Source organism: Xenopus laevis, chromosome 4S, assembly GCF_017654675.1.
Source record: "Xenopus laevis strain J_2021 chromosome 4S, Xenopus_laevis_v10.1, whole genome shotgun sequence".
NCBI lineage: Eukaryota > Metazoa > Chordata > Amphibia > Anura > Pipidae > Xenopus > Xenopus laevis.
In genome coordinates, this window is record NC_054378.1 from 58,157,446 (window position 1) to 58,279,716 (window position 122,271).

Genomic DNA, 122,271 nt, shown 5'->3' on the forward strand with positions numbered 1-122,271 from the left:
TCCCAACACATCGCCATTTAGTGTATAACTTGCATTTATATTATTTTTGCCAAAGTGCATAACCTTGCATTTATCAACATTGAACCTCATTTTCCAGTTTGCTGCCCAGTTTTCCAGTTTAGACAGATCACTTTGCAAAGTGGCAGCATCCTGCATGGAACCTATAGTTCTGCACAATTTAGTATCATCTGCAAAAATAGTACAGAGCCCTGCGGTACTCCACTAACAACACTGGTCCAATTAGAAAATGTTCCATTTACCACCACTCTTTGTAGTCTATCTTTTAGCCAGTTCTCTATCCAGGTACAAATACTATGTTCCAGGCCAACATTCCTTAATTTAACCAGTAACCTTTTGTGTGGCACTGTATCAAATGCTTTAGCAAAGTCTAAGTAAATCACATCCACTGCCATCCCAGAATCGAGGTCTCTACTTACATTCTCGTAAAAAGAAATTAAGTTAGTCTGGCAAGATCTATTACGCATAAAACCATGCTGGCACAAACTCATAGTATTATGATTTGCTATGAAGTCCAGTATCTTATCCTTTATTAACCCTTCGAAAAGCTTTACTAATACTGACGTCAGACTAACTGGCCTATAGTTTTGAGGCTGAGAACGGGATCCTTTTTTGAATAGAGGCACCACATTAGCAATTCGCCAGTCTCTCGGCACAATGCCAGATCTCAATGAATCCTGAAAAATTAAGTAAAGAGGTTTGGCAATCACAGAGCTAAGCTCGCTAATTACCCTGGGATGAATACCATCCGGCCCTGGACCTTTGTTAATCTTAACATGTTCAAGTCTCTTTTGAATTTCTTCATGTGTGAACCATGCATCATTAGTTGTATTACTAGAATTGGGACTGTTAAGAAGGAAACCTTCACTTACTGGTTCTTCATTTGTGTAAACAGATGAAAAATACGAGTTCAGAATCTGCGCTTTTATTTTGTTTTCATCAACCAGCTGACCCCCCTCTGATAGTAAGGGTCCCACCCCTTCCTGCTTCATTTTTTACTATTGACATATTTAAAAAATAATTTTGGATTTTTTTTACTGCTTGCTGCAATATCCTTTTCTATAGCAATTTTAGCTTGCCTTATAGCTTCTTTGCATGATTTATTGGCCTCCTTGTACCTTGTAAATGTTTCGGCTGTACCAGCTAACTTGAAAGCCTTAAAAGCACGTCTTTTCTTACCCACCTCAACACCAACGCTTCTATTGAACCAAAAAGGTTTTGTTTTGCAACGACGTTCCTTGCTTACAAGTGGAATATACTGACAAGTATATTTATTAAGCAGCATTTTAAAGACTTCCCATTTTTGTTCTGTGTTTAACCCTGTGAAAAGCATTTCCCACTTAATATGTTGCAGAGATGCCCTTATACTGTCAAAGTTTGCACCTCTGAAATTTAGTGTTTTAGTTACTCCCTTATAGAATTGCTTCTGCAACAGAATCTCAAAGGAGACCATGTTATGATCACTATTCCCTAAATGCTCACCCACACATGTTAGAGATGAGTTCAGTATTGTTAGTTATTACAAGGTCCAAAAGAGAGTTATTCCTAGTAGGTTCTTGAACGAGCTGGAATAAAAAGTTGTCATTCAGCATATTTACAAACCTACTAGCTTTTTCTGTCTTAGCAACCCCATTACCCCAGTCAATGTCTGGATAATTGAAGTCACCCATAGCAACAACTTGACCCAGCTGTGAAGCCGCTTGTATCTGCAAGAGTAGCTGGGCTTCATACTCGACACTTATACGAGGTGGTTTATAGTATACACCAATGATAATTCTTTTTGTTACCTTTTGCCCAGTCGAAATCTCTACCCAGAGTGATTCTACACCCTCACAAGTGCCAGCTATTTTTATTTCTTTAGCGCATGGCTTTACAGGCTTTACATACAAACCCACTCCTCCACCCTTTTTAATCCCTCTGTCCCTCCTAAAAAGGGTGTAACCATTTAAATTCACAATCCAGTCACATGTTTCATCCCACCAGGTCTCAGTGATACCAATTATATCATAATTTTTTGAGCATGCAATTAATTCTAGGTCTCCCATTTTACCTGACAAACTCCGTGCATTTGCCAGCATACAGCGGAGGTTACTACTACTTTTACTTTTGAAATGTGCATTACTTAGTGAAGAATTATACGTTAAGTTAGTATTATTCTGTTTTCCTTGTAACAGAGGGACCTCCTTAGCTGGTAAACTGTATGCCCCCCTCACTCCTCCCCCATGACCCCTTACTAACCCCACTGCCCCGTCTACACTATCTTCCCCATAATCCTTTATCTCACCCACCCCCCCCTTGCCTAGTTTAAACACTCCTCCAACCTCTTAGCCATTCTTTCCCCTAGCACCGCGGACCCCCTTCCATTGAGGTGCAAACCGTCACGGCTGTATAGGTTGTACCCCAACGAAAAGTCAGCCCAGTGCTCTAGGAACCCAAACCCTTCCTTCCTGCACCAAGACTTGAGCCACGCATTAAGCTCCCTAAACTCCCACTGTTTTCCTAAACTTGCACGTGGCACAGGCAAAATTTCAGAAAAGATTACATTGGAAGACCTTTCCTTGATCTTAGAGCCTAGATCCCTGAAATCATTCTTTAAGGTCTTCCATCTACCATTTATTTTGTCCTTAGTACCGATATGCACTAAGACAGCTGGGTCGTGCCCATCCCCACCCAATAATTTGTCTATCCGATCAACCACATGCCGAACCCTGGCACCAGGTAGACAGCAAACTGTTCGGTTGTAGCGATCCGGACGACAAATTACCCTATCCACTTTCCTAATAATTGAGTCCCCTACAACCACAATCTGCTTAGGCCTGACTCTACTCTCCCCCCCCACCACTACTAGAGAAACTGGTCTCCCGGCTGTTAGAGAGATCAGCCCCATCTAGAATTGCCAATCCAGAGTTCATACTCCCATCATCTTCACACAGTGGTGAAAGACTTTCAAGAGAACTCAGAAAGTCCAGTTCCATTAGACTTCTCTCTACTAGATACGGTATATCATAACAGTCCCTTCTACAGCAACATAGGGAAACAGCCACACTTGCATGAGGGCCAGAAAATGGATTCCTGTATGTAGAGGCGATTCTATATGCAACCAGAAAAAGTAACAATATCTTTTCCAGCAATTACTGTATTCACATGACTACAGAGCATCACACAATATTAGACACATTCAGGGAAAATGAAACATTTTTTATTCTGACAACAGCATTCCTTTTAACTTTTTTCCTTCCATTCTATGTTATTAGCAAGGGTGCTAATTAAATTGCAGAAGCACCTAATGTACGCTTCTTGCCAAGCAAGGGGAGCTGGTGGTGCTTAAAGGGTTAAATAAGAACTAGACATTCCTTCAAGTAGGGGATTTTTGTGTCTGTTCTGTATATACACTGACTCCAGTAATGTGTATTTTGTTTTGAAATGGCTCAATACATTGCTCACAACACTTGAATTATCATTAAAAGAATTATTTTCACTGATAAGAATTATAGTGAATTACAGTAAACACCAATTCATAAAAGAAAAAGCACTAATCTCTCTCATTGCATTTGTTCCCACCTTATCAGCAAACATCTGAGCCGCCATACATTGCCCCTATTGCTTAAAAAAACAACAATTTCCCTGTTGTATTTGTTCTGCAAATACGCATTGTACATTTTCCCACAGTCATCCATTGAGACCAAATAATTCCTCTCTGCTATTTTGGCAACTGAGCAGAAAAGTATATTTCTCACAAACCCCATGGGAGTTGCGGAATGTGCGTCTTGTTGGCATATTGTCCTGAACGACAGCTACACATGTTCCAAAATATCATTTCTTTTTGCATTTTGCGATCCCAGTAAATTGTACCTGCAGCCATTTAAGGTTATTTAGGCTGACTATAATTTTGCAAGGGACATAGGGAGGCACGCTTTTTTTTTTTTTGTGCACAAGGTATCTTTTAAAATGTGTTAATCAAAGTCAGCAGCATAATTAAAAGTTACTGGGCCCCAGAGCAAAAGCATTTTAGGAATACAACTATTATGAAACTGTTTACCAGTTGGTCTCCTACTGTCTCTTCTAAACCTTCAGGGCCCCCCAGCAGTCACAGAGGCTTTATAGCTACACCCCTGATCACAGTCCTGATAGGGAAAAGAAGCACATTGTTAGACATAAACAAAACTAGCATGTAGCATAAGTACAGTATGCTGTTCTTTTCTTGAGCCTTTACATTTTATTCACTCTTCTACATATAAAATTGCTAATTATTTTTAATATTTTTCTCATGCGTATCCTAAATGTATGTAAATGTCAGAGCCAAAACCTCATTTATACATGTAATGCCACAATTGTATATATTATACCTTTAAATGCTTCATGTGAATTATTCCCATCCATGCAACTGACTGACTAGCTTTAGGGGCAGATTTACTAAAGGGCAACGTGAGTAACGCTGGCGTTACCACTTTCATGCACTTCACCGATTCACTAAAGGCCCCAGGCGTAACTTCGCTAGTGAAAGAGACAGATGCTAGCAGTCATTCGCACTCTAACGCCAGGCGTATTTTTGCTCTGGCGAATGGACGTCATCTCTTTCGCCAGACTTGCCTTCGCCAGATCAGACCAGTTGAAGTGCATTGGAGTGCATAGATTTTCCTCAATCTTCTCTTACATCATATTTTTAGTGGAAAAAGCTTCTAAGTCCCAAAAAACGCTGGCGTCTTTTCCTTTTTTCAGAGTGATAGCCAGCAAAGGTCGTTAAATTTTTTTTGGGGTAACCGGGATCCCCCATACATTTTCTAACACATAGAACATAAACTATACAGTGGGCTCATGTGTAGGGCATTATAACAACTCTATTGTCTTTATTAAGGTTCCCTGGACTTGTGTAATCTAATGTATTTGCTGCAACATATACGTCCATTCAACTTTATCATTTCTCGCCGTATGCAAATTAACCTGAGCGAAGACCTCACGCGAAGTTGCGCTAGGCATAATTGAATCTTTCGCTTTGAATGCTGAAGTAATGCTAGCAAAAATTCGCCAGCATTCAGAGCCCTGGATGCAAATTCGCATTGTCTGAGCACATTTTCATCTGGCGAAGGCTGTGAAGCTGTCGCTGGTGAATTTTCGACGCTTAGTAAAGTCTCTGCCTGCCATTATGACATTCAATCCATTGAGCAAATAGTGTTAATGATTCAGCAATTACATAGCATGGCATATTTTGCTTCACCCAATGCATTGCAACAGTTTACAGTATTTCCACTGTATCAAACACATGAACATAATTTATCTGGTATGCTTTCCTGAGGGGCTGGCTTCATGGCTTGACATTCAGCGGAGACATTGAATTCTGTAGCAGGTAATGTTCATTTTGCTGGCTCCTTGCAACCTTGGATAAACCGTTCAGCTAATTATGCCTTAAAGGATAAACATACCATATGTATAAGTCATAAATACCCTTAGTTTATTAAATACACATCATACGATGACTATAAGTAGGCAAGTGGGTTATTTCTTATTTACATTTATATACATAGCTACCTCTGTTTGTACAAGTTATAGCATTGACTGGCAGTATTAAAAGGAAAGATAAACATACTTTACCTTTGTCCACTGTGGGAACAGTTGCACGAGGGGGTGTATACAAAATGCCTCTGCTGAGATACCCAATAAATACTACATATTTATTTAACAGGCAAATATATACCCTGCCTTTTAGGCACGAGCTCCTTCAGTTTAGCTAATTTTAAAAAAAGTGCATAAACACTATTTGAACTTCCAGAAATAAAGAAAAATATATATTTTTTGTTTAAACAGACATACCCAAATCCACGAATTGAAAGGAAACCATTATAAACTATTCTTGACTCTTACAAAACATTACCTGACCCCCCATACCTTGCTCCTGGATTCTGCAGAGGTTATTTGGAAAGCAGAGGGACATCAAGTCAAACAGGGTATGTTTTCCCTTTAATGAGACGGTTAATGAGACTGTTTACAAAAGAAATGTTCAATACACCCAGCACCCATCCATTGCTTATTTACTGTTGGCTTAAGGCAAAATAAATAGAAAATAAGCACAAATATATCATAATCTGTATCTACGCAATAACATTTTGATTGTGAGCTTGATAAGGCAGGAGAGCTGTTAGAGGCAAATATACTATAAAGATTTGTAATTGTAAACTTGGAAATGATAAAGGCTTTAGAGATTTTGTGTTGGCATTGTTTAATGCATAGATGGATCCATGATAGATTCTTACATTTTTCATGGATTCAGTAGAATCTTCATGGGAAGGATCTAGGTTTCAGCCATGGTTTCTGGCCACGTTATGTTAAGCCTTACACATTTTTTGGCTTCTCTCTCCCTAAGACAGGGCTGCATTCCACATTGGTCACCCACAGGTGTGAAGAATTTATTGCCTCCTTTCAGCATTTCACGTTGTTGCTTATTACCTATAACTTGTGGCAAGTATGGAGCAGGATATTTTCCTGACACATTGTTCAAATTCTCATAGTAACATTGAGTAAACTGTCTCTGTCTGACGGAGACCAAGAGAGACCTCCAGCTTCAGTCCCCTGGGGCAGTCAGTAAGGAATTCCAGCCAGAACTGTTGCTTATCACTGGTGCAAATCTGCAACCCACAGACCAACATGATAAGGAGAAGCATCAAGGCACTCTTTTTTTTTTTTTTTTTTTTTTTAACCTTAGCATTATTGTTGTAAGTGTTTTTTTTTGGGGGGGGGGGGTTATTTATATTTTGAGCTTTTATTGAAGAAGAAAAAAAAAGACAGTTCCAGAATCTGCAGCCTTGGAACAAAAGACAAAAGACTGAAGTTGCAGCCAGTGTTGATCTCACTGCTTAGAAATGGAAACAGGTGGTTTTCCACTTAATGTCTTGGCATTCTAAATATCTTCCCATTTTACTGCTTTTTGCTTATATAAGGCCTCGGCGCTTTTGTGCAGATTTCGTGTATATTTGCGAGCAGCCTCTGTTTTATGGCCATAATAAAAATATGCTTCATTTGTGCATATGTAGCATTTACATGGTGGAATGGACCTAAGCATTAAGCAAGTAAGGGTTATATGCAGAGACCTGTCGTTGTCAGCCAGCTATTGGCATAACACCGACTAAATTTAGGCCAATACTAGTGGTTTTCTTTTGATAACCCAAGTGGCAATTTGATGCTGTTGGATCAAACAACCTCATATAAGGATAAATAATGTCAGCAACCACAAAGGACAGGCCTCATTTTTATTTCATTTCTAAAAATTCACTTCAGCAAAAAAATATCCTAATGCTCTTCATGTTACTACATGAGTCACCCTGGCTTTGTCTTTCAGCTCTCTTGCTTTTTGCCATACAATATCCTTCTGCTACATTTCCCTGTTAGTTCCCAATATCACACTATTGACCCATGAATACTTTTATTTTGCACAGTTTCTTGTCCCCTTTACTACTCCCAAATGTGCAACAGTGGCAACAGCAGATCCAAGGGGCCACGGAGGCTTAAATGTACAGAAGATGCAGGGGTCTTTGCAGTAATATGTACTGTATTTTCTGTGTATTCTGCAACATGTATCATCTTCCATTATTTTTAGCAGATGAGGCCCCTAACAAGATTTTATTGCGGAGCCCTGTAGTTCTACTGATATCATTGACCTGTACTCCATTAGTGACTGGCAGTTCTCCATCTAAATGGAGCACAGTCTAGTAGTCCTACAGTTACAGCCACACAACTAGCGGCCCCCCAACAAAGAATTATTCCAGGTGACACGTGGGCTGGATGCAAGTTTGCATGTAACTTGTGCCCCCCCCTGGCCCAGGGTCGGCTTCCTTAAAAGTTACACCACTGTACACAACCACAACTGTGTTTTTTACCAATAGAGTGCCACCAAGCATAAAATATACTGTGATAAAGCAGAGGTAGGTGCGCTTTTGCTGGACTAACTGGTAATTGCCTAAAAAAGAGAAGAGGGGGACCCGATGGTGTATTATCCTCTTTTGTAACAAGGGTGGTGAGTGCTACAGAACTACTCATGGGGGATCTGTAGATTTAATTCACAAAAGAGACTGCTCTTGGCTTCGGTCTGGCTGTTCTTCTTAATAACCTGTCGGAAGAAAAATTTGCATAGCGCAGAAAAGCCGGTTTGCGGGTGCAGGGGAATGGTTTAGGTACGCTTACCGGACATTGGTGTTAATCACAGCACTCTGAGATTGTACCGGTGGCTGTCAGCTAATGCCTTCCTCCTGGGTCCGGTCGATCCGTTCGGCAGTGGAAGATTAATGAATTATATCATCAGCTGCTAGCTTGCGGCCTTCTATTGGAATCAATCTATTTGGCGTGACACCTGTTTGAAACAAACTCACATAGCGCAGAGGAGCCGGCTTCACAGTGCAGGAAAGCGGTGAGTATATGCTTACCCGATCCTGATGTATCTTGGCACTTAGAACCCGTGCGGGTAGCGATCCTGTGGCACTGTGAAGCCGACACATATTCGTATGTGGATACGTGGATCCACTTTTTATGGTGCAGCTCAACCCCCCTTGATACCCAGCAAGCGCGGCTCTTCAGCCCCCTCTTTGCATAAAATATACTGTGCCTGCATATAAAAGCTCATAGTGCTGGCACATTTCTGTTCGTCTCTTGATCTATTATGTGTATTTGCTTAAATGCCAACGTGTAGCATAAATTAAAGAGCTAATAGTAGCCATAACCAGATGGCACCTCTAGTGGTTATACCTTTTTCTTCTCCATTAAGTGCAAGTCAGATGTGTGTATAAGTGCAACATACCAATGGAACCCTAGAAGGAACAACTTCTAAAGACAGGTGTTAATTCCAGGGGGTCCTTTTCATCTGTGCACTCTGTACTTTGCTAAACCTAAATCACTTGGTGCAGGGAAGCCATCAGAAATATGTGTTTTATTTAGATCAGTGTGTATAAATACAAGGTCCTTTGTAAATAATATGTCAATAGAGGCAATTTTGCACTTACACTTGCTGAGCCCTTCTTTTCATGCAGACTACCTCTTGTAAAATCAGCAAGCATGTCACCAGTTTTCTTTTCCATTTTGAAAACGACCCAGTTTCTTTTTCAACCAAAGTAAATGCATAGGTTAGACCAAATACCAGCAGATAAGATAAGAATGAGGAAGCTAGGCGTTTAGCATCTATGGGGTTACATATTAAAGACACATATACACTGGTGCAAACAAAGTAATACGTGGGCTGCAATCTAGGATCCATAATACAAATTAGTTCTTATCTGACATCTGTAGGGCCTGTTTTACAGAATTCCAAAACAAAATGCCATGTCTATCTCACCTTTGCGCAGACATGTTTGCTTTAAAAAAGCAAATTTCAATTAAGTTGTGGACATTGTTATGTTTTATGCTTAAGGCACCACCTTTGGTATGTCCACCTAAATGTTTACATTATTCTCAAGATTTATGTTCTTGTACAAAGAGACACATTATATGTGAGACATTATAGTATTGTGTATGAAAATAAAATAATGTATACATGCTTACAGTGTGTTCCATAGGTAGGTTGTAGGGTCCCCCAAGCTGATAAGCACCTTTATTACTAGCACTTAGTTGTCCTTTTTTTGCCTGTTCTGCTGGGAAGCAAACCTTGCCCACAGTCACAACATTGCAGTGCCACATGCTATGACTATTAGAGCTTTATGCTAGAGTTAAAACAATTGAGGCCTCACTTTCTATTGGCAGGCACAGCGCTAGGTACAAAACTTTGTGGGAAAGCACAATACAAAAAGTACTTGCACCCTGCTTTGGTGGTTCTGATGTGACTGAAGCACAAGAGACCCTCTAATTTACACATGCCATTGACAAGGAGTTAGTAAAGGACTCACATTGCACCAAGGCATGTAAGTGAACACCCACCTGCAGGACTCTTTCTACTTGCATAAAAACAGGTATGCTGATGCTGTTGAAGGCTTGCAAATAGAGTCCAGTTAGTGGCAGGTACAATTGTGTTGAAACAGTGGGAAAATCACACATTTTGAAAAAACATGGTGCATTGCCCTTCTTTTTGTGCTTTGCCCCTCTTAGTAAATAAGCTCACTAATGTTTAAAACTGAATAACGCTACTGCATGACAATTTGAGTTCTGCCAAATTATTTCTGTAATAAAAGTGATTTATAGTAACCCTTCACCATACCCATCACCATACCATCAATTGTTCCTGCTTGACTGGGTAGTGCTGAACTATAGGAGATCTTTGGCCCATCAAAAATCCGTTTGATGTTTCTATTCCTTTGAATAGCTATACTGGCATATATTTGAGGTATCCCACTATATAAGCAAAGTGAAAACTTAGAGAGCTATGCCAGCTATGGACAGTCCATACTCTCTTTCTCTGCGCACTCCTTATTATGGGATTATAACTCAACAGAGACTTGAGGTGATCATTCTCCTGAGGTCAGCCTGCAGCAAAACAATGGCTTAACTGCAAGCTGACCCAGTAATACATTTTTAGAAGCAAAATGAAAATATATGTTTACATTCACTTTTTAATTTTTACATAAAAAGTAGGCATAGTGGTCCCTTATTAATACAAAATAATGAACTTAAACATTATCCATTCTTCTGATATCTTTCATCCTCCTACTGAAGACCAAGCAGCTTTTTTTGATGAAAGGCCTGAAACCTTTGCTTTATTGAGTCAGATTCTAACGGTTCTCAAAAGCAAAGGGCATATAACAGATCAAAAAATAAAAAAAGAATACAATAATGTAATCAATTATTTAAAAATTAAAAACACAGTGCATAAGTCTGTCATTGGATTCTGGGACATGTAGTTCAAGGCTACGGGTTTGGCTTGAATGATTTATCCATTATTGTAAAAGAATTTACATAAGAATATAGCGATGTCTTATAAATAAGGTGAGTTCTTGGTCTTCTCTGACATTGCCCTTACAATTTCTCAGCTTTAAGTATTCAAAGTTTCATATTGTTCTGAAAACAAAGCATAGCCACATTTAGTCACCCAGTATGGGAGTCGGATGTAAAAGAATATCTGAGTGGGGGCTTTTGCGGTTTGAATCACATTCTTTTCTGAATATCTTTTCCATAAATGTTAATATAAGAACAGACTCACTTCATTTTGTGGCTTTTTCACAACGATTTGCTCACTCATTTGGTATGCATTGTGCTTAAAATAGATGTGGTGCTATCCAGAATATTATATGATTACTGGAATAAAATGACCAAGTGCAGGGCTGCTTGCTAAATATACATCTTCCACAGATCCCGTCCTAATGCCTGCTAAATCCTTGGAGTTGAATGTGTTCTTGGTTTTTTTATAATAAATGTGTCCTGGCTTATGTTACATTTAATGCAGGGACAGAGCCAGATGGAAATTCCGTTTGGTACATTTTCCATCACTGCGCTGAAGGAGTTTTACCTAAAGCTGGCCATAGATGTTGAGATTTTTAAAAGATCAGATCCTGATCGTGAGACCACGATCTTCTCAGAACGATCGTACGATCGTACGAATCTACCATCAACTAAAAAGACCAATTTACCAGGAAAACAAAGGGGAGCTGCCTGCTTGGCCCTGCAAACATAGAGAGATTGCACTGGGACCGACAAAGATTTTTTGACCTGGCCGATCAATTTCCCGACAGATGTCGGACGAAAAATCGTAAGATGTACGATCGTTCGAATACCACTAACCGCACGATAATTTCGAAGGATCGGTCGGGCTTCCCTAAAATCGGTCGTTCGGCAAGAAGAATCGTCGCGTCTATGGGGACCATCAGTCAGACAACAGTACAATCTGCTCATCAGACTAGTGCTCAAGTCATGTGAGAATTCTAATTCGGGTCTCTTACAAAATAATTGTCAGATAAATAGTTTTTCTGACTTTTTATCAATCTGTCAGTATCAGTTCTCTGCATAACTGTGCCGGTCATATTGCTTATACATTAACTCCTATATTAATAACATAAACATAAAGGATGGTCACCTCTTGCCATCCAACCTCTAGTTGTAAAGCGGGCGAGATAATTATGACTCTGTGGTGGTATTCCTAATTTTGATTCCTCCATAATCAAATACCTTCCATCTCCTAAACATTAGCCAAGAATAAATATTCAAAGTAAATCAGTATATTAGTGTGTTTGTTTGTGTCATAGTTTAATTCTCCCATCCCTTTTACTAGTTTAGTTGCATGTCTCTGCACTCTCTCCAGCTCAGTAATAAGCACTGGAGCTCAAAACTTCACTGTATACTCAAGGTATGGCCATACTAGGATCCATGAAAAGGCAAAATTATGTTTTCATCCCTTAAGTTAATGACCTTTTCATGCAACTTTATTTGCTTTAGTAACCACTGTCTAGAGTTACACAGTTTGTTATTCACAATAAATACCCATATCCTGCTCAATTAAAGAGGCCACCAACACACTACTAATATACAAAGTAGGTCATAAATGAACAGTAGGTCACTGGGTCATTAATAAACAAGTTAAAAGGACAAGGACACTACAAATTAGTGTCCACTACAAACAAGGGTCTAATTAGAAAATGTTCCATTTATCACCACTCTTTGTAATTTATCCTTCAGTAGCCAGTTCTCTATCCAGGTACAAATACTATGTTCCAGGCCAATATTCCTTAATTTAACCAGTAACCTTCAGTGTGGCACTGTATCGAATGCTTTAGCAAAGTCTAAGTAAATCACATCCACTTCCACTTACTCAATGAGTCTGCTCACCTTCATCTAGAAAGCAATACAATAAAACAGTTGATACAAAGTGGTACCACCACTTTTAAGATATCCAGTGTGGCGAATGAGCACTTTTCGTCTCTACTATACTACTATAGCTCTATGGGGCAGGGAACTCCATCCTTTTGTCTCCTTGACAATAAGCACTTACTATGTATTATAACTATACTTTATATTTACGTGTATTGTATTTTTATACTTATTTGTACTAATTATAATATATATATATATATATATATAGATATATATATATATATATATATATATATATATATATAGATATATATATATATATATAGATATATATATAATCAAACAGAATGGAATGCACAACCATTAGTATGCAGAAACATGGGTGCTAGTCTGAGAAGTATGTAGACAAAATGCAGGGATTGACAGCACTCCAAGGTATATATATTCCCTCCTGACTAATTTTACATTTAAATGAATGACATTTCCTGCATAGTCTCAGTGTCCATTCAGCTTGCTCATATCCCATGTCCGGATTCCATAGAATAAATCTTAAACAGGACCCTGCTGGCTAATAAAGGTTTGCTAAAAACTACTACACTTTCATAACTACTGCCCACTATCAGTAAGAATGGCTATAAAATATCATGAAGTATACATCACTTGACCCATTTCATAAACTTGAACGTGGCTTTAAACGATTCTGTATATCAATGACTGTTCCCATAAACTTTGCAGCTGATTCTTATAAGCCAGATGGTATTTCCTTCACCTCTGCATCCTCACACAGGAAATCTCACAAATTATCTTGAGTAACTTTAGAATTCACATTCCACATCTGCTGTGTGTGTGTTTGTGTGCGTGTGAATGTATGTGTGCGTACTGTATATGTGGGGCAGAAGAACGTATCTTGTAATGAATTTCCATAAGCGGCCATTGTTGGGCTTGCTTCAGAGCTCAATAACCTTGGCTTCTCATTCCTTGCCATAATCTTTCATACGTACCATTACTCTCATGAGTGATATACAAAACCAATCAAACGTTCAAAGTTTAGGAGGGAATATCGATAAAAGTGATATACTGTGGATTGAAAATAAAATCCTAATGTTCTGATGTTGCTTTCCTATTGCACTCTCCTTAACCTATAATGTAATTATTTAAAATAGGAGATACATCGTGATGGGCGAATCTGACCTGTTTCACGAAAGATTTGCCAAATGCATTGCAGAAGTCTATGGGCGACTAATTTTTTGGGTGACAAATTTTTGGACGTTCAACTATTTTTTTTCACCCATCAGAGTCTATGGGCATCTTTTTCACTGTGATACCTGGTGAAACATGTTGCTCATCACTAGTGCCTCAGATACATTTTTTATTATAAGTTTTTATATGCCATGTGACACCACTAACTGTTTATAAGAAAATTATTTACAGGACATCCATGGCTTGTGTGTATCATATAGTGAATAAAGTATCCTTTATTGTAAAATACAAGGATATTATAAGTCACTATGGAGTTCCATGACCATATAAAAGCATTCGGCCTTCGGCCTTCTTCTTTTATACAGGTCATGGAACTCCGAGTTTACTTCTAATATTCTCTTATTTTACAATGGGGGTACTTTATTTATTATAATATACAAATTTCAGTGAGTCATGTGACATCAGAACTCACCGTTTATAACTGATGACATCAGAACTCACCGTTTATAAGGATAGAATTTACAAGATATCCATAGCTATTGTGTATTATTATTATGTACAGGTATAGGATCTGTTATCCAGAATGCTCGGAAAATGGGGCTTTCCGGATAAGGGGTCTTTCTGTAATTTGGATCTTCAAGTCTTAAGTCTACTAAAAAATCATGTAAAAATTTAATAAGCCCAATACACTGGTTATGCTTCCAATAAAGATTAATTATATCTTAGTTTGGATCAAGTACAAGCTACAGTTTTATTATTACAGAGAAAAAGGAAATCATTTTTAAAAATTTGGATTATTTCATTATAATGGAGTCTATGGGAGAGGATCTTTCCGTAATTCTGAGCTTTCTGGATAATGGGTTTCCGGATAAGGGATCCCATACCTGTATATAAACACACACACACACACACTTACATTATCATGAAGACAGTTCACAAAGGTTGGCTTTATTGTTCTATACAAAGCTGGAGCACTCTCAACTGAATTATCAGCCTTTTATAGATTTTGATGGGCAGCTGGTCCATTTGTACCTCTTGACAAGTCTACAGAAGTAGTAATCCTTACACATACTAATACACACATTTACTTTACAAATGTACGTACATACTTTGTTGAATGGAATAACATTAAATACGCCAAAATCATGAATCTCCCCGTTTACACTAATTAGCTGCTTGTGGAATTTTCCCATGAATAATCAGTTTGGGGCCCAGTGCATAAATGCAAATGGAGCATTTTTCTTCAGAATGTCTGCACATGTTGATTTTGAAGTTGCATTCATTTTTTTTATCTTCTGATATCTGGATGTTATTCAAGAATGTGGTTTTTTTCTGCTTTTAATGTTATATTTTTTCAGCTTGCCTTGGTTTATGTGAAAACAGTCTTCCTGGCTTGGAGTCAAACCATTTAATTGACAATTATTGAGTTACTGCATGGGCTTCAGATCAAAGTGTCTTCAGAAAGTGGCGATGGATCTCTATATCTCTCTAAATGCTATTTTTTCCTTATTTGACCCCAGATATATGAGAGACCATTTAGTGGAAAAACTGAAATGTAGCCCTGAATACATATTTAACAGGATTTCTTTTCTTGCTATGGCATCTCTTTGGACAAGGATATCTTTATCATCTAAATAATCAAAATGAGTTATTTGTGAATGTAAGAGCTCTTATGATTCCATTCCTTTATTCAATTAATTTAATAAGAATTAGAACTTTTTCGTACTTCAAACTGTATGGTATTTTTAACCAGAAACTGATCACTAGGGCAAAGACACACGTGGAGATTCGGGGAGATTAATAGAATATTAAATCTAAATGATGGCACTCGGAGTGCATCATTTTCCGAAGTCACCCGAAGTTTCCTCGTGAGGCAACTTCGGAAAGCGAAGCGATCCAAGTGCCATCCCGCCGGCTAGAATGTAAGTCGCCTGTGGGATTGCACTCGGAGCACTTCGTTTTACGAAGGCATTGTGGGGAGATTAGTTGACTGAAGAAGAGGTGATTTGTTTCTGGGCGACTTATCTCCCCCAAATAGCATTGTGTGCCTCTACCCTAAAACAATGCTATTAAATTGGTATCAATGCTATTAAACTGAATAATTAAAGGTATAGTATTTCTGCTTCTATAAATGTACCACAGTGGAACACACCTACCACTGGTAGATTTTAGGTGGCTTTGACTCCACATCCAGTTAAATGGTTGGCTACAAAAGCAGCTTTTACTGGTATATCAGGATTTTAAATTCACCAGATAAAGATTACTAATATTACTAGATTACTGATACTAGGTGACACAGGCCAAATGAAAAGTTAGCACAATTGGATATTGTCAGTAACGTAACTACAGGGTGTGGATGCAGGCAGATTCGCTTAGCGAGAAGCACCATCGGGCCTGAGGGGGTGTGGGCCTGGTGCGATCTGAACCCCCTGCACCCCCGGTAGTTCCGCCACTGGATTGTGTGTGACTCGCCCATCCAAATGGATGGCCAAATCACAATGTTCTGTAGCAAGTAGCTTTTCGTGGAAACGAGCTGTGGCTCCTATCACTACCAAATCTATAAATGTTCCATACATTTGCAGATCAGCAGATTACATCTCCAGTTGAGACAGACATACTGTGATCTAATCTGGTGTGTATGACCACATTAGAGGTATCGATATAGTGAGTCCAAATGTTTTGCCCTGAATTTTGAGAGAATTGGCCTAAAAGCATTACTGTGTAAAGAGCAAACATACTGTGCTGTACATGGTAATGTCTGAGGTTCTCACCCAGGATTTATGAGGCCACATTTATTTCAACTAGTAGGTTCTTTGTTAACTCTTTTTCCCTATATTCTGGGATCAGGGATGTTGGCCTGCATTCAGATATAATGAGATACTGTCCCCAAAATACTCTGACGAGAATATGAGTACAATATGGGGCAGATTTATCAAAGGTCAAGCTGAATTTTCGATTGAAAATTTGAATTTCTAGCTATTTTTTGTGTACTTCGATTAAGGAATAGTCCAAATTTGACTCGAATTTGAAAAAAAATTAAAAAATTTGAAATTCGAAATTTATCATGTACTGTCTCTTTAAAAATTCAACTTCGACCATTCGCCATCTAAAACCTGCCAAATTGCTATTTTAGCCTATGGGGGACCTCCTATTTGGAGTCAATTGGTGGACTTTGAAAAATCAAAGTTTTTTGGTGAACAACTCAGAATCTAATTCAATCGAATGCGCTATTCCTTTGGCCAAATACGGACCTACTTAATCAAAAACTGACCTATTCAACCAAAAAATAAACTTCGACTTAATTTCAGTTGGTCTTTTTGAATTTTGAAGTTTTTTTCAATTCGAATTTTGAAGTTTTTTCAATTCGACCAAAAAATAAACTTCGACTTAATTTCGGTTGGTCTTTTTGAATTCGAATTTCGACGTTTTTTTCAATTCGACCCTTGATAAATATACCCGCAAGAGTACAATGCATTTCTATGGTATTTTTAAAGGCGTATTTATTAAATGGTGAACTTTTACTTTCACCCTTTGATAAATACGCCTTTAAAAATCCCATAGATATGAATGGAGAGTGGCAGTATTTCACTCTAGCGGACTGTGGTGATCTCTAACTTCACTCTTTAATACATATATCCCTGAATGAAGATAATGATCAGAGCTGGCCAATATGTCGGCGCTCTATAAATACATGATAATAATAATTATAATAATGAATTAAATCCTATATGATTTTCAGGACTTAGCAAGTTTCACTGATGCTATCAAAGAATAACTGCAAATGGCTGTGTGTATATGTATTGCAGCCAGCCAACAAGTCATATAAAATAAGGTTAACATATAAAATATTCCTTCTAATTAGGTTTCTATCTGTCTCTTTCTGTGGGATTATACAAAATGCCAATCCATGTACTAAGCTCCAAGCTGTTTGCTGTTTCAAGGATCAGCATGCCTTAACCAGTACTTAAGTTATCTCTAGTCTTATCTCTCTCATAAGTATGCATAGGAAAGCTAGACGAGTAAATGTCAGATCAATAACTTCAAGCTCATGAGGAGGCCTGGGGCCACCAACCTGTAGTTACCAATTATCTTTGTCTTTATAAATTACATTTGTCTAGAATACACAGCATTATCCCTGAGATGATCAAGGATCAGGCCATTTCTTTGGACATTTGTACCAGAGCCTGATATATATATATATATAGGGTCATACCCAGTACTATGGATTTTCAGCGGGCCCGGATTTGTGGAGAGGCCACCAAGGCCCGGGCCTAGGGCGGCAGAATTTTAGGGGACGGAATGCTGCCCAACCAACTGGGGAGGCGCAGGAGATATGATAGTTTATAAAATTCCCTGTGCACCAATCCAGTCCCGATGATGAAAATTTGAGGGGACGGGGGCAACGAATCACAGCTGGCCTAGGGGCCTCCGCTATGTAAATCTTGCCCTGATTTTCAGGCATTTTTTTCTAGGCCACCCTGCACTTAAAATTTACTTTTTTGTAAGTGTTCACTAAGGGACATAAGCTATTTTCTTTTACAGTATATATGTTTCATTCTATGTTCAGAAATGATTAGAAATTTAGCAAACTTAATTTTGCACTAATCATTTTTAAATTATTGTTTGATTTAGCAAGTGAGTCAGTACTAGACAATATTTTTGCAACATATAACACATAAAAACCTAGGTTTTATAATAAGAATATTAGGTGACAGTCCTGGATCTAAATGGTAGCCATTTTGCTGTAAGAATAGTTTTTGTTTTTGTTAATTTTTATCAGTGAAATGGGACAAATTTGCCCATTACTACATATGGTGAACAGATACTTTGAATATAGCTAATAGTAGGTTAGTGTGTTTTAGAAATGACTAAAATAGGTACAGTGTTTTATAGGATGTATAGAGACTTTAAATTTAGCTAAGGTTAGGTTAGACAATTACAGAAATGAAATAAAAACTTCAAAATTAGTGATGGCAATTTTTTTGTTTTCACCAGCCATGGATTAGCTGCAAAATTTCTCATTTCACCATCAGCAAATTTAAAGTCACACAACAACCAAAAAAAATGCTGCAACAAAAAAAACAACCCCATTGACATTTATGCATTTGGACAAAAAAAATAAAAGAAAATAAGTCAAGTCATTCTATAGTTTAGAAAAATAAAAGAAAATAAGGTCTTTAGATCTTCAATCAGCGTTGTAAATAATATGTATATTGAAGGAGAACTAAACCCTAAAAATGAATATGACTAAAAATGCCATATTTGATATACTGAACTTATTGCACCAGCCTAAAGTTTCAGTATCTCAATAGCAGCAATAATCCAGGACTTCAAACTTGTCACAGGGGGTCACCATCTTGGAAAGTGTCTGTGACACTCGCATGCCCCGTGGGCTCTGGGCATCTTAAGGGTCGTTGCAAATTATCAAGCAGAAAATGAGGTTGGCCTTTAATATAAGCTAATGCTGCAGGGCTGATTATTAAATTATTATACAAGTTGCACTGGTTTATGTGCTGCCATGTAGTAATTATCTGTATTCATTATTAATCAACCTTAAATTGTCACAGATATATTCTATAAGTACTGTATATTGTGAGTTGGTCCCTAAGCTCAGTAAGTGACAGCAGCACAGAGCATGTGCAGTGAATCCAAAAAGATGGGGAGCTACTGGGGCATCTTTGGAGACACAGATCTTCCCTGCTAAAGGCCTGTGCCTGCCTTGGGCTGGTAGAGAAGCCCAAAACATAATGTACAACGTTTCTAGTTACTTCTTTAATTAAGCTTTAGTTCTCCCTTAAGAAAAAAAATGTCCATTGCCTTTGGAGCAGAAAACATTGTCGAGCGTGTCAAAAAAATGTTGAATGGGAAATTTTTTTTAACACCCATTGACTTCAATGCGTTTCACTAATCAAAATGTTTTGTTTTCTTGGCTTTAATGAATCAAGTTAATAACGAATAATAAAATATTATTGCTGATTTCAGCAAAGGACATCGTGTTCTTTGAAAAGTTTCTAACTGAGATGTTTTCCTAGAACCATAATATGGAAAAAAAAGTTTAAAAAAGCCCACTTGTTATCATGAGAAAAATCAATATTTCACATACCACAAGTCGCCAGCCATTTCTAGTAGCAAACTTCCGTATCAGGAGAGACAGCTGACAATATTTTAAGGATCACTGGACTCAAATATTTTGAACTAAAATTGGTTTATGTAGCATTCAGCATATTTTATGACAATGGAACCATACTTCTGTAGGTAATGGTTACTAATCGTTACTAATTGAATTGGATTGTAATGTCTGTATAGAGTAGCAAAGTGTTAACATTACATTGTTTATTAATTATTTTCTGACCTTTACATAAGTTTTCAGGTGAAAAATCTGAAAACACCGGAGTTTTCGGGTGAAAGATCCTAAAAAAAAAAGCTGGAGTTTTCAGGTGAAAAATCCGTAAAAAACATGAAAATCTGATTTTTTTTTCCCGCAAAGCAAATTTTCGGGAAAATGTAACAATAATAAGTTTGGAGTTTGTGGCAGAAAATGTTTAGATGAAATCAGACTTTGATAAATAACCCCCCAAATCCCTGTAGTCAGTCTCACATGGTTTATAAATCACAAGCTGAAAATTGCAGCTCATTTCAGCTACTTCCTGGTCTAGCAGGAAGCCCCCCGTCCCTTTCATTTCTGAACTCACCTTGTCTCTTTGACTATGAAGATGGTTAAAGAAGTGTCTACTGCCCATGCTTCCTGCTTCAATGAAAATCAACCAGGTATATACAGCAGATACATTTTTATAGAATATATTGGTGTTCCCCTTCATGCACCTGCATATTATGCACATTATGGGACAGATACCATTACATTTGAAAAGCTTATCTCTTAATTCAATTCCAGATTTTCCTGGCACTCTATAGACATTTGGCCTTATTTAAGTATGCTCCAGAAATAAGTGCTAGAGGTAGTGATTTTGACAAGTATGCCATGAGTTTCCCCCTGTATCACCCTTTTCAAATATATATTGTAAGGCAAATAGCATCCTTTTTACAGAAAGGGCAGTCTTGACAACTTCCCTTACTTGCTGAGCTTTAACAAATGTAGCATGATTTGCTTCCAAAGAATCAGCCATAAATTCAGTTTGCAGGTCAAAGTTCCAATTCCAATTGGATATTGTTTGCCTGTACTACTGTCTCACTGCAGAGCCATAGTAGGTCAACCTCCATGGTTTATAATGCTGCAGCAGACTCGTTTTTATTGACAACACTAATGGGAAAATGGTCTTAAAAAGCCCTATAAAAATGTTTTATTTTGTGTACACAGAGAGGAGCATCATCAGCAGAAACCAGGGAAAAGGTTATATGAGAGTGCTGTGCGAATACAGCACTACAGTTCGATATTAGTGGCTGCCAGTATATCAAGTTGAGAAACTGATGCAGTTAAACACAATGGGGTGGCATTGTATCATAGCTGTATATTTGCTGCATACAGAAATCAAGATAAAGTAATATTTGAGAATTTTGTACATCAGCAATATACAGTATTACCATACTATGGAGATGATTACATCTACTGTATCTACTGCCTATTTAATTCATTTGTCTGGACACAGGAAACGTAGTGTTGACCGTGTAAAGAGAACGTCAGGCAGATAGATAAAGGAATAATTAGGGAAAGTGATAAGAAAATTTCCTGAAGAGATGTCATTTTAGGGACCTCTTAAAGGTTTTAAGAATAGGCAGAAGTCCTCTAAAACAGTGAAGTGAATTCCAGAGCATGGGTACTAGGTGGAAAAGTCCTGCAGACAGGAATAGGAGGTGTCAATAAGGAATGATTAAGAGTATATGTCCTTGGCAGAGTGAAGAACATAGTTGTGAGATATATAAAGCAATGAGAAGATTGATATGTGCAGCCATTGATGTGTGCAGCTCACTTTTTCTGAAGTAAAGAAAAGCGAGGGGCCAGTTTTATTATTTACTTACAATTGTGCTTGAAGTTGGTTAATAAAGTCAGGGCGGGAGAGAGTGGCCAGTTACAAGGGGTGGCAAAAAGCAATTATTTATTAGGCCAGTCCAGTTTGATTTTAATTCTAAATTAATTCATGTCTCAGACTTCCTTAATTTAGGCCATTGATGGCACTGTCGCCAAGCAACAAAGAATTTATTTCCAGTCCTTGCCTGAATCATAATGTCTCCCAGCTATTGATGACAAACGTACTGATCTACTGATCCCTCCAGATGACTGGTCCAAATCACTTCTATGGGTTAATGAGCACACAATTAAGCACACCATTCCTCCATGAAAAAATACATTCTTTATGCATAGACCTACAGTATTGTTTTTGCTTAGTGCTTTTTCTTTTTGATGTTCCTCCTGATAATGACTGTTTTGCTAATATGTCGTCCATCTGACTAGCTCATAGGAATATTTTATATAAATAAGTGCTAGCTCAGAATACTTTGGCAGACAAAAGACATAAGGTTCAGTGTTAATAAATGCAAGGTTATACACTTTGGCAGAAATAATATAAATGTAAGTTATACAATAAATGGCAGTGTGTTGGGAATTCTCTTAACTGAGAAGGATCTAGGTTTTTTTTTTGTAGATAACACATTGTCTAATTCTGGGCAGTGTTATTCTGTGGCCACTAAAGCAGATAAAGTTCTGTCTTGCATAAAAAAAGGCATTAACTCAAGGGATGAAAAGATAATTTTGCTTATTCACTGGTAAGGCCTCATCTGGAGTATGCAGTACAGGTTTCAGCTCCAGTTCTTAATAAAAATATTAATGAGCTGAGGAGAGTGCAGAGATGTGCAACTAAACTGGTTAAGGGGATGGAAGATTTTAATTATTAGGGTAGATTAAGGTTGGGGTTCTTCTCTGGAGAAAATATGCATTCGAGGGGACATGATTACTCTTTATCAGTACATTAGAGGATTATAGACAGTTAGCGGGAGATTTATCCTTTCATAAAATGGATCATCGGACCAGAGGCCATCCCCTTTAGAATATAGGAGAATATTTGAAGCAACATAGGTGGTTCTTCACAGTCAGGACAGTGAGGTTGTGGAATGCACTGCCAGGTGATGTTGTGATGGCTGATTCTGTTAATGCCTTTAAGAGAGACGGATGATTTCTTGAACAAGCATAATCTTCAAGTCAATAGTGATACTAAAATCTACAATTAATATAGATAATGATATGTATAGTTTCAGTGAGTGTGTGTATGTATGTACACTGGGTTTCATTTGGAGGGGTTGAACTTGATGGACTTTGATCTATTTTCAACCCAACGTAACTATATAACTATATATATAAAGGGCCAGATTCAATTTAATGAGAAAACATTTTCTCATGGTTAATCACATGAAAACTCGTAGACCTCAGTAGGGTTTTCACATGATATGTTTTTCTGAATTGAATTGCTTCTCAAATTGAATCTCGTCATGTCGTTTTCGTTTTCACGTGATAAACCTTTTTTCTCACTGAATTGAATCTGGTCCAAAGCCTGCCCATGCCTTTTATAAACGACAAAGTTAGGATATCCACCAGGAACTTCCTTCTCCACATGACTTCTCCTTAAATTATCCCCAAATGTATTGTTCTCTCACCTATTATTAAGATCATCAGTCCTGTGGCTTCCTTCGGAGATGCATATTTTGTGTATGAACATTTTTGAAAGCTGCACATATCAGGGTTTTACCAGACAGTGAGTGGATGGCAGAGAGTACAACTTGGTCAACAGCAAATGTAAGACCTTAACAGACCTAAAAATTAGGCAAATTGGAGATTTTGGGATTAAAAAGGGGACTGACAGATGGATTAAAAGGATTATTTAATTGTGTAGATAAAATGTTGTTAAAATGTGTTCCATTACCTTTAAAGTGTATTCATTTTTCTTTAGCGATCCAAACCCTTATTATTTTTTTCTTCATTTCAGCTTATTTGCTTTAAATATGATAAATATAGGCAAACATCCGGCTGCCTGAAAAAGTGTAGGGCCACTAGCTTCCACGTCGACCAACACATGTCAGTAGGGAGGATTGCATTATACCTGTATACACTTACACCCTACACTGCATGTGTATCCAGCTCTTTTTCTTGCCAAAGCCACAGCACTTACAGAGTTAAACCTGCAGGTTTACAGTTGCTCTCAGTCAGGACAATTACAAAACGAGGTATGTGTGTCTGGATCTTGACATTCCAAGAAACTTTTTTTATTCTGCTCACTAATGGATCAAGTCCATGTTGACAACAGTTATGTATGCTTAGCAAGAAGTCTGCTAATAAGCAATGGTCGTCTGGAGAGCTACACATTCTTCGTGAACAGTTTCCAAGCAAATACAGGAAGTCTCTCCTTTGGTATTTATATAGCGGCTGAGTTGTGCTTGCATGCAAAGCAAGAGGTGCATAACTGCAGGCTGGCATGCAGTTTACTTGAACCAGACGTATGTCCTTAAAATATGAGAGCTTGGAAAACACTTGTCTATTAACCCCTGAGCTAGGTCAGACCTGGATAAACTATTTCAACAATGTTTCCTTTTCTGTTTCTTTTTCTAACAAAGCATGTTTAAGTACCTGCCAGGATTGAATATTCACATTCAATCCCAATAGTCCCGAACGCAGGACAAATGCGGCATGTTGCGTCTCAACCTGCATTCAGCGCCTACACGCGCCTGTGTGAGTACAGCCCCATTGGAAAAAATTTAATGCGTCTATTCCTGCGCTCCCATGCGGCTGAACGCAGAAAAACGGAACGCAGGGGAGTGCAGGTAAAAACGCTTGTCAGTAAGAGCCCTTAAAGGCAGTTGGGATCATTTACCATTGTTCCAGTGTGGTGTGCTAGAGCACTAAAAAAGCCCAAGATTGCACCTGCCACCATAGCAGCAACAGGTGCAAACTGTACTATATACAGTACCTTCAGCAAAAACCTAAATGATTTTAGCAGGTGGTAAGTACATGGATCCTTTTAGATTACTGTTTTTTGGTAGAAATGCATGCAAGGTAAATATGTGCCAGGGACCTCTCATATACGGCCAACAGCCAAATAGTCTTCAGAACCAAAAGGGGCTGCTGGCACTGCATACATAAACAGACACGAGACACCCTTTGCACTATGTTCTGAAAGCACAGTGTTTCTGTACTTCGCAACTTGCCCGAAGGTTATAAATGAGCCTGTATATATTTTATACTTGCAATAGCTCCAATGTACCCAGCCTGAGAACCTTAGTTCTCTTAGTGAATTGAATCAATAGTTGCGACTGACGTGCATAATATTAATATCACACTAATGTTGTTATTAACACAAGATGCACAAGGTTTAACACCTCCACTCTGAAAAAAATTGGAACAAGTCATGTGTGACAAAAAGCATTCACTTGAACTGGCTATCAATTCGAAAAAATCAAAAATCTAATCTCAGTTGAACCAAATTTCTAACAAAGATTTTATGGTTAAGAACCTTGCAGGATTTCCATTTAAAGAGAGGGAAAGGCTGAGTTTACTTGGGGTGCCAAGTCATGGCAAAAGCCAGTGCGGTTTTCTGCTGATAGGAGCACCGACCCAAGGTGTAAATACTAAGAACTACAATAGTCAAAGGCCTGTTTTATTTGTAAATGTGTAGGTGCATCAAAAAAGACATATAAACATCCACTAAAACCAAAAGTGTTAAGATCAGAAAATCAGACTGACAAGAACCAAAGAGTAATTATGTAATTATAGCCTGGAATCTCTGTCTCTCTGCAAGAATGTATTGCTCTTATTGGATAATATGCTCTTGTCTGTCTTTGTTGACAGCTGTGTCAAACGAAAAAAAATGAGACTGCTTGCACATGATGACTGGGTCACGGAACTGACACTAAGAACAGAAAAATAGCTCCAGGCCAATGTTTGTGTTCAGCCTTTGTAGATTTGTGAGGCTCTCCTATTCTGAATATGCAGCTTAAAAACTCAAGCCAGTTTACAGGTATGCAGTTATGGGATCCATTATCCAGAAACCCTTTATCCAGAAAGCTCTGATTTACTGAAAGGCCATCTCCCATAGACTCCATTTTAATTAAATGATTCACTTTCTTAAAAATATTCATGAAAATTATTCCCCTTTTTCTGTAATAATAAAACAATATCTTGTACTTGATCCCAAATAAGATATCATCCATATTGGAGGCAAATCAATCCTGTTAGGTTTAATTCATGTTTAAATGATTATTTAATAGATTTAAGGTAAGGAGATCCCTTATCCGGAAAACCCCAGGACCCAAGCTTTCTGAATAACCGGCCCCATATCGCTAAACAGTTTCCGAGTTCGCAAAAGCCATATTAAATATGCGCAGATTTGAAAATTTGCTATATTTAATTTGCGCAAAGGCATCAATTTTCACATTGCGAATATTTTTCCATTACCGACTTTTATTACATTCCCCCAATGGACGTAAGAAGGAGGCATCGCAGAGTTGAAGTAGCAAAACAGGTCAAAGTTTGGGGATTTAGATCTTTTTTTACAACTTCACCTACAAGTTTCAACAGAAATAATGTTTAATTCTGATACAACCTACCTCACCTTGTTTATAAAGAACTTTAACCTCAACGTCAACAAAAAATATGACTAAGTTCGCTAGCTCAGACGTGGTAAATTCTCATTGTTTCATATAGACTGATGGAGAAATGCAGAAATGAAACAAGTGCTTGATTTCAAGACAATTTTAAGAAGGAACACAATACCTGTTGTAGAATTTAATCATTTAAATTTAATTTCAAATATATTTTTTTCCTAATTTTGTGTATAAATACACATTATGTATCAGTAAAGCAGCGATTAAAAAGCAAAGAAGGTCCTTTGAAAAGACGGAATCACTGTGTCTTTGCAGGCCCGGATTTGCGGCGAGGCCTAGAATGCCCTAATCTATTGCCAATGTATTGGCTTTCTACAACAGTCTCAGCTTCTCTCACCCTAATGACAATATCACTTTTTTAACTGGTTCAGGCAAAAGAATCATTTATGGGCAAGTGCATTTGCAGACCTACAAATTTCCACCCAGTCAATTGCATAAAACCACCATCCACAAAGGGTACTAGTGTCAACTTGCACTTCTGTATAGTTGTAGTTGGAGTGGCTGCCTTCTTTTCTGAATCAACCACCAGGGTACCATGGGACCAGGTTGGCCACAGAACCCATATGTCACTCTCACTTCTAAAGCCAGAAATGATGCCTACTGGACTTGAGCAATTGTGTCCAATTCACATTGAATGCGAGTGCAACTGTGTTAATTTTCAAGAATCTGCTGTAATTGTGTCAATTGCAACTCCCCATGATGACCACAATGACTAGAATTAAAATTGTAATAAAAATGCTGAAGAACAATTATGACCTGATTTTTTAAATTACAGTACCTCTTTAAAACACTACCCCTTTTATGGACCAGTTATGAATTTAGATACAAAACCTGTTCTTCTGGGTTTTCCCAGGGAAATAATGCCTATTGGAATGACAGTTTTAGTAATATGTAGATAAGTAAGTTTCATTGTGCAGAATAATTTCAAATATATTTCTCATTTATAGAAAAGAGTGTACTGTTTTATTTGTTTCTTAAAATGGCTATTAAAACATTGCTAAAGAAGGTTTTACTGCAGAAAATAAAGTAGAATATGTCTTTATAATGATTTTCACAAAAAGCACCATGAAATGAAGGGAGGAAATGGTTCTTGGAAGAAATATTTGTATCCTTTTATGTATAGATTTTTCAAACCTGGGAAATATTTAGTGACCCTATTTGCCAGTGGGAAACAGATTGTCAATTATATAGTACCTGTCTGCAGCATATTTAATTAAATTGCTTACTGACAAGCATTTATTTTCAAATCAAAAAGTATGTCACTTTTAAAGAAGGCCTTAAAAATGCATTATGCACAATTAAAATATGTAGTGTGATAATAATTGCCCAATATTCCATTATATTGTAAAATGTTAATTTTAATTCTTGCTTCTACAATTGTTTTCTGTTTTTGACTTTTATTACATTTCCTCAAAGCCTCCAAAAAGTGGACCCTTTGACCACCTTGTTGGTGGAAGGCATATTTGATAGAGTAACATGTGATGCCTTATTATACTATGTTGTCCTAACCTAAAAAAATACTGTAATTACTGTAAGAAAGGAAAACCACAGTGAGCACCAGTGACCTGCTACATGGCAAAAAATGTCACAATGCTGTTACAGGCTGAGCAGTGAGTGAGCCATCTCAATATAGGAACTGTCACATCTATTAGATGATGGTAGTGAATAATTAATTGCTACCATTGAGTTACAAAGTCACTGCTGCAGCTATAATAGCTAGCAGCACTTGGGGATACCCGTGTTCCACTTGATGAAAAAAAAAAGAACTTTCATGCATGGTGTGTGCTCTGGTAGTGGTGTAGGCAAGGTCACACGTTACACATGGTTGAGCGTAAAAAAAACGCCAAAATATGTGAACTCATCTAACCCCTAAATTAAATAACAAAGTCCCTACATCTACTATATTTAAGGTGATATAAGTTCAGCTAGTATTATAAACTTGATACTTGATAAAAACTGTGACGAGGAAAGACCATCATGACTAAAATCTACAGCTTTGTAAAAAGGTTGATAGAAGTAAATCCACCAGTGAAAAAGATAAGGGCAGAATAAACTGTGGCAAAGGCCTCGAGTGAGGGGCAGTAGACAGAAATAACTGTGGCTTCTCTGTAGATATTGGCAGAGTTGGCAGGATATCCTTCAGCTTCTCAATGCTGTATAATGCACATGTATTTAATACTCATACTCTAACTCTGTCTGGACTTCCTATTGGGCAGATACTTCTGTTGGCCTTGCTGGATATCCTACGACATGCTGTCATAAACAAAAGGTCATTTCCAATCCTTAGTGCCTGCTACCGGAGATGATACATCCTGCCGATAATTCTTCTCTCAACTTGAGTTTAATTTACTTTTCCTTCCTGTTGTTTCTGTTAATATTAATTACAATAAATATTGTAGTTATTCCTCACAACAAACTTTTCACAAGTCAAATATACATAAGCCCTAAAAGGGGCACATTTGTAAATAAAGAAAACAGGGCTAATTTAACATAACATGAACAGCGCCAAGAAAAACTTCAAACAAAAACTGTATTTATTGACTTCATCTACACTCCTGATGTGAGCCAATTTGCTGTTTTTCCTCCTTAGAGCATAATTATGAAGATGCAGTGTGTTCTAGTGCAAATAGGCACTTTAGCCAAGATCTGCCTTGACAAAGCAGTTAGAACAAAGCCTCCTTTTGCATGGTATGTAGGAGCTCAGTGTTACACAAATTAAAGGAAAACTATACCCCCCAAACAATGTAGGTCTCTATAAAATGATATTGCATAAAACAGCTCATATGTAAAATCCTGCTTCATGTAAATAAACCATTATCATAATAATATACTTTTCTAGTAGTATGTGCCATTGGGTAATCATAAATAGAAAATTGCCATTTTAAAAAATAAGGGCCGCCCCCTGAGATCGTAGGATTCACTGTACTCACAAACATACCAACAAACCATACATGTTAGGTCACATGAGCCAATTAACAGACAGAGTTGTGTCTTTTGCTTCAACACTTCTTCCTGTTACAGTTAGAGTTGTAGTATTTCTGGTCAGGTGATCTCTGAGGCAGCACACAGACCATCACAAAATGGTGGCTCAAGGCAAGAGATGTATAAGGGCAATATTTACTTAAATGTATATTCCAGTTTGATAAGATTCTTTAATGTGCCACTTAATATGATATGAACTATCTGTTGCTTAAGTGTTCATTTTGGGGGTATAGTTTTCCTTTAAAATGCACAGAACTGAGGGGTCACTTAACAATGTAGTGCCTCAGTGCTGGTCTTTACCTTGCAGAGGACCATTGTGACCATTATGATCCTTTGAGCTTCAACCTTATCACTAAAAACAGACCTTTGTTGTATATTAACTCAAACTAGACCAAACAAGAACAAGAAACACAGAAGAGACAAGAAAACAGTCAAAATCATATCATTATAGAACTCCATTATATTTTATATCTGACCACTTGACTGTTAATAATTTAGATGAGGGCCACTGATTATGATTAATACAGACAGATAGAATCATTTCATTGGTAGTATTATTAAATACATTTTTACTTATAAGAAGTGGTCACATCTCTTGCCACCCTAATCTGATTAATGAAATATTTGGCTAACTTTTCAAAAAAAAATTCATAGATCATTTTTTAGATCATTAACATTTTTACAATAAAAAAAGTATAAATGTATGATTCATGAAAAATGCAGATGGCAAGTGGAGCATTCCATTAATAAAGTTAATAAAGTTTAATTAACATTTCTCAACAGAGCCCATCTGTCACTGGCAATGCCATCATACATGGCTATGATAAGGATTGACAGGTTATTGAGGATATTTGATAACCACTGCAACACACCCTGTATAGCATAGGCCTTAGTAACAATGAATAGCTAACTTCTACAAAGAGTACATAAGCAGGTTTTGTTTTGGGAAGTAATCATAAAGAGTTAGAAATTGTATATCAACTCAACTTACCTACCAAGCTCCCACAGTGGTGTCACGGAAGCCTGCTCTACCTATGGCTGCATCTGATCACATATAATACAACCCTGTGGGTGGTTTCAATAAATTGCCTTTTGTTTTGTTTCTTCAACAAGCTCAGGTGTCCCAGCATCAGAGGTGTCGTTGCATAGCACTCTTTCACGTCCTCCTCTGCTCAGCAAGGGCTAATCTGGGTTAGAGAGTCCAGTATGACCCATGTTCTATCATCACTAGCTGGAAAAGGCACTTTTACACCAAGATAGAGTGACATATATATTTTAAGATTAATGTATTATTTTGCTTCAAAACTATGTGATGTGTTATAATAACCTTCTAAGGGAAAGGTTAAGTCTACTAGAATAAATAGTGCATTTTATATTATTCATAAAAAATCCTACACAGAGATAAGCAGTTTACAATCTAGTTTCCTTTCTGTTTTAAGGTCAAATCATTTTTACAGAGAAGAATGATTCCACCCACCCTTTCCTACATATGGAGCAGAAAAAACAACACACATCTGCAATATAAATTCACTGTAGGCATATGTCTAGCAACAAGTCAGCATCTCCACTTCTGCAAACACATGAGGAAGCCAGATGGCTGGAATTGTGTTGTGGCACTAAATCAATGAGAACTGCCTTCAATGTTAAACTTTATTTAACTCACTTACAAAGCATTATACTCTAGCACTAAATGGATTAACATATAAAAATTGATGGTGGGCGTGAACATTTGTAGTAAATACACTTAAACCTATCTCTTGCAACAAATTAAGAAAACGACCCCCAAAATGTATTACTTAAATGCCACCTGTTGCCCTAAAATATAGAGCCCACACTATGGTTGGGGGGTTACAGTAGTTTTTTTAAATTGCCCCCTGCCAGTAATAGGACACCCGCAACAGGAGGGAGCTACCAGTTTGAGTGCCCATGTTGGGGCACATCCATGCAACTTGCGCATGCACGTGACTTCAGAAGCTCATTATGCACATGTGCTCTGCACAACATTGCTGCTCACACCAGGAGCTCCATCCCAGTGCAGGTATCCTAGCCTTGCAGGTATAATTTAAAAAAACAAAACTACTGTTCCCCCCAACCACAGTGTGGCCTCTATTATTCTGCACCTTTGGTGGGTAAAAATATTTAAGGGCAACAGGTGCAACAGATGGTTTACATCATATCAAGTGGCATATTAAAGAATCTTACCAAAATGGAATATATATATATGTAACTAAATATTGCCCCTTTACATCTTTTTGCCCCCATTTTATGATATTCTCTGCTTCAGAGATCACCTGAACAGAAATACTGCAGCTTTAACTGTAAAAGGAAGAAGTGCAGAAGTAAAAGACTTTGTCCATGATTAATTGGCTCATGTAACCTAACATGTATGGTTTGTTTGGCTTGTTTGTGTGCATGGTGAATCATAGGATTCCAGAGGGCGGCCCTTGGCAATCTATTTAGGATTAACCAATGGCACATACGAGTAAAAAAATATATTATTATACTTTTATAGAGACCTACATTGTTCAGGGGTATAGTTTTCCTTTAATTGAATGATTGTGCATCATCTTTAAAGTAATAAGTGACGGTAAGAGTTCCCAGGACTAAAATACCACATAAACAACCAGGTAGGTAGGTGACAAAGGCATGTTTTATGAAGCAGAGACGCACATATCTGGGTACAAACAGAAAATTAAAATTGTTATAATTGTTACAGGAATTTATGAACTATAGTAGGCTTTAAGCTGTCATGAGGCATGGGCAAGTGCAAGACACACAGCTGCAAGTCAGCGCAAAAGGAGACCCTGTCAGTCAGCAAGTGTCCCCACTGAACCCTCTTCGTGTTTGCTTTAAGTAGAATTATAGTGTTGTATTCTTGCTGGAGCTTTGACACACTGCTCAACGCTCCTGTGATTTCTGGCATAGTGGGCATTTTCAGAACTGTTGTTGACACACAATTTGTGCCATCTCTCTGCATTCATAGAGACAGTGTCGGACTGGCCCACCGGGATACCAGGAAAAGTCCTGGTAGGCCCAGGTGTCAGTGGGCCCTCATGCTGCTAATCATTTGGCCTATTTCATGGTCTATGAGGAAAATAGGCTAAATAGATAGAATAATGAATTATAGTATGTAAAGAAAAGAGACTATGAGAATAGAGGTTGAGTGAGAAAAGGAAGAATAATAGCAAGAGAGCGGGCCCCTGATCTAAAGTTTTTGTGTAGGCCCCTGGTCAAAGGTTTTCGGGTGGGCCCCTGGTGTTCCAGTCCGACACTGCATAGAGATCTTAGCAGCATCAGTAACCTCAGAGGTTTCAGCAGCATAGCACTGGATGAGGTCAAGACAACATAGAAATAATTGGTAATTATTAATGACAATACATTGAGTGCTGATGTAATTAAGTCTTTACTTTACTTTTTTCCAGTGTGATGCAAAAACTAAACAAAGGGTTCTATAAAAAGAGACTCTACGCTGTGTGGTTCTACTCTTTTGGGTTTGCATCATCCCCAAATAGTGAAGGATGATAATAGGGGGAATATGTAAGCTTTATTCTTATAAAGAATTCCTGTCAAAAACAGACAAAACATCAGCACATTTATTTAATGACTGCAGACATTCTGTATATAACAAGCAGCATCACTTAGGTCTGCCTTGTTGAGACATTTTGATATTATTCTCAAAGCTTAACAGGTTTATGAAGGGAGTTTCATGGTTATATGATGATATATTTTGTAAAAAAAAATAAGCATCCAGAGATCTTCCCAAAGGGGAATTAAAATAAGGTTATTCCTAAACATCAGGTTCAGCCAGAATCATGTCTCTCTACATGCAGAATTTGTGCAAAAGGCATTTATTTTGTTAGATTGTGTTTGTCCTGTAATCAGTTATTTGAGTGAGCTCTAATACACCTGCTAGGAAAGAAAGCCCCCCTATAAGATATAATGGATCATTCATCTGATACCCAACTGCTTCATGAAGAGAGAATGAATAGAAACAGATGCTGAGAGAGGGATATCGAAGATAAACTTGATAATTTCAGAAACGGTAAAGAATTTTTAATTGAATGTATTTATAAAGTTTCTTACTTCAGTATGAGGAAGCTTATATTAAATTTTCATTTTCAAGATAGTTCCCCTTTAATGTAGGAACTTTTGATAAAGCCATTGGCAACACACGTCAGTGCGTGCTTTTAAAATACTTGAGCTTTAAATTGCTATTTTACACTGAAATACAGTAGTTAAGGTGTTTGGCTGGGTGCTTTTGTGGTAATCACTTTGAATTAATATTTTCATTTGTTATCTTTCTCTTGAGATTATTATATCTTAAATCTGTATTCCCTCCAAGGTACTTGGGGTTTGCGGTTTTGATAGGTTACATAGCCACCTTTTATGCCAGTTTTAGGTAAGGTAAGGTGCCAATAGACGTTACAATAACGATCTTTCCTTCGACCAAAGACAGTTTGTTTTCAATACTAAGGGGGTTATTTATAGAAATCCAAAATGTTCTCACAATTTTCTGGAAACTATTCCTAAATCTGCATTGATTTTTCACACCTATTTATCAATAAATTTTCCCAAAAATTTCTTGTGCTGGTAAAAACTCCTACACTAGTGAAAAAATCCAAATACTGTGACTTTTTCAATTTGACGCCCCACTGCCACAACTTTGTCAATTTGACTCCCGATACCGCAAGTTTTTCGGAAACCTAGCACAAATCAGGATATATTTGGGACATCTGCCATTGACTTCTACATGAACACGGCAGGTCTGAGTTGGAGTACTTTTTTATTCGGATTTTTAACACCATCGGGGTTAATAAATCATGAAAAATCTGGGAGTTTTATCACTGAAAAATTAGTTTTTCCCCATTAAAAGTACAATCAAAATCTGACTTTAATAAATAACCCCCTAACTGTTAGAGCTGAATTGTTAGATATACAGGTAGAAACAATACAATCCTACCTGTATCTGACAATTCAGCACTAACAGTGGCCGATGTTCGGGTGCCTTCAAAGGCACCAATCAAAATTTTCCAGCCAGCCCGGTCGGCTCGTCTCCCGTCATAGGCGCACCGAATATTATTTATGCATCTATGGCCACCTGGTTGCTGCCTTTCTCCCTCTTCGTGGTGTTCCCAGGGATTAGACAGCTCATGGGAATATCTTTATATTTCCATTGATTGCCCTGGCACTTGAGTGGGCTTTTGAACTGCACAAGTCACATTATGATTAGTATGTGTGAAAGAACTATTAATTAATTATATTATCACCACCATAATGCACTGGCACTTTTTGAATGAAGTGGATTAACTTTTTTTAAACCAATAAATTAAGCATGCACAATGCAAGGAGTGATTCATATTGTTGCACTTTCTTTTCAAGCTGTTCTCAAACTGGGAGGAATTTATACGTCTAAGTAGTAATTGAATTAAATATCTACCTTGACTATTGTAAGAGAAATTGAAAGTGCTCTATAAGTCTTAGTCAAGTAGGTATCATTTTGCTTGCGTTATCCTTTAAATAAAAAAAGCCACGTGTGTAGCAAAGATTGGGGCCTTGCCCCAGTGGAACTTACAAACTAAGCCGCTATCATGCTCATACTACACCCAATTTTATCAGAAGCTGATTAAAACTGCCTGTATGATTTTTGGAGCATGGGAAGAAACTACGGGACCTAGAGGAAACCTATGCAGACACGGGGAGAGCAAACAAACTTTGTTTGGTTGGAAGTGTACTCAGGACACCAGAAATGCAAGTCACAGTGCAATCGTTCGCTACACAAACAGTAAAACATATACAGTAGATGCATATTATACACAAGCCAAAATCTGTTTCCACTTAATTATATTGTGAGACTTTCTGTTATTGTCAACGTGGCTCTAGATTTCTCTCTTTCTTTTTTATGTAGATATGTGACAGATGTGCTATGCAGCAATATCCTACTATTTGTCAGTGACTTCCAAAGCCTCCTATAATGAAATGCCTAACATAATCATTGCTCATGCCTTACTAATTAGAACTAATTCTCTGCTTCCAAGTTCCATATTGTAACCAGATTTCATTTCTATACACCTGCTCAGGGCAGCCATTAGGGGGGGACAGGGGGGAGAGTTGTAGGGGGCCCGAGGGTAAGGGGGGCCCTGGCCACGCCACACTTACTTGATTAGACGGGCCCCCGGTGCAGAAAGGAGAGCTCACCCGCCTGGCCAATACCTTCCGCCTGGTGCCGCGTTTACATTCGATTCTGGTGGAGGACTCTGTGCACCCGACGGAGCTGGCGAGCCGCTTCTTGGCTGGGGCAGGAGTCAAAAGCAGTCACCTGTATGCGGTCTTTAGCATAGGAGCAGTGCGGGAAGCGGGGCAGCATCGGCAGCTCCCCGTCCTTTTTTTCCACTGCCCACATCAAAGTCGGTCTTTTTGGGGAGCAGATGTAGGGCCCGCACAGAATGCACAGAGTCCTCCACCAGAATCGAATGTAAACGCGGCACCAGGCGGAAGGTATTGGCCAGGCGGGTGAGCTCTCCTTTCTGCACCGGGCGGCTGTAGGTGGGGGTGATGGCATAGATCCTGGGCAGCACAGTCTCGTTCTTCCTCCTGTGAGGGGCAGAGTTCAGCCCCGGGTTAGCGTTGGGGGTCACAGGGTCGGGGTCTCACGAGAGCTGCATGTCCGACCCTCCGGTTCCAGTAGGGGTAATAGCGAGCGCTGGGGACTCTGCTTGAGCCCAGGGATCTCCTCGTGTCACGGTCTATTATAATCAGCACAATCAGCACCCAAGGAAGGAGAATGAAGAAGCGACGGTAAAACACAGACTTCATTGTGAGGCAGCACGAAAGTACAAATCGTGGTCTTTAGCCTGGGAAGGTGAGGTGCACTCAGGCACTGGCAGGCTCGGAGCACATCGGGAACCCCACTACAAACCCTGTTCCACCAGCCAGCACTCGAGAGCTGTCACTAGAATAGCCAGGGAGAAGAAATCAAGCACTGCAGGATGGATGGTCGCCGTATCGCCTGTTTTGAAGAGGACAGGAAGTGAAGTTTCGGTAAGTTATTTCTAAACAAAGGCTTTGCAATTTACAAGTTTAATTTGTCAAGGTGTTTATTTTTCGTTGTATACTAACGAATTTTTTGTAAAAAATTTTTGATGTTACTGGTCCTTTAACTTGATTTTGTTTTAGATATTTTTGTGGTTTTTAAACGTAATAAATCTCAAATTTTGAGAGTTTTATAGAAATAAAAAAAATACAATTTGTGAAAAAAATTGAATTTGGAATTTCAGTAAATTGGTTGCACAAAATCAATCCCAAAAAGTTCTCTGAACAGAATAGTCACAAACTTGATGAAATTAAATACTAATCCGCCCCAAGCAGTAATGTTCGGGTGTATAAAAGACATGTCAAGATACATGTCTGCAGGGCCGCCATTAGAAATCACGGGGCCCCGTACAACAAAATTTTTGGGGCCCCCTGGGCCCCGCCCACACTGACGACCAAGCTCCGCCCCATATCCCGCCCACATCGCAGTTAAAAGACCACACAGACATCAGCGCTAAAAAAGTAACCCCCCCCCCACACAAGTTGTAAAAAGCTATTGATGGTCAGGGCCCCCTTATAAAAAAATTGGGGCCCCAAAAAAAAAAAAATTAAAATTTTTTTTTTTTTAAAAACATTGGTGGCAGGGGCCCCCTGTTAAAAAAAACTTGGGGCCCCAACAAAAAAAAATGTAAAAAAAACTAAAAAATAAACAAACATTGGTGGCAGGGGCCCCCTTCTAAGTTAAAAACAAATTGGGGCCCCAAAAAAAAATTTGAAAAAAAATTAATTTTTTTTTGAAAAAAAAAAAAACATTGGCGGCAGGGGCCCCCTTATAAGTTAAAAACAAATTGGGGCCCCAAAAAAAAATTTGAAAAAAAATTAATTTTTTTTTGAAAAAAAAAAAAAACATTGGCGGCAGGGGCCCCCTTATAAGTTAAAAACAAATTGGGGCCCCAAAAAAAAAATTTGGAGAAAAAAAATTTTTTTTGAAAAAAAAAAAATGGTGGCAGGGGCCCCCTTACAAGTTAAAAACAAATTGGGGCCCCAAAAAAAATTTAAAAAAAAATTAATTTTTTTTTGAAAAAAAAAAAAAACTGGTGGCAGGGGCCCCCTTACAAGTTAAAAAAATTTGGGGCCACCAAAAAGAAAATTAATTTTTTTTTTTAAAAAAAACCCAAAAAAAAACAATGGTGGCAAGGGGCCCCTTACGAGTTAAAAAAAAAATTGGGGCCCCAAAAACAAAAGTTTTAAAAAAAAGATTGGTGGCAGGGGCCTATAGAATATTAAAATAATACATTGGTGGCCAGGGGATTAAAAAAAAAAAAAAACACAAACTGGTGTTCAGTAGAATTGAACTCATGGCTTCAGTACTTCAACTTCGCCTCCTTTCGTGACTTCGGGTCTTTTCACCGCTTCAGGACTTCGGCTTCGGCTGTTTTCGTGACTTCGGGTCTTTGCGCTGCTTCAGGACTTCGGCTTCGGCTGTTTTCGTGACTTCGGGTCTTTTCGGCGCTTCGTGACTTCGGCTTTTTCCGTGACTTCGGGTCTTTTCGTCGCATCGGCTTCGGCTTTTCGGCACTTCCGCATTCGGCACTGAAGAGGCAAGACGTACGGCTCGGGCGCTCGTAAGGGGGGCCCGGATCTTCAAAAAAATGCAGCGCTGCCGGGCCCCCCTTCATGCCCGGGCCCGGTACGCTTGTCCCCCCTGTCCCCCCCTGATGGCGGCCCTGCATGTCTGTAACTAAAAATCAAGTATTATGATCCACAATGTATGGCAGAAGTCAACGACATGATTTTACTTTGTCAGAAAGCTACAATTTCCAAGCAGACATTCTGAAATGCGACAGCTGATACGTGTAGGTAATGTTTTCCTTGCAAGACTAAAGCTTGTGTACGTTGTTAAAGCAGCAAAAACATTACATCACAAACATTAGAAACTGATCATTGCTATAAATGATCTCCCAATACTTTCTTTGTCTATTAAAAAATGTATTATGTACGCCTGTGCTGAAAACTGCAGAAGAGTTTGATTGGAATAAGGCACTAAGCATATAATTTATAAATAGAACTTGTGCTGAAAATATATTCTGTCTAAAATTTTTATTGCATTTAAATTAAATTATCTCTCACTCATGTTTACTAACAGCACCCTGTAATCAAATAAGTCTCCAGAACCAGGAAGTGAGAAACATGTAGTAGCTTCAGTTTTACATTTTCCCCATTTTAGTTTAAGAAATAACTAACATACGAAATTTGGGGGTTGTGGAAGCACTCTTAAGGCTAAATCAAAGTATATTTAAGTATAATGGAAGTGCTACTTACAATGCACTTCCCTGGGCCCCTGTCTCATAAGCAATTCAGTATAAATGCAAGAGCATGTGTTTACAAAACAGGGGTTTTTAGTTACAAAGTTATGATCATAAAGTTGAAAAGCCACCATACCACGTCAAGGTAAACCCCATATGACGGTCCCTAACTTATTTATCTCAGGTCATAGTATAAAAAGACTTGGTTCTCTGCATAATAGCATTACCTGTATTCAGTGTGTGTTGAACATTGTTTTCAGTCTGAAGGCTAAATCCTCCCCTGCCAGCAAGGGCTTTTAAGAGAGAGAGATTGCCCAAACCAACACCCATATTTAAAAGCATAGGACCACCATTAGTATAGAGGGGTGGGTATGGGGTGCTATTAAAAACCACAGGAAGCTAAGCCACGGCTTCAGGGCTAATACAATATACAAAATTTGGGGGTTGTGGAAGCAATCTTAAGGCTAAATCAAAATATATTTAAGTATAATGGAAGTGCTACTTACAATGCACTTCCCTGATCCTTTTTTGTAAGAAATAACTAAAACACTAGGCAAAAAGTAGGTTCAACTCAAGCCCTATTCATTGACCTAATGTTGAACAACAGGTCGTATGTACAGGTTTATATATATAAATCTGTCTGTGCCTTCTGCATACAATCTTACAAAATAAGGGCAAAGATAAAAAGTTGATTTAAAAAGATGTTGCTTGATAAAATTATGGGAAGCTTTGGGAAAGCATGTGGCTTTCACATGACATTAACATAAAACTGTATTTAAAATACCTACATTGGGGAACCCAGTGCAATGTATTGGCTTTTTAGAATGCTGCTTATTTACGAATAAAGTGTAGTGGGGAAATTTGCACCTTGGAAGTAACACATGTGACCAATTACATTTTTTCTTTTTATTTAATGCTGCTCATAGTGCCATTCACTAGGACAAACTATTGAATGTGATCCCATAACAAGCCTTGAAATAATTTGCCCACCACAGATGTCAAATTTACTGGCCTATAATTGCCAGGCTGAGATTGTAATCACTTTTTATATATTGAATGACATCAACTTTCCTCCAATCCATTGGTACCATACCAGATGAAATTGAATCTGAGAAAATAGGGGCTGGTCTAAAACGGAACTAAGCTCTCTTACATCCCAGGGGTGTATGCCATCTGGCCCTGACGCATTGTTTACATTCATTTTTATTAAAGCTTTATGAACGATATCCTGAGTCAGCCACTGAATAGATTGAGCTGATACATCAGTGCCGCTATGAAGTGAGCCTGGGAACTCTGACTCCTCTCTTGAATACACTGAAGAAAAGAACTGATTTAGTACATTTGCCTTTTCTGTATCTGTTACAGCCATACTGGTACCATTATTTAAAGGAGCAACACTCTCAATCAGCATCTTTTTACTATTAATATACTTAAAAAACGTTTTGGGGTTAGTCTTAGCCTCTGCCTCTATGTGCTCCTCATTTCCTTTCTTTGCCTTCCAGATTGTGGTTTTACAACATTTATTATAGTGTTTATATTCATTACATACAGCTTCTTGCAGCTTCAACAGCCCTTGAACCTCCCAGGAGCTATCCAACTCACTTCCTCCTCTTGGCAATTACCGCTAACCTAACAACACATATACAGTACAATAGAATAGAGTAAAATAGATTATGGGATGTCCCACAAAAATCATGTTTGGTATGACCTTAGAAGAACAGCCATTAAAGTACAGTTCTGTGTAAACAGTAAGGGGCAATTCGACTGCCGAATTGAAATCCTTCGTCATTGAAGTGGAAGGATTTACCGCAATTCATTCGATAAAGAGACAGTACTTCGACTATCGAATAGTCGAATGATTTTTAGTTCGAATCGTTCGATTCGAAGTCGTAGTCGAAGGTCGAAGTAGCCCATTTGATGGTTGAAGTAGCCAAAAAAAACATTCGAAATTCAAAGTTATTTTTCCTCTATTCCTTCACTCGAGCTAAGTAAATGGGCCCCTAAATGTAGCAGTCACCATCCAGCTTCTAGGTAGTTCAGCAGCACGAGGATAACACATATTTCAGTGTACCCAGTGAATGTAACAATCAATCGATCAGTTAGACAGTGTGGGAGTTATACGAATCCTGGAATTAGTAAGTGCCCATGTCGATTCTTTTCAGAGGCACTTTTACTTGTGGAGCTCTGAGGAACAAAGCTGGTATGCTTCTGACCAAGGGGTTCAAATGAATGATCCTTTAGCAGAAATCATAGCAGAAATCACAGACCATTGTTAATAATTAGCAAATTTAACTGTTTTAATAGTCATTCTCCCTTTACATTCTGTAAACATATTTCCCAACAAGCAGCGTTTATGTGGCCTTTATATTTCTCTAAATTTACTGTTGAGTATATGTCGAGGTTAGGCTATTGTGCACACGTTATAGTGCAGTTGAATGGAAGGCTGCCCTCTGCTGGTCAGATTACCAGGAAAGCGTCTGTCGCACAGATTTGTCGCCTACAAATGCCCTTATAAATCCGTAGGTGTGAATAATATATAATAAATGATCGTGTCTGCCAAACTGAGTAGCAAAGCGCTCCCACAACCTGCTCTTTATTATATTATTCGTTTAGCCACAGAAGTTTTGGAACGGTACAAAATAAGTTTCTAGTGTGTGTAACTGAATTATGTCATTTAATCTCATTTAACATTGTTTCGGTTCCAAAGCGGCAACACACGGAAGGGTTGCCACCTGGCCGGTAAAAACGCTGTCCCATTGGAGAGTGGTGAGTATATCTGCGTCACGGACGATTTTATCACTTTCTCTGGGTCCTAACGTGACAGGCGGGAGTGAGGGCCCACGGGGTGGCTACTGAGCACTCGTAAGTCTCCCGGGGAGAGGGAAATTGCACTGATTCCAGTCAGGGTCTGTTGAGACGCCCGGAAGCTCCCGGAGCCAGGCGATTGCGCATGCTCACATCCCGCGGCCTCTTACCCCCAGAAATATTCCAAGTATGTGCAGGCAGCGGAGAGGCGCACTCACAGTCTGAAGGGAAAGAGCAGAGACACAGAGAGAGCTCAGGAACAGGGAACGTGTCCGAGGAGACACAGCCGCCTCCTTGTTGGGCGAGCGATATGGAGACCAGTGATTGTGCAACACGGGGAGCTCAGGGACAAGTGAGCCCGCAGGCTCTCGGCTACTGCGACTCTCTGCTCCGGGGCATGTCCTGCTGAAGCTGCGGGGCAAACAGGGGAGGAATGGCTGATCCTCTGCGCAGGACTTTATCCAAACTGCGGGGGAAGAGATCCAAGAAGGGGTCGGCGGGGGGACTTGGAGCCGAATGTAACGGAGAAGGTAAAGAGCTGCACAGAGGGGGCACACGGAGGGCTCGTGCAGAGGAGGAGAGCGCTGGGGAGGGCAAGGCAGGGCCACTAGTGGGCTGCGAGGGGCAGAGTCTCGGGGGGCGAACTCCAGCAACTTCCCCGGACTTTATGGCAAGTTTACAGACCGGGCCGGAAAGCACAGAAGGAACAGTGGGCTGGTGCAGCAGCAATCACAATAATAACAATGATGCCATGCTGGGGGAGACGGCAGTTAGTAGCTCAGACACAGCAGGACGAGTCCTCACTAATACTCACGGGCTAGAGGTTCAGTACAGGGGGCTCCACTCCATACAACATCCTCATGGGATTAGTACTATTCACCACAATGGGGGGATCTTCCCCTATGGGAAGTATCACAACTGTCATCTGTCTCCCCCCCAATATAACCCTTATAGCCCTTATAGCCACACGTCTAGTGCTGAAAAGCAGTGGCTATCACCCCACAGCACCCCAGTTTCTTCATGTCACCTGACCTTCTTTTACCCTCAGTCTCCCCAGACAAGGGCTGTCCAGGAGCCTCAAACAGAGTTTGTTCCCTCAAATTTGTTTCCCAGTCACCCGGCTATGTTAGGTGATTGCCACACTGTGACCTCACAATACAGTGCACCATCGCACGATTACTCTCAATTAACGGCTCCCTCTTTCTATAGAATTACCCCAAACCACTCAGAGGACAGCGAGGAAGATGATTATTATGACAATGAAAATCTGCTGGTCACTGCAGTGACTGAACCGCAGTATAATGGCGTGTGTATAGGGCCTGGTGGGGTATCACATAGGTCTCAACAGCTACACAACACTGTTTCATCCCCAGGGGATTATTCAGGAGACCAGCAGAGTAAGGGCAATGACAATATCTATCTAGAGACTGACAGGCTGAGGTCTCAGTTGCAAGAGGCGTATTACTTATTAATCCATGCCATGCATGATTTACCTCTTGAAAACCATACCAGCAAGGTAGCTGCTAAAGTAGAAAGGTGCCACTCCAGCTCCCAGTCCCAAGACAGTGTTTATTCTCAGTCGTCTGTTCGTGCTATAGAAAGTGACGTTTGGTCCTCCGATGAGACGAGCCCAAAGCAAGTGTCTCAGAGTGACCTGGTGTCCCTTAATGCATTGAGAAATTTAGAATTTAATAGATTCCAAAGCTGTAGCAAAAGTTTGGACGCTATATACACCATGCCGATTCAGGAAACCTTGCAAAAGTTTCATAGCGATAGTCTAATTAAGTACAACACACTGAATAATAGCCCAACTTCTCCAAACCGTGGCATTGTAGACACTTTGGGCTCTGTTTGCCACCAAGTGGACACATATATGGACTGTGAGGGCGATGTTTGCCCCCAATCCAGTACTGGAGCCATCAACCGTGGAATATCTGGGGATTGTAATCAAACCCAATCTGATTATCTTCATGAAGGAAAACCTGCCTATGACCAGGTGACATATAACACTGTTCCAGCTGATAGCCAGGACCAAGGGCTTTCCCAGAAACCATCTGGATTAACCGTAAAGAAGATGCAGAAATGGATGTACAAAGGACGATTATTATCTTTGGAAATGAAGGACCGAATTATTGGATCCTCCCAAAGAACCAATGGGTCTTCTGCTGGCACAAGCAACAGACCTGAACTTGCCCAGACTAGTTCAACTGCATCGCTGAAAATACCTGGAGAGAGCCAAGGACCCCCTGTAACAGGTAGGCCAGCTCCCGGCCTGGATAAGTCCGTCAGCTCTTTTCTTCTTAGGCTGTGGGGAAGCACAGAAGTCCAGTAATCTTCCAGTCTTAGTACTAATAGGTGACTCGGTGGTGGACCTCCTCTGTCTTTGTCATTTGCTTTTTGAATGGTTTAACATATGTGAACTTCATTTGTAATGTCTGCCTTGCACATTGGTTTCACCTAAAGAAAGTCCTTTACTCTTTCACAGCTTTTTGATCTTGCGTATCTCTGCATGTACAACTCTTTTCACGTGTATTTTAGGCTTTCCACTGCATGTCAAAATAAACTAGAAAAAAAATGTATATGTGTGTATATATATATATATATATATATATATATATATATATATATATATATATATATATATATATATATACATATATTTGACTTGCATACAAAAAATCCATATTAAGTTAACAAACAGTAATATGACAAGAACTAAAAAATCCCTTTGCTTTAAATCTGCACAGACATTAGAAACATTGTGCTTTTATTCGTTTAAGATGACTTTTTTGCTTTTATAATTGTTATGGAAAATCAGCTAAATAATGTCATCCAACTTCCCCCAGGATAAATTTACACATCAGATTCTGAATAGCTGGTGTTGTTTTTTAAATACAGTGTACATTATGGACTTCATCATCAGCAGACTAAACACTAGTAATTCCTTTGTCAAACCTTGTTAGGAATACCATATAAAGTTATGATTTTCCAGCTGATGAACTATGTCTCTCTGCCACCCTTGACAGCTGAAATTTGAGTGGGTACTGGTAGTTAAGCATGCAGCTCTGCATTACTTTAGGTTCTGCGTGAGAGATGCCTGTGTCATTGCATAGTATTTATTCACATTTTTTCTTTTTAATATTATGTATTCTTGAGTTTGTTTGCACCCCTGTCAAGCAGTGTTTTTAAATATGGACTCTGAGCCAGCTCTTTGTTTTCAAAGCCCTACGATAAAGAACCAAATTATATACTGGCACATGTAGCAATTTGTTCTTTTAAGCAATTAGTTGAAATATATGTGTGCTTCACACACTTAGAGCACTTACATACACGGGCAGTTTTTTCCTGCGTTCCCCTGTGTTACGGTTTTTTATGTTCAGCCGCAGGGGAGCGCAGGAGTAGACGCAGTCAATTATTGTGAAGGGGGCTGTACTCGCACAGACGCATTTAAGTGCCAAACGCAGGTTGAGACGCAGCATGTTGCATTTTACATGCGTTCGGCACACAGGGGAGCACAGGCAAAAACGGCTGTGTGTAAGAGCCCTTAAAGGGGTTGGTGTTCACCTTCAAACAACTAGTTGGTTTCAGATCTCCAGAAACAACGACTTTTTCCAATTACTGTCTATTTTCTATATGTCACCATTTTTCTAATATTTAAGTATAAAGTATCATTTTTCACCTTCTAAAGCAGCTCTGGGAGGGGGGTCGCCGACCCTGTAAACTGTTATAAATTGATGCATTTTGTTTATGCATTTGTTATCTTTGTCCCTTCTTAGCAGAATCCCTGAGTTTCATTAAAGGCAGCTGTTAAAATTGATGCAATAGTTGCTGATACTCCAGAGATGTGCTGAGAAATGAATCAACTAAATGTCGTTACAGTTAAGAAGCTGCGCCTGAATTACTGAGCTGCCAGACCGAAACACCAGCGACAGGAACATTCAACTTTAAACTTAGATTTTGGAAAACAATAAAAAATAAATAATAGAAAGTAATTGAAAAAATTATTTATTTCTGGGGAACAATCTGAAAACAACTGAACTGAAAAAAGTGTTTTGAAGGTGAACAACCCCTTTAAGAAGCAGGTACAGATACTGTATGTGTAGCATTTTTGATATCCTGTTGGTAAGGAGTTTGAATATCAGCTCTCAGTACGAAAAAAGTTGGGTGGGTCACCTTTATCTTAATTTTTAGTATATTATAAAATGGATAATTCTAAGCAACTTTTCACTTGGCATTTTTTCATTTTTTTCTTATAGTTTTTGTTATTTGTCTTTTTCTTTTGACTCTTTCCAGCTTTCAAGGTGGGGGGGGGGTCACCGACCCCATCCAAAAAACAAATACTATATTATTGTTATACTTTTTACTATTCCTCTTTCTGTCCAGGTTATCCCCTATTAACATCCCAATCTTGAAATTAATGTATGATTGCTAGAGTAATTTGGACCCTAGCAACCAGACTGCTGAAACTGCACCTGGAGAGCTGCTGATTATAAAGCTAAATAACTCAAAAACCTCAAATAATAAAAAATGAAAACAAATTAAAATTGTCTCAGAATATCACTCTCTACAATCATACAAAACGTTAATTAGGAGTTGAACAACCCCTTTAAAGGGAAAAGTCACCTTTAAATTACATTTTTAATATGTTAGAGGTCAGCCTATTCAAATTAAGCAATCTTTCCGTTCATCTTCATTATTTATTTATCCTAAGCTGCAACTGAAAATGCTGGTCTGGTTGTCAGGTTCACTGTCCCTGGCAACGATAAATCAGTTTGACTATGTGACTTTGCTTTTATGGTATAAGTATTATTTGTATTGCTCATCTTTCTTTTCAGTCATACTACTGTTCCTCATTCATTTTGATTTTAAAACTGCTCCCTGGTTGTTAGGGGCAGTTAACCCCTGGCGAATAAACAAGTTTATATACTAAACCTGATATCTGGAGATTAATAACCCTCCCCCCACATCTTATTAATTAAAAAAAATGAAGAGAAATGCTCATTAGAATACTGCTGTCTACACCATAACATATTGGTGTTCCATTTCTTGTATCACAAGCATACAGCTTTGTAGTTTTGCTATTCTAGTTACTGAGAAATTCTTCTGGTGGTAACTTATTTTTGGTGGAATCATGTTATTTGCATAGCAAATTTAATTACAAGTTCATAATTGTGTATGATTCATACATGTCTCAGTACCCTAAACCACCCAACAACACATTTCACACTGTATATCTGTATAATCAATCATACTAAGTACAATTTGTATGTTGTATGTCACATAACTATCAACAACTACTTGCTAAGGATAATCAGTGATATGTTAATGTAGGCACATTATTCATCTCTCACCAGTAAACTGAATTGTCCTGTATCTGTCAACAAGCAGAGGACTGAAATATATTAGGGCTTGTTATACAAACATTTGTAGATAAGGGTACAGCTGAGGGTTTTTTTTTTTTTTTTTTTTTAAATGGTGCTGTGCCAATTGCTGGAACAAATTGCTGTGGGTTAAGAAGGTATGGAATTTAGAGCTGTTCTGTTTCTGCAGGCCCTGGGGTTATGGATAAATAGAGGAGATTTATTGCTTCATAGCTGTGACAGGGCATTCAGATAAGTTGTAAGTGGTTCACTCCAGGGTACAAATATAGGCTTAGTATGTGTTGCCAATTCATTTTTTACCCTCTAGCTATTTGAACTTAATGTTTTTCCTTTAGAAAAAGCAATACATTAAAATTATTCTTAGTGATAATGATCAGATAATGATTTCTCTTTCGTGTAGATTTTCTGCACTTGGCTATTTAAAAAAAAAAATCTTGATGAGAGAACATATTAATGTTATATATATAAAATCTCTTTTAGCATACTTGGACAGTATTAATGAACACAATGTGTTGGGATACTGTGCACCAGAATTGCAATTAACTACAGTAGATGTTATGTATATAGTTTTAGGGTAGGACTACACAGGTGTTTTCTGTGTGATCCGACGCGCTGCGCAAAAACGCAGGCCAAATTGCATGCAACAGAAATAAGGTCAGTGAATGCATTGTCGGATGGTGTCGCAGCGTTGATCCGACACGACTGTTGAATAAGCTAAGACTTTCTTAGTGCAGTGTGTAATTAGCTATCTATAATGCAAAACTGCTTTTTGATGTGGCTCCTTCCCAAAAGTCCCCTAATAAATTGAGTGCGAGCAGTTACCAACTACACAAACTCTCTTGAGCTGTCAAGGCACAGGAAAAATAAATACTACTATTAATACTTATTCCATGTCCCAGCTGTTTTTTGTCTTTTAGTATATTTTTTTTAAATGTAGGTAATTCACACATTTAAATTAAGGTTCAAATTCAGTTTAGGATTCCGCTGAATCTAGGGTGGAGGATTGTTTGTTGGCACAGTCTATATATAAACCTTTTTAAAACGCTAATTTTAAAATAGTTGCGTACAGACATAGCATGTGGTACGTCATTGGTGGCATAATTCAATACTGTGGTGTATTTTACATCTCAAGTTTCCATTTGTTTGCATATCAACTCTCAGAGTCAAACTTGATATGTTAGCAACTAGTGTAACTTTAATTACTTGTTTCATTAAAATACCACTATGTCACATCAAGTCTCAAATGCAGAAAGAAGAAAAAAAGATTATGAAGTAAGAGAAGGGAAAGAAGCAGAGAGTGTTAGAGAGATCCTTCATAATGGTTTATGATGCATCTAGAGAATCTGTTCATGGGAATTTCTTTTTTTTTTTCATATAAAAAAAGAGGTATTCTTACAAAGGCAGATGGCAACATTTATGAATTCAAATGTGATTTCTGGCTCCATTATTGGATTATATACATGATTTTGTGGGTCCTTGTTTTTTAACTTCTTGCTCCTAGGTGTCACTAATTTGTAATATTTTTCCGAGTCTGCAGTATTTTATTTGCTTATTTTTTGTTGCATCAATTAAATTTTAGGACATTTTATTGTGGGTATTATATTTCATTGCTTCACCTACTAAATAATGTATGGTTAGAGCAATTCTTTGGTGTATTGTTTCTGTAACTCTAGATTATAGAGTAAGGAGAGGCAATGGGAGAAGTTCTTCGCTCACAAGATCAATGAATTACTTTTGTTATTGATACTTTTGAAAATCCAGTGGCATTTTCAGAGACAAAAATTCCCAGGGAGAAAAGATCAAAACCAGTAACTGTCGCTGCAAATTAGGAACAGTCACCCCATACAGGTATAGGATCCCCTATCTGGAAACATGTTCTATAGAAAGCTCTGAATTACAGGAAAGCCATCTCCCATCAAGTCTGTTTCAATCAAATTAAATTAAAAATGATTTCCCTTTTCTCTGTAATAATAAAACAGTACCTTGTACTTGATCCTAACTAAGCTACATAAATCCATATTGGTGGCAAAAAATCGTTTTGTTTTTTTTATGTTTAAATTATTTTTAGTAGAATTAAGGTATGGTGATCCAAATTACACTTGTGATTCTAGCTCAGTTTCCCTTAAAGGAGAATTCAACCTGTGGGGGGGGAAAAAACAGTACCCCCCTCCCTCCTCCCCCCAGGCTAACTACCCCATATTCTATACCAGGGGTCCCCAACTTTTTTTTTTTACCTGTGAGCCACATTCAAATGTAAAAGGAGTTTGGGAGTAACACAAGCATGAAAAAGTTCCTTGGGGTGCCAAATTAAGGCTGTGATTGGCTATTTGGTTGCCTTATGTGGACTGGCAGCCTACAGGAGGCTCTGCTTGGCACTATAGTTAGTTTTTTATGCAATTAAAACTTACTTCCAAGCCTGGAATTCAAAAATAAGCACCTGGTTTGAGAACACTGAGAGCAACATCCAAGAGGTTGGAGAGCAACATGTTGCTCACGAGCTACTGGTTGGGGATCACTGCTCTATACTTACCCCTTTGTGCAGATTCTTGAAGCGAAGTTGCACGCATCCATCTTCCGCGGCCTCTGTAAGCTGAGAGATCGGAAGAATCTGCGCCAAGGGGTAAGTGTCGAGTATGGGGTAGTTAGCCTGGGGGGAGGAGGGGGGGTCTACCTGGGGGGGTTGGGTTTTTTTTCCCCCACAGGTTGAATTCTCCTTTAAGGGGTTTGTTCACCTTCCAAACACCTTGTTCAGTTCAGTTCAGTTCAATTGTTTTCAGATTGTTCACCATAAATAAAGATTTTTTTCAATTGCTTTCCATCTTATATTTTTTACTGTTTTCCCAAAATTGAAGTTTAAAATTGAATGTTCCTGTCTCTGGTGTTTGTGTGGCAGCTCATTGATCCAATAGCATCTGAACTGTTACAATTTGCTACATTTAGTTGATACAATTAATTGATACATTTCTCAGCACTATCTGTGAAATATTAGCAACTATTGTATCAGTTCTAACGGCTCCCTTTAATAAAACTCAGGGATTCTGCTCAGAAGGGACAAAGATAACAAAGGTTTCCACTAAATATATCCATTTCGAACAGTTTAGAGGGTCCGCGACCCCCCCTAACTGAGCTGCTTTAGAAGGTGAAAAATGAAACTTTACACTTCAATATTAGAAAAATGGTCACAAATAGAAAGTAATTGGAAAAAGTTATTATTTCTGATGATCTATCTGAAACCAACTGAACTGAAAAAAGTGTTTAAAGGTAAACTACCCCTTTCAGAAAAATTCTTCTATTCTGTCTCATCCCTGCAACCTAAAGGTGGCCATAGCTGCAAAGATCTGCTTGTTTGGCCACATCGCCAAACGAGCGGATCATGTCGGCACACACCACACACGATCCGAAAATCGTACGAATCCTCGATTCGTATGATAGGATCTGTGTGTCTATGGCCACCTTAACCTTTGCCAGGGTTCAGACTATGAAGCATGTTCACAAGCCATGGTACACCACAAAAGTAAGTGAAAAAGAGCAGGAGGCTGGAACTTGTTTATGACACAGTATGGGCACAGGGGCTGCTGTCCTTCAGTTGAAAATGGATGGTTCTCAAAATGCCCCCTGTCGACTTGTCACTGTCGCAAATGTTGTTTTATGCCAGAGTCCTTGTTTGATGCACAGATAGTGGTGACTAGCTGATCTCTGTGCAAAAAGATGCTCAAATAGGCAGCAATGTTCAATATGCATCAACTACGATCAGTGACCGGAAGAGGGGCATATTATCTGCCGGTATTCTCTTCTGGGTGGCAGTGACATGCAAAATGCTCCTGTCTGAAGATACCCTAAGGGCTACTTTGTGTGGAACATTACAGTTGCTAATGCAAATAACCCAGCTATTCTGGGTTGGGGTTTTAAGTACACTTTAAAGGGCAGATTTATCAAGGGTCGAATAGTAAATTCGAAAATTCGAATTTGGCTATTCACCACCTAAAACCTGCCGAATTGCTGGGAGAGGTCCAGGGATCAATTTTGAGTTGTTTGCAGCCTTCCTGACAATCACATTTTTCAAATTCGATTCGAATTCGATTTGAGTTTTCGGGTTGATTACATTCATCCAAATTTGATTTTTTTTTTTTAGTAAATTTCGATTGATCGTATTTCGAATTTATGGAGTTTAGGGGAGTTTTTAACAACTCACGTAAATTTGAAATTTGAACTTTGATAAATGTGCCTAAAGACAGTGGTCCCCAACAAATGGCTCACCAACTCCCTGGATGTAGCTCTGACTGGTCTAAAAGCAGGTGCTTCTTTTTGAATACTTGGCTTGGAGGCAAGTTTTCGTTGGATAAGAACCAGGTGTATTGCTAAACAGAGCCTGTAGTCTGGAGGTCCACATAGAGGCTACCAATAGCCAATCACAGCTATTATTTGGCACCCACAGGAACTTCTTTCATGCTTGTGTTGCTACCCAACTCTTTTTACAGTGACTGTGGCTCATGGGTAAGGTTGGGGTTGGGGACCCCTGCTCTAAGTGATGTGTATTATTATAGAGCTTTCCTTTAGCCATAATAGCCAGTTCAAGTTAATGAAATATATCCACTTTTTTTTTTAAACTGTTTTACTCTGTGTAAGGAGTTGCATGGCTACTAGACCACTAATATATCAAGCAACAGGGCAACCATACCTTACACACAAGGCTTTGCTCCTTGTTGTTGCATGATGTTTACACTTTATGGGTTCAAGAACCTATGTTGCAGGTGATTGAGCTGGCAAACTGAGAATGTGTAGGAGTTTAAGAAACCTTTGGGTGGTTAAGGCCATTCGTGCATAAAACAGGAAGTTTAATTCCTATCCAGCATATTCAGACTAAGGGGTTTTGTGGGATAGATGTCTGCTGTAAAGACAATCTGCAGTTCAGCTCTTTTAGTCCAGTAAATTAGTTCTTTATACTTATATAATACACAAAAGCCATGAATATCTTGTAAATTATATCCTTATAAACGGTGAGTTCTGATGTCATGAGTTATAAACGGTGAGTTCTGATGTCATTTCTGTCACACGACTCACTGAAATTCGTGTATTATAATAAATAAAGTACCCCCAGTTGCAAAATATGAGGATATTAGAAGTTACCTCGGAGTTCCATGACCTGTATAAAAACACTCGACCTTCGGGCTCGTGTTTTTATATGGTCATGAAACTCCTCAGTAACTTATATTATAATATCCCTATATTTTATAAAAAGGGGGTACTTTATTCACTATATCATGGCCCAAGCGAGGTTGTCTATTACATTTTCTGTATCCATCTATTTATTGCAGTAATGTTACAGTTTTAACTTTAAGGGTAAGGCCAGACGAGGAGATTCTGGGAGGTTTTGTCGCCTGGCGTCTTTTGCGCGACTATCTCCCTGAACTGCCTCAGCGGTTTTTCCCCATAGGCTACAGCGCAAAATCGCCTGCGCTAATGCACACGCGGCGATGCGTTTTCAATAGTCGCCCAAAGTTGCCTCAGTGAGGCAGTTCGGGGAGATAGTTGCGCAAAAGACGTGGCGATTAGTCGCCAGGCGACAAAACCTCCCCGAATCTCCTCGTCTGGCCTTACCCTAAAAACACATTTGTGGGGCGTTGAAGATAAGGAATTTTATACTTGAAAATAAGTCTGTTTTACCTGTATTGGGATGTGTTTTATGTAGAAATAAGCCTGGCGTCTGGAGACCTTAGTGTATTTCGACAGATGTTTTTCTACTTTTATTAATGCAGCGTATCAAGTAACCTCTTGTTAATCATGAACGAAAGCTGCAGATAGTGAGGCAACGACTTTGTTTGCTCCAGTTCTGTGCATCAGTTTTCTTGGAATGCAGTACAAGTGTAAACATGCCTGCGGTATCATACCCACTGCTGTGTCAAAAGACTTTCTGTTAGGACTTCAAATAACTTGTCTGGCCAAATTCAAATTTGGCACAATTCGGCTTCTTGAAGAATGTAAAGCTAGCCATGAATACAGTTTCAGCACTTTGCTCAAGGACTGTTCAGTGTATGGAATAGTGACCCATTGCTTTCATTAGTGCTGCGCTCGCTGCTACATAATCCTTGCTTTGTTTTTGGGGGGACTGCTACACCATGCCAGACTGTGACTTGCTTAATGACAACATTATGAGGAAAGTCTGTTAAAGTAAGAGTCTGGAGGAGAAAAACATATGTGTTTACTGAAATCAGAGGATATTTACCTTTACCCTGCAGCTTGCTTATTATAATTGACATTTGTAAAGGACTTTTTCATCATATTTAAGTTTGCTTTTATCCATTTCTGCAGTATTTCAGTATAGGTTTAGAATAAAATCATATGTTTACATCTGTTATTTAAAGCACCCGTCTTTTACTGTAGTGCTGAACAGCTGAGTTACAAATAAGTAATGCTACAAACCATATAGTATGGATAATGGATCCAATATCTGTACTATTATTGGACACTGTCTCTCGGCTTCTGTTTGTGAATAAGGTTAATTGCATATTTCTCTATCGTATACCTTTATTACATAATGATTCGTTTCACAGTGTTTTTTTTTTTTATTAGATACTTGAATTATGTGGTGTGATGATGGAATGCTTTCTGGTCTGCAACTTTTGTTACAAAATGTCTCATTGGCAAAAGGAGCGTGATTGCAGATGGCTTTACATTATAATCATTAGCAAATAACCATGTATATGTCAAACAGGTGCAACTGTTATTCAACGTGCATGGGAGTAATTTAGGCAGCAGTTGCACCAATTCATGAGCAATTGTGTTGGATCTTTAAGGGATGTAATCTGTGAAATTCTTCAGGTTTTGCCTTATGAGACATCCTGAAGAAAAAGACTGGTAGATCACTATATGTGAGATTGCTCTTACAGTACTGTAGTAGTGTTATATTATTCTTCCTTTGTTAAGCTTAGTACTTTAGCCTACATTAAGTTGGTGCATATAGTCATTTATTGGGGGCCTGAAGTTCATTTGTAGGCTCTGATGATTAATTATACCAAGAATGTACTATGATTTGGTTGCAACTGAGTGCATCAGAATTTGCACTGCAATGAATGGAACATTGCTTGCAAGCACTAAGGCTTGTTCTGCATATTGAGTTTATTTTTTTTTACACAATACAAATTACCCTGATGAACAGCAAAGCCTGTGGGGCATATCTTATTGGTGGCTATTTCTCCAGAATTTTGTAAAGCAGTTTCTTATTAAAATTAAATTCAGTAAAAGGGGATATAAATCCAAAAATCTAATTTGCTAAATGAAAAATATTGTAAGCAATGTTCAAGTATAGTTGAACTACATTTCCCAGCTCTAATATCATTTGTAAATATATTTTCACTTACATTTTGTACAATTTTGTCTCCTTGGGGGGCATATTTACTTATGTGCAAATTTTCAATTCGGAAGTGTTATGTTTTGGGTAGCCGAGAATGAGTAGAGTATAACAGTGCTTTATTATCAGGCTCTCGGGCAGCCATTACACAACCATAACTTTCACTTTTTAAACTGTCCTGGAAGTATGCACAGTATGTCTGAACACAGTAACATCTACAGGCCATTTGTATAAACACCACATATTCCCCCTATAGTAGGAAAGCATTTGGGCAAATGTAATAAACAGCAACAATTAAACAATATTATAGATTCTTCACATGACAGTCCTTGGTCCATGCAGGTAGTTTTCTGATTCCCTCAGTACGCCTTATAGGTTCACTTTCTTCAGGCTTATTACAGTTGACATCAGGAGTAGGAAAATGTCCTTCATCAAATGGAGCTCCTCCAAGTCATATCTAACAGGAGCAAGACGACTTGCATTCCATATGTTTCCATCAGACAGTTCATATGTGTATGGTCCTCGCTGGCGTCTCACTTCAGGTGGTGGAGTACAGGATATGATGTCACTGACATAATGTTGAGGATGTAGCTTTATCTTCTAAACCTGCCAGGCAGAACCTGGTGAAATAGACTTTGGTGTAAAGGGTAAAATATAGAAATGTTTACATCTTGATAAATTTGGCAATGTCCCTGTCAACTGTCATTTTGGCAAATTTTCACTAAAAAACAAAAACTCGCTTCGCTCTTTAGAAAATTTGCCCCATGAATTGACGAAATTCTGGGGTGACCAAATGTTATAAATGTTCCATTGAGCAGAAATACTGAAACAGCTAGCCTTGTTGATTCCCATTCCATGCAAAACATGGTCATTTGGCCAATTAAATTTAATTTTCTGGTATTAATATAGGTAAATCTGAACAAATGTTCAATCCAAATTTTAGTGAAAAAAAACCCCTCTAAATTTGAGATTTATTATATACCCCAAGGATGGAAAAAGTCAGAATCCAAAAATGCAGCATCTCAGACCTACTGAGGCCCCTATCTTATTTGGAAGTTTCTGTGGTCTGCGCTGGACTTAGCCCAAAAATCGGACTCTTTCGTGCAAAAATCAGAAAAATTTGGGCGTTGTTGTGTAAAACCCTGAAAAAATGGAGCGATTCAGGGAAAAAATATCATACAATTTGGATTTTCATTCTATTTCTTCGTGTTCGTCCGAGATCCGATTATAAGTAGTCTATGTTTGCCCAGCATTTGAATAGCTACTTTTGACATAGGCTATGTGGTAAAATCTTTTGCTGGGGTTAGGTTATACACACTTCTTCACATTACAGGAGTTCTTCACATTGATTTAACTTTCAGTATAATGAAAAGAGCGATATTCAGAGACAATATGCAATTAGCTTTCATATTTTTTTTGTAGTTTTTGAGTTATTTAGCTTTTTAAAGGACCAGTAACATCAATTTTTTTAATTAAAAAATTTGTTAGTGTAGCTGCCATTCAATGGCATACTAAAACTTAACTTAAAGGTAAACCACCCTTTTAACTTGCCCCCTCAGGAGACCTTAGTGGGAGAAAATGAGATGCTTCAGAGCAGAGACTGAGCATATAGCGCCTTTGGCAAGATACACATTGGTTCAGATTTTTTTCAACATTTTACTTAAGACTTTGTTACCCCAAGATAATGCTTTCTACTTATGTAGAGGATAGTCTATTATGATTGCTTGTGTATAGGCATTCTCCTTAGAAGGACCCATTATCTGTGACTAGCAGTTGTTATTTTATTCTGCTATTACAGCCCTTGCTCTCATCTCCAATGAACCACTACTTTTTCATCTGTGTCATGTGCCTGCTGTGCTACGGAGGGTGCTTGGTTATGACAGGCTGGAGTACCAATATAAACAGCGTTTCCAGCCTATGCCAACCTCTTGCTATCTGCTGCCCAGTGTGTGGGTGGTATTCTCCGCACTGCAATGAAAAGAACAGAAGTGGGCCAGCATCCAGCACCATTGTGGTGAACCTAGGCTGCTTATAAAACAAAACATGAGCAGTGCATTCTTTTTCACTCTTTCAGAAGCTTTAGCAGCGATTGATTATTTCCTCTTCTAAATATTATTTGAGTAGTAAACAAAAACAAAGTTGTAATTTATTTTTGTACACATACTTGGTTTCTGGTGTTGTAATGTACTGCTTTACCTCATTACCCACCATTAAAAAATTGAATACATGAACTTAGTTTCATATAGAGGTGCCTTCACGCGTGCTTGTTATTCTTTGTAGGTTTTGCTGTTTGGCAATGTCAGGGGCTCTGATTATGAGAACAGTGAGCACAGCAAATTGTGGAGTAGTGTTTTGTTTGCCAACACATTATTCTGATCTTACTTGGACTTCTGCACACACAGATTTTTCTGAAGTGCTCACAAAGGATAATCTTTGCTAGCATGGCTTACAAGAAATGAAAGGGAATATTTATTAATATGCTTTTTAAAGGAGGATTGCTAGGCACTCAATCTCTGGCCTGTTACCCGAGAGGGGCTTGTCTTTTCTTGAACCCCCCCAGAAAAACCTTGCTGCTTGCTCTCAGGCAGCTAGAAGCATGATCTATAAATGGGCAATCCATGTCGATTTTGCTTTTCATTCTCTTAAGGTTTGCAACTACACCTACACACACAGGGCGACAATCCATCGTGCGTTGCTCAATTTCTTTTCCCTGGCTATCTCCTATAGAAGGCAAAGAGGAGAAATCAAGCTCCGCACGATGGATCGTTGCCCTATCGCCGTTTCTGAAGAGGAGCGCAAGCAGAGAATCTGGAAGTTATTTCTTTGAAAAAAGATTTTTCAAATTTAAAGTTAAACGTGTCTTGGTGGGTTTTTTTCCGTTACGTAGAAACCATATGTTACTAGTCTTTTAAAATGTCACTAAACTATTGAATGTCTACAGGTTGGTTTTAGGCCTATACACATAGGCAAATGATACAAATAATGAAAATATGGTCGTCTGATTCTTTTGCATGCATAGAACCCATACTACAGATTAGTTTGTGCAAAAGAGGCTATAGCTTACATTTTCATGTTTTATATTGGCACTGTACTGTCTTCAATCTAATCATTTAGTGCAAATAATGATGAATGAAAAATGTGAAGTAGAAGTAGAAGAAGAATATAAAGAAATGAACACAAAGCAGTGGAACTATTTTATTATGTTTCTATATTTGATTGATTAAAAATAAATCTTTATTTTCTTGGTCATGCAGATTTAATTGAAAATGTCTACGCTTCAACAGTCAGAAAAGAGCTCAAAGTCACGGAGGCAAATGAGCATAATTTACAAAAAACCCGCATCACTGTGTCAAAGAAAAGGAGTTGGTTAATCCAGAGTAGCCACAAGTATCCGCAACGGGAAGCGAATAATGGCCCTAAGAGGCCACCTGACCGTAACCAGCTGCAGAAGTCTCACAGCTTTAGTGTTCAACAACAGCAAACGTCAGTCTTTGTGGAAAAACAGAGCTGTAACAGAACCCAAGTGTCTTGCAATGAGGTTGTTCAGCCGACCCCTGCAATCCCCTTAGTACTGCCCAATTGTGTTGCGGACCACAATGAAGAGAATGATGCAGATGATGAAGGAGAAATTTGGTACAATCCCATCCCTGAAGATGATCAGTACCTGAGCACAGACAAGACTTCTGGCCAGACTGCTACTGTTACAGGAAGTGATTTATTGAAAACATCAGAGAGCCCTGGAGGACCTCCACGTTCTGCAGTATGTGTGGGGGATCTGATCCAGATGTCTCCTACCAGTGAGATTAATCATAAAGATGCCTTACATTCCAATGACTATTGCATGCAGCTGCACAAGCACAACCTAACATCTAAGGCTCCAATGGCACTTACTGAAGAAGTGACTCCTGCCCCTAAATCTAATGAATCAGGTACTGTATTTTTTGTTTCTTTAACACTTTTTGATGAAATACTTTATTTCAACCTTAAAGATACAGTAACTAAAACATGAAAGTATTTTAAAATGATTAAAATACAATGAACAGTTGCCCTACACTGGTAAAAGTTGCGTGTTTGCTTTGTGTATAATTATATAAACAAGCTGCTGTGTAGGCATGGGGTCAGCCAATCAAAGCACAGTTTACATAGCAGATAACAGATTAGCTCGGTAGAATACCACTTTATTCTCTTACAAATCTTATCTGTCATTTATCATGTGCCTTTTCTCCTTTTTTCAGGTTGAATGGCTGCCCCCATGGTTACACAGCAGCTTGTTAGTATAAACTATATTAGTCTTTCTGAAGCAAACACATGCATTTTACCAGTTCAGGGCAATGTTACATTATATTTTAATTATTTTAAAATACTTTCCTGATTTTGTGTTACTGTACCTTTAAATATGACCTTCACCCAATGTAATGCACCTATGCTATGGCTGCAATAACACAAAGAATTTCTTTGAATAAAAATGCATTTGTTGGCAAATTAAGTTAAGCTGCCAACTCAGTGTTAAATGGAGAGACAATTCGGCGATCAGTGCCACCCTGAGACAGTCTACCCACAGCCACCCTCCTCAACTTGCCTCATGAAAGGGGTGTCCACGGTAAAAGTAAAGTCTCCCCACAAGTGGTCATTGGCAAATGCAGTTTAGCTCTCCCCTAAAGTGATCACTGTCACACAAATCTTAGGGAAACTTAATTCCAGAATTCAGTAAATATGTATATCAGGCTACTTTTGGATGCAAAATGTAACCAGTTTTTTATTTGTGTTAAATATTCTTGTGATTTGTTCTCTGGCCCTTTTTAGGTCAATGTTGGCACTGCATTTTTAAAAGCGGAGGCTGCTTGTCATGCAAGTGTTGAATGAATAGTGATTTGTTAAACATGGATATTATATCTCATAGAGAGATGCTGCTACACACTAAAGCCTGTTTATTTACAATCTTGCCAATGAAGCAGACCTAGAACTGGATGGTAGAAAGGCATAGGCCCTTCTCTTGAAGGATTTTGTTGTTTGCTGTTTTAACGTAATGGGTTTTGAAGCAAATTCCTAAAGAGTTTCTTAAATGTTCTTTATAAAGGGCTATTGATTTGGGGCAAGTACAGCAAGCTTACTGTTTAATGTTACTAAGCTACAGTACAGCATTTAGTCACTTCAGAGGTCCCCCAAAGGCGTCTGTGCTACATCTGGCATCATCTGTTTGCAGTTTTGGACTAAGCACTCTAGTGAATGGAGCCTTATCCGCAGCTACAATGTTTCTTATTGTTTATTTGATACAGACTTTTTTTGGGGGAGTTGGTTTGCCACACATACCTTTTAGTTTGACTCTTGTATCGTATGTTTTTATATTTAAAACACTGGCTAAAAAACATTGAAATTCCTTGTGACATGCTTAACTATGGCAACCATGTTATAACCTACACTATTTATAGTGGGGTTGTAAAATTGATGGCCCACAATCTGTTTGAGAGTCAGGCTAATGCCTCACGGGACTGAAACTTGGCCTGATGAAAAATGCAGGTCAAGAATCGGCCCCTTACCATGCCTGCACTTGGATCCATTGCATTGGCCCAGGTACACATTTTGGCACAAAAAAACAAACTCTTGTGCTTTGTTGCCAAAATCCACCTCGTGTATGTGCACCCGGCCCAATGCAATGCATCCACGTTTAGGCAAGGTAAAGGGCTGATTCTCTGGCTGCATTTTCAGCCCCATGTGGCATGAGCTTTAAAGACTTTAAGGTGTAATAATGTCCTTTTATTAGCAATTTATGCATTTATTATTACATTTAATTATGGCCAATGTAGTGATAATGGTAAGCGATTGTTTTCACATTATATTATTTATTATAAATTAATTATTCACTAATAATACATTTGGAACTGTTAATCTACTCCTGTGCACTAATATCTCCCATTATACCATTTCTTTTTTTTTTTTCACATAATGAATTTGGCTTTATTATGGTGCTTGTCTTTGCTAAACCTCAGGAAACTGCTTAAATGACTTAGATGCGATAAAAAGCAAAACTGTATGTACCGGTATGTGTCAGAAAATCTGCAATTATAACAGTGTTTACACTTTAGTAAACCTGCATTTTTTGTTACTTTTCTGAGTGCAAGTTATTATTGATGTTTACCTCAATTATCAAACAGATTCTCGTGTTTGATATTACACTAAGGAAGTGCTTCCGGTCAGTAGAGCTTGAACTATTGACCAATTGCTTGGACTGTAACCACAGCTTTATGCATGTGTTGGATTTTTTGTTGATTGATAAATGCATCTGACAATGTGTTTTTAGAAATCACTGATAACAGTAGACCACCCATCAATACATTTTGGGCAGCTCTACGTTCAAGAGGTTGAACCTTGTATAACATGAGTTCAATAAATAGGGATTGTGCTAAAGGAACAGTTCAGTGTAAAAATCAAAACTGGGTAAATAGGCTGTGCAAAATAAAAATAGGTTTCTAATATAGTTAGCCTAAAATGTAATGTATAAAGGCTGGAGTGAACAGATGTCTAACATAATAGACAGAACACTTCTTCCTGCTTTTCAGCTCTCTAACTCTAAGTTAGTCAGCAACTTTAAGCGAGGCGACATGGGATACAACAGTGAGTTTGCAATTGATCCTTAGCATGCAGGGCAAAAGCAAACCGTTATGCCCCATATGTCAACCCCTCAAGTCTGGTAACCAATCAGTGGAATCCAAGATAGCTGCAAAGCAGGAAGTAGCGTTTGGGTTATTATGTTACACATCCAGTCACTCCAGCCTCTCTAGATTACATTTTTGGCTAACTAACTTTATTAGAAACATGTTTTATTTTGCACAGCTTATCTATTTGCCCAGTCTTTATTTTTATACTGAACAATACCTTAACATACTTTTTTACCTATTGTTTTAATTTGTGCTTATTTCTTGACTGAAACAAGTGAGAGGTAGATTAATAAATTGTTAGTATAGAATGCCCTCCCTTTGTTATAACTGTTTTCAGTCCTTTATGCAAGGTGGTATAAGGGGTAATGTGATTCTTTGCCTTGCAAGGACCAAACTTGGAATAGCTTCAGTTTCCCTGTTTGCCCTAATTACTATTATTGCATTTACTTGTAATGTGCTAATGCTTTCTGCAGTACTGTACATACTGGTGCATCATTTACAAATCAATTAATACTGTAGTTAATGAGGACTACATATGTATGTATGTATATAGATAGTCGTCATATGTATATAGATAGATATATATATATAGAGAGATATAGAGATATATATATACACAAAAAATACGACACAGCAACGTTTCAGGCTTACATTAGCCTTTCCTCAAGCTTGAGGAAAGGCTAATGTAAGCCTGAAACGTTGCTGTGTCGTATTTTTTGTCTGAGAAAAGTCCCCTGAATAAAGGCTTTTTAAGAAAAATCGCTTTTGCTGGTGCTGTCTATATATGAAAACCTCAAATCATACTCCATGAACTCATGTTGCACAAGGGGGCAACTTTTATTTGCTTCTATAGTAGCAGATCTTGTAGCATGTTTGGCGCGGAGTTGTTCATTTCTTTTGAGAGTTATTCTGTAATAATTATTTGTTTATAGCACCAGCCTATCCTGAGAACTTTTGCAGAGGTTGTTTTGAATTCTGCTCAGGCCGTGCTTCAGTGAAGCTTTACAGTCAAATGTTAATATTATGAGAAGCCAGTTAAACCGCCTGTGTGTTTATGTGTGGGAGGATCCCAGAGTACCCAATGGAAATGCATGCAGACACATGAAAAACATCCTTGCAGTGCCTTGGTGGGGATCAAACTCAGGAACTGTGTTTTAGAACTAAATAAGTCTTTTGTGCAATAACATATATTGTGCAATAACATATTTGTAATTTTTATTAAACTTAATATTGTCATATGCGTGTTTACAGGAGCATCAGACATTCCAGGAGCCCAGGAGCCAGCTCTGTCTTATTGGTGTCTTGGTGTTGCGCCTAGGATTGCCACTAGGGTTGCCACCTGGCCGGTATTCTACCAGCCTGGCCGGTAAAAATTATGGTTGAGCCCAATGTTATTAATAAGGAAAAAAAGATAAATATATAGGAAGGCTGGTATTTTTTTCCAGAAAAAGTGGCAATAGTTGTGTTTACATTTTTTTATTGTTATGAAAGCCCATATGCTCCAAAACAGAGGATCCTTGTATGCACTGTTCCTTTTATGGGTAAACAGGAGGGGAACTAACTAGGAGTCTTGCTAGGGGATCTCTTGACAAATAGCTCCACATTAGAAGGCCCCTGGATGCCATGCATTACTAAGTGCTGGAGTCATTTAGGATTGTTCTCCACGTCCTAGAATTTACGTCTGTATGAGTGAAGCTTTGTCCAGTTCTATCAAATGCTGCACTTGTGATCGGTCTCTGCCAGAGCTTCACAGCAGACGGTCTGTAAATAGGCTGCCTCACTTGTAACGGGAAGGGAGGAGGGTGCACGAATAACACGACATCTGTTCACTTAGTGAACACAGCTTTGTAGAATATCCATGAGATCTGCACCAATATAGTTGTGGAATGCCGATCGCTTCTTCTCTATGCAAATGAGTTTACTTTTTTCTTTTACTATGCTCTTTTCTAAATGAAACATATGATTGATGGAATTCTTTATAATGCTTTTAAATCAAGTTCACCATAAAATGAACATTTGGTATGTTGCAGTGGTAGTCGGTTTTCAGTTGCTCTCCTAATTTTTTTGTATTTTCTAAAGTGAAAATATTTTATATATAAGCTGTACTTAACATTACACACCTTTTATGATTTTTTTTCTGTAGAGACACATTGACATTTGAAGACAATTTATTTCTACTTGTAAATAAACTATAAAACATACAATGGTTTATCTGTTACGCAAATATGGGTCCCACATCCCTACCAACACTTCAATGGCTTTGTAGCTAAATTATAGCAATATAGCTTCTAAAGCAAACTCACAGTATTTGCCAGGCTATCATTACTATTATTACTTATATAGCACCTTTGTCTCCCGTCTCACTTTACAGAGTAATGGGATACAAATACAAGATATAGCAGCATATACAGACAATCATTTCACCAGAGCAACAAGATCATTGTAATTGCATATTGTTAGAGTTTATAATTCCTTTTAGGTTTTGGTGCCACTGGCAAGTTAAACTGTTATCTATTTGCCAAGTTTTTAGCAACAAAACAAGATATCATTGCAATTTGATATATTCATGCTATAAGCTGGCCTGTCTTTCCAAATTTTGGACAGTAAGGTTGTTTACTCTAGTGCCTTGAAGGCAGAGGTTAGGCCAGGTTAGAGACAGTTAATGCTGTAAGCCTGATGCCAAATGTGATGGACATCATTTTCCCCCACACTGGCAACTAAATGGCAGAACATACCTTTTGATAGAAATCAATGTGGTACATGTTTTATGGTTGCAGAATCACATTGACTGCCATACAAAGGTATTTTTGTCACATTTTGTTGCCCGTACTTTAGAAAATTTACAGCATATGACAAGGCCTTGTCTGTGATTGTCACTGTGGCCAGGCCCAAGGCACCATTACTATACAGCCTTGATTTATAAAAAATAGAAAAGGACTGTTTGAATTGCGATGAAAGGACCTCAATCAACTGCCAGACAGATTCATTCTGACCTTCAGACACAAGCTGCAATAATTTCAACTCACTGTATCCATCACCAACTCCATGAAGTGTGTCTGTGGTAGGATACCAAGCAAGACCATGCTGCTGACTGAGAAACATGAAAACATTACTGGCCAAAATCCTCCTAAGTGAATGTCCTGGAAACAGATGTTTACCAGAAAGCTTTTGTCTCATTTTTTTTTGTAAAGATTTTAAAGAAAATAACACCTAATATTTTGAGATTCATTTGCTGTGCCATGAAATGTCTGCCTTGAGTCTATGCATTGTATCATGAAATTTGGACATAACCAACGCAGTGTCAGAAAGCTGCTCTCTGTTTTAGATCATGGGCTTTCCAGCAGGATTATGCTCGACTGCTCTGAAGTGACCAGATAAAAATTCTATTGTAAACTGCTGCTGGGAGAAGGTGTCTTTAGGTTATGAGAGAACTGGGACTAAAAGTGGTGCAAAATGTTAGTATATGTCACGATTTTTCATGTTTTGTGTATCAATATTCAGTTGGAGACATTTTGAGCAAATCTTGTTTTGTGACACATTTTGCATATGCTAATAAAGTAGTATCTCTCTAGAACTCCATAAATACATTGTCATTTTCAGAAGTCATAAGTGCGTGTTTGTGTATCAAGAGGAGTGAGAGGAACAAAATCATTTAAACAAAGAGGCTCCGATATGTACAATGAAGAACACAGAGTAGAATGAGTTAATGGTATATATAGGAAAGGTTTGCAGAATAGTTTGACTGTGCAGTAAGATAAAATCTCTGAAATCTTCAGTCAGTCTGGTGAGTATGTCTCAGGTGACTGCAGTAAGCGTGGTATAAAAACAAGAACGTAAGGGATTATCTGCATTTTCATCTTTGCTTAGCAGTAGCTTTTGTGGATTCTTTCAGTACAAGACCAGAAAGGCAGGATATGCAAAGCTGGAGAGTAATGGTGTGTGTATGTTTTTTGCTTTTCTTAGAGACAGTCTCTCATGTCTCTGCCTGTGGCGTCTACAGAAGCAGTTATCAATCAAAAATGGAATGAAGATATTTTCTATTGCAGTGTTATCTCTCTTTCGACATTAGTCAGTCACTAAAATATGTAGTAAATGATTTAATGTGTTACTGTAGGTTGTTCACAATTACAATAGTAATAATCCATATAATGTTGTTCTTTAGATCAACCACTAAAACAAAGAACTTTATTGTTAACATACCCAGTTTAAAGATTTTTGAGTGACCACAGTTTTCATTGATGCAGGGATCCATATAGCTTGGGTGCACTTAAAGATAGTCTAATGCTCTAATTGCATTTAGCGCGTCAGTTCGGATCCACATACAGACTCGTCATGAAGAAGCTGCTGCTTATTAGACCACCAGAGCAGCCAGTATAATACTCTAAAGGGGAACTGCATGCAAAGGAAACTAGGTGGAGTCGCCTAATTTTTGATTGTGCAGCAGAATTGCCTACAGACCCCTAGCAATGGGAAAGCATATAAAGTTAACCCGACCAGCAGTTGCTTCTATAAAAACGATTAAACGGTAGGTGCAGCACCCATAGGGTAATTCGTTTTATTATTATTATTATTATAAAAAGTAAAACAAAGTATTGCACTTACATATAAAAGAATCTTGAGCGCATTAGAAAGTCACTTAGAGGTGCAGTTTAGTCAGGGTGCAGTGGAAAGTCTCTTTGTTCTTAGAGAAATGGAGAGAGTCTTAGAGAGAGAGACTTTTTCCTTATATAGCATGGTGCTGGATAGACAGATCACATCCTACAAGTGGGATGTAGTCACATGGGTCAAATTATAGTGGGACTGATACAAAAATCTGATGTGTAAAGTTTCCATCTGACGTGACAAGTCTGTTGGATGCAACTGCTGCATGCTGTATTTTCATCTGACGAGATAAAATCTGATGGTGTCTGATAGACTTTTGTTTTTACATTGAAATACATTGAATGTCGGATGTAGATGCATGAACACACTATGACTTTATCTGATCCAACTTTACATTCTAGCTATGGGGGGCTGGGGATCAGATAAAATATGATCAAAACTGTGGGGTTTAGCCCTTAAAGTGGTTGTATAACCTTTTAAAGGAGATGAAAAGACAACAATCACTGGGGGGGGGGTGCTTAACTTTTGGCACACTCCAGTGATTGTTGTCTTTTCATCTCCTTTAAAAGGTTATACAACCACTTTAAGGGCTAAACCCCACAGGAGATTTTGATCAGATTTTGTGGGTCAGATTGTATTCAGTTACCTAATACCCCATTCACGTGCTCCTATACGCAAAAATCTGCCCCGGCCTAGGGTTCCTCAAGCAAGCACCACGGAGCAATCCTCTTCCTGCTTCTTCTTTCTTCACATGGGAGCTCATATGCAGTTGTGTTAAAAGCTGATCTTCACTCTATTGTATGTTCTTGGCCCCAAGATTTTGAAGAAAGATGAAGCTGAAGAAAAGGATTGCTCCGTGGTCGTCGCTAAAAACAACCTCTGTTTTCTGCTAACAGGAGCACCAGCCTGAGGTATCGGGCAAGTGAAAACAATCACTGCAAACTGACAGTTTTTAACATAGAGCTGCTGAGAAACTGTGCCAAAGTCTGTTTTGTGTGATTGCTTAAATAATGATGTTGAGAAATGAACAGACTTCTTAATGTAATCAGCTGGAAGATTGGGCGCTGTTAAGCCAGCTATATATGCAGCAAGCCAGTTTAGTCATTTGTGACAGATGGGTATTTATGGTCTGACAGTCTACATGTGGTTGTTGCAGTTTCGCCATTAACTTGTGAGGCAGAATTGAAAGACCAAATGGTCTGCTCACATAGAAATCAGCCAAATTGTAACCCTAATTTATTGCCGTCTAGTATGTAAAATAGGAACTCATAAAGAAGAACTTTGAAATGAGTCATTCACTTAAATTTTACTGCCTGGCTAGTTAAACTGGCAGTGCTGATGAAAATTGGGCAAAAGGAAAGCGTGATGCAGTTCTTATACTTATTCCCCATCTAATGATCAGGGGGTTGAAGTCCTAATGGCCATTTTTGAGATTTATCAGGCTTTTAGGTATGCAAAACAGAACCACAAGGACTAGTTAAAATGACTTATTTGTTCTTGCCTCTGTTTGTGTGTTGCTAATGGGCTCCTTGCAACGGGTCATCTTGTCTCAGAGATTGTGATACTAAGGCGCAACGTTTGTTATATTTAAATCCAAATTAGCTTTTTGGAAAGAGTGAGCATGTGGTATACTCTGAGATTTGGTCCTCCCCGAAAAGGTTTCCCTATCAAGGATAAAAAAACACTGGTTACATGAAAACACCAATGAGCATCATGCTACAGAGTCCCTTGTAAAATACGGTCCTATTGTACACACATTACTTTAGATACTTTCTTCTCTGTAAACAGGTTAAAGAAGAGATGTATATTTACTCCAATCATATGAATACTGATTTTTTTTTTTTTTTATATTTTTTTAAGGTGCTGGTGTCCAGAGCTCCATCAAGGCCATTTCTTCCCAAGCTACAGAATTGTCTCCTCCATCTAGTCCAAACCCTTCAAAAAAGGGAGGAAGTATTAATTGGTCTTTTCCTGATAAAATTAAATCCCCAAGGACTGTCAGGAAGCTGTCCATGAAGATGAAAAAGCTGCCAGAACTCAGCAGAAAGCGCAGCATCAAAGGGACATCAAATGCAGACCAAGCCCCTTCTACGTCAAAAAGTAACTGCCAAAATATAAGCCGTACAGCATCCTTATCTTCCTCGGGAAATGTGACAGCTGCTGCCAGTAGGAATGTCATTAGCCGATACCACCTCGATAGCAGTGTGTCATCCCAGCAAAACTATAAGAAGAAAAGCTCTGGGAGCTCGAAATCCTCAAGCAAAGGGGGATACCTCAGTGATGGTGACTCCCCTGAGCTTATAGCAAAGTCAGGTAAACATGGAGCAGACGATAGGGCCACAAAGGGAAAAGAAGCACTTGCAGGCGGTAACACAAAATCCGATATAGACATTGATGCATTTCGGCATTATAGCTTTTCGGATCAGCCCAAGTGTTTTCAGTATATATCAGGACTCATAAGTCTTCATTTTTACGGAGCAGAGGATTTGAAACCTCCAAGAATAGACTCAAAAGATGTATTTTGCGCAATCCAGGTTGATTCAGTAAATAAAGCAAGAACTGCTCTTCTTACATGTAGGACGGCTTTCTTAGATATGGATCACACGTTTAACATTGAACTTGAAAATGCACAGCACTTGAAGCTAGTAGTGTTTAGTTGGGATCCAGCGCATCGTAAAAACAGAGTTTGCTGCCATGGAACTGTTGTGCTCCCTGCACTTTTTAGAGTGACAAAGACACATCAGCTAGCTGTGAAACTGGAGCCCAGAGGGCTCATTTATGTCAGGCTGAATTTGATGGAACAATGGGAGAATTCCTTGGACCGCCCAGGAGTGGATCGGGAGCCTATTGTATTTGGTGTTGAGGCCAGAAAAGTTGTTGAAAAAGAAAATGCTGGGCTAATGGTACCGCTGCTGATGGACAAGTGCATTAAGGAGATTGAACAGAGGGGATGTCAGGTAATATATTCTCTTTTGCTATCTCTCATAAACCCCCAAGTAGGGATGGGTGGATTTTTTAGACTTGTATGGTGGCGTGCGTAAAAAAAAAAAGACGCGCGTCAAAAAGATTTTTTTTTGACACACATAGACTTTAACGGTGGCGAATTTTTGCCGAAACTAAACGGGTCAAATTTGCCCATCCCTAAGGCTTCACTCGTTTATTTTTAAATGCACTTGTCCATTCACTTTACTTGTAATTCTCTATATTTTATGACTGATTTTATAGTTTTGGCCATCTTGGGTGATTACCCTAATGTCTTGGGTTAAAAACTATGCTGTACACGTGGCTCAGCAGACATAGAAAGGCTCAACAAACTTTTGGCTAATAGTGGCTGCAGATGGGTTAATCCAAGGGTTTCCAAAAGGTAGATCTACCAATAGACCTTTAGCTGGTGATCAGTAGATCTCAAGACACTGTCAACAAACAGCTTGACTAAATCACCCTCCTGTTTCATGTTTTTCATTCAGATATTTATTATGTTATGTTCACATATGAAATAGCTGTTTGTTAAATATAACAATATACATTTTCTCATAAATCAATGTATAAATATTAGGGATGCACCGAATCCAGGATTCAGTTTGGAATTCTGCCTTTTTCAGCAGGATTTGGATTCGGCCGGGCAGAATCTTTCTGCCCGGCCGAACCGAATCTGAATTTACCTATGCAAATTAGGGGTGGGCGTGAAATCGAGTGACTTTTTGTCACAAAACAAGGAAGTAAAACATGCAAATTCGGATTTGGTTCGGCATTCGTCCGAATCTTTCTCCAAGGATGTGGGCAGTTTGGCCGAATCCAAAACAGTGGATTCGGTGCATCCCTATAAATAATATTTTCCATGGAACAGAATGCTAACAGTGCTTTTATGGATGTAGATTAGTATAGAACAACATCACTAAAAGTAGACCTTGCATTAGTAAAGTAAGGGCACTCCTGGGTTAATCAGTGATGATGCTTAGGCCTGCCCTTTACCACAAACTCCAATATATTCATAATTATAGGACTCTTTCACAAGCCTCCTGCTGTCACCAAAACGCATGCACCAAGACTGAAGCATTTGAAGACGGGGGTGAAATCAGGTGGTGGGCAGTGATATCATCCACTATGGGGAAAAAAAGGGAAAGCTTTGTGACAATGCTGCTGCTTGTAAATGAGGTTTGTTTCTTTTGAATGTATTCACAGAAAGTGGTGAAAGTTTGCTGGGAGGGATTAGTTACCCTTTACATTTATGTGATACATTTAAAAGATGAACATATTTCATGAACTGAAATCACTCTAGATTTCTTCATCTTTTTAAAAGTCACTTTTCAAGGAGGCTCTTTTATTAACACTGGGCAAATTTGCACCTGGACAATAAACAATAGCAAGCAATCAGTTTTGAGCCAGCTGTGGGTAGAACCTTGAAATAAAATATTTGGTTGGTTACTATAGGTTGCTGCCCAGGTTCAGATTTGCCCTGTTCATAAATGACCTTAGAATATGTTACAGTTTGGACAGAAAGCAATGGAAGTTTCTGTGCATTGGGCCTGCAGCAGTTGACTTGGCAGTGAGACAATGAATTTTACTTGTCAACTTAGGAACTGACTTTTATACTTTTGTTCTCTACAGAAGTGGGGCACCTTGTTGTCTCTGCTCTGTGTTTTCTCCTAAAGGGTGGCACACTATGGGGTTATTTATTAAAGTCTGAATGCCAAAAACCTGTAAAATTCGTGTTTTTTTACAATAAAATTAGGATTTTTAGTGGGAAAAAAACAAATTTTTCGGGATTTATTATAACCGAGGATGGAAAAAGTCTGAATCCAAAAATCCGGCAACTCAGAACTGCTGAGGTTGCATATAAGTTAGGGATGCACCGTAACCAGGATTCGGTTTCGGATTCGGCCAGGATTCTGCCTTTCAGCAGGATGCGGATTCGGCCGAATCCTTCTGCCCTGCCGAACTGAATCCGAATCCTAATTTGCGTATGCAAATTAGGGTCTGGAAGGGAAATTGAGTGACTTTTTTGTCACAAAACCAGGAAGTAAAAAATGTTTTCCCCTTCCCACTCCTAATTTGCATATGCAAATTAGGATTCAGATTCGGTTCGGTATTCGGCCAAATCTCTCGCGAAGGATTCGGGGGTTCGGCCGAATCCAAAATAGTGGATTCAGTGCATCCCTAATATAAGTCAATGGGAGAAGTCCTGAAGATATCTTGAGCTGCGCTGGGTTTCCGAAAAAAATCCGAAAAATTTGTACGGTTTTTTCCCCACACAGAAATATATTGGGAAAATGTATTGATAAATAAGGGGGGATTTAGTCTGAGTATTTTTCAGAAATGAATGAGATAAATTCTGACTAAATTTGGATAAATGGGCCTCTGTGTATTAGATGATTTTACCACCCAGGAAACAGGGAAGGGGTAAAAAAATTAAAATATCTCCTGTCCCTGTTAGGTCTTTGGTACCATTTTTTTTGAATGTTAAAAAAATTTTTTTTAGCAAAAATAACGAGTTCTGTGCATTTTTATGTGAGTTTACAGATGTAAACTCCTTTGTGTCTCCCATGGTAAATTAAAATAGGTCTTCTGGTGAGATTCTTACTCAGATCAGCTTATTTGAACATTGTGATCCAAATAAAACTAAAATGAATAATCACAATACCGTAGCTTGTTTGCCTTCCTTCCCCTGCAGACAAGGGCCCATGTTGTTTTCTGCATGTTATTCAGTATGATTCTTCATTTAACACGTGCCAGGTGTGATGGTAAATGACAAACAGTGACTTTGTATACAAATATTTGCACATCTTGAAAGCAGATGTCTGTCTGATTCTGAAGCTTTTGGAGTGTGTTCCTTAGTTACCAAATGACACGTGTCTTTCTCTTGATATGTGACTGGGAGCTCTGTCTGTTCAGTCCATAGAAACCTCTGCACTGTTTCAAACCTGTGTTTTTATTTGGTATTAATATGTCTCTTATAACCAAGTAGCTATGTTGCTGGGGGGGGGGGATAATTGAAAAAAACAGAAGTTTAATGAGAGAACATTTCATATAATAGAAAGGGCCTTTTTTTTTTCATCGGGGACCTTTTTGAGATGGTACAGCCAGGCTAAAAGTGTAAGCTCAAAAGCCAGAAATAACTGTCCCTTTAGTGTCTCTATGCAACGTTTACTTGAATATTTGGTCTGCTCAGAGCCCCACAAACAAAGAGTACTTAGTGTTCTTATGTCTTTATTTTGGCCACAGTTGTAGATGGAGGTATTTCCTCATCACATGAGGCAGCCTTCTGAAAGAGGAGAGGCCTTGTGAAAGTGTCACTTTAATACTAAAGCACTTTTGCCAACACTGTTGATTTTAAAAGGGTAGTGTGATGTTGCACAGACACAGACATGTAAATAAGAGCTGTTTTGCAAATATTTGGGAAGTATTACATGAAGAATTAGAGGAAAGATGTGATTGGCACTGATAGCGTTCCAGTGGAGAAATGAGAAGTTTAGTTATATGAGGTCTTTTGACCCCTTAGAGATTTGTTTCATTTTTTAATTGCCTATGAGAGATGTTGGTGCTGTCAGGATGAGGTTAAAGGGGATATCAACCCAAAACTTCTGTGGCATGTGAATATCATTTTTAGGCAGTTTTGTCCTCCAGAAATTTGTTAATTGCAGACTTGTGTTCTTTTGAATCTCCAGCATGGTGGGAGGCTAGTTCAGTTCAGTTACGCCCACCCACCCACATGAATTGCCCTCAAGTGCTCGTATTGCCATTTTTATTCTTGTGGTAATATTATAGTTTATCCATTTTCATGTCTGTTGGCCAGGGTGGTATACCTGGACCTCTCGCTATTCAGTATATGCCCATGCCATTTCTGTGTTGCCTACCTTATTCTATTGACCAGCAGCTGAAATGTCTGCCATAGACAGCCAGTCTTCTGTTCAGAGCAATTGGGAGGTTTTCAGTGGATGTTTGCTTGTGTCTGATCTCTCAGAAAGGACTGTGGGTAAAACTCCAGTGAGCTATTAACTTAAATAACATTTTTACCTTATGCATAGGTCTTACTGTATGAGTCAGAGGCACAGCAGCCTCACTGTAGTGAAGATTCATGGCTCTGAATTTGTCACCTGTATATATATATATTCTCTCATCAATATCAATCCCTTCAGTGGTGTAGACAGCACTGCATGTGTTCTGGCCTGCTGTATCTGCTACTGGGCTTGGTACACATATTGCCATATTCTCTTTCTAGCTGGGGGGGGGGTGTTATTTGCCTTTATTACCCAGATGTCTGAATCTTGAGGTCACAGTATATACCAGTATATACCATATTCCAAGTGATGCTTTAAGTTATTGCAGGGGTCACATAGCCCACCATTTGTTCTCTGTAGCCTATAATAAAACATTAACAAGCTGTTCCATTATCGGTCACACCCCCTCTCCATTGTGGTAACACAGTTTATCTGCCGAATTTTACAAACCTAGGATCCATTACTATCTACAAGTATTATCACATCATTTGGGAGTATGTTCATGATACGTATACTTTATAAAAGCCTTTCTTTTTAAGGATTTAATGACTATAATACAACCTCACGTTTGCTTAATAGATGTACTCTAAGTTTTTAGCTTGTATTTTGTAAAAATGTCAGATTAGCATGGGTAAAGGCTTGCTATGTAGTTACATCATTTCAATGGCTAACAAAGGCCTGTTGTATAGAGCTGCAGGCAGATCAAAACAGTTTAGAGGGTCTAGTTGGAAATGTAGCATAAGAATAGATTATCGGGACTGTTTCAGTTACACTATGTTCTGGACAGTCTGCATAATCTAGGGAACCAATGTTGCTTAAAGGAGAACTAAAGCTTGACTAAAGAAGTATGGCAAAAATGTTGTACATTATGTTTTGTGCTTCTGTACCAGCCCAAGGCAAATACAGCCCTTTAGCAGTAAAGATCTGTGTCTCCAAAGATGCCCCAGTAGCTCTCCATCTTCTTTTCTGCTGATTCACTGCACATGCTCTGTGCTGCTGTCACTTACTGAGCCTAAGGACCAGCTCAAAATATACAGTACATTAGAGTCCTGCAGTGGGTTGGGTACCCGCCGGTTACCCGCAAAAAAAGCAGGCACCTTGCGGAACGAGGGGAAGATTTTCAGGTGTAAATTTAGGTCTAAATTTCTTATCTTATGTAATATTGTATATTTTACTCCTTTTTAAAGTTTTACAAAACTTTTTCTGGCCCGCCCACTTTTGATGACGTCACTTCCGGTTTGCAGAACAGTCACTTCCTGTTTGATGGTGGTTGGCGGGTTGCCAATAAGGCAATTGCGGGTCCAGGTCAGGTAGCGGATCAAAGTGGGAAAATATGCGGGGTCAGGTCTGGGTCTTAGAAATTGGTTCCGCACAGGACTCCACAGTACATATAGAATATAAATATCACAATATAAGGCTGATTAGTAACTAATACAGATAATTACTACATGGCAGCACAGAAACCAGTGCTAGTACCAGAATTTAATAATAAGCCGTGTAGCTTCAGTTTATTTTACAGGCCAACCTTATTTTCTGCTTGATAATTTATGATGACCCCTAAGCTCAGCTTCTCAAGATTTTTAGGTTTGTGCAAAGACAGTATCAGCATTTTCTCTGCAGCAGAACATGAAGCATTGGAAACATATTTGCCTTTTCTCCCCTGGCTTAGATATGCCATCTGAGAAAGTACCTGGTACACCGAGGCTGCATGAGGCCACTGAGCTGCCAGTTGGGAATCCTCGTATATATACAATTATGTCTGTTGCTTGTATTCAAATAAAATATAATTTTAATGAATATTTGTGTTTTTTTGGAAAATCTGAAAGGTTGGTTAGTTGATATTGTGCTGTAATAGCATTCTACCATACTCCCTCTGTATTGCAGGTTGTAGGATTGTATCGTTTGTGTGGTTCTGCTGCTGTGAAGAAAGAACTTCGGGAGGCTTTTGAAAGAGACAGCAAATCTATTGGCCTGTGTGAGTCCCAGTATCCGGATATCAATGTTATAACAGGTAACTGCTGCAGCAATCTCACTAGCAAAATGTACTGGAAACACTTCCTAGAATTTCTCATTTCTTTATAATACAGTCATTGGTTAGGCACATACCTGCCGTATCACTGGTATATTTCACTGCTTTACTTCCTTATAGTTTTTCTTTTTGTCGGTGCATGGGTCTGTTTGTCTCTAAAATACTTTTGTTATTTTATTTGTATGACTTACATCATTTTACTAACATTTATGATAGAGCGTTAAATTTAAAACCACTCTGTATCAATGACTGTATGCTGTTTCTGTAAATCTAACTTCTGTAAATCTAATCTAATTCAGTTTTCTTTTAGTTTATCAATGCTCAGTAAAGTATAACATTATTTATTCATGGAACCACATTTGTGCTTACTTATGGATGCAGCATCTCTTAGGCACTGTTTTACACTTGTTTTACTGTTTGACTTGGAATTCTAAATTTATGCCAATGATGCGATCTTGATGAGTGTTGCTAAGAATAAGGGCACACTGGCAGATTCGGGGAGATTAGTCGCCTCGGCAACAAATCTCCTCTTCTTCGGGGCGACAATCTCCCCGAACTGCCTTCCCACCGGATAGAATGAAAAATCGCCAGCGGGATGGCACTCGCGGCGTGTTCATTTTCCAAAGTCACGCGTAGTTTCCTCTTGAGGCAACTTCGGGCGACTTGGGCGAAGTGCCGCAAGTGCCATCCCGCTGGCGATTTTTCATTCTAGCTGGTGGGAAGGCAGGGAAATGCAGTTCGGGGAGATTATCGCCTCGAAGATGAGGAGATTTGTCGCCAGGGCGACTAATCTCCCAGAATCTGCCCGTGTGCCCTTACCCTAAGGGGTATTTTTTTCATTATATTTAAAGGGAATGCCAACTCTAAAAAGTAACAACCAGGAGTTAAGCAAATGCTGCTTTCAATTACAACTGTTTTTAATCATAACTTCCAAAGCATTGAACATTTTTAATACCTGTATATCGGAAAGTTGATTAGAATTATGTTTTCTTTTATTGGGCATTTTATTAAAAATTTTATTATTTTTGGTGGGGGGGGGGGTGTTGACTTGCCCTTTAAAGAATTCCCTATCACCCAGCTCCCACCCCAGTATTGCCTTTGTCATAGGCTTCAGAGTGCAATCTCAATTTCTCTGCTTTTGCAACATCAGGTGGTTCCACCAGTGAAACTGCAGTGTTTTAATAAAAACAAAGGAAAGGGTGTAGGGTCCTCCCTGTGACATGAACCCTTAGCAACAAAATAGGAACTAAAATTCCAGGTTCCAGAAAATAAATTGTAAATATTTTACGAAGGTCAAAAACCACAGTGCTGTCTGCATAACACTAAAAGTTAATTTTCAGATAAATAACTTCTCATAATGACTCATTATTGCTTTTTAGCAGTAATATGGCAGTAAATCTTCCCATGTTTTTGTTGTTGTCCCCCCCCCCCATAACTTCCCTTCTTTACTCCCATGTATGTAACCCCCATCTTTTGTTATTGTTTCATGTCAATGCTTTTTTTAAAGATTGCCTGCTCTTAAGATGTATGTGCTAAGGTCTGCAACCTAAAATATGAAATATGTTCATAGCTTGCTCTAAATTTCATGTGCAGTGGGTGAATACAAAGTCCCCTGTTGGTTTTGGTATGGGGTTCATAGCTCTGGTGTTGCATCATGTCTGCTTTCATCCATGTGAATTTGATTGTAAGTAAAGCATGTCATACACTTAACAGCTCACTGACTCTGAAAAATGAGGAATTAATGAAGTGGATACCACTTTTTGCTTGCTGTCTAAATTTATTTGGTGCACAGAGTAGTTGTGGGGAGGTGAGTGTAGAAATGACCTGGCAGTGAGGATCGAAGAAGCTTAAATACATAAAAAAATAACCATGACCTCTAACAGGGCTAATTTAGCAGAGATCTGCACAAGGGATTACCAGGAGACATGGGTCATTCTAGGAATCTTAACTTGCTTCTTTAGCTAGGGATTTACGAGGCAAAAGTCATTTTTAAGAGCGACTGAAAAATGGATCAGCTTGTTTTGTGCGTCAGTTGTTTAGGATCATAAATTGGTTTTGCATTTGGAATCTCAATGGACTGCGTTGGAAATTACATTTTAAAATGGAGCCTGATCCTCATGGGAAATCACTCCATTTGTAGCCGTAGTTCTATATGAGAGATATACAGGTAATTCTAAGCCTTGAACTTTTGAGTATATAGGGGTACTGCAATTAAAGGTGCACAAAGTCTAGTAGCCCATTGCAACCAGCAAGTAACATATATTGGTCACATGGTTGAAAACAAAGATTTCATTGCTGGCCAAGTGTTACTAGATCAGGTTCAAACTTTGTAACTTTTATTACATTACCAATTTGGCACCCAGACTAAAGGCCAGTTTTTTATGGTGATACCTGTTTGTTCTACTGGAAGTCCATCTTGAAAACTGTCGTGAAAGTATTTGCTGTCCTAGCCATTCTTGGAACCAATGCTGAATCTCCAGTAAAGCAGTTTAATTTATTTTCAACCTTGGGGCTTGTTTTATGTATTTATAATGCTGTTTAGAAATTCTTTTGAATAGATTGAAGACTCAGCAGCCAACAAGGAAACCTAAGGATGAGCTGCTCAAATCTGAATTTCCACTTGTGCAGATTCTTTTGTGAAAGGATAGGTTTTTTTTGTTGGCACTTTTACTACTTCATCAGAACTGGTAGTAAGAATGCAAAGCAAAACTGCAACTCCGATGTATTCCAGCATGATTCTCTATTGTATTATTCATATGAGGGTTATTGGAAACTAGGGATGCACCTACTCCACTATTTTAGGATTCGGCCAAATCCTATTGCATTGTGAAAGATTTGGCTAAATACAGAACCGAAGCCAAACTCTAAGTTGCATATGCAAATTAGGGAAACGAGGGAGAAAGAAAACTGTGCATGAGGTTAAAAATTTTTGGACTTCCTTGTATGTGTGACGAAAAGTCACGTGATTTTTTGGATTCAATTTGGTCAGGCACTTGGATTTGGCTGAATCCTGAATCGAATCCTGGGTTCTGTGCATCCCTATTGGAAACCCAGTCATAGTGTTGCTTATTCTACTTTAAGACCTTGTTCAAATGAGAGCAGTGATCAACTAGGTGTTTGGTGGTGGATATCCCTCCATGTGAAAATTCCCGGTGTCATTGGCAGCCTTTCCTTGTTATAGAATGCTAAGGCAGTACACTGTGTGGATAATTCAGAGCTAGTAGTGAGGGAGGTGATTCTCACCCCATGCCTGTCTGTGTGTCTTACAATGCGTTTCCTCTGGTCTACACCATAATGATGAGTAGCCACCAGTAGTTCACAGGTAGTTTGAATACCAACATTTCCTTATCATGATTGCAGTGATCAAAATACCTAGTGCATTGTCCCTAATTATTGAAATAACATGCAGAAACCCCGTGCAAACTGCCAGAATTTCTCTGTTTATTATTTTGTTTTCTTTAATAAGCAATAATAAATGAATAATTGCTAGAAGTGATACACTACAGAATCTCCCCCCCCCCCAAACTGTCTGCAATTTCCACTTTTATTCTTTTCTGCATTTGGTCTTTTCTCCCCATAGGATGCTTCTCATGAAGTTTGTTCAAATTCCCCAAGTCTCAAACTGTCTTTATGGAGACTGCCACCATGCAAAGGCTTTTTAAGGATGCAGGTTTAGTCCCAGGCAAAGCCTCTGAGCAGCCGTTCTCACTTTTGTAACAAGCCCCGCTTTGTTAAAGAACAAACACAGATGGAATTTCTGTCATGCTTTTGGGAGATTAGACGTTTTTATTTGGCAGTCATACTCCAGCAAGAGAAATAAAGGCCTTTCCAATAGATTGACTTCCTGCGAGTATATTTGTTTCTTGGCAACTCTCATCCGTTGCTTAGAATGGAAGGTGCTACTAAATGAAATGTAAAGTTCTGCTGTACAACACCCCCCCTCATAACAAATATTGAATCATCAGGCATTTTGTACTTTTATTCAAGTTACCATGGCATGGAGGCTGCTGCGAGGGAGGCTACATAAAGAAAACAGGTGCTAGCAAAGCCTTACTACACATGCTCTATGTTTCACTGATTCATGGAATCCATCTACCAGTATATCCTGTTGTTCTCCTCTACAGCTCAGTCTCTAAATGGGGATCTTGATAGTAGAAGTTTCTCTCGTCCTCTTCCTCTGTGAGTCCCTCAGCACATTCTCTTCCAAACGTCTGATTACTTTAATCACCAAACATATTTGTTTTGCATATAGAATTTGTTTGGTCCTCTTATAGGTCTCTGGAATTGAATGAACATATTAAGTACAATCTATAAATATCTAGTATAAGTAATTCTAAATCTTGCTGAGTAATCAGTGAAGACGTTTCACTACTCATCCGAGCAGCTTCTTCAGTTCAACGTTGATTGTTCAGCTGTTGATTCAATGATAACTCTGCAAGTCCAGTTGATTTAGAATTTGAGATATACAAAGACCTGGATGAATTAAAATCGTCATACAATCTATAAAGGTATAGCATCTATTATTCTGTATGCATAGGACCTTGTTTTTTCTAGTATCTTTTTGTTATTTGGGTCACCATAATTAAAAGCTGCTAAAATAATTTACACATGAAATAAACTGAATAAGATTGAGCTGCAGGAATCCATATTGGTTACCATCAAGTATAAGGCACTGTTTTATTATTACAGAAAAAATAGAAAAACATTGTTTTTCAAAATGACAGTATTAATATAGTATTCTTCAACACATCTTTTCTGTGCACAAAACAGCATGTAAAAGGTGGTATAACAGTCATTAAAGAACATTGACAACACCTCCTTAAATACCGAGACTCTGGTAAATATTACATGTCTGGGAGATGAAACCACTAACACGATCATGGAAATTTATTTTACAAAACTGGTAATCTGAATTTCCAGTGCAAAAATGGTGATCACAAAGGTTCTGAAGGGCCAGCACAGCAGCACCTGCATCAGCAACACATTGCAATAACTGAAGATGTCGACACCAGCAGTTGCAGAATTGCCCCAAATATTTTGCTGGGTCAAGCAGGACTTCAAGCTTTTCTTCAGATGTTGTGTATGAGTATAGATAGACTCTTTAATTGTGTCAAAACATGACACAGGGCATTGCGTATTTATCTTCTAAAATATTCCAGTGTATTTTCAGCTAGTCACCTGACTTAAGAAGCACACAATGTGGTCAGTCTCAGGTATTTAAATGCCAAGCAAAACTATGACTCATTTCATGGGGGGTTCTCCCTCTTCGAAGGATTTTCTGTTATTATGTACTTAAAGGAGCTCTATACCCCCAAACAATGTAGGTCTCTGAACCATATTCATGATAATATCCTTTCTTAGTAGCATGTGCCATTGGGTAATCCTAAATAGAAAATTGGCATTTTAAGAAATAAGGGCCACCCCCTGGGATCCTACAATTCACGGTGCACACAAACGAACCATACGTTAGGTTACATGAGCCAATTAACAGACAGAGTTCTGTCTTTTGCTTCCACACTTCCTGTTACAGTTAGTGGCAGTATTTCTGGTCAGGTGATCTCAGAGGCAGCGCAGAGAATATCATAAATCATAATCGGATAGATGTAAAAGGGCAATATTTACTTAATTATATATTCCATTTTGGTAAGATTCTTGAATATGCCACTTAATTTGATCCAAGTTACATTTATTATTCATTTTCCGGGTATGTTTTACCTTTAAGTAATTTGATATCATTGCATAAGGTTTAAATGGGAATCCAACAAAATGGGCCTTGTAACCAATAATCGGAAATCCAATTTGCTCAGAATAGCAGAGCAGTACATGCTACCTGCTCATTCGCTACTGTGGGTTACTAGACCCAGAGGAAACTTTGTACCTGTAATACTCCCACAATGGAATTGTGATACGACGTGAAACAGACTAGCTGCATTAAAGTGGACCTGTCACCCAGACACAAAAAGCTGTATAATAAAAGTCCCTTTCAAATTACACATGAAACCTAATTTCTATTTTTTATTAACGCATTCATAGCTGTTGTAAATGCATTTAAAAATCTCAGCTGTCAATCAAATATTGCCTGCCCCTCCTCTATGCCCTGGGCATAGAGGCTGGGCAGACAATTACTTTCACTTTCCATTCAGCGCTTCCTAGATGTCACTGTTCTCCCCACATTCCCCCGTTCTCATCACTTTTTAATTGTGTAGCCAGGACATGGGAATGGACATCAGGTCCCCCATTCTGGTGCACAAACAAGATTCTGAGATGATACAAGGCTTGCCTTAATAACAGTGTCCACAAAATGGCTCCTGCCTGCTTGTTATAATTATGAATTCCCAGTCTGAAGGAAACAAGATTCAAATAATTTATATAGTGTAATTAAAGTTAATTTTGCTTGACTGATGTGATAAAATAGGATTATGAATATTTTTTTTTTGGGTGATGGGTCCCCTTTAAGTTTTTGTAGCCATTGTCTTTTGTATAATTAAAATGTCTTGCAAGTTACTATTTTTTTCAGCTTATTCAAATGATGAATGTTACAAATGGGTGAAGCCAAATATCACTGACATGAATACTCAAATATTCTTGTTTAGTAGCATGGATGAAAGCAGTTTGTTTCATGTAACACGCTGATCAGAAGAGCACTATAAGGTTTTGGTCCAGACCCTTTCCCTTTTTGTGGAATATTCCTCCTTCTAATGTTTAGTAGAGATTTAGTGGATATTTGTTTATTAGTCAATGATCTACAGATCTACAGATGATTGTTTATTTGATTTAGCACTTAGAAACCAAGAACATCGCCGAAACCAAATGTTGCAGCAATCCTCACAATGTGAATGTCTAATATCCATTTTTAGTAAATCCTCTGCACAAGAAGAAACCAGAGGGAGCAATGACTGTTCAAATAGAAAAATGCCTTTCATTCTGTTAAATAGATTTTTTTTTACGTTTTCATTATAGGAGTGCTTAAGGATTATTTGCGAGAACTGCCTTCCCCTCTTATTACAAAGCATTTGTATGAAGCTGTCCTAAAGGCAATGGCTGAGAAACCTTTGAAAATCACTTCAAATGGTTGTGAGAACGACTCCAGGGACTCTGAGAACACTGTTAGTCTACTAGACTGCCTGCCTGATGTGGAGAGGGTAAGAGCTCTTGTAGGGCTAAACAGAGGCAAATCTACTTATTCAGCATGTTGGTTATGATATGCCCTGCACTATTCACTTGACTGTGCTCTTGATTTTATTTATACTACTTGGGTAAAAGGGCCTGTGAAAGGGAGTGGAGTATGTAAAACGTATACAGTATGTGTGTGTATTTGCTAATAATTTAAAACTCTTGCAAACAGGAATAATGCATAAACACTAAAAGGACACGTAGAACAGGGCTTTTAGCTTTTAGTTTAGCCTTTCTACAACAATAGGCTTATCAGTATATGTGTGATATCATATAGGTGCCCAAGTCAGTGAGCAACATCCGTTAAGGAACTTGATGGCAAATAAATCTAACAGTAAGGGGCCAATTAACTAAATCGCTACTTTTTTGGATTGGGCTTTCTGATGCCAAAAATGTTGCGGGGGGAGTGCAACTGTATGGGGATTTATCATACAACAAAACTTCCATAGAAATGAATAGTTGAAATAGAAACATCTGAACTCACTTTTTAATAAATCTGCCCCTGGGAGGTTTAGTCATGGTTTCAAAATCCTCTAAAACCACTAAAATGAGACAGTTGATAAATAGACCTCCACTGGTCAGTTCTTCAATCTGTGTAACATTTTAATCTGTTTGATCAGGCGACACTGAAGATGCTGTTGGACCACTTGAAACTGGTTGCCTCTCACCATGATGTAAACAAGATGACCTGCCAGAACTTAGCGGTTTGTTTTGGTCCAGTTCTCCTGAGCCAGAGGCAAGAAACGTCCAGTCACAACAACAGAGTCTTCATTGATTCAGAGGAACTTGCTAGTGCCTTAGACTTCAAAAAACACATAGAGGTCCTTCACTACCTTCTACAGCTATGGCCAGGTATCCCATACTGCGTTGAGCTTTTTGTTACTGCCCAGATGCAACATGATAGTCTTGGTAGATACAAAAACAAATGTGTGTTTTAATATTATCATCGTATTTGTTTTGCTTTAATTAAGAGTGGTCCAGAAAAACAGACACTTAATAGTAAGGAAATACATTGTGGATCCTCCACTTGAGTTTTGTTTGCAGGTTAAGGAAACACCTCCTCCTGTGGCTGCAGTGACAGACATGCTATGTAGAGCTACACTGAGTGGATATCGGTGCACAAATGCACGCTTTCACCTCTTTTAGTTGTAATATTGGTGTGTAGGCAGCCATCTCAGGTGATCTCAGGTGGGGGGAAAGGGATAGGGTGATATTACTCCAACTAGCAATGCAAGAGTGACTGCAGTTTCTCAGAGCACAAGTCACTTGACTGGGGGCAACTGGGAAACTGACAATATGTCTAGCCCCATGACAGATTTCAAAATTAAATATTAAAAAATCTGTTTGCTCTTTTGAAAAACTGATTTCAGTGCAGATTTTTGCTGGACCAGCACTATTAACTGGTGTGTTTTGAAAAAAACATGTTTTCCCACGACAGTATCCATTTAACTACTGATTCTCAATTTTGTCGACTGCGATGAGTGTTTACTTTTTCTTGTATCATTTTTGCGCCATGGAGGCTCCTATGAAATTCTTTCACACTTAAACAAGGTTTCCATAGGCTTCAACTGAATGAATTTACTTAGCCAACACAAAAATTATTGAGTAAAGGTAGCCATAGACGTAGAGATCTGCTCGCCAAATGATCAAATGTCCCCCCGATATGCCCATTGAAGTTGGCAATATCAGGCTGATCTGATCGGATCATAATGCATCCGATACGGTGGTCGGATGCAGCCACGATCCCACGGGAATTTTTAACCTGCCCGATCAAGATAACGATTGGGAAAGCCCGTCAGATGGCCCCACACACGGGCCAATAAGCTGCCAACTCGGTCTGTCGGGAGCTTTTATCGGCCCATTAGTCTAATAACAGATTTATTTTGCCATTGAATGTAATGGCTCTCTTCACCATTGAACTCTTAAGCGATTTAGGTCAAGATAATGAGAAATATCCAAAAAAATCTCCATTATTGGCAAAAATGTATCAACCTTTAACAAATCTGCCCTAGTTGTGTTGTTGAATATTGGTTCATTTCAGTTGCACTTTGCATAGATATTTTTGTATCTGACATTAAAGCCAAATAATGTAGAAACGACATTACACATATCTGGCTGCTTGTCATCATTGCATTATATCAAATAGAAAATAAAGGAAAATGTAGCTTTAGTACAGAACATTTACTGATGTTACTTGCTACATTCTCTTCTTACTGGCTTCATACATGTTCCTGGCTGGGGGGTGTTTTTGACTGCACATGGCTGTTCTCATGGTCACTATAGGGTTTCCCTTCTTTACACTGTGAAAGGAATTCAGTATATTTATGTGCACTCGCCATTCATCTACAAGGGCTTAGGACCTATTTACCCTCTAGACGTTTGTTTGCAGAGTTTAGTTAGTACTAGGAAGGCACATTTAAAGCAAATATTACAGATGTGAATATTTGCCAAGTATATTACGAAATAAAACAGTTTGTACTATTTACCATAGGGAGCTGATAAAGAAGAGGCGTTTAGCAACCCTGTACAGGTAACAAACGGAGACATGGTTATTTGTATAAGGAATGTGCTTGGCATGAGCTGCTGGACACACAAACCCCCTTCCTGCCAATGGTTTCTCCCCTCTCTCTCAATACTTGTGGCTGGGCTGGAAATAATATTTGCAGTGGTTTCTGATTTACAGAACATTTAACATTCTGCCTTGGTAATGTTGGAAATGATTTACTGACCTCTAGATATGTAAAACATTGCAAGTGTTTTGTTTTTTTTTTTTTGCTTTATTGCACTTGATATTAAACATTGCCTGTGCTCTTGTGACTGTTCTGAATTCTTAAGCCTTAGTTAGTGCAGAAGAATATATTATCTCAATATATATATATATATATATATATATATATATATATATATACACCTGTATTTATTTTTCAATATTGATATTGATTCAAAATGTTTATTAATATTAAATAAGTTTTAACCTACTTACGTGCGGTTGATGAAGTGAACAGTGAAACTGGCTTAGTCAGATATGGACAATCACAAATCTTCTATCGACTTCCTTCTGATTAGGTTATCTGGTGGCATGAGCAGCCCATAGTGATTTCATCCTCTTTAGTGAGATTAAAGGAACAGTAACACCAAAAAATGAAAGTGTTTTAAATAAATGAAAATATCATGTAGTGTTGGCTTACACTGGTAAAACTGATCTGTTTACATTAGAAACACTACTATAGCTCATATTAACAAGCTGCTGTGTAGCAATGGCGGAAATTGAAAAATAAAGGCTATATGGCACAGGTTAAATAGTGGATAACAGATCACACCATTATGTTCTACAGAGTTTATCTGCTGTGTAACTTGAGCCTTTTCTCCTTTGAATGGCTGCCCCCATGGCTACACAGCAGCTTATTTATATAAACAATAGTAGTGTTTCTGAAGCAAACACAGCAGTTTTACCAGTGCAGGGCAACACTGCATTATATTTGTATTACTTTAAAACACTTTCATTTTTTGGTGTTACTGTTCCTTTAAGGGTGATGGACATTTGCTGTTGGTGGTTAAATCTGCACTGCTGCGGATGGCAATAAAGTAAATCACTGGTGGGAAAACATATGCAGCTCTTTGATTTCGATAGGTGGTATTGAAAACCAAAGCAATGTTTTCCCTCCTGCTATTGACTTTATTGGTGGTGGGAAAGCATTTTCAGGATACTGGTTGCCCGTGGCAGTGCAAATTTAACAGCAGGCAAAAAATCTCCCCGTGTGCCATCACCCTAAAGGTAGAACTTCACAGGCGATTTTACCTGCGATACCTTCCATTCCGACGCAATGAGACTAATCGCAGGCTTCATGTGGGATGTGCCGAATCTAACGCAAGTAATACAAATGTCTCATGTTGAAGCTGATTGCATTTGACACGACTGTCGGATGTGAACGCTGCATGTTGTCTTCATCCGACAGTCGTGTTGTGTATCATATTCCTATTACTAACATTAAATTCAGCGCATCAGACTTGACGCCTGCGATTAGTCACATCACGTCAGAACTCGCCTGTGGAGTTCTACCCTAAATCACCAGCACTTTGTATGCCTTGCAAGACTGATTGCAGTTAGCAACCTGATCATTATCAACAAAGGTTGAAGCAACTATAATATGATGAATGCAACGTTCTCTTCACATCATGCACAACTGTTGTATAGATACTTACCTTATGCAAACATATTTATGATTTATATTTTTAGTAAAGAACACATCTGCCAAAGAACCAGCTCCAAACAGCGCTGTGACTGAGCAACAAGCTTGCCTGCGAAGGAAGAAACCTCGTCCTCAGATGCTCAATTTAGGCAGCAGTGAAATGAGTGGGGTGCTGAGGCCGAGAGTCATCAGGCTAGATAGCCCTTCCAGCAACCGCTATGCAGGAGACTGGAGCAGCTGCAAAGAGAACTATTTCATTTGCCCAAGAGAAGAAGCAGATTATGACGACGTGCCTTCTGAAGACACAGACAGCCGAGGAGACAGGAGCCAGGTAAATGATGTGATGAGCCATTATCCGCTAACCAAAGAACATTCACTCAAAGCTTTCGTATCATCAGAAGGGGATGTAACCGAGGAACAAGATGTGAACCTGCAGGACTTGCAAGAAAGTATCGACACATTGATAGGAAACCTAGAGCGGGAACTTAAAAAGAACAAACAGAATTCACATGTATAATAACTCTTTGTTTCCTTCCTGATGAGAATACCGCAGTAACCAGAAGTATCTGGTTCTCATTCCATGACATTATTATTATTAGAAATATTTCTTCTTATTAGAAGAATACATGTAACTTAACCCTTTGGGGGTGTACAATTTAAACAACAACAAAATGACAAATTACGCTTTGCGGTACATTGGATGTAATGCATTACAGGGCACTTAAGCTTGGGAAAACGATTAGGCCAGAGAGTCTTGTTGGACACATGTACCGGGACGCTAGACATGGAAACACTACTTGGTACGAATCCTTCTGGCACTGAATCCTGCGCAGATAGGCTTTTGTTCAGTTCTTTGCAGTGCAAAAGCTGATGGGGTGAATGTTCCTCTGTAAATAGGCCTCACGCTTATTGTGGAGCAATCGGCTGCAGGCCTGAAAGTGAAGGGGTAAAAATACACATGTACAGATGAAAGGAAGTTAATGTATTTCTTATTATTATTAACACTATAAATAATTATTTAAAAATGCAATAATGTAAATCTTATTTTTCTAATACAAACTGTATTTTTTTTTTTTTTTCGTGTGTAATTCTCGTACACATTGTTGTGGCAGGTTGAGTATTTGAGAGAGTTTTCTCATATTGCCGTTAGGCTCAGCACATTCTAAAGTTACGTACAAATCGTTCTTCATCACAATTTCCAGCGTACTTTTGGCAAACAATAGGAATGGTAGGATATATTAAAACATTATCTAGGGGACCTGTTTTGTATTTTTTTGTAGTTGTTTTAAAAAAGAAGATGGCAGTCGTTCTGTAATAAGAATTAACACATCCAGCTTTTTGCAGAAAATGTCTTCTGTCTGTTATAATGTCAAATTTAAATATATATATTTTGTAGGGATGCACCAAATCAGGATTCGGTTTGGGATTCAGCCAGGATTTGACCTTTTTCAGCAGGATTCGGCCGAATCCTTCTGCCGTTTTGAACCAAATCGTAATTTGCATATGCAAATTAGGGACAGGGGGAAAATTGCGTGACTTTTTGTCACAAAACAAGTTAGTAAAAAATGTTTCCCCTTCCCGCCCATAATTTGCAACTGCAAATTAGGGTTCAGTATTCGGCCAAATCTTTCACGAAGGATTCAAGGGGTTCGGCCGAATCCAAAATAGTGTATTCAGTGCATCCCTAATATTTTGTCTTCCCCAAATTCCATCATTTAACTGCAGTTGGAGCACACTAATTTCCTCTCATTGTTGGAGGAGAAGGAGTAATTGTGTACCACTCTACCTTGCTATTTTGCTCCCTCTTTATTGGCAGTACAGACAGTGAGAAAGGAATTTATTATTTTTTCCAGCAATGTTAAAGTGTGACTAAATGACACTTTCTCTTCCACAGAGGCTTTTTAGAAAGAGTGTCGGACTGGGCCACTGGGATACCAGGAAAACTCCCGGTGGACCCTCTACACATTTGGCCTATTTCATGGTCATTCCCTATTTCTATGAAAACAAAGAGGCTAAATAGATGGCATAATAGTTTATAGTATGTAAAGAAAAGGGACTAGGAGAATAGAGGTTGAGTGAGAAGAGAGAGAATAATAGTACTGAGAGTGGGCCCCTGGTCTAAGGCTTTTGGATGGGCCCCTGGTGTCCCAGTCCGACACTGAGAGTGTGTACGGGGGTTTGTCAACGAGTACAGCAAGAGCCACAGTGCACTTTTAACTTCGTTTATATTGAATTTATGACTGTATTTCCCTCTACCTGCTTGGCAAACTATTAAATTAATGTACGACTTGTATCCCAGTAAAGCATTACCTAATGCTCAGTATAATAGTATATTATATCATAGTATATTAGAGCAGACTGTGGAGGGCTAGTCCCTGTCATATTTACATGACTGCACATCTGTACCATGTTTTATCCTATAGATTTGTTTTGCAATGGCTGAGTTTTGAGATTGATGGAGTTCATTCATCTCTGCACATGATCCCTGGGACTGTATTATAGTTGCCTGTGCTGCCTGTTCTTTGTTGAATGGTCCAGTTTATACTAAAGCACAATCCTTTGATAGATGGAGCAAAGATAACAGAAGCACAGGGGCAGCCAGCCCCACCAGATGGATGACTACAGCTCACAGTAACCCCCAGTTCAGCGTAAAAATAAAAACTGGGTACATAGACTGTGCAAAATAAAAAATATTTCTAATATAGTCAGGCAAATATTTATTCTATAAAGGCTGGATGTCTTAACATAACAGAACACAACTTCCTGCTTTTCAGCTCTGTAACTCAAGTCAGCGACTTGACTTGAAGGGGGGGGGGGCACATGGTACATAACTGTTTGCAATTGATCCTCAGAATTCAGCTCAGATTCAAAAGCAACAGATATGACCCATGTGCCCCCCCTCAAGTCACTGATTGGTTACTGCCTGGTAACCAATCAATGGAAATCAAGAGAGCTACAAAACAGGAAGTAGTATTGTGTTCCATTATGTTACATATCCAGTCACTCCAGCCTTTATATATTTTTTATTTTGAAAGCCTATCTATTTACACAGTTTTTATTTTTATACTGAACTGTTCTTTTAAGGATTAAAAGTTGCTCATCCCTACAGTAGCATTACGCCAACATCACAGCTTTCACACAATAGGATGCAGGAGCACATCATGTGTTATGTGTGAAAGGCTCTTTAACTGTGTTACGAACACTTTCTTCTTCACTTTACTTTATTACTGTGACCCCAAATTACAAATGGAAATTGTATGTTTTCATGGAAAAGATCTCCAGGAGCATTTTGTGGTACAGAATGTACTCTTGCCTTTAGAAGTTTTGAAGGTGCAAAATATTTCTGTAAATGTAGCCCTTACGTTTATCACATCAGATGGGCAGAAGTGTATCATTATCTAGATACCATACCTAAAATATCCTTCTATATATATATATATATTTAAATATAGATTATCTAAATCTACTTTGACAACATAATTAAAGTGGCTAATAAACTCCCAACTACTCATGTACATAAAATATGTTTTTTTTGTGAATATAAAGTTCAGCAGGAAAAGGTCTGGTTTTATATTGTGAATCCAAGCTAATAGTATAAAGGTGCTGTTCCATTCAGCAAAGAGTGGCGTGTGTTTTTGGCTAAGCCAAAGCATTTCTTTTTGTTACCTATACATTCAGAGTCATGGAGCTGAGCAAGCACTCAAGCCATAACAACTTAATACCAAACTTGGGCACAACTTGAAGAAAACTGGGTAGGCCAGAGAACTATAGAGCGGTAAATAACCCTTTGTGTATGTGCTAGAGAAGTGGTTCATGGTTAGCAATACACGCACTTCTCATCGCAAATGTGGCATCTGCAAAAAGGCTCTATTTAAAGGAACAGTAACGCCAAAAAATGTACAGTAAGTGGTTTAAAGGAAGGACAGTATAATGTACTGCTGCCCTACACTGGTACAACTGGTGTATTTGCTTCAGAAACTCTACTATAGTTTATATATAAACAAGCTGCTGTGTAGCCATGGGGGCAACCATTCAAGCATGAGATACAACATAGATAACATATAAGTTCTGAAGAATCTCATTGTATACTACAGAGCTTATCTGTTATCTGCTGTGTATCCTGTGCCTTTTCTCCTTTTTCAGTTTTGAATGGTTGTCCCCATGGCTACACAGCAGCTTGTTTATATAAACAATAGTAGAGTTTCTGAAGTAAATACATCAGTTTTACCAGTATAGGGCACCACCACTACATTATATTTTCATCACTTTTAAAAGATTTTTATTTTTTCGGTGTTACTGTTCCTTTAAGACATAATTCCACAATAACACATTTGCAGTAGCCTCAGGCAACAAAGGTCTAACAGTTCTATCGAAATGATTAATTGCCTAGAATTCTCATGATCCGTCCTAGCCATGGGCTATTTTAATTGTGTGCAGCGCAGGAGCTAAAGGTGGCCATACACAGGCCTATAGAAGCTGCCGACAGACCGAGCCGGCAGTTTATTGGCCCGTGTGTGGGGCCCTCCGACCCAATATCTGGCCGAAAGTCGGGCAGGGTAAAAATCAGTCTGATCACGGACCACGTCTGTTCGTTGATGTGGTCCTGCGATCCAAGCGCCTGTATACCTTTCATTATAATCTGATCAGCCCGATATCGCCCACGTCAATATGGGCATATTGGGGAGAGATCCACACGTTTGGTGACATCACCAAACGAGCGGATCTCTCTGTGTATGGCCACCTTAAGGGAGGAACTCCATGGACTATTTTGGCGTGATCCGACGCGCTGCCCAAAAACGCAGGCGTCAACTCGGATGCGACGGAAATAAGGTAAGCAGCAGAAACATTGGATGGTGTCGCTGCACGCTGTGTCTGCTTCAGTCGTGTCGGATGAACGATGCGACTTCACCCAACATTTCCATCTCCGTCGCATCTGACTTGACGCCTGCATTTTTGTGCGTGCAGCACGTCAGAATTTCGCCAAAATCGCCAGTGGAGTTCCTCCCTTAGAGATGGTTTGTTAAGCAGAGGGAATTCGTTGCAAGCAATGTTCCCTCTAATTCCTTTTCAGCTATGCACCAAAAATTTATTTTGTGTGCTCAGGTCAGAATTAATACAAAATCTTGTTTTTTTTATATAAAATCTTTGTGTGCAGCACAATCTGTTGCATGCACGAGCGCACACCTTAGTGGGAACATAGGTTGCAAGGTAAGCACACACATTTAGGGCTGGGATATTTATTATAATAATGCTGCTGTACATGGATAATATACAGAAACCCTAAAATGTATCACAAGCAGGCCTGCTTATAGTTTACAGGTAGGGTAAGCTTTCCTATAACTTTTCTAGAAGCCCACAAATAATCATTTCAATAAATGTCATTTTCTGATCGATTTCAGGGTCCATACTTAGTTCTCCCATTACAGAGTCCCCTCTTAATATGACAATTTATTACTCTCCACACTGACTGAACTATAGAAAGTTTTCCCCAGTCTCCCTAAACTAGAGCAAAGAATTGGTAGTGGTTACACTGGGGTGTTTATTTGTCCCACCTTGTTTTTCCCAATAATGATTCCAAATCTTACTCTTGCATATCAGCTATAAGACTATTATGTTCATAACAGAGGCAGTAAAAATATTATAATGGTTGCCCTCCAGTAGATAGAGAATGCGACTGCACTCATTTCTGTTTCACTAAGGCTGCAAACTAGGCATCCATGTTTTACAGCCAACAATACAAAGAGAATAAAGGTACCTGTTACTCCTGCCATGGTCAGAACTGCTGCTGCATGGAGAAGCTCTTTTACCTAATGTTTTTCTTTTCTATCCTGGGATCACAGGCAGTGTGGGCTACATAACCTCCCTGCAGCAAAATAGCAATAACAATACATTTGTAGCATTACAGAGTATTTGTTTTAAGATGGGGTCAGTGACCCCCATTTGAAAGCTGGAAGAAGGCAAATAATTCAAAATGTATTAAAAAGAAATAATGAAAACTAATTAAAAAATGTTGATTAGGCTCAGCCATTCTATAACATACTAAAAGTTAGTGAACCACCCCTATAACAGAACTACAACCTAACCCCAACGCCTTCTCTTCTATCTATTGTATTTCTGAAAGCAGCTATTGCCATGGTATTGTACTTTGAAGTATTGGGAATTGTAAGATATTGACAAACCTGGTTGTATTATTTCTGTGTTGCTTCCCAAACCACGGATTACAAATCTCACATTTTTGGTAAAATAGCGCATTTAATTTCTGTTTTTGTTTACACAATACAATGTGAACTCCGTTTTGTTAATGGCATGGAAAAACTTCAGCTATATTAAATGCTTCATAAAATGTATTTTATACCTTGTAATTTATGCACATATATAAATATATGTATGTATGTATAAATAATGTCTTCTTGTATTTTACAACTGTTACATTTAAAAAAAATCTGGTTAATAAAAAAATGAAAATTCTGTTCAGTTTGTGGTTTAGTCTGTGAGGTATGGGAGAATGCTCAGTATGTGGAATTGGAATAAACATCATATTCTGGAATTATATCACATAGTGGCATGTTTGTCCCCAAATATCTGATCCAATCCTGTGGGGGTACAGAAAAATGAAGAGAGGGGAATAGCAAACAATTTATCATCATGTTATCATATAGTTAATCTGATTCTGACCAAACTATATCATCTGCCTGCTGAACCCTGTAGTTTGGTCATGATTTTCTAACCTGCTGATCAGCCAAATATTGATCGGGAAAGCCCGTCGGGGGGCTCTACACACAGGCCAATAAGTTAATATACTTCCCCCCCCCCGTGTATGGGGGGGGCTTTAGTCTACATTCTTGTGAAATTGTGCCAAAGTTAATGTCAGGAACTCCCTACCTGTTGTATACTGCCTCCCCCTCATATTATTTGATCCACACCCACTGTCAGCTGCTGGCGATAGCTCATTAAAGGGCTATTTAAGCCACTTCCATGACTCCCTGGGGCTGTATCATTTGTCAATCAGCCTTGGCTAAGCCTTGTGTTCCTGTGATCTTGCTCCGCCTCCTGAGACCTTGTTTCTGTTCCTGAGATCCTGTTCCAGTCCTGATCGTAAATACCGTTCCTACCCTGTCTTTGTTCCCAATTACCTGCGTCTGACTCCCCATTTTGACCTTCAGCCTGTTTTCTTTATTCGTGTTTTTATCCTCCGCCCATGTCCTATGGACTTGATTCTTGCTCAAAAGCAAAGTATCTTCCAAACATCACTTACTTGATTCACTAGACTAGAGTGCATTCACTTTCTTGGCTCTGAAGCCAACTTCTATCCAACGACTTTGTATGGAAGAAGCACACCTATCCACCAGCAGTTGCCTTTTAATCCATTTATTGCAGCAAAAATAGCACAAGCTTTCAGGGAGTGCCCCCTTCTTCAGGTGCAATTGATTTTTTGCTGCTATCCATGAGCCTCAGCCTGTATCAATGACTTCATTTTATCTGTCTGTCTCTGCATTACCATTTTTCTTTAATAAACCTCATTAAATTGGCAGTTCTTGTAGGCGGTGTGTTACTCAGCACATAGGATCCTGTTGGTGAAATCACTAGCTATTTTTAACGGTTAATTAGGCATGGTAAAAAATTGGACCAACTGATCAACAGATTAATTTGTGTGGGTTCATCAGCCTACCTGGAAATATAAAGGCCTGCACTTCCATGTAGAGAATCATCCCTCAGTAAGTATCTAATAATCACCAGGTTCCCACCAAAACATTCAGTACTTGCCTTTATATAGAGAGCACTGCAATATCAAGTGTGGAGAGTATCCCTTATAGGCAAAGAACATCTGGTCTGATACTCATATGAACTCTCGCCAAAATGTATCTTTGGCCCAGCCCTATTTTGGGGTAACCTCTATATCACTAGTACTACTGTTCTAAGTGTCTTTCCTGGTCCTTCTCAGGCTGCTGTTTAGGGTTCTCTTAATCGGAACCAAAGCTCTACCGTCGATGTTTCCATGTTTGTGATTCTCTCTGTTTGCAGAAGAATCTTACTCTAGCTGTATTGGACCTTTGCCATTAAGAGGCTATTAGCCAAATGCCGACTTTTTTACGGTGATTAATTGCAGAGGAAAAATGACAATGAACTTCACAAACTAGGTCTTAACATTTGGAAAAACCTTACAGTATATTTGCTACGCAGTAGGGTGAGGTAAGCGCTCGATTTAGCAGAACTGAAGATGGAAAAATGATTAACTGGGAAGTATCTTCTGTGTTGCCCTTAGCAAGTAATTGCCCGGTTAGGCCAGAACAACCTCATGTGAAAAAGTCAAGATCATTAAAACCAGAATTGCACAGGTAGCTCTCCGTTTTCATAATAGTTACTGCCATTTATATAAAATCCTTAACCCCAATAAGTAAATCATTATTCAATGTGGAACAACAAGTTAGACCTGATGGTTTCCCTTTCATCTGTTTTGAGCAAAGCACCCATAAAATCCCTGTGCTGCGGGGCTGGTCACTAGAAATTTCCAGGAATTGCTAACCAGCTTACCAGCATGTGTATTTTATAGTGAGATGGACAGTTAAACTTTTGTAGCTGAAGGAGGCCATAGATGTAATAATTACGATCCGTTAGGAAAGTGCTACACAGGTACTGAAACCCGCCTGCTGAAATATGGATCTCAACACAAGCAGTAGCCTCCTCTTCTGTTCTTTCTTCTTCTTTGGCTCTGGTGCAAACACACTCAGCTGATATTGTGTGGACAGGAGGGTGGTGCATCTTTCTTCTCCCATAACTCAACAATACAGATCTTTGAGAGAGCAAGCAGCGTTGTATGTGTAGAGGTACATGCAGATCTCACTGAGCACTGAACAGGTAAAGGGAGTCTGTAAAGTTAAAAAACATTTCTTGCTGTCTTTCTACAGTGTTAAAACATGCTAAAACATACAGTTAGGCCCATAAATCTTTGGACAGGAACAACTTTTTTCTAATTTTGGTTCTGTACATTACCACAATGAATTTTAAATGAAACCGCTCAGATGCAGTTGAACTGCAGACTTCAGTGGGTTGAACAAAAGGATTGCATGAAAATGTGAGGAACTAAAGCCTTTTTTTTTTAACACAATCACTTCATTTCAGGGGCTCAAAAGTAATTAGACCATTGATTTAAAGGCTATTTCATGGGCAGGTGTGGGAAATTAAGCAGATAAAAGCCCTGGAGTTGATTTGAGGGGGAGGGGTGCTTGTATGTGAAAGATTTTGCTGTGAACAGACAACATGTTGTCAAAGGAGCTCTCCATGCAGGTGAAACAAGCCATCCTTAAAGGGATACTGTCATGGGAAAACGTGTTTTTTCCCCAAAACACATCAGCTAATAGTGCTGCTCCAGCAGAATTCTGCACTGTAATCCAAATCTCAAAAGAGCAAACATATTTTTTCATATTCAATTTTGAAATCTGACATGGGGATAGACATATTGTCAGTTTCCGAGCTGCCCCCAGTCATATGACTTGTGCCTGCACTTTAGGTTAAGGTCACACTGAGTGTTTCGGGGAGATTTAGTCGACTGGCAACTAATCGCCTCGTCTCCCCGAACCCCTTCCCTCACTCTGCGCTGGCTAAAATGAAAAATCGCCAGCGCTAATCACACGTGGCGATTCGTTTTCGAAGTTGCCTCACAAGGAAACTGCGGGCGACTTCGGAAACAAATCTATGCCTAAACACAGTGGAAGGCAGAATGCAATCCTCCCATTTAACTATTGTGTGAAATGACACTGTTAAATCTGAAATAATAAAGATACATTGTGGTGTGTAGCAAGTTACATGCAGAAGTTTTCTGTAAAATCTAAGGATTTAATGCCTTGCCATTGGAACTAAAATCTATTACTGTTACACTCCACTTAATAATAATTACCATAAAATAGATCATCAAAAGCAACACAATGTTTGCATCTAGATTCACAGGCAGTCCTTCACTTTCATTCACCTTCATTTCGATCTTCATTCTTTAAGTCTTCTGGAAATTCATGTAAACATTAAATAAATCCTATAGGCAGGTTTTTGCTTCCAATAAAGATTAATTTTATCATAGTTTGGATCAAGTACAATGTACTGTTTTATTATTTCAGAAGAAAAGGATATAATTTGTAAAAATGTGGATTATTTGGATAAAATGGAGTCTATCAGATATAGCCTTTTTGTAATTCGGAGCTTTCTGGATAACGGATCCCATACCTGTACTGGGAATCAGACTTGAAAAGAGGTCAGCTACAAAACTGGGTCACGGGCCAACGTAAGCCTGAAGAAAGCATTGCTATAGCTATACAGGGGTGGGACCTGTTATCCACAATGCTTGGGAATTCCCCTTGACAAAGGCTATTGCGCCAAAATGTTGGGGCTAATTCTCATTGCTGGCAAGAGTATCCGCTGTCTGTGGTTTTTTCCTTATAGCCTTGTTTTCACACAAAGGGTGGTATGTATTTTTGCTTGATGACATTGCTATACATATATATATATATATATATATATATATATATATATATATATATATATATTAATCTTTGATAGATAAATGAGTGACCTATTTGTGCAATGTATTAATTGAAAAAATATACAAGACTTTTTATAAATTATAATTCATACCACTGTGTATTTGCAGTTTTTGGAGTGTGGAACCCCAATATCTGTAATATTGTGCATTTTGGTTACTCTGTGGGGAGTAATTTTGGGTTATTTTGCACCTCTTATCCATGTTATTCTAAAATATCTAAATTTTTGGAGTGCCCTCCCATTATCTGTATCCACAATGCTTGAGACCTGGGGTTTTCAAGATAATGGATCTTTCCGTAATTTGGATCTTTATGCCTTAAATCTACTAGAAAATCATGTAAATATTAAATAACCCCAAGAGATTTTGCCTTCAATAAGGATTAATTATATCTTAGTTTGGATGTCACCACTTTCCTTTCAATGCACTCCTCCCACACTGGCTGCTAGTCACGTGACCAGCCCCTGTATTCTAAATCTGTGTTGCCTCTGGGAGCTGTTCGGCTGAATGGAAACTACAAGAGTCCCTGGTAGGGTTTCCACCTGTCCGGTTTTGACCCGGACAACCCAGTATTTTGAAGGACTGGCCGGGTCAAAACTCATGAGCGAGTTGTGTTTTAGTCCATTTGCAGTTCTGCACATTTATTTAAACGCAGCATGTTGCTTTCTCTTGCCCTTGATACATGTTCAGCTATGGAACAGAGGGTTGTGTTTGGGGCAGAAAAAAAATGCACTTAGTTGCGTAAAAAAAGCATTTAAATGAAATATATGTGTTTATTCATGTTCAGCAGAAAAGAACGAATTTGTGTAAGAACCCTTAGTTTGCCGTTTCAGCAATCGAGTTGCTAGGATCTGAATTACCCTAGCAACCATGCATTGATTTGAATAAGAGACTGGAATATGAAGAGGACCTGAATAGAAAGATGAGTAATAAAAATAGCAATGACAATACATTTGTAGCTTTATGGAGCATTTGTTTCTTAGATTGGGTCAGTGACCTGCATTTAAAGGTTAAAGAATCAAAAGAAAAAGGCAAATAGTTAAAAAAAAACTAAAAATAAATAATGAAGATTAATTAAAAGGTTGTTTAGAATTGGCCATTCTATAGCATATTAAAAGTTAACTTACAGTGAACCATCCTTTAAGGATATATATATTCAGGTATAATAAGGGAGTGAAATTTTTACTCTGTCTCTCCGGCTGCTGCTATGGAATTAGCTCCGTATCGCTACCAATCAAGGTTTTCCATAGACACTGCCCTGACTATCTGCCCATGTTAGTGCCAGTAGTAGTATTTAAAGAAAGGGGCTATGACCAATGACATTTCAGGCTTCCTTTGTCTTTTCTCAAGTAGCTGGAGCAAAGGCCAAAGTGGTTTGAAACTTTGCTGCTGTTCAGGTCACAACCCAGACATGAAACGAAATTCTGCACTGGATTAAGCTGAATTTTTGTAACTAGTTTTAAATTGTGTGCCCAGAACAGTCATCAGGGGGGTTAAAGATGGTACAACTTATAGAGGCCCCAGCATTTCCACAACCCTGAAAAGCATTATTTCATTCTGTTCAATATAAGTTCAATTGTGGCTACAGAAAAAAGGTACTGGAAAGAAACCAAAAAAAAACCGAAAGGAACATTGTTCCAGTTTTCAGTAACCATAGAAATATAGACTGTTGGCAAGCAGACCCTGTCACAGCTACCAGGTGTTGTGGTACTGGGAGAGAACAGCACCCTCCTCAATGTCTATGCACAATCAGGACCAAGACATGGAAGCACTTGCCTGGAGATGTTCCTCTGTGGTGTATTAGTCAAAAATGGAAAGACATGCCCCCTGAAATGTTGTGTTTCCACTTTTGACTAATAAACCACAGGGGAACATCTCAAGGCAAGTAATTCCATGTGCTGGTCCTGTTTGTGCATAGTAACCACAGAAACTCAGACACTTACTGTTTTTGCACTGAGATCTTTTAGTTCCAGTTGCCTCTTTGCTGCTGATCGAAGTCCTTCCCTCTTGTTGGCATACTCCAAGTGCTTGACCTCTCTCTCAAAGTAATGCTGAACACTGGCATTCTAGAATCAAGGACAGTGATTGTAAAAATGTGTGAAATGCAAATGTACTTGTGTGTTCAATGTTGTTACACTAAATTCACATTAAATAATGATTTTTGTTCATTGGTATGAAAGGAAACAGATACCTTGTAGCTGATGGTAACCCAAGGTTTGGGGAGGAGAATGCAAGTTAAGTTATGTGCTGTGCTGATATAACTGATATCCTAGATAGGGATATTTGACTATCACTTTAAAGTTGTAATCTAAAGCAATTGGCTAACTAGAATTGCACTCTGAGCATACACAGGGGTTTAAAAAATTCTATGTTTGAATTCTACTATGTCCATACAAGAGGCAATCCAAGGTCTAACATATGTGATTGGAGCTGTTGCAATGTTCTGTAACTGTGATGGGTCATGGGTCTTCTCCAGGTGGTCCCACCCATCTACATTTCCATCTTCTTTTCCAATAAAGAAAACTCCAGTCCTGGAGAGGGACCAGTGTGCTGCTGTGAGCCGCTTCTGAGAGCCATAAGACTATAAAATCGGCCGCTCTAAAATGCACAGAAGAGAAAATAAAATACTTGTGTCAAAGTTTCTAATGAATTTCAACTTTCAAATAAATGATAATAAATGTTGACTGGAACAAAAATGTGGTTCTTCACACCATTAAACATGTATACTGCAGCAAAAGATGTGATACTTTTTAATATCGAAAAATAGCAAACTATTTTTAGACTTTTAAGTCTGTGATTGAGGCTAAAATAACCAATCTGAGGCAAGAACAAAGATGTATGTCTCTCCATACTTCATAGTGGGGCTCATTTATATACACTGAGCAGATTTGCACCTGGGCAGTAGCCCATAGCAACCAATCAGTATATGGCTTTTTTCAGCCAGCAGAAGGCTGAGCAATGAAAGAAGACCTGTGATTGGTTGCCATGGGCTACTGCCCGTATGCAAATTTGCCCAGTGTTTATAAATGAGCCCCACTGTCCTCTAAAGTCAAGTTTGCCCCTCAGCCAATGATATGACGACTGATGAGCCCCACAGGACTTTTTTATACCATTTAACCATTTCTCCCCAGTTACATATTTTGGAGCTCCATCCACTGAGGAGCCAGCATGACTGTGACCAATGAATGCATCCGAATGAAAATGTGCAAAGCATGCTGGAGAGACTTTACACTATTCATAAGGCTAGTCAGCAGGTTGGAATGTTTTAGTCAATATGTTTATTTATTTATTTTTTTAATATGGTTTGGGATTATAAAGTAGTGTAAAATGTAACCTCTCGTACAACACTTGGCAATATAAGACAAAGGCTAACTGAGGAAACTAATACACTTGAGAGAATCTGACACCCCAGTTTATAGAAGGTGTTCTTTAAATCCTGTACATAAAGATGGCAATTAAATAAAAACACAGTCATGTATGACTCTTTTGTCCTCAGACAATTGCCTATTATATAACAATATCAGATAAAAGGATATCATGGCATATTTAATAACTACCTGTATAAACCCCTCATCTTAAGTCCTGAGAAAACTGTAATGTTTGCAAACACAATGAGAGCACAATCCTACCCTTTTCTAGGATTAGAGCAGGCAGTGAAATCCCTTTGTCTGGCAATGCCTTTAACATGAATTCTGCTACTGTAACATTACATGTACAGTAACGCCTTGTCTCAGCAGGTGGTATGTATGGGTCAGCTGCTTGAAAGCAAACATTTTATTGTTTTTTATGGATTACTGCACCTGTGGAAATCTGTATCATAATTACATATGGGTTATAACACCGCTATTGCAGTTAGAATAAGGGAAATATTTTACTGGATGCTCTAGATTATTGTGGGGGTAAAGTTTTTCCACCTTATTGGGAACAATTTAGGAACAGGGCCTCTTGGCCACATCCCATGGGGATCTGCATAAAGCATTTCCAAAGGCCACAAGCTACTGGAATATGCGGTGGAGCTTGGGGTGTCTGTCAGTCTGCAACATTCTGATTTACAGAGAATCTTTGATAAAGAAAAATATTCAGACAGTCAGGAAAGCATTTTAACAAACACGTGTATCTAACAAGATTAGTGTCTCCATTTCACCAAATGTTCTCATAGTCTAACGCATCCTTGATGAATGTTTCGGATGGGAATAAACTGATCATAACAAATACAATATAAAAGCGTTATTATATATTTTACAAGTGTTATGCATCTTAGCACTAATTATGCATCATAATTCTTCCCCTGAGTTCTAGGTGGTGAACTCCTATATATTATATACAGTACGTATTTACAGTATATCATCAAGAAGCTTTGGGTTTTTGGCTGAGGCAGCTCTCAGACTCTTGAAATCAACTACTCTCTCTGCCTTCTCTTCCTTGGCTCGGACTGGCAGTTTGTCTAAGATAAAGCCAAATGTTAGTGAATACTAGTTTAACCTGCACCCAGAGACAGTATAACAATATATTATATATATTCAAATGAAGTGTATTTCTTTATGTATGACTGCAAGTTTCCCACATCTACTCTGCATATACAGTGAAGGGCATGATAAATTCTCTTTTTATAAACCACGCATATGAATTTATTTAATAGTAAACAAAGCATCGCTTATTATGTATTGATCCAAATCCCACCTTAATAGCTGTCTTTTTGCTAATTACTTACTCATCACTGATTTTTGCTTATTATCCACAGAAGGGAGTTTCTGAGTTCTCTCGCAGACTGAAAGGGTGGCAGGATTTATGAGTGTTGTTTTTCTGAGGTTGGGACTTTTCAGTGACGCAGGAATGGGAGAATTATTCATACTGTATCTGAACCATGAATCAGCTACATAAGCCAGGCTCTGCAGTGTCATTAGGAGTGACATACATTACTATCACCAATTAATTGATGGGAAATGTACTCCCGTGTTTGCAAATCTGGAGGTGGAGGCAATTCACACAGATGATTATACTTCTGTTTTGCAATGTGCACTGTATTTGCTGTGATGTCAGCTATCATCTATCTTAATAATGGCCGAACAAGTTATGAATGTGGTACCAATTATCGGGTTGAGTAAAGTTAGGGTCCTATTTTTGAAAATGAGGCAGACTGGATTTGCTGGAGGCACTTCTCATCTTTACCGATTTTTTTGGGAGTAAAAAAAAATGGAAGAAAACACTGTAAATTCGGCAGAAAATTAACAGAAAGGGGGGTGGTAGCAGAGCAAAACTGAGAAGGGGAGAGTAGTAGGGGAAGGGGGAGTGGACAGTGGGAGAAAGAATAGACACATTTAGAGAATGAAAACTAAGGGAGTTAAGGGTGACAGACTGTGAGGGTATAAGAAGGGGGAAGAAATGGAGAGTTTAATGCAAAGGGAGCAGGGATTGATTGGTAAAACAAATAAAGCACAGAACAGCACGTATAAAGTATTTGCTGGTTTTGGTACCAATCACTATATATATTTAAATAAGTGAATGCCGCTTAATTAGGCACTGAAAATCAGTGCACAAGTGAGCTTTGCTACTTTGTGCCCTTGAAGTATACTGGTAACCAATTGCATGTATCGCATTTGAACAGCTCACCTGAAAGTGATGGTGACACGGGTGCGTAAACCCCAGGTCCCACTCTTAGGTTCCCAATACCTTAAACAGTATTAAGGGTAAATCGTCAGAAGGAACTCACCAGATCCAACGGGTGGCCTGGGTGCATCGCCCCAAGCCCGTAGCTATAGGTGAGTCACGATGAATATTCAAAATTAGACGAGCACTCCGTTTTCATCCGTATAGGTTAAAAAGTAAATCCCAAAGTTATTCCCAAACTTGTTAAAAACATCAAATCCCTGACTTGTTTTGTATCAATGGATACGTAGTCATAGGGGAACAGAAGAGATAATGGAGATTGGATGATGTGAAAAACCAAAGAGGAGAGAAAAATGGCCAGATAAAAAGGGAGATCAGAAAATCAAAGGAAGGGGGAAAGAGAGAATAAAGGGAATATGAGAAGGGTGTCAGAAGAGTGGGCAGAAGAAAAAGGGACAGTGAAGAAAGAGAAGGAGACATAAGGGAACAAAAGAAGAACAAAAGACAAGAGGAAGGAGAAGAGTATGACATACATGAATAAAAATCAAATGGAATGTTGGTTGGTTTTTGGCGCTGTACACTGGTAGCCTGATCCTTAGTAGGCAGGTCCTAATCAATAAGTTTTATGGGGCCCAAGATTCTAATGACAGCACTGTTAGGGGCACATTTACTAAGGGTCGAATTTCGAAGTGCAAAAAACTTCTAAATTCAACCATCGAATAGTGTAGTTCGACAAAGGATTCGAAGTCAAAGGATTTTTAAAATCGTACGAGGAAATCCTTCTAATCGAATGATTCGAACGATTTAATCGTACGATCATACGATTTTACCAAAAATCCTTTGATTTCTCAAAACTTGCCCAAACACTCAAGATAGGTTATAGGAGGTTTCCCATAGGCTAAAAAGCAATTCGGCAGGATTAAGATGGCGAAGTGTTGAAGTCAAACTTTTTTAAAGAGACAGTACTTCGATTTTCGACGTCAAAGTTTTTCACTTCAAATCGAAGATGAATTTGGCCTATTCGATGGTCGAAGTATCCAAAAATTACTTCGAAATTCTACGTTTTTGAAATTTGAAAATTCACTTCGACACTTAGTAAATGTGCCCCTTAAGCACAAATAATTCTTATGGTCACATACAATACACTTCTGCACTAAGCAAATGCATGCAGCCAGTTTCACAGACACAGAACACTCATCAGAGGGACTTTTTGTTGTGAGAAGGAATTATTTGTGCTTTCTTAATACAGTTCAGTTCTATGGCAGAAGGCTGTGCTGAATATGAAATAAAGACAGCCTAACCACTAACCGCGTAAATTGCTTTCCTCTTGAAATGATTTAATGGCTGCAAAATAGTTGTTGTTTGTACATGTTATTTTCATGACTCCCAACTATCAGTTTTGTAGGAAAGCAATGAAGAGTCGACCTGTATATTACTTGCAGAGGAATATTTGTGGGCATCACTAGCCAAGCAAAGTTGGCTTCAGACATAGAAGAGGGAAGAGGGAGGGAGAGGAGAAAAGAGTGTAACATGGGAATAATTGGGGGAGGGAAGTAAAGGATTTGGTTGCAACCACAGTTTATTAATCTTTCTATCTATGCTGCCTTTCTGTCCAGCTCACAACTAAAATTAGAAATCGCTCATAACCATGCTCCAGAATTCCATGTGGCAAGGACATAGTCTTCTGTTGGAAAGTACAAAGGATGCCAAAGTAAATGCAGAGGTATTAGAAAATCCTGGCAGTGTGACAGCAGGGGCTCATGGTCATGTATGACCTTATCCATTTTTTTGTACAAACAGCCAGAGTGGGATCTCAAGGCTAGCTAAAACCTCTTCAAAACCTACATTAATTATTATACACAATATTCTTGGTCATAATGCTTGTATTTTACTGTGTTTAGCATCAATATGCAGCAAAAATCTACAGAGCAGGCCACTTAGGTTCACAAAGTTAAAGACCATAAATATTATTCCTGACTGGACCTCTAGCAGCTGCTGAGTAAGTCAGCAACAAATCCATGCACAACAAATACAATAAACATGCATGAATATTGGTGTGAATTGACTCCATACCTGCCTTGGGGTGCCTGTAGCTACTGGATTGAATATGTTTGGCGGCAAGTACCCACCACTCACTGCCTATAATACCTTTGAAAGCCAATTTGATTCCAATTTGTTGCTGTGCCATTACCAACTCTCTTTTTACATAATAAACTTGGGGTACAGGGTTGAACTGGGCTGGCAGGACCTGCTGCATTCGCGCATTTGTGCGGCGCAATGTCTTCTGACAGGAATTAGAGGTCGGAAGGGGGCCCCGGGTACAGGAAGGCCCTCCCTTTTAAAGCCCAGGTGGGCCCTCAAGGCCTCAGTCCGACCCTGTTTGGGTACCCTCTCTGTATAAGGCAAACCATGTCCTTGGGTTCCCCCCCCACACAAAAATGTAATCACTAAAGAGCCTCTTTAAAATCTCTAATAACCTGCCACTCTTGTTGTTCAAAAGTTAATAGTAAGGCTGCAGCATCCCCTTAATCACTTAGGATTCCTTCTCCTCCTCTAACCCACTCAGTCCCCTTCCTCTGGAATTTCCTTTGGCTGTTGTTTTATGAACATTCTCATTTCATTTCAACTCAGATTAATAAACATACCCTCGAGTCTAGCAGCCAATAAAGAGATGGCATTGCTGCTTCCCAAAGAAACTCTGCTCTAGCTGCCTGCTTCTATTTTTTTAATCCTTACCCCCTCTCTTGAGCTCAGAGTAACCATTGTAGTGCTCAATCCAAGCAGGACTTGCCATCATAGTAAATTCTGCCTGTGTTAGCCTGCATTCTTTAATTGAATGAACTTTACATTATGCTGTTGGCAGATATAAATATACTTATATTATGTGTCAGAGGGAAAATAGCTCCTGAGTGAAAGCTGCTATTTGTTTTAGGGAAATGTGATGGCGCTGGCAAATGGAGGGGATGTATGCAGTACAAATAAAGCAGTTTGCGTGGGGGAAATGTGCCCAACTTATATACATGGTAGGAAAATGTAAGCTTTACATGTCCTTTAAGTGCCGGTACCCACTATATAATGTTCTTGAGGTTCAGGACCCACAGTAATTGTTATAAATATGACGGTGATGCCATTACCTATTTCTTAGTGTGTCATTTAGCACCTAGTGATGAATACCATTCCATACTACATGTTAGTATTTGGTCCAAACACCCATGGAAAAGGCATGTCTCTATGCAGCAACCCCTGTTTGCTATATGTGTGACCTTTATCATGCAATACTGAAAATGAATCACAATGATCAGCATTCGTGAGAACCATATACAATTTGTATAGAACAACAGCCTTCAGTCTGTTCAAAACATTTAAATGTATCTGTATAAGCAATGGGTCATAATATATCAGTGTAACGGTATTCGGTTCCTGCCTTCCGATGGCTTGTGATTTGTGGCCAACAGTTTATGTAAGGTCCGAAATAACAACACAGCAGAAATAGAAACAGGAAATGATTGTAGTGTGCCAGGATTAGCTTTGGCATTCTATCTGGAACATTAGACATGCAATCTTAGCATTTGGCTTTTAGACAAGTCTTTTGCCCAGTCCCATATGCAAATGCACTGTAATATTTTTCCTTGCAATTAAGAATGATAAAAGAAATGGTGGAGAACTAATGTAACTGATTGGCTAAAACAAAGGATTAGTGAATTGTTAGAATATATAAAAAAAGGATATAAAGGGATTCTACTTTGGAATCCAAGCTGTATAACAGCTACTGCAATGCTGCAGGTGGTCATGTGACCATATATACTTCCTCTTAGAAAAATGCAGTTTAATGACTGAAGCCCCAACTATTTTTCAAAAATGACTTGTTTGAGAGATAGGATGCTTTTGTGGGCAATAGGTTCTGGAATTAAAATTTTTCTTTAAGAGATGATGAATCTTTTAATAAAACTACAACATACAGGAAAATGAGCTAGGATTTAGCTTTAGTGGGCCCAACAGAGACAGGACTTATTGTGAAGTGGGGGGGGTTAGGCAGATAAGGGCATGTCTAGGAATAACTGGAATTGTCATGTGGCTTCAGATCCATAATAATCATCCAATATACTTTCCTGGAAGCACAAATATGCTTGTCAGGGTGATTGATAACATTTGATCAATTCATATATCGGTCCAAGTTGTAATATTATATAATTATCTAATTATAGAATTCCAATGAACACTGGGGATAAAATGTTCCATAACAATCAGTAGTAAATCAGCCCCACTCAGCGTCAACCATATACAATTGCTGATCATTTTTAAATTGTGTTTTCCTTAGGACAATACCTCTTCTACAGTATATACATAAGATAGAATGCAGTGCAGATGTTACCTAACATCCTGGTGTGATGATGCTCCTCACTAAGGCTGATTTTGATAGGGCTGTATTCTCCACTCATGTCAGGCTTTGGCAATATGGCCTTGAAAGTATAAAACAAAACATTTCAATATATGGCAAAAAGCTTCATAATAGGGTGATATCACATCATTTACATCTTTCTGCTGTCATTTTGTCACAAGCTACCAAGAAGGATTAATGTACTAACAGATGGAGTACTTGCTCTAGGTCTTATAACCTATAGCAGCCAAATGTTTCCTTCAAAACAGCACATCAGGACATGCTTTTTGCTAAGTGGTTGAGATGAAATAATAGAACTGGAGCCAACTTTCCTTGTTTTGTTACATACATTCATTTGTATCCAAAACAGTTTATGAAGTCATTAGTGTGTAGTAATGTAAAGCATTCACCATCAGCAGTAAAATGGTAATCACTAAAGGTTTGCTCAACTAAACTGCAAATACACAACTGTGTTTACAATGTGCTGCTAATACAGAGCAATTCTATAAGGGACCAAACAAATACATGTACAACTGAGTCATAAAAAACTAATTTGAACCCCCCAAACACTGGTCCGCTGAGTAAGCACCGATATGTGCCTTGCAAAAGTCTTCACCCCCCTTGGCATTTTTCATGTTTTGTTGCCTCACAACCTGGAATTAAAATGTATTGTTTGAGAGTTTGCACCATTTCATTTACAGAACATGCCTACAACTTTGAAGATGTTTTTTTTTTTTGTGAAGCAAACAATAAATAGGACAAAATAACAGAAATCTTTAGCATGCATAACTCAGTACTTTGTAGAGCCACCTTTTTCCGCAATTACAGCTGCAAGTCGCTTTGGATAAGTCTCTATGATCTTGCCACATCTTGCCACTGGGAGTTTTGCCCATTCCTCAAGGCAAGACTGCTCCAGCTCCTTCATGTTGGATGGTTTTCGCTTGTGAACAACAATCTTCAAGTCTGACCACAGATTCTCAATTGGATTGAGGTCTGGACTTTGACTAGGCCATTCCAACACATTTAAATGTTTCCCCTTAAAGGAAAACTATACCCCCCAAACAATGTAGGTCTCTATTAAAAGATACTGAGTAAAACAGCTCATGTGTAAAACCCTGCTTCATGTAAATGAACCATTATCATAATAATATACTTTTTTAGCAGTATGTGCCATTGGGTAATCATAAATAGAAAATTGCCATTTTAAAAAATAAGGGCCGCCCCCTGAGATCGTAAGATTCACTGTGCACACATACAAACCACATGTAAGGTCACATGAGCCAATTAACAGACAGAGTTCTGCCTTTGCTTCCTCACTTCTTCCTGTTACAGTTAGTGTTGTAGTATTTCTGGTCAGGTGATCTCTGAGGCAGCACAGATAGAGTCATGAAATGGTGGCTCAAGGCAAGAGATGTAAAAGGGCAATATTTATGTAAATATATATTCCAGTTTGGTAAGATTCTTTAATATGTCATTCAATTTGATATAAACTATCTGTTGCTTAAGTAATCATTTTGGGGGTATAGTTTTCCTTTAAACCATTGGAGTGTTGCTTTAGCATTATGCTTCGGGTCATTGTCCTGCTGGAAGGCATCATGGCAAAGGGGGTGAATACATATGCACATGACAGTTTTCAGTTCTTTATATATATTTTTCGCATTGCACTTCATCAACTTAGACTATTTTGTGCAGATCTATCACATAAAATAACATTAAGAAACATTTAAATTACAGGTTGGAATGTAACAAAATAGGTAAAAAAGCCAAGGGGGTGAATACTTTTGCAAGGCAGTGTGTATATATATATATATATATATATATATATATATATATATATTTCCTATAATGCACTGCACATAGATTGCAGTATTACAATCATCACTGAAATATTATAATATTATAAAACACAGATGAGAATTAGAACAAATTAACACAATAAGCACAAAATAAACTTTACCTCAAAATAATCTGGAAACCAGTGAATATCAGTTATTCTTATGTTATTTTTCTATAGATAAGACTGCACAGTATCTTACTAACTGTGGGCCCTTGGGGACACTAGGCTCCAGCCCTGTCTAAGAAATAAAAAGACACAGACATTCAATAGCAATTAAATTTTGTTTAAACCCATTGCAAATCTGTAGCTAATATAAATTGGAAAAATTAGAATTGTATTCATTTGGAAAAAAGTATTTTTAGGTTTACAACACTTGGGGAGGATCAACTCTTAGTTCACACAGCTTCTATAGAAGTAAATTGAATCTACTCTTATATTAATAAGACAAGTTATATGCAAAACATTTATAGGTTCTGAATGTTTAATTATGGTATGGTTTTATTTAACATCGTACCAAAAAACATAACAGAATCATAATTAAATTTGATTTGCATGTAGCTAAAAGATTTTCTTCTTATAAATAATAATGTTGGTTATATGGCTTTTTACAATGCACCTTTTCAAGCTTTTTGGGGGGATGACACGTAGAATGTATATTCAAAGTATGATTTGTGTTTTTGCGACTTTGATTTTATTCCCTGCTGTGCATGCCACATGCATTATTATTGTATATCATAGAAAGAACCAACAGTGCTAATTGCAAATATTTCAATACCGTCCCGTCTACGACATCACGCTTAGCAGGTTAGGATTTAAATATATCTATGTTCTTGGCTGATTGTGGGGTCATTCAGGATTTAGCAATTTTCACTGGATTACATTTCCCTAACAGAGGGTAAATTCAATACCTGATTTGTTAAAGCCCTTGAGGCCTGCAGCTGGATAGCCCTCAAATAATTATATGTTGGTGCAGTTTAGCACAATAATACAGAAGAAATTCTCTAAAAAGTAAAAAGTATATCACCCAGTGATATAGGATGATAAAGGATAATACATTTAGCATATATCTGTGTACGGGTATGAGATCCATTATGCGGAAACCCATTATCCAGAAAGCTCCCAAGTACATGAAAGCCATATCCCATTGACTCCATTTTAATCAAAGAATTCCAATTTTAAAAATTGATTTCCTTTTTCTCTGCAATAATAAAACTGTACCTTGTACTTGATCCCAACTAAGATATAAGTAATAATTATTGGAGGCAAAACCAGCCTATTGGGTTTAATTGTTTTATGCCCTACAAGCATATGGTAGTATAGATCTGTCTGGGTCTGCGCTGGCATGTCTGTGTTTTTCTAAATCTGTGTATTTCAGCCTACATGTTTTAATATAATGTAATGTAATGCATACATCTGCATAACTCCAGGTCACAAAAGTACATATATTTCAATCTGATTTGGTCAGATTTATGGCTCCCACAATTTATCGATTTGACCGACAGACCTCTGGTGTATTGGAAAAAACAATACCGACTTATGGCCAGTCTGTACATCAGACTGAACAGTTTGCTCAATGTAAAGTGGCCATCTATTTGGCTTACCGCTCTCTATTTCTTTTTGTCAATGACAATTTTAGTGTGTGCATATTTATACAAATACCTACATTTATTCAAAGGAGGGTCTGTGTGCTTAAAAAATTGTGTAATTGTAGTGAATAGAAACGATGTAATATTTAAGTATATATTCCATACAGATCAGTCCTAACGTTTGCTATTGAGTCCTAATCTCAATACATATTATAAGTCATCAATGCTGACATTACACAAAAAATCTGGAAGACATTATTAAGTACCCATTATAGCTGGTTTTCCATTGCTAACACAGCTTTCACTTCTAGCAGTATTCAGTGTTTTAAATATATGGATACTGCAGACATACCTTAGTTGTTGTGTTTTTGCTTGCACCTGCCTTTGCAGTTAAGCTTTCTTGATATTCAGAGATATTCCAAAGGACAACCTGTGTTAAAACAAGCCCTGTATTATTTATTTATTATTAAATGATTTAATGCATTTTCCACCTTACCTATTCTAATATAAAAATCATACAGAAATGTTAAACCCAGTTTGAGCCATTAATTACATTAACAGTTCAATCCTGTGACTATTCTTCTAAGGATGTGGCTTTGTAGGATATTAAACACATCAAGTATGATCGCCCATATTTTCACTTTTGCCCTTTAGACATTTTCAAAAGATATCAATAAAGTTATGTTGTATCTATTCTAAGCAACTTTTCAATTGGCCTTTCTTATTCTTATTATGTATATAAAATATTTTGCCTGTTTACATCCTGCATCTGAAAATGCTAAAACAATATTAACTAGAGGAATTAAAGTGTAACATTCTAATATTATTCTATGTTTTAGATGCTTAAATTTATTTTCTGGTCCTCCCCTATCAATTGTTCATTCTGAATTATAACTGCAGCTGGGTTACAAGGTAATTAATCCCTAGCACTCAGGTAGCAGTTGAAATTCCAAGCCTGAGAATTGCAGGAAAAAAGTATATCTTTTAAAAACACAACAGTTTTGGAATACTGCTATCTATTTATTACTAATATGTTAGAATATTACATTTAGGTGCACTACCCTTTTAATATGTATTATTAGCACATACTTATAATCCTAACTGGAGTTTTGGAAATTGTGTTTTAATGGGTGAGGTCTGGATGTCAACTGTTGAATGACATGTGGAGTGTGAGAAGCCCTGGCATAGACTGCCAGCATTATTACATTTCACCTTACAGGAAACAATTAAGCCTTTTTCTAGCAACTACAACAATTAATTTGATCAATGTAGTTTATTTAATCCACTCTAGTCTAAATAGATAATGATAGCAAAAATAGCACAAAACTTGACCATATAACTATTTATTGCAACCAAACTTGCTCTTAAAGTGGCCATAGATCACAAACCAAAGCTACCACATTTCAAGACTATAACAGACACACAAACATGGGCCAAATATCAAATAAAATATGTCCAAGATATGATGGAAGAAGGCAAGCTATTAAACTTCTAAACCCTTAAAACCAAGTACAACCTGCCCAACAAAATGCTATTCAGGTACATCTAGCTCAGACATGCTAGCTACTCTCAATTTAATGAGACTACTATTCAAATCACACCCACTTGAACTGAAGAACAAGCTTATGCCGACACTTATGTCGGCACTCGCACCCTTTTGCACTACTATGCCCAATTGATCCAAGCAGGAGACAACCCCATAGCCAAGCTCCTTAGCAAATGGAAAAATGACATACCTGAACTAACTACGGATATGTCATGTTTTGGTAGTGACATCTACAGGCCATTTGTATAAACACCGCAGGATACTTGGAAAGAAGTTCGAGACTCAATATTCAACTACATAGTAGTGTCTAGAAACAAGATGGTACAATATACAGTAAATTCCTCCACAGAGCATACCTAACACCCAACATACAAGCCAAGATGTCCCCATCATGTACAGATGAATGTCCTCGATGCCACCAAACGCTCAGGAACTTCATCCACATGGTTTGGGCATGCGGTAAGATACAACGCTTCTGGAAGGAAGTAGCACAATACACCTCAGACATGATGGTCATCCCCATTATAGTCACCCCTCTGGGGATATTACTAAATCAAGTAATAGACTTTGCCCCAAAAACTGCTGAAAGAGCACTCATCTCTATTCCATTACCATAAAATTGAAGGCCCAGTCGGCCCCAACCATATCTTTTTGGAAAAAGCAGATCAATCAAGCAGTACCTACATACAAACTTCTCTATATAACAAGAGGATGCCCCGTGGAATTTGAAAAAATCTGGTTACTGTGGTTAGATATACACAACTTTGAAGGGCCAACATCAGCTTGATATATGCAAAAACACTGCAGCATTGGCTGCACACAAACGATAAAATGCTACCTGTATCTGACAATTCAGCACTAACAGCGGCCAATGTTCTGGGGCCTTCAAAGATGCCCATTAAAAATGTTACGGCCAGCCCAATGAGGAGCTGACCGATATCCAAGTCTGATATTGGTTGGCTCGTCTCCAACCATGCCTGCACCAAACTTCTTTTTGAATGATATTATCGGTCTGTCTATGGCCACCTTTAGGTATTATGTTCATTATGCTATTATCTTCACCTGCTTTTCTCTCATGAGGTAGGAGAGGGTAAGGAAATATGAAAGAAAGCTTCACACTCCAAACTATTTATAAAAAAAATTGTGAATAAAAATATTTAAATATACTTAACATTAAATATATGCGTGTAAAATTTCTTCTGCTTAAAAATGCTTGGCTTCTTAGTGACCTACCACTCATGAAAAGACCAGTCAATAAGATTACAATAAGACCTTGTCAGTACTATTTCACTGAAGTGATGCTTAATACAATATTGCGAATCATGACTTCAAAGCCAAACTTTCACCCCGGGTGTAAGATGTAATTATACCACCTGTGATCTGTAGTGATTAGAACATTGTGTATACAGAAATCCCACTGCAGGTGCAGCTTAGGAGAACAAATAGAACTAATAGTACATGCTATTCTGCACAAAATAGACTATGCCTTGTAGAAATTTGATATAGTTCCCCCTATTGCCAAACAGAACATCTATTTCATTATTACATCTTAAATCAATTTGTATTAACATTCTCAGCTTGTCACGGATGATGTACAGTATATTAATACACCACTTGTGCCTACCTGTCCATTTTTACTTTTTGAGGCTTCTGCTACTAATTTATTTTATTTAAAGTGTGTTTGTACTGAGATAACTGGTTGCTTCTAAATGTCACCTGCGGATGCCATGTGAAGCTCCAGAAAAGAATCAGTGATGGTTTCAACAGTATTTTTGAAGATATGTTTACACGATCTTCAAAAGAAAGGGCGTTCAGTCGATAAAACAGCAACTAATCCTGTTGAATGAAGTGAATTTCGATAACATATGTACATATTTTCTGAAACATCACTGAAAAGAACACAAAAAGATGAAAAACTTTACTATGACTTGGAAAGTGCCAATTTATGCAGCTGATGGTTTTGGCATTGCTAAAGATATGATCTGTAAATGATTGTGACTCTTTAAGGTGCCACCAAAGGTACGTCTTCTTTTGACAATGCCAGTCATCCAAAAAACATTCATAATCTCATTTTGCTTCATTGGAGAAATTGGAACGAAGTTTGTTACCTGTATATATATTCAACTGATAGCCTTGGATATTATGCTTGTCCAATAAATCATCCAAGCCACTCCTAAAAGCATTAACAAAATCAGCCATCGCAACATCACCCGGCAGTGCATTCCACAACCTCACTGTCCTTACTGTGAAAAACCCCCTACGTTCTTTTCTTCTAGTCTAAAGGAGTGGCCTCTGGTACGGTGATCCACTTTATGGGTAAAAAGGTCCCCTGCTATTTGTCTATAATGTCCTCTAATATACTTGTAAAGTGTAATCATGTCCCCTCTCAAGTGTCTTTTTTCCAGAGAAAACAACCCCAACCGTGACAGTCTACCCTCATAATTTAAGTCTTCCATCCCTCTAACCAGTTTAGTTGCACGTCTCTGCACTCTCTGCAGCTCATTTACATCCCTCTTAAAGGAATTGTTCATTGTAAAAATAAAAACTGGGTAAATAAATAGGCTGTGCAAAATAAAAAATGTTTCTAATATAGTTAGTTAGCCAAAAATGTAATGTATAAAGGCTGGAGTGATTTGATGTATAACATGTCAGTCAGAACACTTCTTCCTGCTTTTCAGCTCTCTTGGTTTACACTGACTGGTTACCCTGGTTACCAAGCAGTAACCAATCAGAGACTTGAGGGGGGGGGCCACATGGGTCATATCTGTTGCTTTTGAATCTGAGCTGAATGCTGAGGATCAATTGCAAAATAAAATATGCCTAATTTGGTGTTTCTTCTGCAGGAAAAAGTCAGGCGTGATATTTATATATATATATAAAAAAAAAACATGCAGCTCTTTGTTGAAAACTAAAAATATGTGTTAGAATTGGAAATAGTATGCACAGCTATGTCATGACAGAACTATTTTTATTTCTTTGGGCCTAGTGCAAGCAAGCTAAATATGGCATGTAGCAATTGTAATGCAAGAGGAAGGAAAAGCACGCTTAAAATAACATAATGTAGGTAGTGGTGCCAGCTGGCTTCTTTGAATAAACCTCCAGGTGCCTTAAGTCATGTCAAGAGCAAACAAAGACTACACACCATTGCATTTTATTTTATTTTAGATCAAGTGAGAACACATGGCTCACTAACGTTTAAATTACAGGAATGGAAATGCTTTGCGATTAGGATTTTGTGTATAAGTGGTCTTTTGGTAATATGGAGCATGCTTTTAGAACAATTCAATAGGATTGTTTTACTGCCAACATGAATTTATGATAGCTTAGTAACATAGGGGTAATGTTTTTTTATTCCAGAGAAAATCAATCAATAAAAAATTAACTGGTATTGGTTTTTATTTAAATACATTGGGTATGGGAAACTATGGGAAGAGGCTATGCTAAAGTCAGGCCAGCTGCACACAGACAATTTAAACTTATATAACATTATTCAGAATCATGATCTTTGAACAGAAAACCCCTGTATCATTTTACATTAATTGTGGACACAACTAAAAGATGATAATAGCTTTTATGTTTTAGAGCAAAAGAATGCTATAGAACTGGACTCTATAATACAGAATCAGTGTCGTAAAGCAGCTTTTTCATGTGCTACAATGATTGACATGTTTGTCTAATGTGCTAGAGGTCTCTAAAAGGTTATAGAGAAAAGCAAGGTCCTTTCAGAACGCAGTGTTCTAGTGTGCCCTCTTGATCTCTGCACATGATCACTGATAACAATATCGGCTGTTTTACATCTTTTGTACAGATTTGCTTGAGGCAAAGGAGAGGAGTGAAGAGGAGTCAGTTTGCTGCAGGCTTCTCAGTGAAAGAAACAATACAATCTATATTATTTACTATAAGAGAAGACAGTCTTTGAAACAATCCCCCAGTGTTCACAGCCCAGTTTATCTCTTTTTGACAAATGCAATTTACAGGAGCTGGAGACATGAAAACTGGCTGTTCTCCACCTTTGTAAGGGAATAATCCTAACTGTTAAGGGTCCTGACACATGGGGCTCTTTATCGTCTTGCAGGAAATCACCTCTCCTGCTGTCGATGACAAGCCTGACAATTGACTGATAATGCAGAAGTAAGCATTTTTGAGTGATTACTCAGGATGCCACATGTAATATGTTTCACATGTGGTGATTCCAAAGAATGTGAAAGGGTAGGTATGGTTGGGTGCTTCCTCTGGAGAGGAGATTTACCATACAAGTTAAAATCCTAACAAGAGATCCTTAAAGGGGTTGTTCACCTTCCAAATACTTTTTTCAGTTCAGTTGATTTCAGATTGTTCATCCATAAACAAAGACTTTTTCCAATTGCTTTCCATCTTTTATTTTTTACCGTTTTCCAAAATTTTAAGTATGTTCCTGTCTTTAGTGCTTCAGCCCGGCAGCTCAGTGATCCAGGAGCAATCTGAACTGTTACAATTTGCTATATTTAATTGATACATTTAGCTGATATATTTAGCTGATACATTATCTGTGGAATATTACCAACGATTGTATTCTAACAGCTGCCTTTATTGAAGCTCAGGGATTCTGTTCAGCAGGGACAACGATAAGAAATGTATCAACTAAATGTATCAATTTAAAACAGTTAAAGGAGGATTCAAACCTTTAGCAAAAAATACCCCCCACCCCACGTAGACCCCCTCCTCCACCCAGCCTAACTGCCCCCCGGGGAAATGTCCCTAACTTTTTACTTGCCACTCAGGACAGATTCAGGCATTGGAGTTCTCCGCAGCCATCTTCTGGGTCTTTGTGTCTTCTTCCGGCGCTTCGCAATTTCAGTCCATTTCATTGCATGCGCAGTTGTGGCAAAGCGGTAAATTGCTCCAACTGCACATGCCCCAAGTCACTGGTCTCCATCTCAGCTTAACGAAGACCCGGAAGATGGCTGCGTGGAACTCCGATGCCTGAATCTGTGCCGATTTTTGCTAAAGGGTTGAATTCTCCTTTACAGAGTTGGCTACCCTTTTGCCAGAGCTGCTTTAGAAGGTGAAAAATAAAACTTCACACTTCTGTATTAGAAAAACAGTCACAAACAGAAAATAGAAAGACATTTGAAAAAAGTTTTTTTTCTGTTGAACTATCGAACTGAAAAACGTTTTGAAAGTGAACAACCCCTTTAAGTGGGCAAAATGTTAAAGTAGAACAGAAAGTTGGGAGAAAAATGCTCACATTCACTACATTTGCCTTCATAAACAGGTGGTAGGGTTTATCAGATGTACCTGAGAGTTTCCTTTTTTCTTTTGCCACTTCCTCCTGGCTTCTTCTCTTTGGTCTTCTTGCTGATCCCTGTGAAGCTGTTGATGGAGATCTTAAGGATTCTCTGGTAGACATGTCTTCAGACTGGAATGTAAAAACACACAGGTATATTGACAATTTGGATCAAAATTTGGAAATTTCCAGTTAATAATATATTATTCCCTTATGTGCTATCCTCTTCAACTTTAGCACCCACTCCGTGTGCCATATTCTCATCCTTGCCATTCTTTTCTTATGATCTCTTGCAACATATTATTTTCCCACCAGTTCCTATTGTATTTTCTGCAAGATTATTTTGCATTTTAGTGTTTGTATTCTCCTCTCTCTCTTTTGCATACCCTTAGGGCCACACTCAACAAGAAGCACACTGCCCCCACCTGCTTATGGAGAAATATGGAGAAACAGAGATGATTTCTTTACCCATGTATTTTCGGACCAAAGTGGAAGACAGATTCCACTGTTCATATTTCAGTTGAAAGAGAATACACATTTTGGGAGCATCTGCTACTTCCCAGTTTAGCAAAACAAAATATATATCAATATCTACCTATAAATTGGTGCTTGCATAAGAATTCAATTTTAAAGCAGAAATGTAACAAAGCCCTTATATCAGTAACATGTATAGCCCAAAATGTAACAGTCTATGTACCTCCACCATGTGGACAAAATGTGTACTACCAGTTAATATAAGTTGTTTTTACCATACAAAACTGAAGCTATAAAATTGTAAATGTTATTAAGTAAGTAACCTGTCCTAAGGCATGGAGGAATGGAAATTCCAGATCAAATTTTGAAAAGCAAACATGGACTTGAACCCAAGAAGTCTGAAAACCACTGTGTTACAGTAACAGTTCCAGAATTTATATTTAATTTTAGGTACATCAATACTGTTTGCCTTAATTTAACTAGAAACACGGGTTGATATTTGATTATCTTTCTTTCTGTTTGTAAGATTTACAAACAAGCTAGACTGATTCACCAAAAAGTATCCTATTATATCCAGTTCTAGATACCAGAGATAATGGGATGTTAAATGTTATGCTACATAAATAAGAATAATGTCTACCTACCTGTATTTATTTAACTTAATGAAGGGAAAATTAGCAGTGTGAGCTATTTTCAAGACAAAACAGTTTTTTCGACTTTTGCAAAGCTTATGTTTTATTGCAGCAGCAATGTTTGCTTCCCAATATTCCAGCTTTTGAATTTTTAGATGCTTTCCTTTAGCTGGTTTGAAGCCAAGTGAGCTCCACATACAAGTCACTGGAGCTAAAATGTACTGTATATGTTGAATGTGACACAAGAGAGACACCGGACCCAGCAGCCCAGCTGTGGCGGTTCCCCTGGTTCATAGAGAATTTTATTTTATTTGTTCACAATGGATCAACTACATAAGGGGCTGATTTATCAAAATTTGAGTTTGTGATTTTTTTCATAATTCAAATAAAAAAACACTGCTAAAAAAGTGAAAACTATATACTCTAGAAAATTGTGTATTTATAGAAAAAAAAAAGAGAAAAGTCGCCAGAAAGAAAGTAAAAAGCTGGAGAGGTTCAATAGAAGTCAATGGGAATTGTCTTTAACAAAGTTATTTATTTATTTTACCAGTTAAGTAAACTATTCGAGTTTTTAAACTCATTAAAATTAAAGGAACAATGTGATTCTTTTCTGAGAAAAAACATGCGCTGGAATATTCTGTCACTTTTTTTCTTAAATAAGCTAGCATTCAAGAAAAACATTTGGTGACTTTTTTATTTTCTTGACCTCAAACATTAGTAAATAGGCCTCTAAGTTTTGTAAGGGCTGAGTTGACCCAGAAAAAAGGATTCTACTTACACTGTAGTATAACCATTTCTCAGTGTAGAATATTGTAACAAAATAATGTTGAGTACAAAAGCTTGCACTAGATCAGCAGGTAACTGGATCACAGCTTCACCTTGCTACTAGTTATTTATAGTAGCCTGTAATAAGGACTCTTGCTTTTCCTCATATATTTTTCAAAGCAGTCAGTGCAAACTGAAGAATAGGGATAGAGTGCTTGATAAGATATAATATATATATATATATATATATATATATATATATCTATCTATATATATATATATATATATATATATATATATATATATATATATATATAACAAGGGAAAGTTGTGCTCACCACTATTTTTTAAAACCATTAGGCGGGGGTGCAATGAGGGTGTGACCACAAAATACATATAGTCAACTACAAGAGTCCTCTGCACTCAACTCATTATCAATATATTTAAGACAGAGACATTTTGTGCATACTGCTACTAAAAAATGCCTTACCCTTTAAACAACACAGGGATTGTTTGTCCATATATTGCAATATATTTAAGCTGGCCAACTACGTCAAAGTCATCCCATATCTGGCCAGTCCTATGCTTTATTTTATCTGATTCATTAAGAATTCAATTGCTTCATTATACATTTTACAAAGGGACTAAGTTTTACCTGCAACTTACTTGCTGCTTTCAAAGTAAAACTCCCAAACTTGGCTGCCCTTTTATTAGACACCAGTGGGATCACCTGACTATAGTTGGGAAGGGTGGGAGCTACAACATGGAGCTGGTCACTGCTCCTGTATAACTATAACAAACAAGGGAAAGTTGTGCTCACCACTATTTTTTAAAATCATTAGGGGTTGGTGCACTGAGGGTGTGACCACAAAATACATATAGTCAACTACAAGAGGTCCTCTGCACTCAACCCATTATCAATATAATTAAGACAGAGACATTTTGTGCATACTGCTACTAAAAAATGCCTTACCCTTTAAACAACACAGGGATTGTTTGTCCATATATTGCAATATATTTAAGCTGGTCAACTATGTCAAAGTCATCCCATATCTGGCCAGTCCTACGCTTAATTTTCATCTGATTCATTAAGAATTCAATTGCTTAATTATACATTTTACAAAGGGACTAAGTTTTACCTGCAACTTACTAGCTGCTTTTCAAAGCTCCATGTTGTAGGTCCCACCCTTCCCAGCTATAGTCAGGTGAACCCACTGGTGTCTAATAAAAGGGCAGCCAAGTTTGGGAGTTTTACTTTGAAAGCAGCTAGAGTTATATTGTGTACATAGTACTTTCTATACTGCTTAAAACAGTGCCGGGCCATGCACTCGCGGCGCCTTTATAGTGTGTGCGTGCATTTGCGCTCGCGTGCATTTGCGCTCACGTGCGCATGCGCAAATTTGCGAGAAAAGTCGTCAAGAGAAGGGAACCGGACTTGGGGTAGGCGACAGAGGAGGTAGGTGCCTGGCGCCCTCCCAGCTTTGCGCCCTAGGCACTTGCCTACTCTGCCTACCCCTAGTTCCGGCCCTGGCTTAAAAGTATTAGAGTTCAAGCAACTGTTGAAGTGTAATGGTTGCATGAACCTGCTAATAAAGTACTGTTATACTCTACTCATCCTCGACTACCAAAACATAACAAGTATCTTGAGCATAACATACACACATCTATATTAAGTATTTTCCAGCTATATTTTATTCCCCTTGAAAGATTTCTATTCCATTCCTTTGTAATCAAAATGCACTGGTCTGGTTGGTAGGGTCCGTGAATTATAAAAAATTATTAAACATGGCTAATGTCTTTAAGCTACAACTCTGGAGAAGGAGCTGCAAGGAACTTCAGATAATCAAGTGATACTAACATGTTCCAACAACTGAGAGAAACATTTACTAGTAAAGGACCTCAGAACTCTTTTTTTCCCAATCCCCCCCCCCCAATTGCCAGAGAATTAGTTCTGATAGAAATGCTAGCATGATGCTAGGAAAGTGTCAGTATCAGAGTAACACAAATACAAATTTATATTATTAAATTTGAGATGAGATGAGTCTTTTTGTGTTTAATTACTATTCCAGAATATCAACAAAGGTTCATAAATCAGCCCCTCTAATACTAGGTACTAATCTGCCCCAGTGCAATTACCCATAACAACCAATTAGCAATTTATTTTTAAAAATAATAGTACAAGTTAGAAAATAAAAGTACATTAATACCACAACAAACATGACTAGATCACCCGGCAGGACATTCCACAATCTCAGTGGGGCTCATTTATCAACACTGGGCAAATTTGCTCATGGGCAGTTACCTATAGCAACCAATCAGTGATTAGCTTTTTGAAACCAGCTGCAAGTAGAACAATAAATGTAGCAGTCTGATTGGTTGCCACGGGTTACTGCCCATGGGCAAATTTGCCCATTGTTGATAAATGACCCCCACTGTCTTTACTGTGAAGAACCCTCTACTATGCTTCAAATTAAAGTTCTGTTCCTCTAGTCTAAAGGGGTGGCCTCTGCTGAGTTCATCTTTTTTGTGGGTAAAATTATCCCCCACAAACTGTCTATGAGGCTCTCTAATGTACTTATAAAGAGTAATCATGTGCCCTCATAAGCTTTGATTTTTCCAGCGAAATAACCTCATCCTTGACAGTTTCCCCTCATAGTTGAATTGTTCCCTTAAGCAGTTTAGTTGCATGTCTCTGCACATTTATATCCCACTTAAGGAGTGGAGCCCAAAACTGCACTACATACTCAAGATGAGGCCTTACCAAGGATCTATAAAGGGTTAATAACAGTGATTATCAGCTGGAGGCCCTGTTGGGGATGCTCGGAGTTCTATCACTGCTCTGACAATACATCACTATGCATTTTAATTACATATTCTATTTGGGGAGTCACTATATAAACAATAATAAAGCTAAACTTCAAGAGAAAAATAACAAGAAATGAAGAAGCTTCCTCTTTACTACTTAGATGGTTCCATGTGATTCTGAATCATAATGAATGGTTGGAAAGCCTGATTGTTTCTGAGTCAGTAAGCTGAGACCATGTCTTAGCAGTTAGCAGCATACAAAAGACGTTAACCCCTTTTGTTACAAGACAGTTGAATAGACTGTAAAAGAAGAACCTTGAAGAAAAGCATGTCAGTATTTGAAACAGAAAAAAAGTGCCTGATCACTTATTTTAACACACAGGCTATATCTGTGTTATGCAAATATGGAAAAACCACTGGATTATGGAAATATGACCCCTCATATTACTTGTGTTAAAGGAATTGCTCAGTGTAAAAATAAAAACTGGGTTGGAGTGACTGGATGCCTAACATAAAAACCACAACCATACTTCCTGCTTTTCAGCTCTCTGATTGGTTACCAGTCAGTAACCAATCAGTGGCTTGAGGGGGGCATATGGGTCATAACTGTTGCTTTACTGAGCTGCATACTAGGGATCAAATGCAAACTAACTGAAAAGTTATGTCCCATGTGGCCCCCATTAAAGTTGCTGACTAACTACGAGTTAGAGAGCTGAAAAGCAGGAAGTAGTGTTCTGGCTATTATATTAGACACTCGGTCACTCCAGGCTTTATACATTGCTTTTACACTGAACTGCTCCTTTGACAATGGCAAAC

At 38.4% G+C, this 122,271-nt stretch overlaps 1 protein-coding gene across 1 annotated transcript; it reads left to right on the forward strand.

The window, feature by feature from the left end:
- Window positions 1-41,423: 41,423 nt before the first annotated feature.
- Window positions 41,424-87,056, forward strand: syde2.S (synapse defective 1, Rho GTPase, homolog 2 S homeolog). Its single transcript, XM_018260684.2, has 7 exons — window positions 41,424-43,909; window positions 57,638-58,312; window positions 67,502-68,598; window positions 74,524-74,650; window positions 81,629-81,810; window positions 82,462-82,693; window positions 86,079-87,056. The coding sequence occupies exons 1-7, from the start codon at window positions 42,088-42,090 to the stop codon at window positions 86,546-86,548; spliced, it is 4,605 nt and encodes a 1,534-aa protein (XP_018116173.1). The 5' UTR covers window positions 41,424-42,087; the 3' UTR covers window positions 86,549-87,056.
- Window positions 87,057-122,271: the final 35,215 nt, after the last annotated feature.

What these genes read in the sequence shown, in the direction of transcription:
- syde2.S (XM_018260684.2), top strand. Translation starts at nt 42,088, where the DNA reads ATGGCTGATCCTCTGCGCAGGACTTTATCCAAACTGCGGGGGAAGAGA. An exon ending in CCCTAAATCTAATGAATCAG is followed by an intron (nt 58,313 to 67,501) that starts GTACTGTATTTT and finishes TATTTTTTTAAG; the next exon opens with GTGCTGGTGTCCAGAGCTCC. An exon ending in GCCTGCCTGATGTGGAGAGG is followed by an intron (nt 81,811 to 82,461) that starts GTAAGAGCTCTT and finishes CTGTTTGATCAG; the next exon opens with GCGACACTGAAGATGCTGTT.